The following is a 144,179-nucleotide window of genomic DNA, read 5'->3' as shown; positions in this document are numbered from 1 at the left end:
AACACACTGGCCTGTGGTTGATGGACTTATCTCTACCCTGCGTAGAATCTTGTGAAGGTCATGAGGGCCTTGGTCATCAGCTAAATAGCCGGTAAGATTCATGTGTTCCTTTTAGAAGGCTCTTTACATCTTTTGTCAGTAAAGCACTTAACAGGCCAGCGGCATGCCTTGCCCCAGAGTCAAGGACACCAGCAGCATAAGTCCTGCCTTTTGAGAGCAGCCAGCCAATCCCTTTTGTCCTTTGGTCCATAGGTGCTGTGGTCTCTAATCAGGTCAGCATTCTTCTCCTGCTCTCTTTCTCTTTATCCTCTGCTGTTGCCACCGTTGCTAATCAGTTGTGCATTCTCAATTGATTCCCCTGCTCTTCTTTGAAGTATTGCCATGGGACCTTTCACATCCACCCAAGCAGGCCAACAGAGTCTTGATTTAACATCTCAAGAGACATATGGGTGGTAATTAAAGCATCCAATGGATGGAGAAGTAGGAGAATTTCTCACCTGTTTCTTTGGGCAAGCTGAATTGGTTGAATTCCTGGCACTTTATGCTTCATAGAGTCCACTCGGGGATTCATGCCAGTAAGAGGGGGCAGGGCCTAATTCGATCCAAGAGGCTGGCACCAGCACACTGAGCAGGCCACTGCTATTGAACTGGTCTCCCGATGGCTGGCTTCCCGGTAGCTTCACTGACCCTCTTATCCTGATTGCCAGTCCCCGACCCCTCCAATGGACAGGCCCAATCAACGCCTCTGTCCATCATGACCAACTTGACCCTCCCCCCCATAGTCTTGGCCTCCCGATGGCTTCCTTGACACCCCGCCCTCAATTATTGGCCTCCTGTTGGCTTCCCAAAACCCTCACCATGACCAGCCCCGATCGCACCCCCCCTTCTCTCCCCCATGATCACTGTGGCAGAGTACACAGCAGTTCCCCCCTGCCCCCTCCCGGGGACCCCACAATGGCCTCTGCCCCACCAGTGAGACCATCACACTTGGTCGCCATTGGTGGGGGCCAGCTTTAATCCCCACTGGTGGGAGTCTCTTCCAGCAGGGTGGGAAACATTAGTGAGCTTGGCTGATACCATCCGGGGCTTACAAATGACAATCAAATGAAGATTTAAATATTGTAATTAGCATCACGCTGTTTTCTGACACAAGGCTGATTATGCCATAAAAAAGTCTGGGAAAGTTACGATTGACTGAACGGTCGGAATCCTGCTTCAGCCCCTCCACTCACATTTCCCATCCCGCTGCACTGCTCAAGTGGCGCAACGGGCTGGAAGAAGCTCTCCTATAAGATCCTGAGGGTATTTGTCAGGATATCCATTTGGCTTTGCTCCCTGAAGAGTAAGGTTCAATTTGATGCAAGTTACATGAAAAATGATGTAATTTAAAGCTAAAATCCATGAATTGACTTGTATGGGATCCATTTTCACACAGGTAAATAAAGTTAATAAGTCATTGGCTTGGATTTTGCAGTAAAAATACTAGGCTATTAGCACTCACTCTCATTGAGGAATAGATTAGATCGGAACATTTGGCATCTGCATATGCATAATTAAATGTAGAAATCAAGAAGCTGCTATTTGAGTTGTTCAGCTCTTGCAGAAACTTTGCAGTTCTGATAGCTTGCTGAGAGTCTGCATTCATATGTATGAAAAGGCATGAATTTGTGGTACTTAAGTGATGGATGCCCACTCGGCACAGCAAAAAGATTTGGGCTTGTCCAGTTCACATATAATGGAATTTTTAATGCTGTGATAACACTTAATTTCTGCCAAACAGCTTATCTGGCACTGAAAATTTACTTTCAAAAGTGTGGAGTCTATTTGCTTCAGGGTGGCATGGTGGCACAATGGTTAGCACTGCTGTTTCACAGTGCCATGGACTCAGGTTCAATTCTCGGCTTGGGTCACTGTCTGTGCAGAGTCTGCCCTTTCTCCCTGTGTTTGTGTGGATTTCCTCCGATTGCCCCAGTTTCCTCCTACAGTCTAAAAGATGTGCTGGTTAGGTGGATTGGCCATGCTAAATTTGCCGAACAGGTGCCGGAGTGTAGTGACTAGGGGGTTTTCACAGTAACATCATTGCAATGTTGATGTAAGCCTACTTATGACAATAATAAATAAATTTAAACTTTATCTAATTATTGTTAGAGATTTTAATGAACAAAAAAACTCTTTATTTCTTATTCTTTGTCTCTTTTACCTCTCTGAATCCCATTTTCTTCCCCTCTCTATTTTGCTTTCTGTACAAAAGCACTGAATTAACTATCCTGTTTACCTTTCTGTGGGGTGACTTTTAACTCCCAGAAATGGTTGGGTTGGGTTCAGTTGAAATTTTAAAACGAAAGATTTCAAGTAACCATAAGGACCATAAGACATAGGAGCAGAATTAGGCCACTCAGCCCATCGAGTCTGTTTCGCCATTCAATCATGGCTGATATTTTTCTCATCCCCATTCTCCTGCCTTTTCCCCATAACCCCTGATCCCCTTATCAATCAAGAACCTATCTATCTCTGTCTTAAAAATACTCAATGACATGGCCTCCACAGCCCTCTGCGGCAAAAGGTTCCACAGATTCATCACTCTCTGGCTGAAGAAATTCCTCCTCATCTCTGTTTTAAAGGATTGTCCCTTTAGCCTGAGGTTGTGCCCTCTCGTTCTAATTTTTCCTACTAGTGGAAACATCCTCTCCCCATCCACTCTACCCAGGCCTCGCAATATCCTGTAAGTTTCAATAAGATCCCCCCTCATCCTTCTAAATTCCAATGAGTACAGACCCAGAGTCCTCAACCTTTCCTCACATGACAAGCTCTTCATTCCAGGGATCGCTCTTGTGAACTTCCTCTGGACCCTTTCCAAAGACTAGCACATCCTTCCTTAGTTTTGGGGTCCAAAACTACTCACAATACTCCAAATGGGGTCTGTCCAGAGCCTTATACAGCCTCAGAAGTTAATTCCTGCTCTTGTATTCTAGCCCTCTCGACATGAATGCTAACATTGCATTTGCCTTCCTAACTGCCGACTGAACCTGCACATTAACCTTAAGAGAATCTTGAATAATGACTCCCAAGTCCCTTTGTGTTTCTGATTTCCTAAGCATTTTCCCATTTAGAAAATAGTCCATGCCTCCATTCCTCCATCCAACTACATAACCTCACACTTTTCCACATTGTATTCCATCTGCCACTTTTTTGCTCACTCTCCTAACCTGTCCAAGTCCTTCCGCAGCCCTCTGCTTCCTCAATACTATCTGTCCCTCTACATATTTTTATATCATCTGCAAACTTAGCAACAGTGCCTTCAGTTCCTTCCTCCAAATTGTTAATGTATATTGTGAAAAGTTGTGGTCCTAACACAGACCTCTGAGGCACACCACTAATCACCGCTGCCATCCTGAAAAAGATCCTTTTATCCGTCTCCCAGGTGACACCTTGTCAAAGGCCTTTTGGAAATCTAAATAAATCACGTCCACTGACTCTCCTTTATCTAACTTTGTTGTTACCTCCTTAAGGAACTCAAAATCACAGCACAATCCATCTACTTCCAGGTTTAACAGAGACAAGCAGCCAAACAACTACCAGGAGAAGAGTTAGCAATTCAATGAAGCTGGCAGTCAAGAATAAGCTTGAACCATTTGTGTTTCTCAGGTCTTACGAAACCAGGCAGCAGAAGGGAGGCAAGACAACTTCAGAAGCAGGTAAATGCCATTACACACTGTCAGTGGACTAGGAAGTGCTAAAATTCTATCCCTACCAGCCCTTCAGGCATACCTTTGAAACCATACAATCATAGAAAAGTTACAGCACAAAAGGAGGCCATTCAGCCTATCTTCTCCATGCCAGTCCATATCTTAGATTGGATCACTTTCCCAACAAATAACCCAACCCAGTCAAAGGTAGGGGATCAGATCTGGGGCCTGCAAACTTGGTCTAAAACCAAGCCTAACAGTCAGGCTGACATTGGGCAGGGATTTCCAGTAAATAGAGTCATGGAGGTTTACAGCATGGAAACAGGCCCTTCAGTCAACTTGACCATGCCGCCCTTGTTTTTAAACTCTTAAGCCTATCCCAATTGCCTGCATTTGGCTCACATCGCTCTATACCCATCATACCCATATAACTATCTAAATGCTTTTTAAAAGACAAAATTGTACCCGACTCCACTACTTCCTCTGGCAGCTTCCAGACACAAACCACCCTTTATGTAAAAAACTGCCCTTCTGGACACTTCTGTATCTCTTCCCTCTCACCTTAAACTTATGCCCTCTAGTTTTAGACTCCTCAACTTTTGGGAAAAGATATTGACTATCTAGCTGATCTGTGCCCTTCATTATTTTATAGAGCTCTACAAGGTCACCCTTCAGCTTTCTACGCTCCAGAGAAAAAAGTCCCTGTCTAAACAGCCTCTCCTTATAACTCAAATCATCAAGCCCCTGTAGCATCCAAGTAAATCTTTTCTGCACTCTTTCTAGTTCAATAATATCCATTCTATAATAGGGTGACCAGAACTGTATGGATTTACCAATGTCTTGTACAATGTTCTGACTGAAGAAACCAAACATACTGAATGCCTTCTTCACTACTCTGTCCACCTGTAACTCCACTCTTAAGGAGCTATGAATATGTACCCCCAGATCTCTTTGTTTTGTAACTCTCCCCAGTGCCCTACCATGAACTCAGTAAGTCCTGCCCTGGTTCAATCTACCAAAATGCATCACCTCACATTTATTTAAATGAAACTCCATCTGCCATTTGTCAGCCCACTGGCCCAATTGATCAAGATCCCGTTGCAATCTGAGATAACTTTCTTCACTATTCCAACAACCTTGGTGTCATCTACAAACTTACTAAACATGCCTCCTATATTCTCATCCAAATCATTAATACAAATGACAAATAACAGTGGACCCAGCACTGATCCCTGAGGCACACCGCTGGTCACAGGCCTCCAGTTTGAAAAACAACTCTCTACAACCAAATATTTTTAAAAAAACCCCGTGGAATCAAAACTCCAGATGAAGAGACCTCAATTTCTGGATTTCTTGAGCAAAACTCGAACTTCACCTCACCCACTCCCTGCACTCTGCCCCTGCAACAACCAGGACAGTATCTCAAAAGTAACTCATTGGTTGTAAGCACTTTGGCACACTAAATCATCATATTAAAATAAGTTCTTTCTTAGATTAAAGCTGTTCAAAAATAGTAAAATGTTTAAAATTATCAAGAACTTTTGCAAGACCTTGCTAAGCAGATGCAAAACTGTTTTGCCTACCCAGCACTTGATCATTGAAGGTTAAAGATTAGCAATGTAAAAATGATAGATAGTGAGTTTAAAGTAATTGCAGGAATGTCAAGGTTTTGATGACTTTGGAGAGAGTTTGTGCTTACTGGCTACGATACCATCTAACAATACACATGAATTCAGCATTCTCAGAAATGATGGATGTGAACTGAAGATTCGTATGGCAGGAGCACATATTTGTTTAAGCAGGAGCTTATTTTGTTTAATTTTCTGCTGAGTTTGCTCAACAATGGCACAAAGACATGTCCAAAACTGAACCAGTCTTTTCTCCTCTTCCTGTTTGACATTTCTTAGAGTAAATTATGGTGTGTTTTGATGTCAATAAGTATAAAGGTCACTTGATTCCTAAAGTTTAATTTCCTTCTCCCCTTTGGCATACATAGCATTCTCAGGGCCCAATTTTACCATTGTGTTGCACCCATTTTCGGCCACGAAAACTTGGTAAAGTCAGGCATGAGGTGAATAGCGCAATCCGCGCAGGTGTCTGAGCAGATTCCCACTTTACCAAGGCCTGAAACTGGCCACAATCGGCACCACGCCCAATCTTACCAGCATTTCCTCCTTCACCATCAGGTTCACCCATCCAGATTTGGCACAAAACAGACGTGCGCGGCAAAGATCTGATTTAGGCACTCCAGTTTCTGAAAAGTTAAGTTCAGAGCTTCTGGCAGTTCGCTGACTCAGATCAGTCATTGGAGGCAGGGGGGCGGGGGGAGGGGGATGCAAATCATTCTCTGGTTGGAAGGGAGGAAGGAGGCCAGATCGTTCTCAGGTGTGGGGGATGGGGGAGAAGGGAGGCCAGATCGTTCTCTGGTGGGTGGGGTGGGGGAGGAGGGTCGGGTGTATCTCTAGTGGGAGGGGGGAGGCCAAATCGTTCTCTGGTGGAGGGGGGGGGCGGGTAGGAGGGGAGGGGGCCAGATCGTTCTCTGGTGGTGGGGGAGCAGGAGGAGGGAGGTCAGATCATTCAGTGGTGAGGGTGGGTGGGGAGGGGAAGGATCAGAAGTATCTCTGGTGGAGAGAGAGGTGGGGGGGTTGGGGGGGGGGGCGGGGGTGCGGTGGCCAGATTGTTCTCTACTCAGTGGGGAGGGGGGTGGCCAGATCATTCTCTACTCAGTGGGGAGGGGGGGGGCCAGATCATTCTCTACTCAGTGGGGAGGGGGGTGGCCAGATCATTCTCTGGTGGAGGGAGGAGGAGGGAGGTCAGATTGTTCTCTAGTGGAAAGGGTGGCGTACGGAAAGGGGTCTAGGTTGTTCTCTGGTTGGAGAGGGAGAGAGGCCGGATCATTCTCTGGGAGGGGGGCAGGAGTGGGGTGTCCACTGCCATTCTGCGGATGATCGATGGGGGGAAAGAGGGGCAAGGGGTCACAACTAGTGTGGGTAGCAGGGGAATGGGTGGATAGGGGGGACAGTTATGTTATGGGGTTGGGGCAATATCAGCGGGGGCCATCGCTCCAAGGTTGCTTTATCTGCTTTTTGCAGCCCGGGAGCAATGTGACAGGGGAGCGTTTTTCAAATTTTTTTTACTGCACGTGCACAGTTGAAGGCTTCAATCAGAGCAGCAGCATTTTGGGTATAATAAGCCCTGCCCACAGCGTGATTCAGACTCGCAACTTTTTTTTCAGGCTCAGTGCATATGGGGCGCCTGAGAACAGGTTTACAAGTCAGATCTTAATTATGCCCAGATTCAGCCCCAATTTTAACATAAGACATGTCCCAAGATGTTTCAGAGAGGTCAGGAGACAGAAATGGATACTAGGCCAAAGAGGGAGGAACATAGGCGCAGGAGAAAGCCATTCGGCCTCTCAAACCTGTTCCACCATTCAATGTGATCACGGCTGATCATGGCCTAACACCATATATCTACCTTTGGCCCATATCCTTTAATATCTTTGCTTAATAAGAATTTATCTATTTCAAATTTAAAATTAGCAACCGAACTCGGATTAACTGCTGTTCCTGGAAGAATTCCAAACTTCTATTATCCTTTGTGTGTAGAAGTGCTTCCTAACATCTCTCCTGACTGGTCTGGCGCTAATCTTTACACTAAATACACCCTAGTTTTAGAATCTCCAACTGTGGAAATAGTTTATCTACCATATCTTTTCCTGTTAATATCCTGAAGACTTTGATTACCTCTTAATCCTCTAAATTCTAGAGAAAATAAGGAGATATTGGGGGGGGTAATCAAAAGATTTATCAGAGTGTTGTAAGACAGTTTTTAAAGGAGAAGGAAGTTTAAAGAAAGGAATTCCAGAACATGGAGCTTTTCAGAAGCTGTGCGTGATTTATTTAAGTGTCTTTAAGTTTCTTCGTGCATATCTTAAAAGAGCCAAGTTGTCCGTGGCCTGCACAAGGACTTTTAGATTGCTGTGATGTTCACAGGAAATATTGGTTGAAGGCATCATCGCTAATGTTGAAGAGGAGAGAGCTGCATAAAAAGCCAATGCCAGAGAAGCATAAGGGTTAGGGGACGGAGTTGTAAACCTGCAGGTTACTGAGGGTCAAGACTACGAAGGAGTTAAACAGGAGGACAAGAATTTTAAATTGATGATATCATAAAAGTGGGGGCTACTGTAGATCAGCAAGGATGGGTGACGTGTGAGCAAGAGATGGTGCAGGACAGGACCAGGACAGTAAAGTTTTGGATGAGATAATATTTGCAACACACAGCAATTGGTAGCATAGCCAGGAGAGCATACAGGGCAGAGGGACCTTGGGGTCCTTGTGCATGAGTCGCAAAAACCCAGCTTGCAGGTACAGCAGGTGGTCAGGAAGGCAAATGGGATGCTGGCCTTCATAGCGAGGGGGATTGAATATAAAAGTAGGGAGGTCTTGCTGCGGCTGTATAGGGCATTGGTGAGGCCGCAGCTGGAGTACTGTGTGCAGTTTTGGGCGCCGTACTTACGCAAGGATATTTTGGCCTTGGAGGGAGTGCAGAGGAGGTTTACTAGGCTGATGCCGGAGTTGAGGGGGTTGAGCTATGAGGAGAGGCTGAATAAACTAGGCTTGTACTCGTTAGAGTTTAGAAGAATGAGGGGAGATCTCATTGAGACGTATAAGATGATGAATGGGATGGATAGGGTAGAGGTGGAGAGGCTCTTCCCGCTCAGAAAGGACAGTAGGACTAGGGGGCACAGCCTCAAGATAAAGGGGGTGCAGTTTAGAACGGAGTTGAGGAGGAACTTCTTCACTCAAAGGGTGGTGAATCTCTGGAATTCTCTGCCCGTTGAGGTGGTGGAGGCTGCCTCGCTAAATATTTTTAAGACACGGGTTGATGGGTTTTTGATGAGAGGGGATTAAGGGTTATGGGGAGAGGGCGGGAATGTGGAACTGAGCCACGACAGATCAGCCATGATCTTATTGAATGGCGGGGCAGGCTCGAAGGGCCAGATGGCCTACTCCTGCTCCTATTTCTTATGTTCTTATGTTTCTTATGTTCTTAATTACATTTTAAGGTGACAGACATGATTGTGGGTATCTGCAGTAGCGGATCAAGACGGGGTTGGTCAATGTCACAGAGGTGGCAGTAGGTGAATTGAGGTAAGGATTGGCACCAATTTTTGAGTCACCATTTTCAAGGACTTTAGGGAGGTAAGGTGAATTAGAGATGAAATATGCTTGCAATATCAAAGGAGTTGAGAGTGTGGCTTTTAAGGAGGACGTATTTTAAAAGAGATAAACGGTCAGTACTTGAGAAAAAGAAACTGTTCACAATGTTACTTAGCATGATGATCACGAAAAGAAGTGGGTGGTCAGCAGAGTGGTGGCAATAGGGTTAAGGAAATATTAGGTGGGTCATATGAACAGGATAGACAAAGGATGAGGGAAAATTGATGAGAAACTAGAGATCAGGGCGAAAGGGTCAAATGGGTTTGATTACCAAGGTGGAGAAGGAAGAAGTTACAGAGTCAGATGAATGGATGGACTATTTCTTAGAGACAATTAAGTCTATAGGAGTGAAAGGATAAGGAGGCAATAGGTAATGAAGAAAATAAGCCAGGTTTTATATTGCTTTCCAAAATCATCCTGAAGGATGGGGCAGTTTTGGCTTCAAATAGCCTAAATAGATCTATGTAGAATAGGCAAGCCATTCTTCAATCCAGCCTACAATATGCACACTTTGGACTTGAGGCAAAATGTGGCTAGAAGTCATATTTGGGCAAAAACCAGAATAGGTAAGGGAAGCAGATTTATAGGAGACAAAAACATCAATGGTTTGAATGGTTGAGCCATTCTACATCTGAGTACTCCTGTAAAGGTAGCAAGGAAAGGGTGCTGTGTACTAAATTGGCTCAAGAAGTAATTGTTTTATTTAATCTATTTATAACGACGAAAAGACAGAGGGTTGCAAGAAGACCTTGTTTACTCAGTCCCAGGTGAAGTAAGTGGAAAGTTTGCAAGCTGACTCATGACTGCAAACGCTGGAATGAATTGTACAGGAGTTGGTGCCCCACCCAGCCTCAGAGTAACCAAACAGACTGCGCCCCACATCACCAAGGTGATTTTCTGTATGATCATAGGTAGTAGCCTTGTCACTTTGCTGCCGGAACTCCATTGTTGATTATTTAATTTTCCTATCATCCACAAAGAGGGAGCATTGATCTCTACCCATTTAACTAGGAGTGGCTCCATTCCCAATATGATCAATATGATAAACAATTTACAGCCCAATTGCATTTGAACTAATTACATATGTAATTATTTACCTTAGAATTCCTGCATAATTAGGAAATATTTGTTGTTAAAGTGCAGGGAGAGTTTTGATATATTAGAAATTCTCCCAATTTTAGGGAAAGAAGTCAGTCCCACCTGAAATGAAAACTGAGAGTGCCAGAAAGCGCAGCACATGTCTGATAGCATCAGTGAAAAGAGAAACATAGTTAACAGGCTAGACTTTTTTGCAGAACCAGGAAGACCTTGCAGACCTTAAAAAATGGAGGCTGGTGCCTGATTTTAGCATTCCCAGCCCATTCCATCTGCCCCCAAATTTCAACAGCACAGGATGAAGATGTGGACTGATATGGATTGCAAGCCCACAGCCTGTGCTCCTGACCTGGCTGGCTCCAGCCCTTTGCAATTTTCATGGAATTCAGTCACCTTTTCAAGGACTCATGATTCTCAATATCCCTCAAGTGTTGTGAACCATAGCCTGGATGAGAGAACCTTTTGAAAGGTTCAAAAGGTGTTATCCATACCCCCTCACCAATCTATGCTCCCCATCCAACCCCCATGACTTTTCCTACTTTCCATGCCTATCTATGGCACTTCCATGCCCATTCAGCCAGTATAGTCTACACAGAGCCATTGACCCCTATAATAATAGTAACAGAGTGTATGAAAAAGCTTCAAATACATTCATAAATTGTTTTTACTACAGCCCTATACAAGTGTCAATCCTCTGGACCCTTTAAAGTATCAATAGCAAAAACTACATGATCTTGAAACCTATGTATCTTAACTGTGCAATTTTCAGAACAGATCAGAGAGAAAGAGCTGTCAATCAAGAAATCTTTTTCTTGGGGTGCAGCTATTTTAACAAAGTAATGGATTCTGTGCTCTCAGACTGGCCTGAGAGCCCAGATACCCATTAATCTGTGAAATAACCTGCATTTATATTGTGCTTTTCACATTCTCAGTCTCAAAGAACTTAACAGCCAATTAAGTGTTTTTAAATTGAGTCACCATTGTAACATTGGTAATGTAGTTAGCTCATATAAAAATAACAGAATAATTATGCTGGTTGAGGGATAAATATTGACCAGGATCCTGGGGAGAAGTCCCCTGCTCTTCTTTAAAGCAGTATCATGGGATCTTTTGTGCCCATCTGAGAGGACAAACATTCTCAATTTAACCTCTTACCTGAAAATTAGCCCCTCCAATCTAGTATAACATTCCCTTAGTACACAAGTGTCCACCTAGGATATTGTACTTGAGTTTCTGGAGTGTAACCACATCACAAGGAGGGAAATTCTACATTTGTACCAGCTCAACAATAAAGAGAAAATGTTGGAAGTCGTACTCCCTCCCTAAGCCAAACACTTCCTGTTGATAACATCACTGGAGTAATCGAACAGGAAGGAATCCTCCTGTGTAGTGATCTGTACAGTGACAATAAACCAAATGTCTGAAAAAAAGTCAAAGAATTTTGACTTATATTCTATATTAAAATAAAAGTTTTGAACATTAAGTGCTCTTCTTTTGAGTTAAATTTTCACAACCGCAGTCAATCTCAGAATTAAACCATATTTTTCTTCACAATCCCTTCCTAACATATAGATTTGGCAAGAGATAACAGCTATAGATGAAATGGTGATAGTTTGAAGGTGCATGAGTGCGCTGAACAATGTCAGATTAAATTTAATGCAGACAAGTGTAAAATATTGCAGATTGGAAGGATTAATGGTCATCACATGTACTTCAAGAATGGGGTTGTAATAGCTGAGGCTAAAATGAATGTTATTAAAAAGCCTAAATGTTTAGCATGCCCAGCCAACACAGTGCACCAATCAACAATAGCAGTAGAAAATGATGAACCACACAGCCAAAATATGCCAAAGAAAATTGTGGTTATGCTGTACTTTGCACTGCTCAAGCCACATCTTGTGTACCATGTTCAGTTCTACTCACCAGGAAATAGGGGGGACATTCAAATGCTATAACCAATGCAGAGGAGAGACAAAATGCTGAACTCTAGGATAAATTCAAATGTGCTACATGGGTCTAAAAGTGACATTGTGGAATAGTCACTTGACATAGACACCACCTGATTTTCATCAGTGAAAATGAAATCGGATTGTTTCTGCAACAGGCAACCAGTCTGCAATGCCAGTTTTGCACCTGGACAATAAGTTAAGAAGCCATCTTTGACTGTCAATAGACAAGCTTATGAGAAAAGACTGTGGAACTTGGGCAGTTCAGCCTGGAAAGGACATGTCTGACAGATATTCTTATTGTGGATCACTACACAAGAGGATTCCTTCCTGTTCGTGTCTCCTTCCAATACCACTCCTAATTCCTATGGCTTCTTCCTGAACTCACTGTGCTCCCTGCACAGACGCTAATTTATAGACGCTAACAAACTTTATGTTGCAGTTCCCATGCATTGCACCCATGCCTCTGCACAAACCCTACCCACTTAAATATACAATACTCAGCATGCAGGTTGTTCAGCAAGTCATCATCAATCAAGGCACCACGCACATCAAGCCCTGAAGGTGGGGACAGGTAGAAGGTGCTACTGGCAGCCTTTAGTCATAACTCTGCACAAAGGAGGCCTCAGGATGGTGGTCGCTTTCCACAAATTGGATAACTGTGCAGAGCTCATATCTTCCTGAGGCAACACAGTAGACCTTTCCAAATGCTATGCTGCTCTTTTCGATCCCAGGAAGGGGTAAAAAAGAAACATAGCCTAACTTCTCCGTGCATCTGCCAGGTTACTGCTCCTGGCTGGTCATCCATTTACCATGGTCAAAATGTGAAGAACAAGCCTGCTAGTCATCAAATAAAGCACAGTTCTAGCCAACAATCTGAGATCAGAGTCCAGAATAGCTTCCATAGCCAGAATGCTGGGGAGGTACATCAACATTGCCAACCTAAGTGAAACAAGGCTTGCTGAAAAGTCTCAATTTGAGAAGATTAGTGCAGATTACACATTCTACTGGATTGGCAAGTCCAAGCATCAGCCTCAACAGTAAGTGTAGACTTTGTTATTCCATCTGAACTGGCACACAAGTTTGCTCACTTCCTGCGGGGATCAGAAATTGACTTAATTTTTCATTTCAGTTTTGCAATTAACCAACAAGTAACATTCATTAGTGCTCCACCAATGACACATAGAGATGAGTTCAAACACCACCAGGAAAATATCATTATTCTTGGTGGTGATTTCAATGCCTGATTGGGCACTAATTGTAATGCATGGACAGAAATACTAGGACATCAGGGATGGCATGGTGGCATAGTGGTTAGCACTGCTGCCTCACAGAGCCAGGGACCTGGTTTCGATTCCTGGTTGGGTGACTGCGTGGAGTTTGCATATTCTTCCCGTATCTGTGTGGGTTTCCTCTGAGTGCTGTGGTTTCCTCTCACAGACCATAAATGTGCGGGTTAAGTTGATTGGCCGTGCTAAATTGCTCCTTAGTGTGAGGGGGATGTCAGGAAGATTAATAAATACGTGGGGGTCACAGAAATAGGGCCTGGATGGGATTGTTGACGGTGCAGACCTGATGGGCTGAATGGCCTCCTTCTGCACTGTAGCGATTCTATGACACCACAGTATTGGCAGAGCAAGCTTCAATGGTCAGCTTTTTTTCTCTTAATCTGTGACAATCATTGTGGAATATCATTTCTTTCAAGTATCAATGTTTATGTATCAATATATTTTAAAACATCTAGCAATAAATTCATTTAACTCCTATTCACTTTATTCATGAACCTTCATAGCTATATAAAACATTTCCAATATGTGAATTCTTATATTTTAATGAAATGAATTTCATTTATAAATTTCTATATAATTCTCTCGATCACAATTGCTTTCATTTCTTTTGAAACAATATTCCTTTTGCCTCAACATGACAAATAAGCACACAATCCTGGAGCTTAAACTTGAAAATATTCATGCTCTCAGGATGGATTTGTTTATTTGTTTCCAGGATCTGGGTGACATTGTCAAGGCTACCAGTTATTCTCAACCCTAGTTGTACTAAAAGGTTGGTAGAGGACTTTCCCTTCAACTGCTACAGTGAATAAAGTGTAGGCTTTCAGACAAAATTATGTTAGGTTGGGAGGTCCAAGATTTTGACCCGGTTAACATGAAGGAACAATAAGTTTGTGCTTAGAGCTGAATTTTTTGCATGCTAGGTGCATGCAGTTGACGGGCCCAGAAACATACATGAAACGCATTCCCAGCTTTGGTGGCCCTGAAGCGCAATTTCACACTGGCTGGCCAACTAACAACTGAAAGGCTGAGCTCTGCTGGGGAGGGTGGGGGCTAAGAAAAGCAAAGGCGTTTCCAATGAGCTCCCTCAGGGGACAGCCACTGTGGAGCTGCCTCAGGAAGCTGTTGACCTGTGAAAAACAAACATAGGTGTTAAAACTGTGCCTGGAGAGTCCAGGCAGCACAATCGTACAGAAACTTCAGCTCCCAGGCACATTTCTTAATTTTATTTGAACCTCGAACTTCCACCCTGTCCTGGATTGAGTTTGCAGCTTAAACATAAAAGCTGCCTTGCTAATCGTCCCATCCGCCAACCATAAAGGCAGGCAGACAATGTAAAATCCCGGACAGTTGACATTTAACTAATTTAAATTGACTTCTTGATTGTTGTGACTCCTACTCGTGCGTGCGCCGCCAACCAAAATATTAGACAAGGGCCTGATGACATCGGGAGGTGTGCCCAGCATTTTCTCACATTTCTGAGTCAAGTCTGTGCCTGAACTTTATACATAAAATTCTGGCTTTAACATGGAAAGGCAATTTGCCAGTAGGATGGATTTGTTGGGTGGCCAATGGCATGAACATGTGGTTGGGATGGTTGGAAGCAGAGGTCACGTGATGAAATCTCCAGGACCACATCCAACCCAGAGGGAAACTAGAATAGAAAGTGTGTGCAAGAAACTAAAGTTTTGGTATAACCTTCAACTTTGGTTTTGATCCTGCTTAGCATTGGCTCTCAGTGGGAGCGCAAAGGTAGAAGAGCCTCACTCACATAAATCCTGAAGGTCAGTCAAGTAAGCTCCAGTCATAGTAAGGAAAAAATGTTTTGCAATTTATTGTCATTCAACAAGTATAGATTAGGGTAGTATTTTAGCAGACATCACATATAACCTCATTTGTTTTTACGCAGTGAGATTTTGCAAGATTTCTACGTTTTTTAACTTTAACATTAGATTATGTTCACTTTCGCAGGTATGGTCCCGATTTGCTTGGGTTGCGCAGCGGGTTGGGAAATATCAGCATCCGTCCGATTGCAACTCTCCCAGGCTCTTTTTTTAAGCATGATTAGCCTTATGCTGAAAGTCACCATATGGAAATTGCCATATTTATGCCATTAGCGAGCGGGAGAGGAAGGAGGATGATCAAGGCAGATCATGGGGAAGAAGGATGGAGGGTTGGGTTGTCCATGGGAGGGCGGGAGGTCAGGCTGGCCTTGTTTGGGGGGGGGGGCGAGCAGGCTGGCCATGAGGGCAGGGGATGGATTGGCCACGGGGGCAGGGCATGGGTTGGCCATGGAATGGGGGGGTGTTGGGCTGGCCATGCATTGGGGTGTCGGGGTGACAATGGTGGGGGGGAAGGTCAGGTGGTCAGGGTGGCCATGGCGTGGGGGAGGGGAGGGGTCAGGCTTTGCCCAGATGGCATGTTGGTGGGCAAGGTGGGTGATCAGTGATGGGGTGGTCGTTAAAGCCAGCAATCAGGGTTGGAGGGGGTGGTGTTGGAGAAACAATCAGGAGGCTGGCGATGGGTGGGCAGTGCACACGTGCCGATCTCCCTACTGACATTGGCGCATGTGCAGTTGCCCACTGAGCGCACTGATGCCAGCCTCTCAGGTGAGATTAGGCCCCACCCCCCCTTACCAGTGTGAATCCCTTTGCGGCATTCGAGTGCCGTTAGGGATTCACGCAGTAAGAAGACAGCAGGGCCTTTAAAACACAGAGTGCCGCAAATCCACCCCACTAAGTACACCAAAAAAAGGATGGGAAAATTTCCCATTTTCTTGCCCATTGGGCACCTAGATTTTTGGGGGGGAAATCGCTCCCATAATCTCTCTCAAAACTGTATTCCAGTATAATAATTTGTAGCAACATTTTAATTTTCCATTGGAATTGATTCCAGAAATACAGCAACAGCACTGACCCAGCATAATTATTCTAAAACATGTAGAAGTCCTGAGTGTAATCCAGTGAGGAGTGCAGTTTTGATTATTGTGGTTTTAAAATCTCAGATACTTTCGACCAGTTTGCTTACTCCAATGTTTTACCCCGGTGCCCTTATTTGCAAGATGGACAAAGGACAAACACAAGTAAAGGTAAAACAAGAGGATACCCCAGATTCAAATATACTACCTGCAAAGATGGTTTGGTTAAAACCGCAGGCTCAATTCTCTGAGTCCCTCTGGCCTGTCGTCACGAAGGTGAGTCTCGATCGCAGCTTCTTCCTTCATTCCTTCCCTCGTCAGCCTTTCGAATGATCAAGGGTCATCTCTTTCATTGAGTCTTCACTGCTGGTGTCTGAAAATGTGTTCCTTTATCTCCTGCCTGCTTGCCTTTCCAGAAACTTCTCTGGCTTCCACCCAATGAAGTCCCAGGATGGGGGTTCCAATACCCAGTGGGTTTCTTGATGTCTGCCTGACAGGGTCTGCCCCCAAGTATCCACCTCCATGCTGTTGCTTACATGTAGCCTGTTATCAGATTAAGCCAACTGCAGGAACTTGTGGTGACAGAAAGTCTGACCCGATCTGGTCTTCTAACAATAGGCTGGTGCATTTCAATGGGGTGCAATGATCTCCTGCTAAGTATCAGTAGGGTGCAACGACCTTTGATGGGAGATTGATGAATCAGGCCCAGACAGGTTTGTGTATTGTACAATTGGCCTGCCTGAGGTTTGACTGTGTTTGATTTTTAATTTGCCCAATTCTTTAATTTACAATATCCAATTTTATCAGCCTTAAAACTAGGTGCTGTTTATGTTACATGATGTTTGTTGTGGCTCTGTTCTAGCCCATTAGCAGGGTAAATACATGGAGTTACAGGGTCTGGGTGGGATTGTTGGTGCAGGCTCAAAGGGCCAAATGGCCTTCTTCTGCACTGTAGGGATTCTATATTCTATTCTGTATTAAAACCAGGCTGATTAATCAATAATGCAGCGAATTTAATGAAATTAACATGACTAAAAATCACACATTCGACATGAAGTGGAAGTATTACACCTTCCTGAAGCTGAAAAATATACTGATCTCATCAATAACAGCAGGGTCGATAACCAGAGGATACAGATTCAGAATAATTAGCAAAAGAACCAAACTTTTTTCTCACAGCAGAATTGTTATGATCTGGAATCCACCACCTAAAAAGATGGTATAAGCCAATTTAATCATAACTTTCAAGTTTATTTATTGGTGCCACAAGTAGGCTTACATTAACACTGCAATGAAGTTACTGTGAAAATCCCCTCATTGCCTCTCTCTGTCACCTCTTCGAGTACACTGAGGGAGAATTTAGCATGGCCAATGCACCTAACCAGCACATCTTTCAGACTGAGGGAAGAAATCAGAGCAGTCAGAAGAAACCTATGCAGACACGGGGAGGCTCCACACAGGCAGTGACCCAAGCCGGGAAGTGAACCTGGATTCCTGAAGCTGTGAGGCAGCAGTACTAACTACTGTGCCACTGTTTCAAAATGGATATTTACTAGAAAAGGAAAGATTTAAAGAGGGAGGTAATGGGCTAGTGGTATTATCAGAGACTCTTAATCTAGAAACTCAGCTAATGTTCTGAGGACCCAGGTTCAAATCCTGCCATGGGGAATTCAATTAAAAAATACCTAGAATTAAGAATGTACTGATGACCATGAAACAATCATTGGAAAAACCCATTTGGTTCACTAATGCCCTTTTGGGAAGGAAATCTTTACCTGGTATGGCCTACATGTAACTCCAGAGCTACAGCAATGTGGTTGGCTCTCAACTGCCCTTGAGCAACTAGGGATGGGCATTAAATGCTGCCCAGCCAGTGATGCCCATGTCCCACAAATGAATCTAAAAAAAAATTAAATGCCACAGACAAAAAGAGAGTTACAGAACCTTTTCAAAGAGCTGGCACAAACACATTGGCTCAAATGGCTTGCTTCTGTGCTGTAAGATTCAATGGTTCACAACAGATTGGGAAGTTTTGCTCATGGGCGTTTAAAAGAACAAACTGTTCAGGATGTTTTACATAACACGTGGAAGATGTTTTACAGCTTGGCAACCGATGAAAAGCTTCCTATTATTTTGGCAACATTTCATCGCAGAACCGTGACTGAACTTGATACTTTCTCTCTATTGCCAGCCGCTCAACCCCAATAGTTAATTGTAGTGGATTGAGGAGCCATCATGGCCCAGATTTTACAGACAGCTTGCTAGCTGCCCAATCTCTCCATGGTCTTACGCAAAAGAACTCGTATTTATTGAAATCCCCTCTGTAAGGGATGAGGGACCTGAGTAAACACAGCAAGCAGTCGTGATCTCTTTAACAATCAAATTAACAAATCCTTAGTGAGACACAGGGCTGACCAATTCAGCCCTTCCTGCCGGTGGTGTCTTCTGTGGGAAAATGGAGTGGGGGTACACAAAATTTCACCCACGGAGTTTATCTTTATTCTTTCACAGGATGTGGACATCGCTGACTACGCCAGCATTTATTGTCCATTGCTAATTACCCTCGAGAAGTCGGTGGTGAATCCCCTTTTCAACCACTGTAGCCCATGTGGTATAGCTACATCCACTGTGCTGTTTTGACCCAGTGACAGTGAAGGAATGACAATATAGTTCCAAGTCAAGATGGTGCATGACTTGGAGGGGAACATGCAGGCAGTGCATTCATATGCATCTGCTGCTCTCGTCCTTTTAGGTGGTCGATGTCATGGGTTTAATAGAGGTTCAATTTTCTATGATCCTTCAGGATGTGCTTCAGCTGCAAGGAAGAACCCAGGGAGGAAATGTCCAGAATAAGGGAAATCAGGGCTGCACAATGATTCCCTAGCTTGGCAATGTAAGGTGATCACTGCAGGGCATCTCATCTATTTTTCCATACAGACAAGGTAATGCAGAATGAAGGTAGCAGGCAAAGTCTAGTAGAGCTAAGGGAAAAGGCTCACCATGAGGAACATGGGCCAGAGGAACTCTGTGAAGATCCAGAAGTTGAGAAGGAGAGACCAATTCCACGGAAGCATTTGGGATACAAAAGGTGTATCCAAGACACTTCTTACAGCAAAAAGATGAGTAAAAGATAGTGCCACAAACGCCTTTGCTTGTTAAGGAATGTGATGGTTCACATCTGCCACTTTCTTTGGGAGGATCTGACACCATATGATCTGGGAGTCCATCTATTGCCAATGGCTCTAAAGGTGACTGCTGCACTCAACTTTTTTGCAAGTTGCTTGTTCCAAGTCTTCACTGTATTCCTTTATGGAAAATCATAATCCTGCAACTTTATAGGACCTTTGTCAGACCCCACTTGGAGTACTGTGTGCAGTTCTGGTCGCCTCACTATAGGAAGGATGTGGAAGCTATTGAAAGGGTGCAGAGGAGATTTACAAGGATGTTGCCTGGATTGGGAGGCATGCCTTATGAAGATAGGTTGAGGGAGCTTGGACTCTTCTCCCTGGAGAGACGAAGGTTGAGAGGCGACCTGATAGAGGTTTATAAGATGTCGAGAGGAATAGATAGGACATAAGAACATAAGAACATAAGAAATAGGAGCAGGAGTAGGCCATCTAGCCCTTCGAGCCTGCCCCGCCATTCAATAAGATCATGGCTGATCTGTTGTGGCTCAGTTCCACTTTCCCGCCCTCTCCCCATAACCCTTAATCCCCTCTCTTATCAAGAACCCATCAACCCGCTTCTTAAAAATATTTAGCGAGGCAGCCTCCACCACTTCAACAGGCAGAGAATTCCAGAGATTCACCACCCTTTGAGTGAAGAAGTTCCTCCTCAACTCCGTTCTAAACCGCCTCCCCTTTATCTTGAGGCTGTGCCCCCTAGTCCTACTGTCTTTTTTGAGCGGGAAGAGTCTCTCCACCTCTATCCTATCCATCCCATTCATCATCTTATACGTCTCAATGAGATCTCCCCTCATTCTTCTAAACTCTAACGAGTACAAGCCTAGTTTATTCAGCCTCTCCTCATAGCTCAATCCCCTCAACTCCGGTATCAGCCTAGTAAACCTCCTCTGCACTCCCTCCAGGGCCAAAATATCCTTGCGCAGGTGCGGCGCCCAAAACTGCACACAGTACTCCAGCTGCGGCCTCACCAATGCCCTATACAGCTGCAGCAAGACCTCCCTACTTTTATATTCAATCCCCCTCGCTATGAAGGCCAGCATCCCATTCGCCTTCCTGACCACCTGCTGCACCTGCAAGCTGGGTTTTTGCGACTCATGCACAAGGACCCCGAGGTCCCTCTGCACCGTCGCCTGCTGCAGTTTTTCGCCACGTAAGTAATAGTCCTTCCTACCATTCTTCCTACCAAAGTGGACCACCTCACACTTGCCAACATTAAATTCCATTTGCCATTTCCTGGCCCATTCGCCCAGCCTATCTAGATCCTTCTAGGGTGGATTCTCGGAGGCTATTTCCCAGGGCTGAAATGGTCGCTACAAGAGGACACAGATTTAAGGTGCAGGGAAGCAAGTACAGAGGAGATGTTAGGGGTAAGTTTTTCACTCAGAGGGTGGTGAGTGAATGGAATCGGCTGCCGTCGGTGGTGGTGGAGGCGAATTCGCTGGGGTCTTTTAAAAGACTTCTGGATGAGTATATGGGATCTAATGGGATTGGGGGTTATAGATAGGTCTATGGCTTAGTAGGTATACAAGTGATCGGCGCAACTAGTGGGCCGAAGGGCCTGTTTGTGCTGTAGTGTTCTATGTTCTATAAATACAAAAGGAAGATCACCAATGCCCTTTTCAATAAGGCACACAATCATGTCCCATTCTCGATAGATGGAGCCAAGCAACCAGCCAGAGCAATGGGATTTCCAGTGACCTCTGATTTCCACAAATGCAGGGTGCCATCAACTGCATATATGTGGTCTTAAGAAGCCAGTAAGATGTATCAATAGAAAAGGCTTCCACTCTTAAGGTTCAGATGGTCTGTGATCACCAAAAGCAGATAGTGTAAGTTCGTGCAAGGTACCCTGAGAGTTCTCGAATGATTTTTACATTTTACATCAAAAATAGGAGCAAGTGGAGGTCATTTGGCTCTTCGAGCCTGCTCCACCATTCACTATGATCATGGCTGATCGTCCAACTTAATAACCTTTCTCCTGTATCCTTTGATCACTTTTGCCTCAAGTGCAATATCTAACTGCTTCTTGAAAACATACATTGTTTTGGCCTCAACTACTTTCTATGGTAGTGAATTACATAGGCTTACCATCTGGGTGAAGAAATTTCTCCCTATATCTGTGCTAAAAGGTCTCCCCTGTATCCTCAGACTGTGACCCCTGGTTCTGGACACCCCCACCATTCTTGCATCTGTCCTGTCTGGTCCTGTTACAATTTTATAGGTTTCTATGAGATCCCCTCCCCTTCTTCTGGACTCCAGCTAATATATCCCCAAGCGACTCAATCCCTCCTCATGCATCAGTCCTGCCATCCCAGGAATCAGTCTGGTGAATCTTCTCTGCACTTCCTCTCGAGCATCAACATCTTTCCTCAGATAGGGAGACCAAAACTACATACAACATTCCAGCTGTGGCCTCACCAAGGCCCTGTATCATTGCAGCAATGATGTAGAGATGCCGGCATTGGACTGGGTTAGCGCAGTAAGAAGTCTCACAACAACAGCTTAAAGTCCAACAGGTTTATTTGGTAGCACAAGCCATAAGCCTTTGGAGCGCTGCCCCTTCATCAAGTGAGTGGGAGTTCTGTTCACAAACAGGGCATATAAAGACATGAACTCAATTTACAAAATCATGGTTCGAATGCGAGTCTTTAGAGGTAATCAAGTCTTAAAAGTACAGACAAACCTGGTAAGGTTAGGCAGCTTATGGAGTATGTTGCTGTTCAGTAATGATAATGATAAGAACTCCACCAGTGCTCAATCATGATGCCGTCCTTTCAAGCATCACACCAACACTTCACTGCATATAGCAGCCTTCAAGGGGCAGGAAAAGCACCTGCAGACATTAATACACTCATGGCAGTATACTTGGAGTGTTGCAAGACACCTCAAGGAGGACAATCACCAATCACGATATGAGGATTGATCTTGATCTGGACCATGGCACATCTCTAGTATGAATAATATTTTGGCTTCATTCTTATATTTAGTCCCCAGGGTGAAATTGCTCTTCAAGACACTGATCTGTCACTCTCAATCGTGGATGCGAGCCTGCAAGTCAGGTAACCTTTGTGTGGCCAGAGAGCTTCAGCAGCACTTTCGTCTGATTGTTGATAAGCACTCATGACCCAGCCTTTGTTGGGAGTTTCCAAGGCTCACATCTAGCATTGCCATGGCATCTCAGAGTGTTGTAGCGCAGTCAGTCCTGACACTGCATTTAAGGAATACTCAATAACTTTGTTTTCTCTAAAGACTACACAGATATATTGGAGCTTTGCTGTCATCCCACTACAGGCGACACGGTAGCACAGTGGTTAGCACCGCTATCTCTTGGCGCCAGCGATCCGGTTCGATTCCTGGCTTGGGTCACCGTCTGTGTGGAGTTTGCATGTTCTCCCCGTGTCTGCGTGGGAGTGCTCCAGTTTCCTCCCACATTCTGAAAGATGTGCTGTTTAGGTGCATTGACCCGAACAGGTGCTGGACTGTGGCGATGAGGGAGATTTAACAGTAACTTAATTGCAGTGTTAAGTCACAAGTCTTACTTGTGCCTAATAAATTAACTTTAACTTTATTCTAGCAGATTGAGTTATGGACGAGGATGCCTTAGGACACTGATGCACTGTGACAAACAGAGAACCATGTTGTTAGCCATAATAATTATGCCAAGCCACGCTAATCAGACCTGCATGTGCAAACTAGCATCCCCATGTGCAATAGGCCAACATCATGAGGCTAGACACAAACTATAACATTGAATAGTCATGGCTGTCTAGCAGACATTTCACTAAGTGGTAACTAAGTCCATTTCTCTGCATCACGTGATGAGTGGAACTATCGTAGAGGTGATGTTTAGCCTTAAAAACGACATGGAGTAATACTGCAGGCCAGCATTAAAGGTTAAGGTCCCTGGAACAGGCTTCAATGCAGCAACATCAGGATGATAAAAAGCATAACAAAATATATACTTATACATTATTTGATCCTCTAAGCAACTGGCTTTGCTCATGTGACTTCTGTGGACATAAAGATGTCTGACTGAGCTGAGACAGAGCAAGACACCATTGACCTGAGGGACACGATGAGGGATACTTGAAGAGGGGAAGCATCTGTTACACTTGGATGATCTCTGAGCATCTCATGGAACAGCCATTCACCAGCTAAGAATTTGCAGCAGAAAAGCAAAGTATATTTATACACGTGCAAAGTACATACAGTAAGTGAACGCCCGTGCCACTGTTGTACTTTCTGTACCTCTTGATTTTTCTAACACCTCAACATCTGCTGCAGAGGTGAAGGCAGCCTGGGCCTACTGAATTGTAGTCCAACTGTAACAGGACTAGTGTGTGTACACCATGGTAATGATTCTACTTTGCATTCTGTCATAAGCTATGTTCCTTTCCAGTCAGGCTTCCTGAGTTATTACAGTGATCATCACAGGTGTCAGCTGCTTCCTGTGCAATGTTCCATTAAGAAGGTTTTACTAGATACCCACATAAAATTATGTAAAACAAAAGCAGTTAAAACAGTTAACTAAATTTCTACATTCTTTAAGGTACAAACCATTATTGATTGTACGTAAGTACAGTTAAGCATATACAAACAGCCCAGTGATGGTTCTGATGTTTTTTCACTTGCATTTTACGTTTGGATTTAGGATTGAAATCAGAGAAGCAATCTGAACCTGATAACTGAATTGACCCCCCCACAACTGATTAGACATTTTTGCTCTTCCACCACAGAATTCAAAGTCCCACAATTCTGACACCACCATCTTAATCCACAGAAAAGTCAAGTCTTATCATGAATATATTAGCTATCTTCTCTTCAACTGCAATGGAAGTAATCCAGCCATCAGGCTGGATAAAAGTAGTCCTTAGAATAGTTAATTCCAACTAAGCTGTATCACATGAGAATGATGTAGCACTGTAACAACACAAATACGTTAAACCCAGTCATCTACTTCAACACAGGAAGGGGCTTCTATTGGGTAGAAAGCAGCTGCTTACTCCCATGCTTATTTCAATGGCCTTTAGGAACATGTTCAAATGACATGTTTACATTCTTTATTCTATCCTTGCCATATTAGCGAGTTGGTGATATTATTGTCTCTGAGTCACAATAGTGCATATTTGAGCCAGTATTATAATGACCATAGCTCCTCTAAAGGGAGGGCAGGCTGAGTATCCCAAGGCAATTTGATGTTGCGAGTTATCTGCTACTCCCCAGCAGCAGTAAGGAAATCTTCAGATCTGGTGGGATAAGTAGGAACTGAGGTAGTGGAAAGGACAGTTTCGGAAACAGTTTGCCAAAAGGCAAGTTCAGATCTAAGGCGGTGCTGAGTGAAGGGACCCAGTATTCTGCACAGTTCAATGATATGAGAATTTCAAAAGCCTTTCTAGGAGCTGCCACACTATGAGAATATGGAAGCATCTATTTTCAGTTTGTGTGACATCCTGCTGTAAGGTATCAGCATTCTGTTGTCTTAACATGCAGTGTGCTAACATCTCAATGGATCTACAATTGGGCAACTCAAGCTCGAAGCAGTGTCACGGTGGATTCAGCTTTGACAGAAACTCAAACTGGTGTCATTGCGTCTTGGATGGATCCAGGTCAGGAGAGAACCACAACAGGGGATTGTGGGGCTGGGGGTGGTGGAGAAGATGGGCGAATAGCAGCAGATTGTGGTGAATGTCGGAGAGAGAGAAGCAGGAAAACTGTAGTAGGGGGTTGTGGCAGGAATGAGCATGGGGGTGGGAATATCCATAGCACGGAATTGTGAGGGTGGAGAAGGTAGTGCCACAGCAGCAGAGTCAGGGAGAGAAATCGAGGGCCCTGTGCTGCTCTTGTTTCTGGCTCTCCATTCCTCCCCACCCCCCACTTTAGCCCTCCCCCACCATGGCTAATTCTAAGAAAATCTGTATCAAGTTCACTTCAAATAATAATGGTGAGAAAAACAGGGTATTTTTCCAAACAAAACTTTGCTTTAAGCTCAAAAATGCCCATACTTCCCCACCCTGGGGTCAGGCATTTAAAGTTTAAAATTTATTTATTAGTGTCACAAGTAGGCTTACATTAACACTACAATGAAGTTACTGTGAAAATCCCCTAATTGCCACATTCTGGCACCTGTTCAGGTACACGGAAGGAGAATTTAACATGTCCAATGCACCTAACCATTAATGTGACTGGACAAGTTTTGAAAAGCTGTGTTCCATTTTAGTTTAAAGAAGACATATAAATAAACCAAAAGTGACTTTTAAAGAGGAGAGTCACTCCCTATTTGCTCCAGATGCTTTCAACATATTAAGCACCAATGGATGGCATAGGGACAGATGCAGTCATCAGCCATCTCGGCCTCCAAGACTCGGAGATGGTAGATCAATGGCAAACTGAAAGTTTATTAGTGATGAAGGCTGGTGATGCAGTCAATGCAGGGAAGGCAGACACCCCTCACTGCCCACCCAACCCCCACTATTGCCTTCTGCCACCACCTGAATCCCTATTCCCAACTGTTGCCCACCATCATGCTCCTTGCTTTTTGTAATGATTTAACATTATTTACCATATTCTCATTCTTAACCATCTTTGCTGAAGCAAACTGATGGCAAAGGAAAGGCTGACAGAGGAGTGAGAATTCTTCCCACTGTGCTCATCACAACTACTCTAAAACTACTCTAAGAAGGCTGTGCTCACCCAACATAGCATCTCTACAGTACAGAAGGAGGCCATTCGGCCCATCAAACCTGCACCCACCCAGGCCCCATTCCCATAATCTCACATGTTTACCCTATTAATCCCGCTGACACCAGAGTCAATTTAGCATGGCCAATCAACTTAACCTGCATATTTTTGAACAGTGGGAAGAAACCAGAGCACCATTAGGAAATCCACACAGGAGAAAAAGTGCAGACTCTGCACAGACAGTGACTGAGGCTGGAATTGAACCCGGGTCCCTGGCGCTGTGAGGCAACAGTGCTAACCACTGTGCCACTGTACCACCCACAGAAGGATGAAGTCAGGCTGAATAAGTTATGAAGAAAGATTAAAGACACTGATGCTTTACAGCCTAGAAAGAAAAGATTAAAGGAAATGCATCAATGAAGTTTATAAAATAGTCACTGTTACAGATACGGTGTACTCTAGAAGAATTAGAGGACATAGAAAATAGGAATTAACTTAAAGCAAACGTAAAGAAAGCATGAGTTAAAATGACATATCTTTAAGAGTCTAGCAAACAGTCTAGCAAACAAGTTACTATATAGATTAAAAAATGTTTGGTTTTTCAAAGTACAGTTAGATGTTCTGTTGGGAGAGTTAATGTATTGGGGGAATGATAGGAAAAAATCAACCATTTTGTCTAGTTTTACTTCGGTAGTTATCCTTTCATTCAATTATAATAATAGTTTTGAATACTAGCTAATTGAAGGCCAGGTCCCCAGGTATTGTTTTGATTGCCTTCAAGGTTACAGGTTTGAGGAAAAAGTCAAGTCATAGAATCATACAGCAAAGAGGACCTTCGGCCCATTGAGTTGGCACTGACACATTAGAAACACCTGAACTTCTAACTAATCCCACCTGCCAGCATTTGGCCCTTGGTAAAAATCATTAAAATAAAACCAGAAAGCTAGCTAATTTCAGCTGTTTTCAGTTTTTTAAAGTCTATATTTCTCTATGTGGAAGTTTATAAATTAAGGAAATACTGTGAGCAGCATCTTACTGACAATCGTAATGTAACACCTGAGCCTGCCTGTGAGCAGAGTCTCTTGACTGGGGGGAACCGATGACAGGACAATTCGCAAGTCTTGTTCCACTGACAGGCACTCCCTCCTTATGCTTTTTATATAAGCCAGTGCTGAGAATGCCAACTCGCACAGGTAGGTTGTGGGGAAACTGTTATTGCATAATCTGAAATTGATGGAGCATCCTGTCGCACAAGCAACCAAAATGTGTCCAGAGGCATCACTGCAAACTTCAGTTTCAGTGTATAATCCATCCTGAGCTCTACAAATTCCTCTTGTTCTTTTAATGACAATGCCTTTGATGATTCAAAAGAAAGTGAACTAAATGGATCACATACCCAGTCAAAGGCTTTCATGCTTATGGAGGGGAAATAGCATTCAAACTTCTCTTGTAATGTTTTATGGTAAATGAGATTGAGTGTGGTTTTGCCAGGAGTTGCAGATGCCAGCTTGAATATCTTACTCAACCCAGTTGCCACTTTTCTTCTGCCAAAGGGCCAGTTTTGATTTGAATCCTTGAAGTTTATTTATGAGTCGGAATGTTGTCATCTTTGCCCTGCATTTGGCTGAATATATCTGAAACATAGGGAAGCTTAACACACCAAGGATCATCATATATCAAATATTTCTGTGGCAATTCACGAAGAGTTGAAAATGTTTTCAGTGCATTATGGAGCTCATAAACATCAGTGTCCTGAGACAGACATTGCACTTCGGTACCCCGCTCCAAGTTCTTCATACAAAATAGTGGACAAGCGCAATTTCAAAGGACGCAACTTCACATTATTTATGACATTCACTTTTAGTCTAATACTACAATTAACTCAGATACATTGTTTTGGCAACAAGTGCTCCACGGTGAAGGATACAGTGGCTGACTTGGATGTCAGAATTCTGTTCTTTCACCTGACTCGTGAATCCTTTGATTTTTCATTTCTAATTTCTTCTAAAGCACCTGTTGATTATCGACTAATATCACCAATATGCCATTTGTATTTTAAGAGGTGTTTGATAGCATTAGCTCCCAACATTACTCCCATACTTCTGCATGCCGGCAGAATTAGGGTTTCAGTAATGATTTGCATGTTTTTTGATTTTGCTATGAGCTCAGGCACCTGGGAGCTTGCTTCATGTACATTATCTACACCCCATTACATGTTGATTTTGCAATGTGTTTTATTGTTTCAGGAGACTGAAGTATTGTATATCCTTGCTGGAGAGCGGACGGTGTATTGTATTGAATGGTGTTTCAACTTACTTATTACCATTGCAGCGTCTGAGAGCTTCTCCCTGCAAATTAGGCATCCTGGACAGGGAAAGAGGCATCACCCCAGTCCACAAAAATCCAAGGGCCAAGTAACAGTTGCTGTACCGTTAGTGTACGAGCCCTGTTGGTCAGGCATGGGCCTAATGAATGTAAAGTTCCAAACCGCAGATGTGCAGCTCTTTCCTGGCCAGCACACGCATAGGAAGCCCGAGTTTTCTCGGTACTTGAAGCTGCTGACCATGAAGCTGATGATGACAATGGTTTTAGTTTATTTACACGAATTTTGAATCATCATGAATCTTATTTCATGGCGCACTTTGGGGACCTTCATGGCATGCCAATATACTGCGGCACGCTGGTTGGAAAACACTGCTGTAGAGCACAACCTCTGTTGTTTTGCACTGTTTTCATTCTCCTCTACTGGGCTTTGCACACTGGGGAACCGTGAGATAGGGGAGGTAGCAGTGCCATATCAGGGATGCTGGCAGACAGCAAGGAGCTGTGGGAGGGACTGCCACACCACTTTGACATGGTGGTGGTGAGGGGGTGAGTGGCAGGGATGGTAGAAGTACCAGAGTAGGAGACTGAGGTGGAGTGGGATAAGTACCAATGGAGTGGAATGTAGCAGAGGTATTGTGGGGAAAGGAGGGCAAAAAAATGTGGGGGACCACAGCACAGGATTGTGGCAGGGAAGAGAGAGAAGCAGTTGTGATGTGGGAGGTACTGTAGAACATAGCACCTTCTATCCTGAAGACAGTTTGCAGGTTTCAGAGGTTTGAACAACAGCAATAAATTTGGAGATCAACCTCAGAAGGCTCAATCAGAGATGAATTATAATAAATAAATTTAATCATGGTACTTACACAAGGATATTTTGGCCTTGGAGGGAGTGCAGAGGAGGTTTACTAGGCTGATACCGGAGTTGAGGGGGTTGAGCTATGAGGAGAGGCTGAATAAACTAGGCTTGTACTCGTTAGAGTTTTGAAGAATGAGGGGAGATCTCATTGAGACGTATAAGATGATGAATGGGATGGATAGGATAGAGGTGGAGAGACTCTTCCCGCTCAGAAAGGACAGTAGGACTAGGGGGCACAGCCTCAAGATAAAGGGGGGGCGGTTTAGAACGGAGTTAAGGAGGAGCTTCTTCACTCAAAGGGTGGTGAATCTCTGGAATTCTCTGCCCGTTGAAGTGGTGGAGGCTACCTCGCTAAATATTTTTAAGACGCGGGTTGATGGGTTTTTGATAAGAGAGGGGATTAAGGGTTATGGGGAGAGGGCGGGAATGTGGAACTGAGCCACGACAGATCAGCCATGATCTTATTGAATGGCGGGGCAGGCTCGAAGGGCTAGATGGCCTACTCCTGCTCCTATTTCTTATGTTCTTAAAAGTGTGGAAAATATAATGTAAAAGGCATAATGCTGCAGAAAAGTAAATGCTAATTTCCTTTTCTGCTGCATTATGCCTTTCATATCATGTTGGTTTTATCTCTCTACTGCCACAATCATGTGCTGTGGTCCGCTGCATTCTAAGTAATTTTGCAAGACTTATGAGGGCCAATTTAAATTCCACATTAACAAAAAAAAAGGTAATTTAGAGGCAGTATCCTGCCCTCCAACTTGGCATTGCATTCTCAGGCAGCTGCAATTTTAACTCTAGAGATGTGAGAGATGAGGATATGCTGTGGGTATACCTAGACCACCTGGACTGCAGTGGTTCAAGAAGGTAGCTCATCACCATCTTCTCAAGGGCAACTAAGGATGGGCAATAAATTTTGGCCTAGCCAGTGATGCCCATGTCTCGTGAATGATTTTTTGTTTTAAAAATGATGCTAGTCAAAGTGTCAGTTGAACATCAAGTAGATTTTAATTTCCCAGGCTATATGTTGGTAAGTTCATCCTATTCACTCATTAAAATTGGAACAATGTGTTATAAATAGAAAATGTACCTGATTTTTTTTCTCCATCTCCAAGGGCTTTAGACTGGAGCATAACTCCAAGTAACAACTCAAGCAAGAATGCATTAACATGTCGTGCTGAATCTCAATTCTCGCTAGTGGGTTTCAGCTGTAACTTGGATGAACTTCACTTTTAAAGTTAACCTGCATAATAACACAGCTGAGACATGAATCATCTGATCCCTCATAATTTCATTCTGTACTTTGTAAGTCTTGAGAAATTTTTCTACTTTATTAAAGAAATAAATCTGCATCTATTTGACATTCTTTGTGCTATCTCAAGTTAGTTTATTTAAATTGATGCAGGATTTCGGCACATTGAAGTCTGTGAGAAAAACAACTCTGATCCTCTGGGTGACCCGTCTGCAAGCATTATTCCATTTACTGAAACTGAATATTTGGCCTAATTAAGGACTGTGACAGATTAAAGCAAGGACCTTGTTTTTCCTGTCTTTAAGTTTTCACTCCATTTATAATCCAGAAAAGTGGATATGTAAGAAACCGAAAATTCTGAGCCTTATTTTGCTGGTATATGTTCTTAGATTTCCAAATATACTATACACCTGGATAGTAAAATATAGGTGACACCTTTAATGAATACTTTCATAGCATATTTTTGAAAACCAAATCAATTTTTTTATATTGTATAGTTTTGATAATTTTGTTTCACATGCAAGACACTTCAGAACTTGATACAGCACAGTAAGAGGCCATTTAGCCCCTTTGTGCCTGTGCCATAAATTCAAAACAAAATCTTAGTAAAGTCAAAACATGTAAGAAGGGTGTCCATATGGGCCCTCCCAAAATGTGCATTGTTCAAAGCTGCTGCAAATATAACATTTTTCAACAGTTATCAAATTTTGGTTCATAATCTGATGGGTGTAATTTGATAAGTAATAGTGAATATGTTTCTTCTCATCGCATTACTTTATAAATTAAAACTTGCTGTAAGCTTTGCCAGTTTACATTACATGGGATTTTTGTGGATAATGAAGAAAACTGGGACGCAATTTTACCCAGTTCACCACACCCGTCGATAAGCACGGCAAGCCGGGAAGACAGCGTGAGAGACCAGGCGCAAATCTGATTATCTTCCCAGCCCTGTTTTACTGGCGAGAATGCTTTGCACAATAAAGGACACGTAGCTCATTCCCACAAGATTGTCTGGATCTTTACATCATTCGGGAGTCCGGCATGGCTACTTCTCCCCTCCCAGATGCTTCCCACTGCACCAGCAAGATGTATCACCAGGAAGAATCACTATTCTGTGCAGTAATGGGGATGCGCCATGGCCATACTGGGGCGATTGGAGCCCATTGAAGGCCCTGGGTGGTTGAGGGCATGGCTGAGCAGTGCCCACTTGGCACCCCGGCAGTGCCCAGTTAGCACAGTATGTGTGCCAGGGGCAGTGCCAACAGGATGGGGCCTGAGTGGTGGTAGGACTATGACAGGGAGCTACGCATGGGAAAGTTATACACTCTGACAGGTAGGCTATGCACAATAACGGGGGCCAGGGTGGGTGCTACGCACAGAGGCGGAGGGGTTGTGCAGGAGTATCATGGTCGCAGAAGGGGTCATGACAGGGAGCCATGTCAGGGGTCTGCCAGGGGACACATTGAGAGGGTCCTGATGCCCTGGTGATGCTGACCCATGTTGGTATGAGAGGTAACAATGCTGCCAGTGGAGGTAGGGGAGGGGGTCCAATGTCTGTTGATGGGGTCAGTGGAAGGAGGTTGCCCTGTTCACCAGCAGACTGGGGTGCTCTGCAAAATGGCACCTGAGCATTCTGAACCCTGCTTCACTGGCATCTGTAGGCCCCGTCCCCCCTGTACTGGGGCAAAGCTCCCAGCTGTGAAACCAATTAACAGAGTGCCAGAAAATTGCAATGCCAAGCTCGTTGTAAATACTGGCACAAAGGACTCCATTTACGTGTCGTTATTACACTTTGAATTTTTGGGGGAAAATTCCACCTCTGATGTTTACAACCTGTATGTGAAGGGGGCTTCAAAATGAGCTGTCTGTCCATTCTGCATGCCATTCCAATGACAATGAGTAATGTAGGGCAAGTACCGGATGTAAGGTTTTGCGTTTGCTGTCATCCACATATCCTATGTTCTGACTCAGGTCAAACGCAAACACAGTGAGATACACAAATTGTGCTGGTTATACAGGTTACTAGAGTTGACATGTCTATGATTTATTCTCTGTATTACCATAGGTGCAGCTATTTTGGCTGACTCTATTGGAACCACTAATTTGGATATCCAAATAATTCAAGAAATAAATGTTTTCAGTGAATCTCCTTATAGAAATGTCTGAAAGAATGTTTCACAGTGCATAGAATGCACCTTGAACCAAATATATATATATCTACTTAATATGAAGCCCTATCAAATATTTATTTAACATCTTTCATGACTTTAGAGCATGTCCTAGGTCATTTTAGAGCCAATTAATTACTTTGAAGCTGTACGCAAAAGCTGCAGCTAATTCTCACAAAGCAAGGACATATAATCAATGATCAGATAATCTGTATAGTTTTGTTTAATGTAAGTAGGACTAGGTGTGGCCTTATTGATCTCTTGAGTCTATCTGCCATTCAATCAGGTAATGGCTGATCAGATTTTGGTGTGAACTCCATTTCATGCCTGCCCCTTGAGGGATAAGTGTTGTCTAGGACAGTAGGTTAACTACCCTGCTATTCTTTGAATAGCGTCATGGAATGTTTTACTTGAGCCAATCCTTCAGCTATACGGGGGGAATTTTCTCATCCCGCCCGTCACGGGAATTGTAGCCGAGGGTGGACCATGGAAATGTCTGTTGACTTCAGCCGGAATTTTCTAGTTTTTGGGAGGGCGCAGGCAGAAAATCCCAACCTATGTCTCATCTGAAAGTTCAAATGGATAAGCCTTTAAAGTTAAACTTTGGTGTGCTTCATTGTCACAGATCAACATTTTAAAGATTGGAAGCTAGACTATTTTGTCGTCTTGTTTTATAATAAATTAATTTCACCTACCCTCCCTTCAACAACAACCTTAGTAAAATGTCCCAACTCATAAGGAAAAATTTGGATAGATAACTAAAGAAAGTTAAAGTGGTATACCTATATAGTAACTTAAAGGAGGAAAGTTAGATAACAAGAGAGGTTTCAGGAGAGAATTCCAGAACTTACGGCTTAGACATCTGAAGGCATATTTTGTATTCCTTCATGGGATGTGGGCATTGCTAGCTGGGCCAATTTTTATTGAATTGATGGCTTGCTAGGCAATTTAAGAGTCAACTACATGCTGTGGGACTGGAGTCACATATAGGCCAGACTGGGTAAGGGTAGCAGATTTCCTTCCCTAAAGGACATTAGAGAACCAGATGGATTTTTTGTGACAATTGACAATGGTTTCATATCATCATTCCAGATTTTTATTAAATTCAAATTTTACCATCTGCCATGATAGGATTTGAACCTGGGGCCCCAGATCATTACCCTGGGTTTCTGGATGACTAGTCCAGTGATAATATCATTATGGGCAGATGGAAATTTGGAACTTACAAGAGGCCAGAATTGGATGATAGCCAGCCTAGAAAGAACTGGAACATTTGGAACTAACAAAGGGAATAATTGATGGGCTGAGGCAGGGGCATGTGGATAATATTACAGTCATAGTGATGGAGAGAATACAGTTAGGGTTACGCAAATTATAAATGCATCTAAGGTAGATGAGACAATTTCCTGTAATACAGTGCAAAACAGTTTTCCTTTGATGAATGATCAATTACAGCAACTTTTTAAAACATATTATTTCATGGGATGTGAGTATCACTGCTTAGGCCAGTTTTATTGCTCATCATATTTCCCCTGGAGAAGGAAGTGGTGAGCTGCCTTCTTGAACCCTTGGATCTCATGTAGTGACCAATAGTGCTGCTAGGAAGAATTTCTATTTTTATTGTGCCTTTAATGTAATTAAACAACCCATGGTGCTTCATAGGAGCATTATAAAACAAAATGATATTGAACACGCCAGATAATAGGTCAGATAATCAAAACCTGAGCAAAGAAACATGGTTTTAAAGAGTGTCTTAAAGGAGGAAAGCAAGATAGAAACACAGATAGGTACACGTAAATGCTAACCTATTTTTCTTGTTTCCAATCATGATGGATCTGTTGTATATTTCCAGCTTCTTTTGCCTTTACTTCAGATTTGCAGATTTTTTAACCACTGATTGGCAAATTAGTAAATATTAAAAATTATTTTACCTTAGTTTTAATGTATGTACAGTATACCTTAAATATAATTAAGAAAATCAGGACTGCTGTACTGAACTTTAAGGTTGTCTTTAATGTGTCTTAATTTTCAGACACTTAAGACTTCTTAACTCTTAAGACATGCAAAAAAAACCTCAGGGTAGAATCATTCAATCTCTCTTTTCAGCAAGTAAATCATTCTTACTCGTTTTTGTTACTTTTTATTGCAGAGGTAAGATGGGTTATCGACAGAATAATTTTTGAAGCTTTGGGAAAAGTTTGCATGCATTCCGCGTTGTCACTTCCATGACATTCTCCACTGAAAGCCCTTTAACCTGTGCAATGTACTGGCAGGAGATGGATATGTTCTTTGGTTCATTTCTCATCTGTAAAAAGGAAGAATTGTGTTCCAGGGACTTTCAGCACAATACAGTACAGTTGTAAGTTCCAGTAAAAGAAAGAGATCAATTAATCCAAACTAAATTAAAAGAACATTATGTTTGTTGTCATCTGTAATACTCTTCCAGACCCCCACAACAGACATTGGACAACACCCCCATCCCCCACCTCCATTGGTGGGGAAAAGAAGTCCACCTTTCCCTCCTGTTCTTCCAGCCTGATCTCTTTCTTATTTTAGAAATGAACAATACATACATAAACACTTAAGTAATGCAGCAATCTCTTGCTCATCACCTGGAAGGCTAATATGATGGCTGACTTAAAGGCATATTCAACTTTTATTGTTAATTTTCTGCTGCAGGTTTGAAGGATTTTTGACACATTGGGGAACTTTCTGGAACAGTGTGTCAAGACTTCATCAACATTGGGGCAGCACGGTGGCACAGAGGTTAGCACTGCTGCCTCACAGCACCACAGACTGGGTTCGACTCCTAGCCTCCAGCCACTGTCTGTGTGGAGTTTGCACATTCTCCTGGTGTCTGCATGGGTTTCCTCCAGGTGCTCCGGTTTCCTCTCACATTCCAAAGATGTGTGGATTAGGTGGATTGGCCATGCTAAATTGCCCCTTAGTGTCAGGGAGACTAGCTTAGGGGGTTATGGGGATAGGGCCTAAGTGGGATTGTGGTCGGTGCAGACTCGATGGGGCTTCCTTCTGTACTGTAGGATTCTATGATTCTGTTCTACCAGTATTCTCAAAATTCTCCAAGGGCTTCACCTAAAAAAAGTAAGCACCATGCTACTTATTCTACCTTTTCGGAGGTACCACGAGAAAGGGAATGCTTGGTCATGGTTATCTTACTGGGAGTCGCTTTGGTCTGCAAAAAGCACGGGAGAAAGAGATCAGGCCAGAAGAATAGGAGGGAAAGGTGGACTTCTTTTCCTGCAGATACAGGACATCCCTTCTCCTCTACAAACCTCCAGTTCCGCTTCAAGAACCTGCACCCTCTCCTTCAGTTCCTGAGTCATCCTGAATCCCATATTAGGCAGTGCAAGGTGTATTTCAAACTATGCCAAGAAAATTGCTTCTAACCAAGCATCTGCAGATGTCTGTTTTAGCCCCTCTAGCCAACCTCTTTAATGTTATAAACACAGAAAATTCTAGCAAGACTCAGCAGGTCAGGTAGTATCTGTGGAGAGTTAACCAGAGATGGCCTTTAACTGGGTAAAGTCAGAGATATAATAGGCTTTGAACAAGAGCTGGCTGGGACAAGATTTGTGATAGAGTGTAAACAGGAGAGACAGAAGAGTTAGACTTACTGAGCCAAAGCAAATGGTGATGGGGCAAAAAAAGAAACAAAGAAACCAAAGATGTGCCTACAGCAGATGTGTGGCTGTCTGAAAGCAAAAATAAGGGAGAAAATGAAGGATGGAACAAAAAGGAAGCAATGATAGAATTCACAATCTGAAATTGTTGAAATGTTGAATGGAACTGTTATATTGCTTACTGACACTGAATTTCATCTGCCATTATTAGATCAGTATTTCACTAATATTTCATTAATATTTCTCTGTTCTCATAAACAATTAATTATACCTCCTATTATGGTACATTGGTAAAATTTTATCAGCCATGATTTAATGGAGGAGCAGTGTAGATGAGCCAAATGACCTAATTCTGCTTATATACCTTATGGTCTAAAATAGCAAGATAATTAATGATCACCAACCAACACAGAGGAAGGAGTGGTCCCAGAGCTAATCCTGTTCCATTCTATTCTTTCTGAGAAACTGCCTTTATATCCTACATTGTGTTTGTTGCCTTCTAGCTGATTTTTAATCCAGATTTCTATCCTTTCCCATTCCATACCGATAATCTTTACTAATGTGGTACTCTGTCAAAGAATTTCCCCAAAGATCACCACATTCATTGACATTTCTCCCATTTGCCATGCCTATCACATCTATCACAATACCTGGAGTATTGTGTGCAGTTTTGGTGTCCTTATCTGAGGAAAGATGTCCGTGCTATAGAGGGAGTACAACAAAGGTTTGCTAGGCTGACTCCTAGGATGGCAGGTCTGTCATGTGAACACAGTAAAAAGTCTGACAACACCAGGTTTTAGTCCAACCGATTTATTTGATAGTAAACCTTTGATAGTAAAGATTGGACTAAAACCTGGTGTTGTCAGACTTTTTACTGTGTTTACCCCAGTCCAACACCGGCATCTCCACATCCTGTCACGTGAAGACAGACTAAATTGGTTAGGATTATATTCATTGGCGTTCAGAAGAGTGAGTGTGGATCTCATAGAAACTTATAAAATTCTAACAGGATTAGAAAGGGTGGAAAGAATGTTCCCAGTGTTGGGGGAAGTCCAGGATTACGGTCATAGTTTGAGGTTATGGGGTAATAGCAAACAATGGCAAACATTTAAGGAACGCATGGGGGAGCTGCAGCAACTGTTTACTCCTGTCTGACACAAAAGCAAAGTGGGTAAGAGGATCAATCCATGGCTTACAAAGGAAATTAGAGAGAGCATCCAATCTAAGAAGCATACAGATTGGCCAAGAAAACTAATAGGTCTGAGAATTGGGAGCAGATTAAAGTTCAGCAAAAAAGGACCAAGGGATTGATTAAGAAGGGGAAAATACAGTTCAAAAATAAGCTTCCAGGGAACGTAGAGACTGACAGTAAGTGTTTCTTTAGATACGTGAAGAGAAAGAGGTTGGTGAAGACAAATGTAGATCCTCTACAGTCAGAAATGGGGGAATGTATAATAGGGGCCAAAGAAATGGTTGAGCAACTGAATACATACTTTGGTTCTGTCTTCACAAAAGAGGACACAAATCAGATACCAGAAATGTTGGAGAATGCAAGATTTAGTGAGAGGGAAGAACTGGGGGAGATCAATATTAGTAGAAAAATGGTACTGGGAAAGTTGATGGGATTGAAGGTGAATAAATCCCCAGGGGCTGATGACTACATCCCAGAGTACTTAAGGAAGTGGCTCTAGAAATAGTGGATGCATGAATGCATTGGTGGTCATCTTCCAGGATTCTGTAGACTCTGGAACTAGTTGCTGCAGATTGGAGAGTAGCTAATGTCACTCCAATATTCAAAAAGGGAGATAGAAAACAGGGAGTTATAGAACATAGAACATAGAACACTACAACAAACTATAGACCAGCAAACTTTACATTGGTAGTGGGGAAAATTCTCAAATCCATTATCAAGGAGTTTATAGCAAAGCATTTAGAAGGCAGTGGCAGGATCAGACAGCGTGGATTTATGAAGGGGAAATCATGATTGACAAATCTGTTGGAATTCTTTGAAAATGAAACTAGTAGAGTTGACAAAGGCGAACCAGTAGATGTGATATATTTGGACTTTCAGAAAGTGTTTGACAAAGTCCCACACAAGAGATTACTGTGCAAGATTAAAGCACATGGGATTGGAAGAAGTGTATTGAGATGGATAGAAAACAGGTTGGCAGAGAGGAAACAAAGAATAGGAATTAATGGGTGCTTTTCAAATTGGCAGGCAGTAACTAGTGGGGTGCCACAGGGATCGGTGCTGGGACCCCAGATATTCACAATATATACTAATGATTTGGATGAGGGAACAAAATGCAACATCTCAAAGTTTGCAGATGATACCAAGTTGGGTGGGAGGGTGAACTGTGACAAGGATGCAGAGATCCTTCAGAATGATCTGGATATTGGGTGAGTGGGCTAATCAGTGGCAGATGCAGTACAATTTGGATAAGTGTGAGATTATTCGTTTTGGAAGCAAAAACAAGAAGGCAAATTACTACCTGAATGGCTGTGAATTGGAAAGGGGAGTGTGCAGCAGGACCTGGATGTCCTTGTGCATTCAGTCACTGAAGGTAAGCATGCAGTTGCAGCAGGCGGTAAAGAAGGCAAATAGTATGTTGACCTTCATTGTGAGTGGTTTCAAGTACAAGAGCAGGGATGTGTTGTTGCAACTATACAGGGCCTTGGTGTGGCCACACCTAGAATACTGTGTGCAGTTTTGGTCTCCTTTTCTGAGGAAGGATGCTTTTGCTCTCGAGGGAGTGCAGTGAAGGTTCACCAAGCTGATTCTGGGGATGGTGGGACTGATGTATGAGGAGAGATTGAAAAGGTTAGGATTGTTTTTGCTGAAGTTCAGACAAATGAGGGGGGATCTCATAGAGAGTTATAAAATTCTAACAGGTCTAGATAGAATAGAGACAGGGAGGATGTTCCCGATGGTGGGGAGTCCAGAACCAGGGGCCACAGTCTAAGGATTTGGGGTAGATAATTTAGGACGGAGGTGAGGAGACATTGCTTCACCTGAAGAGTGGGGAGCCTGTGGAAATCATTACCACAGGAAGTAGTTGATGCCAAAACATTGAATGCATTCAAGAGGTGGCTGGATACAGCACTTGGAGCAAATGGGATCAAAGGTTACAGGGAAAAAGCAGGATTAAGCTATTGAGTTGAATGATCAGCCATGATTCTAATGAATGGCAGAGCAGGCTCAAAGAGCCAAATGGTCTCCTCCTGCTCCTATCTTCTATGTTCCTATGTAAACCTTTTAGAACTGAGGTGAAGAGAAATTTCTTCACCCAGAGGGTGGTGAATGTGTGGAATTCACTACCACAGAATGTAGTTGAGGCCAAAACGCTGTCTGATTTCAAGAAAAAATTAGATATACCTCTTGAGGCTAAAAGGATCAAGGGAGGGGGAAACAGGATATTGAATTCGATGATCAGCCATGATCAAGACAAATGGAAGAGCAGGCTTGAAGGACTGAATGACCTACTCCTGCTTCTAGTTTCTAAGTTTCTATCCTCATTCAGATCTATAAAGCACAGTAAATGAAATCTGTGCTGAGCAATTCTAACTATATTTAAAATCTAGGTATTTCAGAACATTATGTTAATTAAAGAACTAAAATGTTCCCCACCACAAATGTTAAGCTATGTTACTATTAATTATTCTGATTAGTTCCATATTCCTTCTTAAAAATGGCTACTATATTAATCAATTTCCTGCCCTCTGGCTGACATTTGGAATTAACAGAGCCCTGAAATTTATGAAGGGAATGGAGGGGTTGTTTGAGGTTGGAAAAGCCGGAAGAACGCCTTTCCCTGAGGTCCTATCGATTGAAGAAGCAGAACCTGATTAATAGTTTTTAGCTGTGTTTCCAGGTCTTAGATTGAGAGACTGACTAGCCATGGGTTAGGTAAACATTCAGCATCAGACTGCAATCAGGGAGCACAGAGATGAGAGGATGCAATTGGAGGCTAAAGAAGGAGGTTGGAAAGATCAAGGTCAGGAAGGTTCAGAAGGGCCTACGTCAGGGAATACTGCAAGGTCAGTGGAACAGAAGGGTAGGAGTGTTGGACTTTGTAAGGGTCAGGGGTGGAGTGATTGGAAGGATAGGGGATGAAATTGGGAGGTTCACTGCTACAGAAGAGTCAGCTAGGGTGTTAGGCATTAGAAGGGTTAAGGAGGGACAAATCAGAAGGGGTGGCGTACAGGATTACAAATATTAGGGTGGGGATGGGATCAGAAGGTCAGGGACGTGATCAGAAAGTCTTGGGTTACATAACAAGGGATAGGGCCAAGATTGGAAGGGTCAGGGAGATGGGTAGGGTGGAGGTTCTGAGATCGAAAGGGTCCAGGTGAGATTAAAAGGGAAGGGCGCGAAAGTGGAGTGATTGTGGGGGTGGAATCATAAAAGCTGTGGTGCGAGGTCTCAAGGGTCGTGGGCAGGATCAGAAGGGTTGAAGATGGGAACGGAATGTCGAGGTGAGGTTGAGAAAGTGAAAGGGGCATAAGATCAGAAGAATTGGTAATTAAGTAATCAGGATGATCCCAACGCCCCCCGCTCCTGATATTACCAAGACAATTACACGTAGAATTCCAAATGTTACCTGTTTTTCTGGCGCTAATGCGGGAGAGTCTGTCTCCAAACAGATAAACTCGAGTGGTAGCTGCTTCACCAATTTCTGCTTCTTGGGAAAAACAATATGTAAATCAGTGTGTCTACAGACTATACAAATCCAAAAGTGATCCAGAAAATTCAACAAAATCTTTCAAACAATTTTTAAAACTATTCATTGTAGTGGTTTAAAGATAATCTCTCTAAGGAAAACCTTCTATGACAAACCAGGTTTGTAGCAGAAAGTTTTGATATGTGAAAGATGCCTAAGTGAATACTGAAAATTAACATTTAAGTTTTATATATGTGCAACATGACTAATTTGTTAGTTTTCTCTTTACTCTCTGCAATTTTCTGCCCTTTAGTAATAAGGGTATAATTCTCATGCAATGGTGAATTCCTATGAGGGGCAACAGACCTTCAGTATTGCAATCACATGATCACACTAAGTGGGAGCCATATAATGAATATTGGAGATTACCATCAATAAGTTGAATTCTGTCCTCATATGGTAGATGGTTTTCTCTAGTTGTCAAGGTTGCAAATAGTCTAGTTCAGCCTGATCAAAGAAGCTGAGGCAGGAGATGTGTTTAATTCAACCAAATTGGGACATCATCCAGACAAGTGGTCTGACAACATAGGAACAACAGAGGGATTGAAAGAGCTGCTGAAGAAATTGAGTAAGTGTTGTTAGCATGTTTGTGGAATCTGACCTCATGTCTAAGGATGATGTTGCCACGTTGCAGCACATCGATAAAGAAGAGGAAAAGGCTAAGGATAGAGTCTTGGTAGATTCTAAACATCACACTGCTGTGATGAGATGGAAGTCATTGCTGGAGATGCTCTGGATACAATCAGAGAGTGAAGGATAGAAGTAAGTGGTGGGCCCTTGAGCTAGACAATGGTTAAGAGGCATTGGAGGAGCATTGTGTGGTAGACCACATTAAAGGCTGCTGAATGGTGAAGGAAGATGAAACCAGATAATGCAGCACTGTCACAGAGGATTTGTCATTTATAATCTTGGTTAGGGCCATTTTGGTGTTGTAAAGGCATAGAGATGTAATTGGAGAGATTCAAACAGGAAGTTTCATGAAAAATGAACATATCATAGAAACCCTCCAGTGCAGAAAGAGGCCATTTGGCCCATCAAGTCTGCACTGACCACAATCCCACCCAGGCCCTACCCCCCCATAACCCTACATATTTACCCACTAAGCCCTCTAACCTATGCATCTCAGGACACTATGGGGCAATTTTAGCACAGCCAATCAACCTAACCACACATCTTTGGACAGTGGGAGGAAACTGGAGCACCCGGAGGAAACCCAAGCAGACACGAGGAGAATGTGCAAACTCCACACATAGGTATGGAAGACTTTGAAAAGGAAAAGGAATCTGCAGATACAGTGGTTATGTGCAAGGTCAGAGGGGTCGAGAGTGGGTGTTTTAAGGAAACAATGGTTTAAAAAGGCATTGGAGGTTGATGGAGACAGTAGACAATGTCAACTAGCCATGAGGGCCAGGAAGAAAGGTTGGGTGATCAGCAGTTAGTATAAATGGATTTTAGAAAACAGCTCAAAGGTTTCAAGAGCAAAATAAGCTCAAAGCAGGCATTAAGGAACATTGGAGAGAAATACAGAGGAACAATGATTCAGGGCTAGAGCAGTGGGGACATTTGACTTGATGGAAAAGGGAATCGTGAAGAAAAGTAGCAGGAAATCTTAGTGGAAAAGAAGTTTAAGTGCTCCTTGGATTTATTTTTGGAGATGATGGCAGACAGGACATGTATGAAAGGGTTTGAGGAGACAGTTGGCACAATAGAAAAGAAGGTAGGTTATCTTTACTCTTCAGAAGAATCTTGGATTGCAGTTTGATGAAAGAGTATGAGGTTCAACAGCAGCCCATGAAGTTTTTTTAAATTAATTCGTTGAACATGGGCATAAAGGACATTAGTGAACCAGGTGGATTTTTCCAACAACCAACAATGGTTTTCTGGTCATTAGTAGATTCTTAATTCCAGATTTTTTTAAATTGAATTCAAATTCCAACATCTGCCACAGCTGGATTAAACCTGCACCCCTAGAACATTAGCTGAGTTTCTGGATTAATAGTCTTGTTTATACCAATAGGCCATCACCTCCCCTGTGTTCAGCCAGACCTTGTGCGAGAAAAGCTAAATCAATCGTGCAGCAGATATGCTCACATTGTATCACTTTGATTTGAGGAAGTGAACAAAGGAGCCATCCTAGGAAATGACCCACACAAGAGGTAGCAAGGTTTTGTTCCTCAAGGGTGGAGGTGTGTGAGTGGTTGAGCAAACTGACAGTTGTAGAAGCATCTTGGACTTTGTTTTCCACAAATACTGTGCCTTAAGCGTAGCAATGAAGTTCTGGGACTTCAAAAGAGTCTTCATTATTTTAGTTAATATCACTGCTACATGCCTATCACATATGTTTTTTGAGAACTTATGATATTTGATCTTACCTGTTCGCTTCTTATGATAGATGGTGGAATTGAAAAAAAAAATCCAGCTTTCACCCCTTCCATAGCCACAGAGGGTTTCCCATCAAAAGCATGAAGCAGCACTTTCTTAGCTCCTAGAAAAACAAAAAGAATAATGTCTTATTGCCTAATAATTTAGATCGTATCATTATGCAATCTGTTTTCAATTCCTTTGGATACACCCTATGCATTCTACCAATATTGGAAATCTGAAATTCTCTTCAGGTCAGGTAGAAGCTGTGGTGAGAGAAACAGAAGCTTCCAATTTTTGCCTTTCTTTCATCTTCACATGATCCATCTCAAATTCTTCCCGTTCCCTTCATTGACTTCTGGGTCTTCATTTCTGGGTATGGGTTATCAAAGAATGTGCCTAGTAACTCTGACAACTACCTTTACTACACTTCTTCACACCCCACTTCCTGTATTCCATTCTCCCATTTTTCTGTCTTTGTTGCACATTCCCCTTGTCCTCACCTTTGACCTCACCAGGCTCTGTATTCAATGGATCATCCTCCGTCATTTCTGTCACCTTCAGTGTGATGCCTTCACAAAACGCATCTTCCCCTCCCTTTTTAACATTCCAAAGGATGCGTTCTATCAGCAACACCATGATCCACACCTCTTTCTCATTGCCACTTTCTAGGTCAAGAGAGGACATGCAACACCTCGTTTTTTACTTCCTCTGTCCTCACTGTTCATGGCCCCAAATCCTCTTTCTAGTTGAAGCAATGATTTACATGTACTGCCTTCAACTTAGTATATTGAATTTGTTGTTCACAATGTGCTCTGCTCCGCACTAGGGGAAAGCAGATTGAATAACTTATGGAACACAAGCATGAGTGGCCCTACGCTACCAGTCACCTGTCTTTTTAATTAATCTCTTTTCTCTCATGCTGACCTTTCGGTTCTCAGCCTCCTGCAGTGGTCCAGCAAAACTCAATATAGGCTTCACCTCAGGGTGAATTTACCTGTTCAACTCACTATGGGAATCATAGGGGTGAGGGGTGGACTATGGAACAATCCATTGACCTTGAGTAGGATTTTCTAGTTTTGGGGCAAGTGCAGCCAAAAAATCCCACCCCTCATCTTTCGATTAGTTACTTTACAGACTTTCAGCCTCAACACTGAATTCAACAATTTTAGACTACAACCTCTGTCCCCATTTTTTGTGTTTCTCTTGGCTGGTTTTGGTTTTACTCTCTTGCTTTTTATTTTGCCTTTGGATGGTAGCTAGTCATCATTCTGCCATTCCCACCTTCTCAAGACACAAGCTTTGTTCTTTAACTTGTACCATTGCTACTCCCTTTAACCTTGCATCACCAACCCTTCGATCATTTAATTTCTATTGTCTTCCACCCTAATGCAGACTTTCCCTTTTGTTCTTTTTCTCACTGCTTTTACTTGCTTAAGGTTTATTATATTTCTTATTCATTATATTATACATCAACTCTTTTCTCCCCTTACAGATGCTGCCAGACCTGCTGAGATTTTCCACTGTTTTCTCTTTTGGTTATTATATTTCTAACTTTTCCTAATTCTGATGAAAGGTCACTAACCTAATTGTTTTTCTCTCCACAGTTGCTGCCTGATCACCTGTGTATTTCCAGTAATTATTTTATGAGTGGGACAATGTTGAACTTGACAACCACTTCAGCATGATGGAATGGAGGGCAAAAGAAGTACAAAGCAGTCCATTATCCCACACATAAATTTAGCACTTGTAACTGGAAAAGCATGCCACAGAATTTACAAGAGGACTAAACAACAATGCATACCAGTTTAGGTAGAGATATGGGAATGAGCAAAAGACTGCAAGAAGTTAATTGAATAACAGTAACAATAATGTAACAATGCCATTTGCCTTAAATATTTCTGTTTAACAGTCAGACCCAAATTTTCACTTTCAAATCTCCTAACTTGGGAGAAACTGCCATGAACCATTGGTGCATTTTGGAGTCCAGCCCTGCATCCTCTTTGAAAGGTCCATCTTAGTGCTCTGGAACTTTGTCCCAGTTATAATAAAAATAGTAAGGCCCACTAAGCTTCAACCCTTACACTCCCTCAACACCTAAACACTCCCCATGCCCCATCCAAGTCAAATCATGCCCCCCATGTTAACCTATGCCCATCTACCCAATCCCCATGCCCCTTCATGCCTGCTATGACAAACTATGCCCTGCCAACCACCCCAATGACCCCTTATAGCTTCTATGCTAACCGAGGACCCTCTACCCATATGCCTCTTAGAGCCCATATGCCAATTTGGTGTCAACTCATGTCAACCATGAACCCTCACTCATCCCCATGGTCCCTTTTGGCCCCTATGTCAACTGAGAGTCAATTCATGCCAACCTATGTCTATCCACCATTTATACCCCCCAAGACAACTCACTCAACATCCATCTTGGGCAGGCCTCAGAAGACACGCTGAGGTGAAATACATTGAAATGCTGAGTTTCCATTATAGTTCTCACTATATTGGAAAAACACTTTCATTGATAAAAGCCTATTCAATAAATTTTAATCATGTTAAGTACTTAATCCCATGGAAAATCAAATATTTGTATTCATAGCCCCATATCAAAGACAACTAATCTCTTTATGATCACTTGGAGCTGTCAATCACTGTGAAGCTAATACTATAATGATGACCCTCAGATCTAGGTCAACAAACAGACATTGAGATTGTAAGCACTGATTTTTTAACTCAATTACAGCAGGCTGCTCTTTTCAAAATTGAATGAACAGGGGATTTAAATAACTTGGCAGTTACAGCACTGTATTCATCTTCTATTTATATTCACTCTTAACAGTTGTTAGTCACACACTTTAGGAAATGGACCTTGCTCCAGTAAAAATGGGGTCTCTGTTGGAACTCAGCACTGAGTTCAATTGGCACTGCTGGGTTTGGGTTCTCATGTGTGTGAATCACGTCCCACTCCACTCCATTCCACCCAGCCCCTTGCCCCAGTGAGAATAGCATCTGTTGGAAATATGGGTAGAAATTCCAGATTTATGGCTCCATCGCCACTTTGTCAAAGGCGCTTCACTCTCCATGAAAAATCAGGTCTCAATATGCATGTGACACCCTATAAAACTGAAAAATAATTTAAAATTTAGACCTTGTTCCTTCAGAAGATTAATGGTTGGACGCCCAGCAGATCGAGAATGTACATTTCTATAAGGAAGAAAATGAATAATTAGAATAACACAATGCAAGCAGTATACTGAATGAACCATTACACTAAATTTAAAATGGTAATCTCGAGTTAAAATGTTCATGTGATAGAATTGCAGTTAGCAATACCATTCACAACTCCTTAGATACAAAAGCAGTTACAGAATCACAGAATCCCTACAGTCCAGAAGGGGGCCATATGGCCCATTGAGTTTGCACCAACTCTCTGGAAGAGTATCCTACCCATACATTTATCTCGTACCCATACATCTCCCATACATTTATCATGGCTTATTCATCTACCCGACACATCTTTGGACACTAAAGGGCAATTTAGCATGGTGAATCCACCTAATCTACACATCTTTGAAGTGTGGGAGGAAACCGGAGCACCAAACAGTTCATGCCTGGATGTAGCAACATGTAAACAAAAATCAGGTTTGAGCTTATGAATGGCAAGTAACATTCACATCACACAGATGCCTGGCAACCAGAGATAGCCTAACCATCTTCCATTGACATTCTATGGCATTGTCATTGCTGAAGACCCTACCATCAACATTTGAGAGTTACTCTGCAGTGAGTAACTCACCTCCTGATTCTCCAAAGACTGTCCCCATTTATAAGGTACAAGTCAGGATTGTGATAGAATCGTCTTCACTCATCTGGATAAGTGCAGCTCTAACCATAAAGCCAACACCATCCAAGACAAAACAGCTTGCAAGGCTGGCACCCCATCCATCACCTTAAAACATCCGTTCTCTCCATCACCAACATATAGTGGCAGCAATATGTACCACTTACAAGATGTGCTGCAGCAACTCTTCTTGAATGCTTCATCTTCCAATCACTTCAAACTCTTGATCCCTGCCACTTATTTGATCAAGAGCAATTGATGCATGGGAACACCACCACCTGGAAGTCCCACTTCATGTCACGTACTATCCTGCCTTGCAAATATACTGTCATTCTTTCACTGTCACTGGGTCAAATTCCTGGAACTTCCTCCCTAACAGCACTGTAGATATAATCAAGGAGGTAAGAGCCCTTGAGAATCCAGGGCAACTTTGCAAATTAGATCCAAAAGTGGCTTAGTGGCAGGAGGTGATAGCCAAAGCTTGCTTTAGTGACAGAAATCCTGAGTCCCATGGTATCCTGCAGGAATCAGAGCTGGGTCTCCTGCTGTTTGTCATGTACATTAATCATCTAGATATGAATGTGGCAAGTATGATGATTAAGTTTGTAGATGACATGAAAATTGCTGGTGTGATAAATAACAAGGAGGAAAGCCTTAGATTGCAGGATGACGTAGACAGGCTGGTCAGATAGACAGAACGGTTGCAAATGGAATTTAACCCTTAACAGTGTGAGGTGATGTGTTTTGAGAGGACTAACAAGACTAAAATCATGAATAGGTCACTGAGACAATGGGACGGCGGCGCGGGCTCGTTGGGCCGAAGGGCCTGTTTCCCGTGCTGTGTTGTTCTTTGTACAACGGTATACGTAATGAATGATAGAATGCTAGGAAGTACAGAGGACAGAGAGGACTATGGGGTACATGTCCAAAGATCCTTGAAGGCAGCAGGATAGGTAGATAAGGTGATTAAGAAAGGACATGGGACACTTGAATTTATTAGCTGAGGCATAGAAATAAGAGCAGCAAGGTTATGACTGAGGTGTATAAAATGTTCATAATGCCACAGTTGAGAGTACTGTCTGCAGTTCACACAATAGGAAGGATGTGGTTGCATTAGAAAGGGTACAGTGGAGATTCACCAAGATGTTGCCTGGTCTGGAGACTTTCAGCTATGAAGAGAGGCTGGTTAAACTGAGGTTGTTTTCTTTAGAGCAGAGAAGGCTGAGGGGGAACATGACTGAGGTGTACAAAATTATGAGGGACATAGTTAAGGCAAAAAAGGAAGAAACTTTTCCCCTTAGTACAGGGGTCAATAACCAATGGCCCTCACATCATAAGAACAAATAATAAAAAATATATATTAAGTTATTTCAGTTTTTTAAACAATTCTTAGGTTAAAAATTGTGGCATTACTTCCTGTGCCACTGCAGCTACGTATTTTGAAAATGAAAATAGAAAACTTAAAAGATTGCCCATTTGGTAACCAGATTTTGCAATTTTCGTAGAATTACAGAATCCCTACTGTGCAGAAAGAGGCCATTTGGCCCAACAAGTCTGCAACAACTCTCTGTCAGAGCATCAGCCCTTTTCCTGTAACCCCATGTATTTACCCAGCTAATCCCTCTAACCTACACATCTTTGGACACTTTAGCATGGCCAATCCTCCTAATCTGCACGTCTTTTGGATTGTGGGAGGAAACTGGAGCAAACTGGAGCACCAGGAGAAAACCCACGCAAACACAGGGAAAACATGTAAACTCTACACAATCACTGAAGGCTGGAATTGATCCTGGGTCCCTGGCAATGTGAGGCAACAGTGCTAACTACTGCGCTAGGGACCACCATTTCACCCCTATTCAGATTGCTCCCATTTTCACATTGGAACCCTACAAATTACTAACAGTCTAAACAGCAATGCAGAATTAAAAGCATATTAATGACTTGGATGAGAATTTAGGAGGCATAGTTAGTAAATTTGGTTGCATGGTGGACACTGAAGCAGGTTATCTAGGATTGCAACAGGATCTTGATCAATTAGGCCAGTGGGTTGATGAGTGGCAGATCAAGTTTAATTTAGATAAATGCGAGGAGATGCATTTTGGTAGATTGAACCAGGACAGGACATACTCAGTTAACGGTAGGGTATTGGGGAGAGTTATAGAATAAAGAGATCTAGGGGCACAAGTTCATAGCTCCTTGAAAGTGGAGTCACAGGTGGACAGAGTGGTGAAGAAGGCATTTGGCATGCTTGATTTCATTGGTCAGAACACTGAATAAGGAGAGTTGGGACATCTTGTTGAAGTTGTACAAGACATTGGTAAGGCCACACTTGGGATACTATGTACAGTTCTGGCCATCCTATTATAGAAAGGATTTTATTGAACTAGAAAGAGTGCAGAAACTGGGACTGAATGATTTAAGTTATAAGGAGAGGCTAGATAGACTGGAACTTTTTTCCGTGGAGCGTAGGAGGCTTAGGGGTGATCTTATAGAGGTCTATAAAATACTGAAGGGCATAGATAAGGTAGATAGTCAACACCTTTTCCCAAAGGTAGGAGAGTCTAAAACTAGAAGCATAGGTTTAAGTTGAGAGGGGAGAGATACAAAAAGGTCCAGAGGGGCAATTTTTTCACACAGAGGGTGCTGAGTGTCTGGAATGAGTTGCCAGGGGTAGTAGTAGAGGCGGGTAAAATTTTGTCTTTTATAAAGCATTTAGACATTTTCATCGGTAAGATTGGTATAGGGGGGTATGTGCAAAACACAGACAATTGGAACTAACTTAGTGGTGAAAAAAGGGCAGCATAGACAAGTTGAGCTGAAGGGCCTGTTTCTATGCCATAAACCTCTATGACCTCTATGATCTCCACTAACTTCAGTGATGACATTCCTTAAATTCCTCCACAGCACCTTCAGAAATCACCTGGATGTTTCTTACAATGAGTCCATGCAGAGAAATTCCAGTATTGCACCTGTGGTTAATAGCCCATAATGTTAAAACTACTCTTCCCAACTTGAACTAATGTTAAGTACTTATGTACTTATTGACAAATGACCCTACACTGTCTGCTTTGGCACTTGAGAACAAGTGCCTATTCTAAATCAGGTGTGCTCTTATTTTTAGTTAAGTAATACATGTGATCATCATCTTGATACTTATGGCCCCTTTTCGCTCCTCTCCTCATCCAGTGTCCTGTGAATCTTTTAATACTCCTCTTCTTGATAAATATATGCACACCTTTAGGTGATAGTTTGTATTATTAGAAATAAAACATCATAATGTGAAGCGAAACAACATCTAGCTTGTTCCACGCAAACCAGAAATAGAAGTCTTGACCATGTTGTATGCCATGTCGCCATACTTTATCCCTGCAATTAGAATTGAGAGTAATGAAAAGAGAAAGGTCATGCAAATTAAACTTCTTGATTTGTTAATGTTCAATCAGGTTCACAAAAAGGGAGAATGCTGAAGATGAACAGCCGCAACAACAGTGAACAGCAAAAGAAAACCCAGAACGTATGTTTTGCACTGAACATACATCACAAAATGAAACAATACTGATCAATAACCCTTTTGTCCACTGAATGTGTTTTGGAACTTCCATCTTGATAACTGCTCAAAGATTATAAGGAAAATATGTGTTGAGTTTCCAAGCATGGATGGACTACAAGCGATAGCCAATTTAGCCTGTAGATATTGATAATTACACCAAAACAGTATGTCACTACAATGGGAAATATTTGGATTTATTGGCAATATATGACACAATGCAGGCACATATCTTTTCATTCAAAACTATAACCAAAAAAAAACACAAACAAATATCAAACTTTAAAATGACATTTTAGTGCATTGCGGTTTTTAAGTAGACTAAGTTCCTGGTCAAGCCAAACCAGTCAGCCTCTGAAACTATGAACGGTAGGATGAATCAGCACTAAACAAGAAGTTATATATGAAACACAATTAACATTGCACTAATAATAAGTGGCATTAACACAATGATCTGTGATGCTAATATAGAGAGACATGAGTACAGGAGTATGCCATTTCCGCTTTCAATTTGATGACGATTGATTTATACGTCAACTTTATTTACTCACCTTTGCTTTGCTGATAGATTTACCTAAGAAAAATCTTTAAATCTTAGTCTTGAAAGCCTTAATTCATCCAGTAGCCACAGTCTTTGTCAGGAAAGAGTTGTAGATTTTTTTGCCCCACATGTGAAGAAGGGCTTTCTGATTTCCCTTCTTAATGGCCTGGCTCTCATTTTAAGGATTCAAAAGCTCTGGATACCTCCACAAGGGAAAACAGTTTCTCTTTATCTTTCCTTTCAAATCCATTTATCATTTTAAATACTATGATTAAATTGCCACTCAATCTTCAATACTAAAGCAAATATAAACCAAGTGTATGCAAGCTCTCCTTATAATTTAATTCTTTTAATCTATTATTATTCTGTTGATTCTGTGCTTATATCGTCTCCAAGATAAATATATTCTGCTTGACATGAGCTGAACGCAGTACTACAGGTGGGATTTGCACAAAGTTCTGTATAACTTAAGCATAACTTCCATACCTTTGTATTCTAGCCCCCATTGAGATAAAAGTTAATATTCCATTAAGCTCTTTGATTCTGTCCAAAATGAGTGATATTTGAATGTGGGTACTCACATCTCTGCTCCCCCTTGCTTCTAGTTTGTCACCATTTGGAAAATATTCCTGTTTCTCATGAATCAAAGTGGATGAACTCACACTTCCCCATAATGAACTCTGTTTGCCACGGTACCGTTATCTATTTCCCTCTATAATTTCCTGCTCCGATCTATACAATTTACTTTGTCTCCCAACTGAATGTCCTCTGAAAACTTTGACGTACAAGTTTTTATTACTTCATCCAAATCATTGTACAGTGCAGATCCCTGGGGAATACCACTTGTCGTATCCTATAAATTAGAATAACCATCTCTTATTCTTACTCTCTGTCCCCTATATCCCAATTTCTAAGCTACATCACAAGGCAATGTTGCCACCAATCCAAAGTGTTTTCAGCTTTGCTAATAATCTCTTGTGTGGGACTGACTGGAAAATGCCTTGTAGAAGTTCAAATAGGTAAGATTCACACAATACTCTCTTATCCACCATTTTACTGACACCAACCATTGTGGCATGGTGTCTGATAGATGCCGGTGCTATGGCTGTCCTGGAACACAGATGTTCAGCCAGAGGGTTATCAGAACCTTGGCTTTTTTTACATCCGTTGCATTCAGCCATTTTTTGATATCATGTGGAGTGAATCAATTGGCTGAAGACTGGCATCTGTGATGTTGAGGACCTCAGGAGCAGGCCAAGGTGGATCATCCACTCGTAACATCTGGCTGAAGGTGGTCACAAAGACTTAAGCCTTGTCTTTTGCACTCATGTGCAGGGCTCTATTAAAGATGTGGATGTTCATGGAACATCCCCTTCTATTATTAGTTGTTTAATCATCCACCATTTTTACACATTCCATAGATCTTAGTCTGATAATTGTCTTCAAAAAATATAGGTAGAGGCTTTCTGAACATAATATTGATTTCATTTTTTGCAATAACTGAGGCGCCTCTCCGATGGAGCTGAAAGGTTCTACAAGCAATTTAATTGAAAACTGTTTACTTAACCAAGTATTTATGTTTTGAGAAATGGTCCTGGCGAATTGCAGTTTTTAAACAATGCAATTTAGGATGGTGACAAAATCCCATGCTTCATCAGCCTGCACTGAAGCTGAACAAAGTATTACTGTAGTGTTTCTCTTGCGGGAACGTCTGTGTAAATTGACTCTATCAGAAATTCCTGATCCTGCAAAGGTAGAAATCCTAGGGCTGAATTTAACACTCCTGGCCCAAGGGCTTGTAAGCAGCGGGCATTGGTTAAATCCAGCGGGTGACCTGCCCACAACTTGCCCACCCCTGCCCCCACCACAATTGTACCAATGGTGGGTGGCATAGACAGCCCACCAACCAGTGCAACAATTAAGGCTCTTAAGAAGGCAATTAGTGCCAATTTAAGGGCCTCTTTCTACCACACTGGGATTTAATTGGCAGCAGGAGAGGCCCATGCTAACAGGCCAGCCCGGCAAGTTTCCTTGCACAAGCTGGTGGAAGGCAGGGTGGGGCGTGGTACCACCTTAAACAGTTCTCTGGGCCCATTGGAGGTGCCCCAACACCCTACTCCCAGTTTCCCTAACCAGGTTTAACTTCCCAATGACCTATTAAACCCCAATCACCCAATCCCTTGCCCTGGCCTGCCAGCTTGGTGCCTGGCAAGACCCTTTCCTTTGCACATTCTAATCCAACACCTTCTTCTATGGAGAAAAAGATACAAAAGTCTCAGGACACATACCAACCAACTCAAAAACAGCTTCTTCCCTACTGCCATCAGACTTTTGAATGGACCTACCTCGCATTAAGTTAATCGTTCTCTACATTCTATATATGATTTTAACAATACATTCTGCATTCTCTCCTTTCCTTCCTTATGTACAGTACGCTTTGTCTGTATAGCGCGAGAAATAATACTTTTCACTGTATACTAATACATGCGACAATAATAAATCAAATAAATCTTCCCAAACCCCAAGGCCCCAGGCCCAAGGATCACTGCCAACCATCACTCTCTGAGGTCCACAAATCTATTAGATTCATTCCCAAATCTAAGCAGAGTGACGTGGAGTCATTTTTTCCACTTTTGAGAAAGTAGCAGGACAGTTGAAATGACCATCGGCGATCTGCACCTTTTCAATACAATGGCAGCTATAGAAAGAGCCCAAGAGGTCTACTCCATGCTACAACCAACTATCCAACACTACCAACCCTGACTAGGCCTGACTCTGCACCACCACCCCACTGGCCAGGCCACTTACTTGTGACTCAGCTGTACACAATGGTAGGTTCTGGGAGGAAGCTGCCCAGCCTGAGGGAGATGAGAGCAGTTGGATATCAAGATAAGTACTTTTGAGCTGAGTGGCAACATGATGCAATTGCCACCCCACCGAAAGTCACAGCCCCATGATGTATCTGCTCAAGGGAAATTGCCTTTTGATGGGGCACAAAGTAAATACTACTATTCTAACAGTGATATAAAGAAATAGGTGAGATTTGGTTTGTTTCATGATACTATTGAAGTGGATTGATGTAGTATCATATAGCTGATTTGCCTGAACTGTCGGCCTATACAAGCATTTCTTCTTGTCATAACAGGATGGCAAGTAACTTGGACTTTCCTCTCCCCTTTCCTAATTCCCATAGAAAAAAAGGTTTTAATTACAAGGGTAGGTCCAGCCGCTTTGCAATTTCAATCTGTTCAATGAAGACCTTTCTCTGTTCATTTTTCTGTGCCTCAGTGCTGGCAAATCGTGGACTGAAATCCAATCCAACCTAGAATCAAATCAGAGAACAACATAAGAGACTTTATGATTCAAAATTACATATTCAGATTTCACATATTAATCCACTATATTAATGTAAAATGATCAACAACAGTATTTTTCAGTCCATTGATAATGAAGTGGCTTCACTTTCCAGTAGTGTAAATTTGAGGTTTAGGCATCCTTTGCCCTTCCTGTGAATACGTTTTAGGGAGCCGCAGACCACCAACTTCTGACTTCTTGATTTCCAATCCCTGCCGTTCTGTTTTTCCTACATTTGTTTTATGCTCTGTGTCCACTCTATCCATTTTCTCCTTACACTGAAATAGATATCTTGCTGGATCTCAGTTATTCCTTCTGATAAGAGACAGTTAATAAATATACTTGTATGATGATCAATATGGACATAAGTATTTGAGTTATTTGTTTCTGTAGATATTTTAATCCTGCATTTTACTAAAAGGGCATCTGTCTATGTAACAATATAGTGAGCTTCCAAGTGTTAACAAAGAGTTATCTTAATGCTGCATTATTCGTTCTCTTCATGTTCTTAACTTTCAAATGTTGTATGAAAAGAGACCTTTGAAAATATTTGGGATTGCATTCTAAGTAGATTGGTCTTTTATCCACTCTGAACATCATTTTCCAATCTTCATGCTGCCAAGAAGTCTGGAAAATTGCTAACCACTGTATCATTGTTTAAAAAGGGAGAAGGGGACAGAATGAGTAATTACTGTTAGTTAGCTTAATGTTAATAGTGGGCAAATTGTTGGGAAAAGATCCTGAAAATAAATATTAATCATCATTTAAGCAGGTTTGTACAGGTTAATTAATAATGGTCAGCATGGACTTCTTAAGGAAAATGCCTGATTATCGTAACTGAAATTTTGGAGGGGGTAACAAGGAGTGTCGGTGAGAGTGGTACATTTGATTTAGTCTACATTGATTTTAACAAAGCCTCTGACGGCGTCCATGGGAGTCTGATCAGAAAAGTAAAAGCCCATTTGATCTAACAGAAAGTGGCAAGTACGATCTAAAACATTCCTCATGGCGAGAAGCAAAAGGGTAATGGTTTTGTGACTAGAAAGCTATTTCCAGTGGGATTCCGCAACTCTCAATAGCATGTCGCTGGTTTTTTTATGGCATCTATCAATGATATAAATTTAAATGATAAGGTGTGATGAAGAAGTTTGCAGATGATGTAAAGATTGGCCATGTGATTGATATGAGGGAAAAGCTGTAGATTGCAGAGAGTTTTTAATAGTCTGACCTCCTGGGTGGAAAAGTGACAAATAGAATTCGATTCAGAGAAGTGTTGAGATAATGCATTTGGTGAAGGCAAACAGCACAAGAGAATACACAATAAATGGTACGATATTGAGAAATGTAAACACTTTGGACAAATGTTCAGAAACCTCTGAAAGTAGTGGAACAGATTTATAAGGTGGTTAAGAAGGCATACTTTCATATATGAACTGAAGGAGAGAACATAGAGCAAGGGGGTTATATTAGAAATGTATAAAACACTAGCTAGGCCACAGTTAGAGCATTTTGTACAGTTCTAATCACCACATTACAGTAATGATGTGCGTGCACTCATGAGTGTACTGAGGAGATTAATAAAGATGTTGGCAGGATTAGAAAATATTAGTTAGGAAAGGTTGGATAGGCTGCAGTTGTTCTCTTTGGAATACAGAAGGCTAAAGGGAGATTTAGTTAAAAGATAAAAACAAATTTTAGGCTTAGATAGAATGGATAAGAAGAATCATTTTCTTTTAGCAGAGACGTCAATAACCAATGGGGATAATTTAAAATAATTGGCAAAAGGATAGGAGGGGAGTAGGGAAATGTTTTCATGTAGGGAGTGTTTGACTGATTGTTGATAGTAGGATTTTTATAGAACTATGACACTCCAGTTCTAGCATTTTTCAGATCTGTTGTTTTCATTGTTAGAAATGCAATGGAAAATGACATTGCTCATTCCACTGTAGTTTTGTGTTTTACTGCTGCTTCAGTTGGTAAAAGAGTTATCTTATGCACTTATTAATGAGTGAATAACTCTCAGCACCACAATTCTTCTCTGCTGGAAGACTGTATACTCAAAACCTTGTTTCTCAAAGTGATTTATTGGCATTTTTGTGGTTGCTAGCGACAACCTAGAGAGGCATTATAAACACAGAAACAAATTTTATCCACTAGATTTACTAGAAATCAGGCTCTGAAGGCTTCTTTCTTTTCTTCCACTGATGAACAATGTCAATGAAGAAGGGATGCAAGACTGAGATGCCTGAGGCAATATTAGCACAGTACCTCAAACATCACTATCATTATAGATTTTAAGCTTTTATTCCTGAATACAGGTAACTAACTATCTGGTAGTTAAAAAATAAAAATACATATGATATCAATAGATCCAGATGTTTTATTAATGTTATTGTCTTTTTGTCAACAAAGACAAAGCTGTCTGTTTCTTAATAAGTTCCATGGACCATTTCATGCTCAATACATAAATTAATTGCAAGGACAATATGTTCTTAATCATTTTTACCAGCATAAGGTAACATATTGTGTTGTTGCATAAAACAATATTTTGAGAGGAAGAAGAAAATAAATAGTACAATTCTAAAGGGTGCGTTAATACAGAGACACCTGGGCATTTCACATACATAAGAACCTGAAGTTGAAGGACAAGTTAGAAAGCAATTTAAAAAGCATTTGGAATTCTTGGTGAAGCCATAGGCCTGAATTCCTCAGGCAACTGGACTCACTGGGCCTGGAAACAGTTGGCTCTGAAATGTGATTTCATGTTGGCTAGCCAATTAATGGGCAGCTAGTGTGAAATGCACACTGGAAAAGCCTCAGCGCTGGAGGGGAGGGCAGGCAGAGGTTGAGTGCTGTGGCATGTTTCCAGTGGTGGAGGCAGCACACCAAAGGCCACTGGTGGGATCTTCAGGCCCTGCCCATGCTTACAGCTGTTTTGCGTGGCTCACTCGTCTTGCTGTCAGGGCTCCAGCTGCATGGAGGGGTGGCTTTCGGCGGGTCTGCAAGATTCTGCTGGTGGCAAGGACCAGAAAATCCCATCCATATTCTCAGACCCACTCCTCTCTCCTTCAAATTGAATGTAAAGTTCCATCATATTATGATCACTGCAACTTTGGGACTCCTTCACTATGAGATCATTAATTAATCCCATCTCACTGCACCACAGCAGGTCTAGTATAGTCTGCTCTCTGGTTGGCTCTAGAACTTACTGTTTGTAAGAAACTATCCCAAGAACATTCTATGAACCCCTCATTTAGATTACCTTTGCCCATCTGACTTTTGCAGTCCATATATAATATATATATGATTAAATTCTCCCATTATTTTTGCCCTGCCTTTCTGACAAGCTCCTATTGTTTCTTGTTCTGTGCTCCACCTTCCCATGTGGTTACTACTAGGGGACCTATACACAACTCCCACAAGTGATTTGTTGCTCTTACCATTTCTCATCTCTATCCAAACATTTTACACATCCTCTTTTCCTGAATTTAGGAAGTTATACTAAACCATTATAAAATCACTGATTATGCATCAGTTGAAGCACTGGTCAGAATTTTCCAAACCCCCGCCCCCAATTTACTCGTGGCAGGGCTGGCGAGCCACTGAAATTTCTGTTCACATTGGCAAGACTGGAAGATCCTGCCAGTGTGAAGGACTCGAAAAGCCATTGTGTCCAATTTAGTAATGATATCAAGACCTTTGAGAGCGTACTGAGGAGATTTACCTGAATCCTACCAGGGGTGAGAGATTTTATTTATGAAGAGAGACCAGGGATGCTGGGAATTTTGTTTGTTTGTTCTTTAATGGGATGTGCACATCACTGGCAATGCCAGTATTTGTTGCCCACCACTAAAAACCATTTGAAGGCTGTTGAGAATCAATCACATTGTGGTAAGTCAGGAGTCATGTGTGCCAGATCAGGTAAGAATGGTAGGTTTCCATTCCTTAAGGAATTCAATCTAGAGAAGTGTGAGGTGATGCATTTGGTAAGGGCAAACATGGCAAGGGAACAAACAAGAAGTAGATGGAATTTGAGAAGTGTAAAGTCTTTGGACTGAATTCTCGGATCTCTGAAGGTTAACAGATGGATAACGTGGTTGAGAAAGCATATTTTCCTGTATTAGCTGAGGGAGAGAACATAAGAGCAAGGAGATTATACTAGAAATGTAGTTAGGCCACAGCTAGAGTATTTTGTACAGTTCTGGTCACCACATTACAATAATGACAAGAGTGTAGTAGTGTGCAAATCCTGCAAATCCTCTTCAAGTCAAAATTTCGATTAATATATATATTAACAGTGATAAAATAACTTATCCTATTGTCAGTCCAAACAATCAAAATTGACAACAGATAAAATCAAACCTATTAATATTGGCTTTTGAAAAGTGCCATGCATAAACACTCCAGTGGTAACTGTGTAAGTTGAGCTTGCAACATTTTCCACAGTCGTGATGCTATACAAATTAACATTCTAAAGGCTAGAATTCACTATATTGAAGGGGTTTGAATGAATAAAGGGGTTATGGGAATATACAAACAGATTTGAAGAGGCTTTACGAGTATACAAAGAAAAAACGAGGAGAGTAGTTAAAGTAAATGTTGGTTCCTTCGAAGCAGAGACAGGAGAAATTATCATGAGGAAACGGCAGGAATATTGAACAAATATTTTGGATGGAATTTAAAACCCTCCCCCGAGAGTTGGAAGGTGAGGGGCATTTAAACAGGCTACAGGGTGCGGGGTTGGGACCCTGCCACCTTTCGCCTCCTGATCTGATCAATTCCTTGAGCGGCCTTTACATCCCAAGATCAATTGAGACCCTTAAGTGTACAATCAGGTTTGCTTGTGAGCTCCAAGGATGGATTGCTCAGTCTCAAGCACTCAGTGGGGATAGGGAGGGGTTCTGACAGCCACCACTCTTCCCTTTCTTCCAAGAATTATATAGTTGAATTCTGAGTGTAAGAAAGGTATTTGTGCAACATCAGATTAAAGTAACAGGCTATGAACATCTAAGCTAACCTTACAGAATTATGGAAATTTATGGCACAACAGGAGGTCATTTGGTCAGTCAAATCTGTGCCAACCCTCAAAGATATAACAGGAGATTGAGGATGATGTTGGTAGAACTGGAAAATGTTAGTTATGAGGAAAGATTGGATAGGTTGTTGTTGTTTTCTTTGGAACACAGGAGGCTGAAGGGAGATTTAGTTGAGGTGAATAAAACTATTTTGGGCCTAGATAGAGTGGATACAAAGGACCTTTTTTGTTAAGTGGAGAGATCAATAACCAGTGGGGATAATTTAAAATAATTAGAGAATAGTTGAAAAATGTTTCAACCAGAGAGCAAGGGTTGAGGATGACCGTTATGGAAATAGTCCGTATCTCGCTGTTTTAAAGGATATTAAGGGTAGAACGTCGAAAAAGTTATTGGATGTGCACATTTAAAATGATGTGACCAGCAAAGTATGATGAGGAGCAGCTAAGTGAGATTAGGCTGCATTGTTCTTTGAGGGTTGGCACAGATTTGACTGACCAAATGACCTCCTGTTGTGCCATAAATTTCCATAATTCTGTAAGGTTAGCTTAGATGTTCATAGCCTGTTACTTTAATCTGATGTTGCACAAATACCTTTCTTATACTCAGAATTCAACTATATAATTCTTGGAAGAAAGGGAAGAGTGGTGGCTGTCAGAACCCCTCCCTATCCCCACTGAGTGCTTGAGACTGAGCAATCCATCCTTGGAGCTCACAAGCAAACCTGATTGTACACTTAAGGGTCTCAATTGATCTTGGGATGTAAAGGCTGCTCAAGGAATTGATCAGATCAGGAGGCGAAAGGTGGCAGGGTCCCAACCCCGCACCCTGTAGCCTGTTTAAATGCCCCTCACCTTCCAACTCTCGGGGGAGGGTTTTAAATTCCATCCAAAATATTTGTTCAATATTCCTGCCGTTTCCTCATGATAATTTCTCCTGTCTCTGCTTCGAAGGAACCAACATTTACTTTAACTACTCTCCTCGTTTTTTCTTTGTATACTCGTAAAGCCTCTTCAAATCTGTTTGTATATTCCCATAACCCCTTTATTCATTCAAACCCCTTCAATATAGTGAATTCTAGCCTTTAGAATGTTAATTTGTATAGCATCACGACTGTGGAAAATGTTGCAAGCTCAACTTACACAGTTACCACTGGAGTGTTTATGCATGGCACTTTTCAAAAGCCAATATTAATAGGTTTGATTTTATCTGTTGTCAATTTTGATTGTTTGGACTGACAATAGGATAAGTTATTTTATCACTGTTAATATATATATTAATCGAAATTTTGACTTGAAGAGGATTTGCAGCCCAATGTTGCCGCAAATGACACAAGACTAGGAGCTACTATCTGATTGTTGATAGTAGGATTTTTATACAACTATTTAAGACATGCTCGATCTAGCATTTTTCAGCTATCTTGTTTTCATACTTAGGAATGCAATGGAAAATGACACCAGTGTTCCCAAGCAGGTCTGGGTTTTGCCACTGTTAAAAATCACTTTCAGTTGCTATGGGAGTAATCGTATGTATCCACTAACCAGTAAATAACTCTCAGCACCACCACAAGGTTTCTCACTAGATGACAGTGCACTCAAAAATCTTGTTTCTCAAAGTGATTTATTATTACATTTTTGTGGTTGCTAAGAGACAACCTGGAGTAGTATTACAATTGTGGAATTAAACTTTTTCTAACAGATTTGATAGGAGTCAGACTCCAATGATTTTTCTTCTCCTCCAATGATGAACAACATCAAATAATGCTGCAGTGCATCTTTCAGGCAGCTGAGGCTATATTAATACAGCACCTAAAATATCACTAATAATATGGATAAATTTTAAGCTTTGATCTTTAAATACTAATACAGACAACTACTTGGTATTTAAAAAAGGAAATTACAAATGACAACAGTAATAGTTCCAGATTATTTATTAATATTGTGGGTTTTTTTAAACAAAGACAAAGGCTTTTATTTCATGTTAAATTCTATGAACTATTGTCTGATGATAATGAAGTCCTAATAATCAGAAGCTTTGCTGTGGATGATTCAGTGGATAAATGTTTAGGTCGTATGCTGTTGATTATAAAAGCCAACATTGCATCAATGTAACACTAAAGGAGATAAAAGTTTAAATGTTCTTGTTCTGACTAGCCTCCAGGTAAGGTTTCCCAAATTTGTTAACCCAGACGATCTCCCTCAATTTATTATTCTTCGTCCCCTTGGATAGGCCAGATCAAATAAGGTCTGCAGTTTTCCATCCCTAAAGGAATTCAGTCCAGAGAAGCATACTTAGAGAAGTCAAACAAGGCACGGGAATACACAATAAATGGTCAGATGTTGAGAAGTGTAAATACTTGGATGTTCACAGATCTCTGAAAGTGATGGAACAACTAGATAAGGCCAAATAATGACAAAATGATCTGAAATTTACTGGTCAAAAACAAAAAGGTCTGAAATATCTTTTTGACATGGTATTATATAAACTTTATAGAGGAAAGCTGCAGTCATTGTAGAATGAAGGGCGGGAAAATTGTAGCATTTCTAGGCCACTTCATTGAGTTTGTGTCAGTACGGTAAACAAGTAGTCATCACATTCCTAAGGGACATACCTTGTCAGGAATGCAAGCTAATGGTGCATGTTTAAGTCCTAGGCCAGAGATTTTTATCTTGTATCTTGTATTTATCTACTTTCATCTTGTGTTTATTAACCTGCATGCAAATCTTCTACTCTATGAATGGTATGCTTTGTCTGTATAACATGAAAGAAATAATACTTTTCACTGTATATCAACATGTGACAATAATAAATCAAATCAAACTTAAAAAGCAAAAAAAACACAGAATCATGATTCAATGAAAATAACAAAAACGAAAAAAATCACAGCCCCCAACAAATTATTTGAGCATACACCTTGTCTGCAATGTGAGTAAAGCTATTTTTATCATCGGAAAGTATTTTCAGCTGTATATTAGCCGGTGGTTCAAGACAATTCCTAATAAAAGTGCTCAAAAATGTCTTCTCAATGTATAGTTACTCAGAAGGACAAACTATTTTCTGAAGAACTTCAGTTCAGAAGAGAAACCAGCAAAATTACGAGAAATATTTGTATCTGACAACCTTCCATGCAGGAGTAATTGGGTTTTTGTTGTTTCTCTTTCCACACCTAGTGGTGCATAAGGCAAATTTTCACCTGGTCCCATAGTGAGATTTTTTTTTAACCTGAAACAGGTCATTAGCCTGTCAGAATAACTGGGTTGCCTGCTCTAAATATCGATAGCAACTATTTAATGTCTACTCCAGCTGCTGGGGATTTAATTCATGGTTTTCTTCATCTATTAACTACTGTTAACTCGTATCTTTGAGCAAACAAACCTTTAAACACCACTGAAGATAACTGGAAAGAATTAGGACGCATCAGGAATTATAAAAGTACTATGAGATGAATGTAGTTGGGCTCATGTTCATACTCTAAATCAAACTGCCATCTGACATGACTGGGATACTGTCTTTCCAGTTATCTCATTATAAAGAAACAGAACATGAATCCTATCACTGTACATCCAAATGATGAGAACAAACTGTACCTGATCCTCCACAAGACAGCTAACAGAGCAAAAAAATGTCCATAAAGAACTATAGCAGATGAATGTTACCAGCACATGGAAATTTATATTTCCTCCAACATAATTAAGAGTCAAATGCCCAAAACATTTGAATCTCACAAAATATTCCCCTTGCAAGACTATAAAGTGTTGGGCTAATTTGGTTCTTTAAACCGGGTGGAAAGTGTTCTGTTCAGGAGTGGAACATTGTGGACACCAGAACTAGCTAGAGAGCTGATAAAAGACAGACAAGGAATATGACAGCTTTCATACATATTCGATTCTCTGCCTTCCGATTAAATATCTATAAAAACTCGAGCCCTCTCGCTTTAAGTTCTGGCTGTAAGTCAAGGACAAAGAACAAATGCAGGTTTGGATGTATGTGGGCAAGGTGTTGCTGTACGATATCACAGAGAGATAGGCCCTCAAATATGATAATCGGATACCCTGACCTGTCTCATTCAGGATTCTTGACTAATTCTGACATACAAGGTATTTTTTAAATCAAGTCAGATATTTATTAAAAAGTCAATACTTAGCAACAGTAATAGATATGCAGCAAAACTCAACTCCCAACAGTTCCTGCTTCCCTGCTCTCTGCTCCACAGTCTTCTCTTCCCTTGTGATGTTTCGTTGACCATTGTCTTCTAGGTGTGCCAATAATATCCTGTATCCCCCTTCTGTAATCCCATCAGGAGACCCTTACCATGGCATATTAGGCTATAGTATGTCCTGGACAATATGATTGTTTCAAATTCATATCAATAATATTCCACGGTCTCTCTGGGCCCGATTCTCCCATCACAACATGCTAATTTTTTGGCACGTAAGGTTAGATGTGCGTGTCAGCCATTTTGCAGGATTCACGCACGTGTTCCTGATGCATGCGCGTCTCCCACTGCCGGAGAGAGGGGCAGTCGAAACCTTGCTGCAAACCAGCGGGAAAACTAGGTAAGTGATTTTAATCTGTTTTTAATGTAGCTTTAATGTCATTATCGGGCCCAAGACTGAACTCTCCGGGCCCGATAGCATCTTCCACCTCGTCAGAAGTATTTCACTACGGTGGGGTTGAGTAGCTGCCCACATTCAGGGAACTAGCGGGAAACCCCACTGGAGTGAAAGGGGGTGCAATTGGGGCCCCCCCAGGGGTCAGGTGGTGAGGGCGCGGTGCCCCCTGGGCATGGGCACCTTGGCAGTGCCAGGCTATGCCCCTGGCATTGTGCAGGTGGCAAAATGTCCATTCCTGGGGGCACCTTGGGGCAGCCCACTAGGCATCAGGCAATGCCATGGGGCAGGGCCTGGGGCGATTGGTGGGGGATGGCCTCTCTGCCTTTGGGACTTGGTCAGGACTGGAGCAATCGGGGTGGGCTGCGGGGGGGTGTGGTTCTCCCTCCTGGCAGGGATGGGGGTGCAGTTTGCCTCCCATGGACATGGGAAATCTGCATTCCATGGAAGGGAAGGGTCTGTATCCCGTGAGAGGAGGGGGGGGTCTGCAACCTGTGGAAGGCAGTCTGCATCCCGTGGAAGGGGGAGGTGGGTCTGCCTCCTCTGAGTGGATCTGCCTCCCATGGGGGGGGAGGGGGCCTGCCTCTCGTGGAGAAGGGGGGGGCCTGCCTCTCGTGGAGAGGGGGGGGTGCCTGCCTCTCGTGGAGGGGGGGGGGGGTCTGCCTCCCGTGGAAGACGGGGGTGTCCGCCTCCCGTGGAAGACGGGGGTGTCCACCTCCCGTGGATTGGAGGGGCAGCACTGTGAGGGTCCCACCCTGGCCAGTGACCGAGCTGACCAGCAAACGGGCCACTGTGCATGCACAGAGACCTAGGACTGTCAGACTCTGGTGTGAATGCCACCCCCTCAGTTTTTAATGAGATTCACTATTGTGACCTTTGCAGAGTTGGAGATTCGAGTCTGAACTCCCATTGAAAAACAATTGTGACAACACCATTTTTCCCAACAATTCAGCACTTACAATTTTTTGGGAAAACTGTCCCCTCTCTGTTCCAATATGTTATTAAGATTGCTTCCTATTTTCCAAAGATTCAAACATCTCAACTTCTGAAAATTTGCACTTTCAATTTACATCTTCTCCTTTAATTTTTACAAGTAGTCTCCATCTTATCTTTTCCATTGTTTCTTTCACAAAAGGTTTTAACAGAGAATATTTTTATCAAATAATTTCATATTAAAGCAAGAATTAACTAAAACAGACTTTAAAATATTAATGCACATCATATATAATTAATTTGAACTTTCGTGAGCGTAAAATATGTTATAATCTGCAACCTCTGCTTGAACTGTATGGCCTGAAGTTTTAGCCTTGAGGTAGATGGTGTAAATTGGAAAAACTCCCTGCTCAGCCCACCTAGCTAGGGCAAAGGCAAGAGCCCAGACAACCACTACTTTTGTTGAAACAGAGAAAACATTCCTTGATTGACAGTTCAGGTGTTCTGATCTCTGTGATCAATTTCACAATGTTTGTTGACACAAGGTTAAGTGGTTTTGGGGCCTTTTGTTTTGATATTTTAATGGTCTTGATGATTGACACTTTTACTGTCTATTTATTGGAATAACTTTTAAAACAAGTAAGAAGTTATGAATTTTTTTTCAATGTCTTTTTTTACACATCTACTATCACTATAGGGTTCGTTGGTTCTATACAGTGTATAGTGCATCATTGGGCATGGAAGTGCCATAGCTTGGCATCTGGAGCATGAGGGGCCACAGAGGGTGGATGAAAGGGCATAGCTTGACATTGATTATGAGGAGTCATAGGAGGTTGGTGGAAGGGCATAATCTTGCCATTGGGGTCCTGAAAAGGACCTTTTAAATTCACCATTTTAAAAGTCCTCTCATGCAGATGAGGCTTCACTACTATGTGCAGCACATTCTTATCTCCATAGTGGAGATGGCCAGGTTAGGATGCAAGCTTTTAATAGGAACCAGCCCCATACCCTTTAAAGGTAATCCTGAAAATCAGATTGCCTGGGAATGTGGTCAGGACTCTTGGTATCACCATTTTTAAAGGGCTCCTGAGCCATCCTTACTTGGTGAAAATTCAAATCTATGAGTCAATATGTGATCTCTCTAGATGCACAACTTCCCTTTTATCAATGTGAGCAGTTTCACACACACATATTCCAAAAGCGACAAACTGACAATTCTCAATGAAACTAATCATCATACTTTGCAGTTCCATTTCTTAAGAAGAATGTTGCATAATGATTATTATAGCAACCATAAAAATCTACAATAACTGAAACTGAAATGCTGCACTTTAAGTGTTATGGTGCATTCTCCAGGAACACAAGAAATAGGATCAGGAGACCATATGGCCTCTTGAGCCTACTTTTGTTTCATTCATTCATGGGATGTGGGCATCACTGGCTAGGCCAGCATTTATTACCCATCCATAATTGCCCTTGAGAAGGTGGTGGTGAGCTGCCTTCTCGAACTGCTGCAGTCCATGTTGTGTACACACATCTAATGTTGTTAGTGAGGGAGAGTTCCATCCGTAATTGCCCTTGAGAAGGTGGTGGTGAGCTGCCTTCTCGAACTGCTGCAATCCATGTTGTGTACACACATCTAATGTTGTTAGTGAGGGAGAGTTCCAGGATTTTGATCCAGTAACAGTGAAGGAATAGTGATATATTTCCAAGTCAGGATGGTAAATGTCTTGGAGGGGAACTTCCAGGTGGTGGAAGCTCCCATGTGTCTAATACCCTTGTCCTTCTAGATGGTAGTAGTCATGGGTTTGGAAAGTGCTGCCCAAGGAGCTATGGTGTGTCAGCAGTGCAACTTGTAGATGGTTCACACCGCTGCCCCTGCGTGTCGGTGGTGGAATGGGTGAATGTTTGTGGATGTGATGCAAATCAAATGGGCTGCCTTGTCCTGGATGGTGTCAAGCTTCTTGACTGTTGTTGGAGCAGCACTCAACCAGAATAATGGAGAATATTCCATCACATTCCTGACTCATACCTTGTAGACAGTAGACAGGCTTTGAGGAGTCAGGAGATGAGTTACTCGCAGCAGAATTCCTAGCCTCCATGGAATCGGGTCAGTCAACCTGGGAGGAAGTGCAGAGGCAACCACAAGGGTTGCTGGGTGTGAAGGCAGGCTGTTTAAAAGGCCCACCTCATGCTGTGGGACTTTGTCCCAGTGAAAGAAGAATGCAAAGGCCCTCCACCTCTCACCTCTCACATCCCACATCCCATGCATCTTCCAAACACTCTCCAAGCTATATTCATGCCACCTCATATGCCGGTCCATCACCCCCATGTTCCCTCATGCACCCATGAACCTCTACCCACCCTTTCTTCCTCTCATGCCCCTATATCCATTCCTATGACCCCTCGCGTCCTCAATGCACTTGCATGACCACTAACCCATTGTACATTTTCTAAAACCAATGAACCCAATACTGTCTCATGGATTGTGTAAAAAATGTTAGAAAAGTAATTAATTGAGAAACTTTTCCTATTGAATAAAAATCTGCTCTACTAGCTAATAAAAGTGTCAATCAGCCAGACCCTTTGAAATGTTGAAAAACACAAATGGCAAACCCTTGAAACCACTTAACTTGTCAATGAAACAATGTTTCCTCTGAGGGGCAGGTTTCTGGTTTTCTAACAGCTATCTGGGCTCTCAGCCAACACTCATCAAGCCTCAGCGAGAGGTTAAATACATTTTATATACAGAAGAATGGGTTCATCATATATAGGTTGCGTCATGTATAGCTTGCTGCAAGGAGTGTACAGTAGTGATGCAGTGATTAATATGGGCCTTGCCATCCCCTCATTCCAAGGGATGTAACTTCACTCTGAGGCCTACTACTAGTAGCCAATGACAACTTACTATCTTTGTGTGTCTTGAAGTGTTTTCTGCCACAGCTGTATACTAGGTATGACTCCTTGAAGCTATACTTGTACTCAAAGCAGTGGATGGGCATCTAACCACCACCCCCCCTCCCCCCCCGTAGCCTGGAGAGGCTGCAGGTGCAGCCAGTAACCATTGCCAACACAGCCATCCTAGCAGTGAAAGCAGTTCAAACTATGTGGATAACAGTGAGATCTGGGCTGAGTGGTGTCATCCCTGGGCAGAGGTCAGAAAAAAATTAAATGCGGGAATTCCATGATCCAAAAGTCACAACTCAGCTAAACGGTGGAGATCTCTCACATATATAAGGTGGTTAAGAAGGCTTATTTCCTGTATTAGCTGAGAAAGAATATAAGATTAAGGAGGTTATGCTAGAACTCTATAAAATATTAGTCAGGCAGCAGCTGGAGTACCACATACAGTCGTGGTCACCACATTGCAGTAAAAATGTGGAATGCACTAGTGAGCATACAGAGGAGATTAACAAAGATGTTGACAGCACTGGAAAATGTAAGTTATGAGGAAAGATTGAAAAAACTGTAGTTGTTTTCTTTGCAATGCAGAAGGTTGAGGGAAGATTTCGTTGTGGTGTACAAAATGATTCTGAGCCCAGAGAGAGTGGATAGCAAGGATCTATTTCTATTAACAGAGATCAATAACAGTGGGCATTATTTAAAGTGATTAGCAAGAGGGTTAGAGGGGAAATTGAGAAATGTTTTCACCCAGAGTGTGATGGGGGTTTGGATCCCACTGTTTGAAATGGTGGTAGATGTCGAATCTCTCATTGCATTTGAAAAGTGCATTTGAAAAGCTGAGTAAACTAGGCTTGTACCCGTTAGAGTTTAGAAGAATGAGGGGAGATCTCATTGAGACATATAAGATGATGAATGGGATGGATAGGATAGAGGTGGAGAGACTCTTCCCGCTCAGAAAGGACAGTAGGACTAGAGGGCACAGCCTCAAGATAAAGGGGGGGGGGCGGTTTAGAACGGAGTTGAGGAGGAACTTCTTCACTCAAAGGGTGGTGAATCTCTGGAATTCTCTGCCCGTTGAAGTGGTGGAGGCTGCCTCGTTAAATATTTTTAAGACGCGGGTTGATAGGTTTTTGATAGGCAAGGGGATTAAGGGTTAGGGGGAGAGGGCGGGAATGTGGGACTGAGACACGACAGATCAGCCATGATTTTATTGAATGGTGGGGCAGGCTCGAGGGGCTAGATGGCCTACTCCTGCTCCTATTTCTTATGTTCTTATGTTCTTACTAGGATACGGACACAAAATGCTGTAACCAGCAAGGCTATGATCAAGAGTGGGAAGTTGGATTAGGCTGGATTGTTATTTTTTGGCTGGCGCAGGCACAATAGATCAAATGACCTCCTGTGCCATAAATTTTAATGATTTTACAGAGCCAACTTAGTTGTTCATATCCTGTTTCTTTTAAATGGATGGGGTACACTCCCATACATGCAGAATTAAATGGTTTAATTGTCTGACCAATGGAGAAATCATAACAATCAGAAGCTTCATTGCGAGTAATGGATGACTGAAAGGATGAAAGTGTGGGTTCATCTGCTGTTGAGTATAGAAGCCAACAGTTCACTGTTTGGTTCAGATTTATCCACAATGGAAATATTGTTCTGATCAACTGTAACTTCTTTTGTCAGTTTTAAACTTAAAAGTATTCATCATATGATGACAAAGCTAGCAATGATTGCACTAACAAGCTTGTAACAGAATTCTGACTGATAATAGTTACAGGAAATTGATTTAAACCTCCTAAAGTAAACTAAGGGGGGAAAAAAACAGCATCAAACTTCTTCTTTCAATGTTACTCCTGAAACCCATCCTCAAGGAACCATTTTCCCTGTTTGTTTTAGTCACTAAAGAGCTCTGGGTTGTTAAAGAGGTGGATTACAAAGGTAGAAAATGGTTTAACTCAATTTCAGTGCAGTTCACAACCTTATAAAGTTGTTGAAGCATGTTGAAAACGACCACCGGATGTTTAGTGGCTAATTGTCTGTTAGCACTCATTAAGAAGGCTGCATGACATTTTGGTGGAATGCACTTGACCTAGCTCACAGTGACCAACTGATTAGGAGTAAACTAGTTATTGAAGTGAATTTTGAGCACTATTTAAAGATATACCACATTTTACGTAAGAACATAAGAAATAGGAGCAGGAGTAGGCCATCTAGCCCTTCGAGCCTGCCCCGCCATTCAATAAGATCATGGCTGATCTGAAGTGGATCAGTTCCACTTTCCCACTTTCTCCCCAAAACCCTTAATTCCCCTGTCTATCAAAAGCCTATCTACCCGTGACTTAAATGTATTCAGTGCGGTAGCCTCCACCACTTCAATGGGCAGAGAATTCCAGAGATTCACCACCCTTTGAGTGAAGAAGTTCCTCCTCAACTCCGATCTAAACTGCCCCCCCTTATCTTGAGGCTGTGTCCTCTAGTCCTGCTATCCTTTCTAAGGGGGAAGAATCTCTCTACCTCTACCCTATCCATCCACTTCATTATCTTATACATCTCTATAAGATCCCCTCTCATCCTTCTAAACTCCAACGAGTACAGACCTAATCTACTTAGTCTCTCTTCATAGTCCAACCTCCTCATCTCTGGTATCAGCCTAGTGAACCTCCTCTGCACTCCCTCTAAGGCCAATATATCCCTCCGCAAGTGCGGCGACCAAAACTGCACACAATACGCCAGTTGCAGCCTCACCAGTACCCTGTATAGTTGCAGCAAGACCTCCCTACTTTTATATTCTATCCCCCTCGCTATAAAGGTCAACATTCCATTCGCCTTCTTGATTACCTGCTGCACCTGCAGACTGGGTTTTTGCGACTCGTGCACAAGGACCCCCAAGGTCCGTCTGCATTGCAGCATGCTGCAGCTTTTCGCCTTTTAAATAATAATCCCTCCTACTATTATTTCTGCCAAAGTGGATAACCTCACACTTGCTAACATTATACTCCATCTGCCAGGTCCTCGCCCACTCGCTCAGCCTATCCAGATCTCTCTGCAGACTTTCCACACCCTCCACGCAATTTGCTTTTCCATTCATCTTCGTGTCATCAGCAAATTTCATCACTCTACACTCAGCCCCCTCCTCCAGATCATCTATATAAATGGTAAATAGTTGAGGCCCCAGCACCGATCCCTGCGGCACTCCACTAGTCACCAACCGCCAACCAGAATAGCACCCATTGATACCAACTCTCTGCTTCTATTAGACAGCTAATCCTCTATTTTACTGGACATTTGTTGCTGTAGGTTCAAAGGGCATTTTTGAAATGCATCTTTCTAGGGTGTCTGAAGACGTCATAATATTCTACCAACATTTATACTGGAAATTCACTGAGGACATCACTTAAAATGGATAAATGCTGTGCTATTCCACCTTACTGGGTTCCTTAAAGGAGTCACCAGCAGAAAGGGAGTGCTTGATCATGGATATCGTGCTACTGGTTCCTCTTAGGTCCGCAGAAGAATGGCAAGGAGCCAGGCAGAGCAGCATCAGCTGCTGGAGAACAGTCATTAAGATACAGAAGGAGGCCCTCACCCATTCAGACCATGTCTGCCCTCCATAAAGCAATCCAGTCATGCCTATTGCCCTTCTCTCACCCACATTGCTCTGCAAGTTTAATTCCCTCAAATGCCTACCCAATTTTCTTTTCATTTCATTGATCATCTCTGCTACAACCACCCTTGTAGACAGTGAATTCTGTCATAAGAAAATAACAATACAATATTAGACATTGTAGTTACTTGAGCACAGTCAGCTATTCAGCATGATCATGGCTGATATGTTGCCTCAACTCCAATTTTGTGCATCCTTCCAGTCCATCTTGATTCTCTGAGAGACCAAAAATATATCCATCCCAGTCTTAAATGTATTCAAAGGCTGAACAGCCACTACCTTCTCGGGTTGAGGAGTTTGAAGATTCACAACCCACTGAGTGAAGGAATTTCTCCTCATTTAAATAATCATGTGCCGCGCGGGACCAGCCGGAGGTGAGGCCTCTGTGCAGTCTCCGTCCCTCGGGGATGAGCAGTGATTATGGCTGGAGCTGCTGTATTGGGAATGAGTTCCGCTTCTATCATTGGCTCCTTTCCAATTTTTCACAGTCCTGAGAAACCAAACCTCTGGCACTTCTCTGAGCTTAAATCTCTCAACTGGATCTAATTTAATTTCTAATTTAAACTGGCTATTCCCAAAGTTTCATTACCTGCATGTTGAAAGAGGATGGTAGAAATCTGGAGGTTTTGCTTATTTCTTGCACAGATATTGTGATTATTTGTTAGTCAAGGGAGTGAATGGTAGGACTCTAGGAAGAACAAGGGACCTGACAGAGTGTGGGGTGATGTCCCTAGATCCCTAAAGGCAACAGGACAGGTAGATGTGCAGGTTAAATAGATTGGTTATACTAAATCACTCAAGTGTCCCAAGGTTACAGAGATTAGCCATTGGATGTGGTCTTTCTGGATTTTCAGAAGGCGTTTGACAAGGTACCTCACAAGAGGTTATTGCAGAAGGTCAGGGGACATGGAGTTGGGGGTAGGGTGTTAGCGTGGATAGAGGATTGGTTGTCAAATAGGAGGCAGAGAGTGGGGGTCAATGGGTGCTATTCGGATTGGCGGATGGTGACTAGTGGGGTGCCCCAGGGGTCGGTGCTGGGGCCTCAGCTATTTACCATTTATATAGATGATCTGGAGGAGGGAACCGAGTGCAGGGTGTCGAAATTTGCTGATGACACCAAGATTGGGGGAACGGCAAATTGTGCGGAGGGTGTGGAGAGTCTGCAGAAGGATCTAGATAGGCTGGGCGAATGGGCCAGGAAATGGCAAATGGAATTTAATGTTGGCAAGTGTGAGGTGGTCCACTTTGGTAGGAAGAATGGTAGGAAGGACTATTACTTACGTGGCGAAAAACTGCAGCAGGCGACGGTGCAGAGGGACCTCGGGGTCCTTGTGCATGAATCGCAAAAACCCAGCTTGCAGGTGCAGCAGGTGGTCAGGAAGGCGAATGGGATGCTGGCCTTCATAGCGAGGGGGATTGAATATAAAAGTAGGGAGGTCTTGCTGCAGCTGTATAGGGCATTGGTGAGGCCGCAGCTGGAGTACTGTGTGCAGTTTTGGGCGCCGCACCTGCGCAAGGATATTTTGGCCCTGGAGGGAGTGCAGAGGAGGTTTACTAGGCTGATACCGGAGTTGAGGGGATTGAGCTATGAGGAGAGGCTGAATAAACTAGGCTTGTACTCGTTAGAGTTTAGAAGAATGAGGGGAGATCTCATTGAGACGTATAAGATGATGAATGGGATGGATAGGATAGAGGTGGAAAGACTCTTCCCGCTCAAAAAAGACAGTAGGACTAGGGGGCACAGCCTCAAGATAAAGGGGAGGCGGTTTAGAACGGAGTTGAGGAGGAACTTCTTCACTCAAAGGGTGGTGAATCTCTGGAATTCTCTGCCCGTTGAAGTGGTGGAGGCTGCCTCGCTAAATATTTTTAAGAAGCGGGTTGATGGGTTTTTGATAAGAGAAGGGATTAAGGGTTATGGGGAGAGGGCGGGAAAGTGGAACTGAGCCACGACAGATCAGCCATGATCTTATTGAATGGCGGGGCAGGCTCGAAGGGCTAGATGGCCTACTCCTGCTCCTATTTCTTATGTTCTTATGTTCTTATGTTCTTATGAGGCTGTTTCTTGTGTTCAAGATACCTCAGCCCAAAGGAATCTGATTAATTAAGGGAAACTATTTCCTCTGTCCAAAAGAAGGAAACAAGGATAATTTTGAGAGTTATTGAACATTTACTGAGTTGTGAACATTTGAAATGCAATGTCTAAAAAGATAGTGGAAGCAGCCTGAATAGTAGTATTCAAATGGAAAGTGGATATATACCTGTACAGGAAAAACTTTCAGTCCTATAAGGAAAGAGCAGGGAATGGGCTTAATGGATACTTCTTTCAGGCATGCAAGGCTGAATGGGGTCCTTCCATGCTATGTGATTCTATGAATTTGCAAAATACTGTATGTGCTCAAATCCAATATTAAAATATTTTGTGTCAGATGCAATTCTGTATGTGCATTATTTTTACTTTCAAAATTTAATATTATTTTCAGACAATCCTGTTATTTAGGTATTACTCTAGACTGAAATTGGGCAGTTTAAAGGCTTATATATTTTAACTAATGAAGGCAGAAAATTTATTTTTCTGATTTGTCTCAAAGCCATCAATTTTTTTAAAACAACATGATTTTGAGCCAGAAATTGCTGCAATGAGGGGCCTGGCAGAAAACAGCTTTAGTTGGACTTTTACATTCAGTACTCACATTGCACTATAATTACCATAACAACTTACACTTGTATAGCCCTTTACCCTAATAAAATATCCCATTTCGGATGAATATTATAAACAAAATTTGACACTGAATCACATTATGAGATATTAGGTCAGAGAACGGAAAGCTTAGTCAGAGGTAGGTTTTACAGAATATCTTAACGGAGAAAAACAGAGAGAGGGAGGCGAAGAGGTTTAGTGAGGGAATTCCAGAGCTTGGGCCTCAGCAACTAGAGGCAGTCGCTCACAATTAAATTTTGGGATGTTCATGAGACCAAAATTAGGGGAGTACAGATACCCTGGAGGGCTGTGGGGCTGGAGAAAATTAAACAGACATAAGCTATTGGAGGAATCTGTGTACAGGAATGAGAATGTTAAAATTGAGACATTGCTTAACCTGAAGCCAATGTAGGTCAAGGTCAGCAAGCACAGGGTGATAGGTGAATAGGATTTGGTGCAAGTTAGGACACAGGCAGAGGATGAATGACCTCAAGATTATGAAGGATAAAACATTAGAGGCTGGCCTACAGTGTGCTGGAATTGTCAAGTCAAAAAATAACAAAGGCCTGAAAGAGGGTTTCAGCAGCAGATTGACCGAGGCAAGGGTGGAATCATGCAATGTTACTCAAGTGGAAATAAGTAGATTTAGTGATGGTGAAGTTATGAGATCAGAAGCTCAATCAGGGTCATATATAACACCAAGGCTGCAAACAGTTAGTTCAGTCTCAGAAAGTTGAAAGGAGAGGGATGGGATGGTGGGTAGGGAATGGAACTTATAATCGGCACCAAAGTCAATGGTCAGAATTTTAATAAATTTTCAGTTAAAATCTTGACCAATTTTTAATGGCTTCAATCTTCCTGATATTTAATTAGAGAACATTTCTGCTCATCCAATACCCAACATGGGACCAGCCACCTAACAACTTACAGAAAGTAATGACTAATAGTGATGAGAAACAGCTGATTATTGACAGCATACATACGGAAACTGAAGCTTTTTTTAAATGATGTTGGCAAAGTGCAGCTTGTAGGTAAGGAATAGGGAGGGTAGGAAGGGAAGCTGTTGCAAATAATTGTCTGGCTACATTTAGGTAGATAAGAATGGAACAGTAAATGCACCGCCAGCTACCCTGACATTGCAGAAGGATGGTGTAAGCAACTTTGTCAAAAGCTGCAGACTGTTTGAGGAGTGAGAGTTTATTTTTGCCATAGTCACGTAGCATGTAATTTGTCACTTACGTATGGACTGTTACAGCAATGTGACAGGGTGGAAATCTTACTGTATGGTTCAAACACAGAACTGAAATTTTCCCAAAATTTGTCAATGAAAGAGGTTCAAACCGAAAACCTGCCTGTATCTCTTCAGAGATGCAGCCAAGTTTTCATTCCAGATTTTCTGGTCCTCAATGCACAGAGAATCTTGGGGAATCTGGTGAGCAGGGGCCTGAGAGATCCAGCAAGACTGACTCTGCAGAGATCAGAGGCATATAAGAACATGAGAACATAAGAAATAGGAGCAGGAGTAGGCCATCTAGCCCTTCGAGCCTGCCCCGCCATTCAATAAGATCATGGCTGATCTGTCGTGGCTCAGTTCCACATTCCCGCCCTCTCCCCATAACCCTTAATCCCCTCGCTTATCAAAAACCCATCAACCCGCGTCTTAAAAATATTTAGCGAGGCAGCCTCCACCACTTCAACGGGCAGAGAATTCCAGAGATTCACCACCCTCTGAGTGAAGAAGTTCCTCCTCAACTCCGTTCTAAACCGCCCCCCTTTTATCTTGAGGCTGTGCCCCCTAGTCCTACTGTCCTTTCTGAGCGGGAAGAGTCTCTCCACCTCTATCCTATCCATCCCATTCATCATCTTATGCGTCTCAATGAGATCTCTCCTCATTCTTCTAAACTCTAATGAGTACAAGCCTAGTTTATTCAGCCTCTCCTCATAGCTCAACCCCCTCAATTCCAGTATCAGCCTAGTAAACCTCCTCTGCACTCCCTCCAAGGCCAAAATATCCTTGCATAAGTGCGGCGACCAAAACTGCACACAGTACTCCAGCTGCGGCCTCACCAATGCCCTATACAGCTGCAGCAAGACCTCCCTACTTTTATATTCAATCCCCCTCGCTATGAAGGCCAGCATCCCATTAGCCTTCCTGACCACCTGCTGCACCTGCAGGCTGGGTTTTTGTGACTCATGCACAAGGACCCTGAGCTCCCTCTGCACCACCGCCTGCTGCAGTTTTTCGCCACGCAAGTAATAGTCCTTCCTACCATTATTCCTACCAAAGTGGACCACCTTGCACTTGCCAACATTAAATTCCATTTGCCATTTCCTGGCCCATTCGCCCAGCCTATCTAGATCCTTCTGCAGACTCTCCACACTCTCCGCGCAATTTGCCGTTCCACCAATCTTGGTGTCATCAGCAAATTTCGACACCATACACTCGGTTCCCTCCTCCAGATCATCTATATAAATGGTAAATAGCTGAGGCCCCAGCACCGACCCCTGGGGCACTCCACTAGTCACCAACCGCCAATCCGAATAGCACCCATTAACCCCCACGCTCTGCCTCCTATTTGACAACCAATCTTCTATCCACGCTAACACCCTACCCCCAACTCCATGCCCCCTTACCTTCTGCAATAACCTTTTGTGAGGTACCTTGTCAAACGCCTTCTGAAAATCAAGAAAGACCACATCCACCGGCTCTCCTCTATCCACCGCCCTAGACACATCCTCATAGAACTCCAATAAATTTGTCAGACACGACTTCCCCTTAACGAAACCGTGCTGCGTCTGCTCTATCAAGCAATTCCCCTCAAGATGCCTCGCTATTTCCTCCTTGATGACGGATTCTAACATTTTACCTACAACAGACGTTAAACTAACCGGCCTATAATTCCCTGCCTTTTGCCTGGCACCCTTCTTAAACAATGGCGTAACATTAGCCGTTTTCCAATCTTCCAGCGACATTTGGAAAATAACCACCAAGACATCGACTATCACCTCCGCCATTTCTTTCAGAACCCTCGGATGCATTCCATCCGGTCCTGGGGATTTGTCCACAATCAGTCCCTCCAGTCTGCCGAGCACCGCCTCTCTAGTAACAATAATGTCATTGAGACCCTCCAGTCCTACCACCTTTCCATCGCTAACACCCAGCAAATTATTCACGTCTTTGTCCGTGAAGACCGAAACAAAAAAGTTATTCAAGACCTCAGCCATTTCCCCATCCCCTACCACTAAGTCCCCCCTCTCATCCTCTAAGGGTCCAACGTTCACCCTAGCCAGCTTCTTCCTTTTTATATATTTATAAAAACTCTTGCTATCCTTTTTTATATTAAGCACTAGCCCAGCTTCATAGTTTCTCCTACTCTTCTTTATCAACTTCTTTGTCAATCTTTGTTGACATTTAAACCTCTCCCAATCCTCTTCTCGCCCACTACTCTTAGCTACTCTAAACGCCTCTGCTTTTAATTTAACACTTTCCTTCACCTCCTTCGTTATCCACGGCTTATTACCTCTCCTCCTACGGTCCTTTTTAACCATCGGAATAAATTTCTGCTGAGCACCAAGAAAGATCTCCTTATAGATCCTCCACTGCTCCTCAGCAGACCTACCTTCCAACGCGCTCCCCAAGTCAACATTCGCCAATTCTTCTCTCATCCTACCGTACTCCCCTCTGTTCAAACAAAGAACGCGTGTCCGGGAACCCACTTTCTCCTCCTCTATCCGCACCAGAAACTCCACCATACAATGATCACTCTCCCCAAGAGGATCCTTCACCACAAGGTCCCTAATTCTACCCGCCTCATTACATAACACCAGATCCAAGATAGCTGGCTCCCTCGTCGGCTCCAACACACACTGTTCAAGGAAACTATCCCGGCAGCATTCCAAGAACTCCTCCTCGAGCCCACCGCGTCCAACATGGGTCGACCAATCAATACGTAGATTGAAATCCCCCATAATTATCGCCGTTCCATTCCTGCACGCCACACTTATTTGCGCGTTAACAGCCTGCCCCACCTCCAGATCATTATTCGGGGGCCTATAGACGACCAGCGTCTTCCTCCCTTTGCTGTTCCTAATCTCTACCCACAACGATTCCACTTTCTGCTCTTTGGTTCCTATATCATCCCTTGCTACCACCCTGATGCTATCCTTAATTAGCAGAGCTACGCCCCCCGCTTTTTCCTCCCACCTATCCTTCCTAAACACTTGATACCCCTGGACATTCAGCTCCCAGTCCCTGTCACCTTGCAGCCACGTCTCTGTAATGGCCACCAGATCATATCCATTTGTGCTGATCTGCGCCACCAGCTCATCCACTTTATTCCGAATGCTTCGTGCATTCAGATAAAGTGCCTTCATCCCAGCCTTCACCTGGACCCTATTTGCCAGAACGCCACCAACCATACTCACGCCCCCTACTCCCTCTATTACTGGGACATCCTCGGCCTCTTCCCTTACCTGTACCCTCTCCTTAACTTTAGACCCTGTAATGTCACCTACCCTCGCACCCTCCCCCCCCCCCCAGTTAGTTTAAAGCCCTGTCTACAGTCCTATTTACACGATTTGCCAGGACTCTGGTCCCAGCACGGTTCAGACCAACCCCATCCCACCTGAACAGGTCCCACCTACCCCAATACTGATGCCAATGCCCCATAAATTCAAACCCATTCCTCCCACACCAATCCCTGAGCCACCCATTCACTTCCTTAATCTTACCAACCTTACGCCCGTCTGCACTCGGTTCAGGCAGTAGCCCAGAGATAACCACCTTGTCGGTTCTACCTTTTAATTCCATTCCCAGCTTTTCATACTACCTCCCCAGATCCTCAGTTCGCATTTTGCCTACGTCGTTGGCACCCACATGTACCACAACGACCGGATTCTCACCCTCCCACTCCAGGTTCCTCTGCAGCCCAGATGCGACATCCCGGACCCGGGCACCAGGCAGACAACACACCCTTCTGTGCACTTCTTTAAAGGGAATCCCAATCTGTGCTAAAAATAAATACCCCCCTCCCTCACCACTAGCATTGGGGACCTCCCTCACCACCCAAGCACGGGACAGCCCTCCCACCACACAAGCATTGGAGTGACTGCACCCTTGCACCCCACCCCCCGCAAAGGAATGCATCCACTCCTCACAGGCATGCGCCCTGACCCTTACAAGCATGTGCCCTGACGCTCATGGGCATGTGCCCTGTCCCTCACAAGCATGCCCCTCCGCACCCTTCCTACACCCTCACAGTTGGGGCAGTGAACCGTTAGCAGTTCTGGTCCATATCTTTACCAGCGACAAAGATAGAAAGAGGAATGATGTGCTGCAATCTGAATTTAGGGAGCTAAGTAGAGAATTATGAAGCAGGATCTCAAAATTAGTCATCTCCAGATTACTCCCATAAATCAATCCACAAAAAAAGGATAAGACGAATGGACGCGTGGCTGGGAAGATGGTGGAGGGAGGAGGGCTTTAGATCTTGGGACATGGCAGCCGGTTCTGGGGGAGATGGGACTTGTATACGCCAGACAAGTTGTATCTGAACAGAGCTGGGAAAAAGTTCCTTGTGGGTCATTTTGCTGGAGCTGTTGGGAGGTTTAAAACTATGTCAGCAGTAGAGTATGAACCAGGAAATTATATTAGGAGTACCAACAGGCACAGATTACTGGGAGAGGTAAATAGCACCAGAGTAGTGAATAATAAATTAATAGTTGGGGTCAAAATAAAGAACAAAGGAATAGAGTCTAAATCAGGATTACTATGCATGCATATGAAAGCATGGAGAATGGTAAATAAGATTGGTGAGTGACAAGTTCAGATTGCCATGTGGAAATGATGTTGTGGCTATTTCAAGATATCTGGCTCAAAGAATGGCAGGTCTCAATGTTGATTATAATCTGGATAAAATGTGTTCAGTAAAAATAGGAAAGGAGGAAAAGGGGTGATATTGATAATGGAGAGCACTGAGGTGCTGAAGAGAGAGAGGATCAAGGATAGGTTCAATTTAGCTAGAGCTCAGGAACAAAATGCTGCAATTACATTGCCTCTGTAGTCCAACGACAACCATCAAGCAGGAAGGATGTAGAGGAACAAATTTGCAGAGAAATTATGGTGAGGTGCAAAAATTAGAGTACTTATAATGGGGCACTTGCACTATCCAAATACAATCTGGGATAGCAGCAGTATAAAGGACAGAAAGGACAAGAGTTCTTAGAGTACATCAGGAAAAATTTCTTCAGCAGTATGTTTCCAGAGTGTCAAGGAAGGAGACACTTTAGACCTGGCACTTAGGAATGAGTGGGCCAAGTGGATCAAGTATCAGGAAGGAAACCATTTAGGGAACAATGATCTCTGTATCATGTTTCAGGCTGACTGCAGAAAAGGACAAAGAACAATCCAGAGTCTGAAAAATTAGCAAAAGAAAAAGACAACTTCATTGGGATAAGAATGGATCCAGGCCAAATAAATTGGAGTGCAAGCTTGGCAGGAAAAACAGTAGCTGATCAATGGGCTACCTGCAAAGAGATGGTTCAGGCACAATCAAGGTACATTTCCTTAAAAGAACAAGGTAAGGCGAACAAATCCAGAGCTCTCTGGATGACAAATTAAGACAAAGAAGAAAAAGTGTGCTTATGACTGGTGTAAGGTGGAAAATACAATTGAAAACCAAGCTGAACATAAAAGATTCAGAGGAGAGTTGAAGAAGCAAATAAAAGAAGAGACTGGCAGGTAGCATAAAAGGGAATCCAAAAGTCTCTTATAGGTATATAAAAAGTAAAATGGTGGTAAAAGAAATAGGGCCAATGAGGGACAAAAGGACAGAAGGCATAGAATTAATACTTTGCATCTGTCTTTACCGAGGAAGAAGATGCTAACCAGGCCATGATAAAAGATGAGGTAATTTAGACATTAGATGGGTTTATAATTGAAACGGTTATCTGTGCTTTAAGCTGCCAAACTGTCAGTGCCAGATGAGACGCATCTAAGGAGACTGAGGGAAGTGGGAGAGACACTGACCAAAGTTTTCCGGTCTTCCTTAGACTCAGGGATGGTCCCGGAGGACTGAAAAAATGCAAACGTTACACCCTTGTTTGAAAAAGGATGTAAAGATAAGCCCAGCAACAATAGGCCTGCCAACTTGTAGGAGGGAAACTTCTTGGAACAATAATTCTGGACAAAAATAATAGTCACATGGATAAATGCAATTCAGTTAAGGGAAGCTAGGATGGATTCCTTCAGGGAAAATTGTATTTAACTGACCTGCTGGAGTTTTTTTGAAGAGGTAATGGAAAGGGTTAAAGAGGACAATGTGATTGATGTAGTTGCACATAGGCTTCCCAAAGATGTTTGACACAGTACTGCGTAACAAACTTATGAACGAAGTTACAGCAGACAGGGAGAAACTGGTCCCACCAGTGAAAAGATCAGGAAAGAGAGGGCACAGATTTAACATAATTAATAAAATAAGCAAAAGTGATATCAGGAAAAACTTTTTTACGCATTAAGGTTTGGAATACACTGTATAAGAGTGTGGTGAAGACAGGTTCAATTAGACTGTAATCTGAAATCAAAGAGTGTACAGGGTTATGGGGAGAAGATGAAATGAAACAAGATAAGTTGCCCACTTGGAGACTTGGTGCAGACACGATGGGCCAAATGGACTCCTTCTGCATCACTACAATTCTGATGCTGTGAAATGTTCGAAAAGCTGGCAAACTGGAATAATTGTAATTCAAAGGATGGCCTATGTTTATTTAATAAGAATAGAGTTGGAAGTGGGAAAACAGTAGTAAATGGGTTTCCTTTCCTGACTTTTGTGGTGGAGATGGGGCGTGGTGGGGGAGGGGGAGGGGGAGGATGCTACATTGCCATATGGATAGATTGCCAGGAGTTTTTACTTTGGTTTTTGGTTCCATCTGTTGATTTCTCACAGAAATAGTTAAAGTGTGGATCAGCCTGGGAGCATATCTGAGACTGCAGAGAGAGAATCTTGCTTGGAGCCACAGGGCAGTAGCAGAGGGCTATCAGATACCGAGGGTGTTTTCTAATTTGGAGTCACTAAGCAAAAATGCAGTGAGACCCATACTTGAGCTGGGGAGTCTACAACTGTGAAGGGTTGAGGGAGAATTGGAGGGTCGCCTAGCCTGATGCAAGTCAAAAGACCCCAAGAAATTTCATACTTTAGACAATAGCAGGAACACCAAGGAGAATTAAAGTGAATTAACAAGTGCTGTAGATAACCTTGGTTTGGTCCCAGGATAAGTGAAGCAACCCTCAAGATCCTGTAAAGTACAGGGGAACTCTTACGTGGAAATAAAAGTAGAACAAGGACTATGTCGTTAAAACTTTTCGGTTTAAATTATGTGTTTATGAAATACAGCATTGTTCACTGTACATGCTTTAAATCTTGTACAGTATCTGTTTTTATTTAAAACCTGAAATCATTTGGTGTAATTCTGCCAGTTTATAAGAAGAAGTTATAATTTCTTCTTAAAATTTATTGGTTGCCACTGAGATCACAAGAACAATAAGAGGACCGTGAACTCAGAGGAGTTTGAAATCATTAAAAATAAAAAGCCACTCCACACAAAAGAGCAACATAGCTGTTTAGAAATTTCTTTACTGGGCTTCAAGAAGTTAGGAAGTGAGATAATGAATGGCTGGCTAACCATATGAAACGTACAGACACTATTGATCCATGAAGTATAGAACATAAGCTCATGCATCAGTAACAGCAGAATGCCATTGTACTGCTTTCACAGGAATATGTTTGTCTTCTACCATCCTGCTATTTGCATGATACAATGGTATTGGAGTTATTGACTAATATAACCATCAACTAGCCTACAAAGACCCTAGAAGTTCCAAACTCAACACCTTCTTCTCCAATAGACTGAACATATTACATGTTATGTCTCAAATTACTGCACCAATTTAGTATATACCAAAATGAAAGAAATCTCAATTTTTAAAAAACTAAGGGATGTAAGAGTTACACAATAAGATTACGTGATTAAGTTATATTTTATGTAATTTACTGATGTTATATAAATGCAAATTGTTCTCAGTAAAGGTGAACCACTAGTGAGTCTGCTCTGTGTAACTCACTCATGTATCCTCTGTATGCTTTGCTTTTTAGGAGCAGTGGTACACTGCATCATTGATGCAGCAACAATATATAATAGTCACAGCAATAAATTTCATTTTGATCAGACATCTTATTTCTAATGGCTACAATATAATCATCTGATTTTCTTATAACTAAGACTGATATTCCAAGAATAGAACATAAAATTTGAAATGCTGAATTGAAATTACCTCTCCAATTGCCAGTAAATGCTCTTTATATTTTTCTATTAGTGGAAGTGCAGTCTGCAAATCCTGGAGGAGAGAAAATGATCTTTAATAAAGAGAAAATACACAGATGAGATCAACATCAGGACATTTCCTGGGATACAGCATTTGAGCCATAAGGAGCGTCTGGATTGGCTTGGATTTTTTTTTAGAAGAGGAAACACTAAGGGGGAAATGATTGAGGTGTATACGATTAAGAGGGGTATGGACAAGGTGAGTAGGGGGCAGCTGTTCCCCTTGGTTAAAGGGTCAATCACGAGAGGGCACAATTTTTGAGTAAAGGGCAGGAGATACAGAGGGGATTTGAGAAAAAACTTTTTTCACTCAGTGTGGTGGGAATCTGGGATGCAGTGCCTGGGAAGGGAGGGGAGGCCAGAAACCTTACAACCTTTAAAAAATATTTGAAGAGCACTTGAAATATCATAACATTCAAGGATATGGGATAAGTGCAGGAGCATGCGATTAGCGTGCCTTTAGTGGTAGTTATTGTCAGTGCAGATTCAATGGGCCAAAGGGCCTTTGCCACACTGCATCATACTATGCTCATATGTTTCTGAAAGAGATGAGCAAAGATATACACAATGAACCAGATTTTGTAGACATGGAACATCTCATGGAGTGTCCCATTAGTTAGGCTTACAATTGCTCTGCTAGGCTTTAATATTTTTTGCCCTCAGTTTGAGCACAGCCTGAGCAACATGGCATTTAGAACTTTAGTAAACAAAGTTAAAGTAAAAAGTTAACATTTATTTATTAGTCATAAGTAAGCTTACATACTGCAATGAAGTTACTGTGAAATTCCCCTAGTCACAACACTCCAGCGCCTGTTCGGGTCAATGCACATCTTTCAGACTGTGGGAAGAAACCAGAGCACCCGGAGGAAGCCTACACAGACAAACTCCACACAGTCAGTGACCCAAGCCAGAAATCAAACCTGGGTCCTGGTGCTGTGAGGCAGCAGTGCTAACCAATGTGCCGCCCCGCAACAGAACAGGGTAACTCCTTAGATAATGAAGTAAAAGATTAGGAAATAAACAGAGAAAGGACTGAGGAGAGTAAATTCAAGTGGGTGAATTCAATGTCACTACAGATACAGAAAGCAATAAAGTGAGGAAATGAAAAATTGGATTGAGAGGGGGAAAAGAAACATAGGAAGAAAAATTGTTTCTAATATTTAAAAGTAGCACTTTCAACACTGTCAAAAATAATTCACAACCTAAAGCAATGCATCTCCACACTTATAGCTGTTTACTTTCTGGACAAAGGAAGTTGTTTGGCAGTCATTAATAATCCAATCCAAATTCTTAAATAACATGTTTTATATTGTGTTAACTCCTGTATGTTAACTTAATTTTTAAAAAAATATTCATATGAATTTACCAGAAATTCTTCTGATGCCAATTAGGCAAAAAACCTTGAAAAATGAATCTTGTCTTGAAATTACCTGAAGAGTGGCAGCACGCTGTTCTTGCGGTGGGTTTCCTTGTACTGGATGAACACCAAGACATGGTAGCACGAACCCAGAATATCTAAAAAATACAAGTTCAAAGTGTAAACATCAATAAGAAGGATAAGCTACACAAATAAATCAAGGAAGGTAAATGGAAGAAGTCCCTAGTGTTTTCGGTTATAAATCTTCACAATGACATAACCTGCATTTAATTCATTCACCTTTGTAGCTGTGTCTTGGTGGACATTAACTACAATGCTGGCCAACACATTGAGGACCTGTCCTTCACAGCACCCAGAAAGGACATGACCCCACACCGCCCTTTCCCCACTCAGATTGACCGAATTGCCTCAGCTTTGACCACTCTCCTGAGCAGGCATTTATCCCTCGTTTCACGCAAAACCCGTGCATGCAACCTGGTCAAGGGGCAGGCCCTGTTAAAATGCCCAGCATCTGCATCTGATGGATCAGGGTGTTCTGCTTAACCTATGTGACCTTGTTCACTGCTGAGAGGGGTGTATGTGCTCACCCACTCTGCGAATAGTGCAGGGTGACCATAGCAGTCACGGAATGATGAGATTAGTATGCCAAGGGTTATCTGTTGAGCAGCCATCAGTGCACTCACACACATCAGTGGCGAGTTAGTGAACATAACTGGCTTAGCTGTTAGACTGAAGGAAAGTGGATGAACAACCTCAGCAGCAAAAGAATATTCATTATCATGCCTCTCCATTAGAATTGACATAGTCAGTAATGAACTTGCAAGCAACCTCCCATCTGCCACATTTGAGTGGATCCCTCAACCCCTGGTTACTGGTCACCCATCCATTGCACGAGTCCAAGCTTTCCTCCCCAGTGCCAGGGCCCCCCAAGAGGGCAGAGGCCCAGGAGCTAAAGAGTAAAGCAGTAGGATCAGTTTGAATTTGGCTTTCTTCCCTATCTGCAACTGAACCTTTCCCTCTTCAGGATCCTACTCTTCTCCTATTCTGATATCCTTAAGGCCGTAATCTCTTTGCTTTGTCTCCATTGTCCCTACAGCCCCAGTGACTTCAGTCCCTGAGCACTCAGCTGTCTGACTCAGTGTTTTGGCCCCTTCTGCCACCAATCCCACTGCCAAATGCCACCTTCTGCCTGTTGCCCCCCTTCCCAAATCACACTAGGTTAAACCTTCTGTGCTGGTCACCCCGTCACCTACAACTCTCGCACAGTCACCACTTCACTAACCCCCACCCCAAACGTAAGGCACTTTTGTCGCTTTACCACCTTCCCTCCCCCATGCACACTGAGGCACTTTACCAGAATTTCCTTACCTTTACCCCTTGTTGGCGCCCTCTCTCCCTTGGGAAGCAGTGGTGACTCATGGCGAGCTTCATGCTAATTTCCAAACTTCCCTCGGTGGAGAGAAGCGAGCTCGTCAGATTCCCATTTTCAAAAAGCTGTCATAAATAGCGCCATTGTGATGTCACACAACCATGGGAGGACTTTTGAGCGTGGCAGGGGCGATTGCTCCGGGGTGGCCCAATAATGTTATGCTAATGTATTTTAATAGGGTTCTCATCATTGCACAGTGGGGGGAGGGGGACTCAGGGACAATCGTAATGGGAAATCGTGCCAACATAAAACGTGATTTGAGCCTCTCGCGATATTTTGCACTCTCTTTGCATTATACCTGATGTGAACAGGAGCGCAAGATTCCACCCACAGTGTCCTCTTAAATGTATCTATGCTTATTCCCTCAACTGCTCTATGGGATTGCAAGTGTAACCATGTGAAATGCGTAAGTGCAGGCCATATGTTTGAGGTCATCTACTTTAAATGCTTTGGGTGCCATAAAATTAAAAATCTATCAAATAACAAGTCTACAGATGGTATGCCAAACACCTGAAAAGTTAGAAAGATATATCCACATGTCCAGATCTACTTTGCTCATGGTGTCAATGATGTCCTTGAAGATGCATAAGTATTTTCTTGATTCTGGAGATTCCCTGCTTCACTTTTCTAAAATGTAATTTTAACTAATTTTATGACTATTTGTTTGCGATATTGATCTTGTCAAGTCAATACAAGTTTAAATATTTCCAGACATTATTCAATGGTTTGCAAGTACTGACAAGAATATATGGGTAGGCTTCTCTGCACTGGTGAGAAAGTAGCATCTTCACATCAGAATAGTATGGATTTACATGAAATTTTACACAATGTGCAGAAGGCAGCCAATTAACAGAGTGAAATGGGACGGAACAGGACAGGGAGAAATTGAGAACAAGCTGTCCAAAACGATAATTACTGATGTTAGCAACCAAAAAAAAATCAACCACAGGTATATGAGTGATGCAAGAAATAATTACCAGAAGTAACAAAACATACTTCCACTGCTCTATCACTCATTTTGTCAAAAGAAAATTCTATCCAGAAAAATGACAGCTGAAAATCCTTCAAATAAAGTGCAGATCTATCAGAGATTAAATGATTTTCTTGAACACAAATTCATTCAGACGATCTGAGTCTGCTTGAAGTCTTCTTTCAAAGTCAGACTGGATGCAGTTCCATGAGCACCAACAGCCCATTAAAATTATGAATGTGAAATATTAATTATTGCGTGTTAGAAGCAGGTCATCAAAACTAAGTCTGATTCTGTCTTATCCCAACATTTATGTCAGAATACTCTTCCAACAGGAATCAGACTTAGGGCAGCACGGTGACAGAGTGATTAGCACTGCTGCCTCACAATGCCAGGGACCAGGGTTCAATTCCCAGCTTCAGTTACTGTCTGTGTGGAGTCTGCATGTTCTCCCCACATCTATGAGCGTTTCCTCCGGGACTATGGTTTCCTCCCATAGTCCGAAAGGTGTGCTGGTTAGGTGCATTGGCCATGCTAAATTCTCCCTCTGCGCACCTGAACAGGCTTTAGAGTGTGGCGACTAGGGGTTTTCACAGTAACTTAATTGCAAGGTTAATGCAAACCTACTTATGATACTAATAAATAAACTAAATTTATTTCCTTTCTATCCCAGGAACACCATAGTCAGATATCATACTCCCTCTGTCATCAATGACTCATAGAATATAAACCAAATCTGAGTTTCCTTTGACATATAGCTGAATATATATCACACAGTGCTTTCACCCATTCAATTTCTGTTCAAATTAGGGTTAAGCAATTTGTGAAACAAAATCATAGCACACAGATTATATCAACCAAAATAATCTGCCAGAATACAACGAAGAATTTCTGGCAGGCTTCGGTAAATTTCCTTGTCTGAAATTAAAGGAGCAATTTTTTTTTCCCTTGGGTGGGGCTGAGTATGCACTTAGACTGTACTTGTGAACTATATAGATTAAGTGATGGGATTTGTTAACGGTGATGGTATACGTTTGGTATTTCTGAACAATCCGCATCTCATAGCATCACTCAAGTTCTGACATGACCTTAATGGGCTGTTCTCACCACACAAGTTAGAAAAGGGTGTCATCAAAACAAAGGAGCTTGAAACTATGTTTATTTCAAAGACTGAACAAGTAACAAAAAAAAGAGTAATTAAGAATGTTAATGGTATATGGGGAAACAATTAAATAGACAAGCTGCATAAAAAATGTGTGGCTGGAGACAACACCCAGTGGGAGGGGCTATGTGACTAAATAACAGTAAAAGAATTAATACAATTAAGGGCGACAATTAGATAGGCGCCTTACGTAAGAATGTGGGATTGGTGATAAAACAGGGTGGGGAGGAACAATGAGATCATATAACCATGAAAGAATATTTAAACGTATGTGATACTAGATGAAGTATATGGATATTTTGTACACAAATGTATTATGCACGATAACATAGAAAGATAGAAACAGAGTGGAGAATTACTGGGAGCAACCTATTCATCCTAATATTAAGAGACAGAAAATGATGAATATTATTAGTATTAGTAGCTGGAAAGCCACAGCACCAAATTGTAGACAAACCTACACTATATATATGTATCATTTATTTTATTAAATAAACATTTCTGTTACCGACATTCCCTCCAAACTGCATTAAGAGCACAGTGTGACCTATATGTAAATGTACCACAGTGCTTAGTGAGCTAAACAAATCACAGCAATCCCGAGTAGAATTTTATCTTTCTCCAGGTAGGGACCTGGGTAGAGAAGGCATAACTGGGCACTATGGCAGCGCTGCTATTATCACTATACCCCCACCCACCCCATTCACATGGATATTTTATGCATGGTAGAGGAAGTGTCAGGGTCCCCCTCTCTCTTGGGCCAATTGAGACTCTTTAGCGGACAATTAATGGTCACTTACATGCCTTTTCCTAGTGCCACGAAGATTTTACCTACACTAGGGGAAGCAAATGTCAAGTGCCCAGGACACCCAGGAAAACTTGTTGTTTGGCTGGGCTGGTGGAGTGCCTTCTCATGGGACATCCTATGGTCACTGGAGGCTATCTTCCCCACAACATATTTTACCCCCAGCTTTCTCATTTCAACTGCACCGTCCCCAGGTCGATTTTGCCCTCAATGCCTCCTAAGCCTTTTGCCAAAACCCACCAGCCTGACCTCGGGAAGACCCTGGGCTTACCTTTCTGGACTCCATGCTGCTCGTCTTTGGGGATTGACAGTAGTACCAAAGGCCACCACTCCCAGTGGTGCTTTTGAGACAACAGAGTTACCAGCCATTTGATTGGCTGGCAGTTTTCTCAGGTAGGACATCTTCTCCAATGGAGGAAGGAAGCCTGCCTTGAGCTGATTCAAGGCCTATCAGTCATTAAATGGCAGTGTGGTGTACCAGCTAAGAATGAGCAGGCTCACTACCAATCTTTACACTAGAGGGAGGTTACCACATCCCGCATGTAAAATTCAGCTCATGGTTTGTGTTATTAGACTATCTCAACCTGGTCAATGGTGGAAGTTGCTCTCAGGAGCCATGGTCAATGCCAGTGTTCCTCTTTCTAGGAGAAGGCCAGAAATTATGAATGCCTTGTCCTTCTGACTTTTAACCATTAACCATGTCCAAAAAGTGCAAATGGGTAGATTTTCAACTTACGGTCCATGGGTATTGTGATCAGCTGTCCATTTGGAAACTGCTCAATTTTCATCTCTACAGTGAGAGGAAGATGGAATCCTGCAATGATGTGCCAATGGTTTAAAAGTCTTTGAACAGTCAAGGCTCACCTATGAAAAATGGCCCTGGAATGAAAGGAACTACCAATTCCATTTTTGGTAGTTAACAAACATGCAAGTTCCAAAAGACATTCAGTAGTCAAAAGGGCTGGTCTCTGCTGTTTAATTTCAGTGTGGCAGTGACTAAACACATGCTTTGGCAGCTTTTTTTTGTAGTTCACTGCTGTCACAGTTAACTGTGAACATCCACCCTTTTGGTGAATCTGATTGCATGAGCTGCCAAAAACAATCAAAGAGTCATAAAGAGTAGTGTCTGTAAGTGTGAACACCTTCAAGAGGAAAAAAATCAAAAGAACATAGAAACGTTGTCAAAAGGTTATTACTTTTGAAATAACTGCCATGCGCTAATAATTTAAATAATTTTCTCATTAAATTTGATTTAAAATTTTGCTAGTTTGTTTTGAATGTCTGTCCTTGCTTCAAGTGGATTGCGCTCACCAAGATACAGCTCAAGAAGACATATTACATTTGAATCGTAAATGAAATAGTGTAACATTCCTCCTATCAAGTAGGTCATTTTGCTTTTGTGGCACTCTTGTTACTTATTATTACACCACATGTTATGGCCTTGACCTGTTTTCATCAGTCAGTTTGAAATGCAATGGAATTTGAATCATGCTGGTAGACTTGCAGTTTATTTGAATTTTTAAAATTTTTTTAATGGAAACATGTAAATTTAAATTTCCACGATTCCATTCAAATATTTCATGACTAAAAACAAAGTATTTATATCAAATCTTGACAGTAGAAAAAGTCCCAGAATTATAATTCTAAAAAAGGAATGCTAAATCATGAAAAGGATGGTTCTAAAAAGAAAGGATGATGTTGAACCAAAGAAGATAATGTAGATGGAGAGAACACTTGGTTCAAACATGGACTTCAAGATGGATTCTAAATGGGAAGAGAAAGGTGGAGAAGTTAGGGAGTGAAGTTTAGTCAATTTCAACACTGAAGGTGTAGTTTCATGTATGGTTAAGAACATAAGAACATAAGAAATAGGAGCAGGAGTAGGCCATCTGGCCCTTCGAGCCTGCCCCGCCATTCAATAAGATCATGGCTGATCTGTCGTGGCTCAGTTCCACTTTCCCGCCCTCTCCCCATAACCCTTAATCCCCTCTCTTATCAAAAACCCATCAACCCGCTTCTTAAAAATATTTAGCGAGGCAGCCTCCACCACTTCAACGGGCAGAGAATTCCAGAGATTCACCACCCTTTGAGTGAAGAAGTTCCTCCTCAACTCCGTTCTGAACCGCCCCCCCTTTATCTTGAGGCTGTGCCCCCTAGTCCTACTGTCTTTTTTGAGCGGGAAGAGTCTTTCCACCTCTATCCTATCCATCCCATTCATCATCTTATACGTCTCAATGAGATCTCCCCTCATTCTTCTAAACTCTAACGAGTACAAGCCTAGTTTATTCAGCCTCTCCTCATAGCTCAACCCCCTCAACTCCGGTATCAGCCTAGTAAACCTCCTCTGCACTCCCTCCAGGGCCAAAATATCCTTGCGCAGGTGCGGCGCCCAAAACTGCACACAGTACTCCAGCTGCGGCCTCACCAATGCCCTATACAGCTGCAGCAAGACCTCCCTACTTTTATATTCAATCCCCCTCGCTATGAAGGCCAGCATCCCATTCGCCTTCCTGACCACCTGCTGCACTTGCAGGCTGGGTTTTTGCGACTCATGCACAAGGACCCCGAGGTCCCTCTGCACCGTCGCCTGCTGCAGTTGTTCGCCACGTAAGTAATAGTCCTTCCTACCATTCTTCCTACCAAAGTGGACCACCTCACACTTGCCAACATTAAATTCCATTTGCCATTTCCTGGCCCATTCGCCCAGCCTATCTAGATCCTTCTGCAGACTCTCCACACCCTCCGCACAATTTGCCTTTCCCCCAATCTTGGTGTCATCAGCAAATTTCGACACCCTACACTCGGTTCCCTCCTCCAGATCATCTATATAAATGGTAAATAGCTGAGGCCCCAGCACCGACCCCTGGGGCACCCCACTAGTCACCAACCGCCAATCCGAATAGCACCCATTGACCCCCACTCTCTGCCTCCTATTTGACAACCAATCCTCTATCCACGCTAACACCCTACCCCCAACTCCATGTCCTCTGACCTTCTGCAGTAACCTCTTGTGAGGTACCTTATCAAACGCCTTCTGAAAATCCAGAAAGACCACATCCACCGGCTCTCCTCTATCCACCGCCCTAGACACATCCTCATAGAACTCCAGTAAATTTGTCAGACACGACTTCCCTTTAATGAAACCGTGTTGCGTCTGCCCTATCAAGCAATTCCCTTCAAGATGCCTCGCAATTTCCTCCTTAATGACGGATTCTAACATTTTACCTACCACAGACGTTAAACTAACCGGCCTGTAATTCCCCGCCTTTTGCCTGGCACCCTTCTTAAACAACGGCGTAACATTAGCCGTTTTCCAATCCTCCGGCACTTCCCCGGAATCCAGCGACGTCTGGAAAATAACCACCAAGGCATCCACTATCACCTCCGCCATTTCTTTCAGAACCCTCGGATGCATTCCATCCGGTCCTGGGGACTTGTCCACAATCAGCCCCTCCAGTCTGTCGCGCACCACCTCTCTAGTAACAGTAATGTCATTAAGACCCTCCAGTCCTACCACCTTTCCATCGCTAACACCCGGCAAATTATTCACGTCCTCCTCCGTGAAGACAGAAACAAAAAAGTTATTCAAGACCTTAGCCATATCCCCATCCCCTACCACTAGGTCCCCTTTCTCATCCGCTAAGGGACCAACGTTCACCCTAGCCAGCCTCTTCCTTTTTATATATTTATAAAAACTCTTGCTATCCTTTTTTATATTAAGCGCTAGCCCAGCTTCATAGCTTCTTCTACCCTCCTTTATCAACTTTTTTGTCAATCTTTGTTGACATTTAAACCTTTCCCAATCCTCTTCTCGCCCACTGCTCTTAGCTACTCTAAATTCCTCCGCTTTTAATTTAACACTTTCCTTCACCTCCTTCGTTATCCACGGCTTATTACCTCTCTTCCTACTGTCCTTTTTAACCATCGGAATAAATTTCTGCTGAGCACCAAGAAAGATCTCCTTAAAGATCCTCCACTGCTCCTCAGCAGACCTACCTTCCAACGCGCTCCCCCAGTCCACATTCGCCAATTCTTCTCTCATCCTACCGTACTCCCCTCTGTTCAAACAAAGGACACGTGTCCGGGAACCCACTTTCTCCTCCTCCATCTGCAACAGAAACTCCACCATACAATGATCACTCTCTCCAAGAGGATCCTTCACCTCAAGGTCCCTAATTCTACCCGCCTCATTACATAGCACCAGATCCAAGATAGCTCGCTCCCTCGTCAGACATGTTAAGACACTTTATAAGACCCTTGTCAGACCCCACTTTAAGTACTGTGCATAGTTCTGGTCGCCTCGCTACAGGAAGGATGTGGAAGCCATTGAGAGGGTGCAGAGGACATTTACAAGGATGTTGCCTGGATTGCGAGGCATGCCTTATGAAGATAGGTTGAGGGAGCTAGGTCTCTTCTCCCTGGAGAGACGAAGGTTGAGAGGCGACCTGATAGAGGTTTATAAAATGTTACAAGGTATAGATAGGGTGGATTCTTGGAGGCTATTTCCCAGGGCTGAAATGATCACTACGAGAGGACACAGGTTTAAGGTGCTGGGGAGCAGGTACAAAGGAGATGTCAGAGGTAAGTTTTTCACTCAGAGGGTGGTGAGTGAGTGGAATCGGCTGCCATCAGTGGTGGTAGAGGCGAACTTGCTGGGGTCTTTTAAAAGACTTCTGGATGAGTACATGGGATTTAATGGAATTGGGAGTTATAGATAGTTCTATGGCCTGGTAGGTATGGATATAATCGGCGCAACTTGTGGGCCGAAGGGCCTGTTTGTGCTGTAGTGTTCTATGTTCTATGTACTAACTATGAATTATTAGCCCAAGTGATTTTCTTCAAGTTTTGATTGAACACTGTCAAACTAATCTCCAAATGGTTGCATGTCATGTTATTTTGGGCCCAGGTTCTCCCTTCTGGGTTAGGTGCATAGGGATGGAAGGATTCTTAGCTCTGCAAGCCTGATCTTTCAAAATAGTGGCCCAAAACCTTTCATCCCACTACTAATTAAAAACCTATCTATCCACTTCTTAAAGAGGATTCCTTTCACACTAAAACTATCCTAGTTAATACTGGGATAGTTAAAATCCCCGACTATTAATGTTTCAGTGTCCACTGCACTCTGGGATAGAGAATTCTACAGGTTCACGGCCCTTTGAATGAAGTAATTCCTCCCTTTAAATTCCCCCCCTTAACCTAAAACTACGGCCTCTCATTCTAGAATGTCCAACAAGGGGAAACACTCTTGCAGGTAACATCAGTGCAGTTCTTAACAGTTACCTTTTTGGTCTTCTATACACCCTACTCATTCCTTAGTTCTCTTGCTCTGTATTGTTAAGACATTGAGTTCTTCTAGATTTTACTTGCCAATATTCTTTCATACGATCTCTTTGCTTTCCTAACTTCCTTTTTGATTTCACCCCTGCACTTTCTATACCCCTCTTGGTTTTCTGTAATATTGGGTTCTTGGTGTCTGAACCACTTCATTTTCCCTTTGAATGCCTCCTACTGCTTTAATACTGATTTACATTTAAGTAGCTGTTTTTAATCTCAGCTTAGTAAAATTGGCCCTACCCCAATTTAGAACTTTAACTCCTGTTCCATCTTTGTTCTCTTCTATAATTACTTTAAAACTAACTGAATTATGATCACTACCACCAAAATGCTCTCCCACTGCCACACCTTCCACCCGCCCAGCTTCATTTCCAAAACCGCACCTTCTCCTGTTAGGCCTGCTGCATTCAGGCTAAAAAATTCTCTTGAATGCACCTCCAGAATTCTGTTCTCTCCATTCCTTTCACACTAAAACTATCCTAGTTATTACTGGGGTAGTTAAAATCCCCAACTATTAATACCCTGTTGTTTTTGCCTTTCTCAGAGATTTGTCCACATATTTGTCTGCTCCTGACTCTGTTTTCAGGTGAGTGAAAGGCCTTTGAGCCTGGGCCTCAATATTGCCATCCCTCCCCCCCAGTAGCTAGCCATTCTCTTCCAGTTACACTCATGCCTCGAAGTATACCTTAACCCTCTCAAGAGAATCATATCCAAAGGGATTCCTTACATGTCCAAAGGGGTACCCTGGCTATCCAAATTAATCCACCAAGTTCAGACCAGTTCTTAGCTGGAATAATTTACACACTTTGGGCCAACATTTGCCACCCTCCAATTTTCAGGCACCTCACCTGTGGCCATGGGACACAATTGTCACTTTATATCAGCAGATTCCAACTAAAGTTGTTCTTCCCCTCTCTTTAAGAACCATTACTTCACACCCAGATCCGAATCAAGTTTACAAATACAGGTATGCAGCACACAGTGGCAATTAATACAAGTTTTAAAGAAATGAGTAGGTACGTGAAAGAAGCATAATAATTTGGACATTATCTGCTGCTGGGTTCCATAGCTGGTGAAACCCTCTGGTTTCTCAGTTAAGAGACTTCTTCTTATGAATGTTAATGGAGAATTTGGCTAAGGGGTTTCTCATAATCCAATGTCCATATACGTGCTTTCCTTTAGTGATTAAGATAGCAATTAAGATTTCCTTTAGTGATTAAGTCAGCAATTAAGTGAAGGGGTGTTTGCTGATTAATTTTCTTCGTACTCAGCTTAATAATAAGGACAAAAGTAGAACCTCTCCTAAGTCTCAGTTGAAGTCAAGTAAAGACTCAGATGAAACCTCAGACCTACCTAAGTCTATCTGACTCAGTGGCTATGTCACATGGTACCTTTACCACTGAATAACCAGGGTGCTTGAAGGCTTGGATATTTTATAAATAAGTGTGTTAAAGGTATGATATACATACTTATCTGAAAGCTCTATCAGCTTTTCAAACTCTCCCGAATGTTCTGCTACTGCCACAAGAGCTAGGAGTCCAGCCTGGAAAGAACAAAAAACTGCTGCAATGAATAATCATACTCACATCATCAACAGTTGTCTGAATGCCCATAGGATATAATCCAAAATAGACTTGTTGCTCAGCTTTAATTATAGACTGCACAATCAACAAGCATGGTAGCTAAAGTGTTAAACCCACCTTGTCACACCTTTCTCCAATCAGCTGGAGTGCAGTTGTGATAGGGTGTCTACCATTCCATTCCATGTTTACCATTTACCATTCCATGAGCTGCCTGTGCAACAGCCAGAATGCACATGGGCAGAAACATGTGGTTGCATTCTCATCACACTGTTCATGTTGAAAATATTGCTCTAGACAGGGTAAAATCCATACTTAGTAGACTATCAAATTACAAGCCTAGAACTTCCTCAGAAATATTTGAACTCTATTGTAGCAATTTCAACAGGGTGGCCATGGCATTTCCCAATAAGTTATGCCAGTGTGGCTGGAGAAGCTCTGAGGAAATTTCTGAGGAGGATTAATAATGCCACTTGAAGAATACTTGTTTTCGATGCTTATGTGCAAATGAACATATTTGTCTCTGTGTTATTTAATCCAAGAATTGATTAATGGAAATTAGTTGTACCTTTTTAGCTTGCTCTATCACTGTGTCAATATCCTAAAACAAAAATAACAAGATTAGTAATTATGTACATATCCTAAAGATAACTTTACCAAAGTTTGTTTAACAATGATAAATGTGTAAACTTAAAATACTATTGGGCATTAATTACAGCAGCGGCATGGTGTTAATATCAATAGACTACCAATCCAGAGGCCTGGGCTGATGTTCTGTGGACAGAGGATTGAAACAGTGGCTAGTGAAATTTAAATTCAGTTAATACATCTGGAAGAAAAAGCTGGTGTCAGTAACAGTAACCATGAAACCATTATTAATTATCATAAAACGCCATCTAGTTCACTAATACCCCTTAGGGGAAGAAATGTACTGTCCTTGCGTGGCCTGACCTACATGTGATGCCAGACACACAGCAATGTGGTTGACTACTCACTGCCCTCTGAAATTGCCTAGCAAGGCATTCAGCCTTCAAAGCCCATAGGAGTGACCACCTCACAGTCCTGGTAGTGACAAAGTCCAGTCTTCATATTGAGTATAACTTCCATTGTGTTCACTGTGTTAGATGGGATAAATTTCAAAAGATGGAACAACCCAAAACTGGACATCCATGAGGCACTATGGGCCATCTACGGCAACCGTCAACCACAATCTGTAACCTCATGATCCAGCATAATCCATCATTCTACTATTAGAATCAAGCTGGCAGTGGGAGAGCATTTTGGTGGTAGTGATCATATTTTCCTGGTTCAATGCAAATCAGGAGGGCATGCCAGGAGCAGCAGCAGGCATATCTAAAAACAGGTGTCAACCTGGTAAAGTTACAGGACAACTTGAATACTAACCAGTGGATGCAGCATTCAACAGATGAAGCTAAGCAATCCCATGGCCAATGGATCTAACCTCTGCAGTCCTGCCATATTCATTCATGAATGATAGCAGTGCTAACCACTGTGCCACCATGCCACCCTCTCCTTCACCCCTCAACTCCATCTTCTTCACCCACATCTTCTCCTTCCTTACCTCCCATTTTCCCTCTCTCGTCACCCATCTCCACCTCCCAAATACCCTTGCTTAGCCCTTTTCATCACCATCAGGGGTGAGGGGAGACAGAAGTAACAAAAAAGTAGGAACTCGCTCAATAAACCAAACATTTACCTTTTCACAGGTTTTTTATTTGCAGCAGCAACTGGGCCTCCAAGAGCAGCTTATTAAGCCACACCCACCATTTGCAAAAGGGGTCTCCCAGTTGTCAGCATTCAATCCCAGCTCCATTGCTGCCTCAGAGGTCACAACAGCAAAATTTCATCTTGCAGCCCAACTGGAAGTCATGATCCAGAGTTTGAGAAGCCCTGCCCTGTCCAATGCATCTACGGAATTAATAAGTCTTGCATCCTGCACGCATCCTTTCAAATTTGTCACACTTGATGGTCTGGCCACAGAGAGGCCAACTTGACACCTCTAAAGTACCATGTGTAGAAATTTAGTCTCTCTCTGGTGGGACTACAGGTCAGGTGGCTCATAAAATACCCCAGGTAATCTTCCCGCTTTCCACCTGCCCACAATTTTACAGGGGACAGGCGAGGTCAAGGACAGTCAGCTCAACCTTGCCCCAGTTGGAGCCCATAAATGGCCTTTTATTGCCTCACTTAAGGGATACACCTCCCCCAGCTGCTATTTTCCACAGTTAACATTCAACCACAAGGGCTGTATGGTGACATAGTGGTTAGCACTGCTGCGTCACAGTGCCAGGTACCTGGATTCAACTCTGGTCTTGGGTGACTGTATGGAGTTTTCACATTCTCCCAGTGTCAATATGGGTTTCCTCCCACACTCCAAAGGTGTGCAAGTTAGATGGATTGGCCATGCTAAATGCACAGGATGGGCCTGGGTGGGATGTTCTTTCAGAGGGTCAGTGCAATTCGATAGGCCGAAAGCCTTCTTCTGCACTGTAGGAATTTAATGGTTCTGTGGATCTGGAATTGTAATGGATCAGATCAGGTAAGGACAGAAGATTTTCTTTCCTAAATATGACCGAACCAGATGAGTTTTAATGACAATTTGGTGGTTTCAGTCACTATGACTGATTCTATCTTTTCATTCCAGATTTATTTAATTCACTGATTTAATTCCCCAACTGCATTGGTGGGATCTGAACTCATGTCTCCCAATCATGAGTCCATGTCTCTGGATTACTGGTGCTGTAATAAAACAACTAGGCTTCTACTGGCCAGAAAAATATCAATATCAACACCAGAGCAAAGTGCTATGAAAAATGTCTTGATACAATAAAGCTGTTAAGCCTCAAAAAGAGGCATTGCAGAAAAAAACCCTCATGGAATTAAAACAAGATCATTAATGAATAAAATCAACCACACATAATAACTTCAGATATGCTGGAGAATAGGGCAAGAGGTTTCACATTCAGAGGTGTGACTGACAAATTTTGGTCAGTATCAAAAAATAATGCAATACACAGGGGATGATCAATAGCCAGAATAGGTTCTCTGTGGAATGGTGACACCACATTCTTTTGCAAGAAGAGGAGAAGCTGTGATATTTTGAATATATCTATGACATTCTGGTAAGATGAGATCGAAAGCACTGAAAGCCTATATCCTTCCAACTTGACATGTGGCCTCCATAAGAAGGTGTGTTTATACTGCCCTCTAGTGCTCTTGTCATTCATAACTGTTAGCATGAAAAAAACTTACAAACTTAGTGCAGGGGAGGTGGGTCACTGACCAGTATTTGTGCTCCCTGAATCATTTGTTAAATCTCAGTGAGGCAGGATGATAGAGAGTGGTGTCTTCCTCTGGGTGAGGCTGAACAGGAGGAGCACTGAGGTCTCCCTATGGGTGAGGCAAGACGGGATGATTTGCCAATAAGTTGAAGATACAGATAATTCTTTAGGATTACACAGTGTATATGAGTCAAAGTCCCTTAACTCTAGCAGGAAATTATCTTACTGTTTAGACAGATCTTATACATTTGGTAGCTGGCTCTCACCCAAATATTTTAAACTTCATACACTTGTGATGTATTCTCTAGAATTTCCAAGAATGAGAAATGATCTCATTGAAACTTACAAAATTTTTTTACAGGGTGTGACAGGGTAGATATGAATAGGATGTTTCCCCTGGCTGTCAAGTCTAGAACCAGGAGACATGGTCTCAGAATAATCAGAATAAGGGGCAGACCATTTAAGTCTGAGACAAGGAGCAATTTCTTCACTTGGGGTGATGAACCTTTGGAATTCTTTACCTCAGAGGGCTATGGAAACTCAATTGAGCATGTTCAATACTGTAATTGATAGTTTTCCGAATACTAATGATATTGAGGGATAGGGATATAGAAGGAATAGTGGGGGAAAATGGCATTGAGGTGAATGATCAGCCATGATGTGTTTGAATGGGGAAAAAGACTTGAAGGACCAATGGCCTACTGCTGCTCTTATGTTCCTATATAACAAAACTGCATAAGTTTAAATGTGATCTGGTCAAAAAAAATAAAAATGCATTCAAAGAGAGGTGATAGAATTAAAAACATTAAGTTCACATCTGTTTTAATATTAATCTGCATCCCACACTAGGTGACGGTCACTCTGACATCCCTTTCCCAGTGAAAACCATTAATGAAATTTCTACTTTGTCTACTCAAAAGATCTTGCAAATGATATCTTTCCTCATTTAAATTTAGGAAGATTCAGCCCTCAAACATATGCCACAATTCTGTTAGATTATAGCTGATCTGTAGCTCCATTTGCGTTGCTTTTCCTCCATATCCTTGATAACCTTTCCAAAGAAAAACCTATTAGTCCTAGACCTGAACATTTCAGTTGATTCATCAAATGTACTGCGTTCTGCTTAGTTGCTTCTTCATAACTTTCTGAAGTTGTTTGTGAAGTTACCAATAGACTTATCTTAAGTCCTGAAGACATCAGAATAAAGCAAAGGAAAAAGTATCCATATAGAATTTAATCACAATATTATCAGAGAACATTCTCTGGTATCCCAGAAGATATGTTCTCAAACTTGCAGTGTTTTGCATCAATGTTTTAACCACTTATCAGAAGAAAGAGTGAAATTCCTTCCACCAATTTTCTTTGCAAATTGTCACCCCTGTCTTAAAAGTGCCTACTCTTTTCTGCAATTTGATTACATGGGCTCGCATCTCCCTCTGGCACCCAAATGGTCACTATTCAGAGATGATCATTGGCTGTGTCAGGAGGCAACTTAACTTCAAGGGTAAAGTACAGAGTGATCATGGAACAGAATGCTCCATAAAAAGTGATAAAGTTCGGAACTTGATACAAGTGAGAATTTGATGCAGAAAGGGAAGAGGTGCTGCTTTTTCCCTCCTCTCCTTTATCCCCAGTAGCTGGTGAGTGTTCTTCTTTTGTCTCTAAGCTAGGAGACTGTAACTTGATATTACTTTAATAAACTAATAACTAATTAAATAAATAAATAGGTACACACAACAGAGTAGCTGATAATCTATAAAGGCTACACTTGGGGGTTTGAGGAGAACATTGAAATCCCTGCAGTCTGCAGTAAGCGTCTCAGCACAAGTCACTTTGGCTCAGAGTTGTTGAACAGGAGTCCAAACTGCAGAAAATGCAGGGTATTAGGGAGGGGAAAAGTTACCTGGACACTTTGATCCAAGAAAGAATCACATCCCTGAGGGAAAGGAGGCCTTTAGAGTTGGTCAGTTGTCAGGTACACCAAGGTGTGACTGTGAATCAGGCAGATATAGGGATCCATAGTGCAATGACAGAGAAATCCCAGTACTGACCTTGAAGGACAGATACTTGCTACCTGCTTGGATGAGAACAATGACAAGAGGATGGATAGGGATGGTGGTGGTGGTGGTGGTGATGGCGGGGGGGTCCTTAGCATGAAAAGGATGAGGTAATGATGGGGACAGTACAGTCAGTGAGGATGTAATTAGTAGGGTAGATAAAGGGAAACCAATAAATGTACTATGTTGGGATTTCCAAAAGGCAAATTAAAAGTGAACACGTAAGATAAGGACTCATGGAATTGGGGGCAATATATTTGCATGGATGAAGAATTGATTAACAGATGAGAAGCAGAGAAAAATGGGCATTTTCATGTTATGATGTGGGTATGCCAGCGTCGGACTGGCGTAAACACAGTAAAAAGTCTGACAACACCAGGTTTTAGTCCAACCTATTTATTTGATAATATACTCACAAGCTTTCGGGGTTAGCCCCTTCGTCAGGTGAATGGAGAGTTCTGGCCTCAGACAGAGCATATAAAGCACAGACAGTTTAGAGATCACTGATTAGAATGCGAGTCCTTACACCTAACCTGCTGTTCAAGACCTGAAGTGGCTTGAACAGCAGGTTAGGGTCTTCAGTTATTTGTAATCTATATTAATGACTTAGACAAAGAGACTGTGGGTAATATACAAAGTTTACTGATGATAGAAACTAGATGGGAATGGAAACTCCAATAAACTGCAAAGAGATATGGGCAGATTAAATGAGTGGGCAACAAGGTAGAATATATGGAGAAATGTGGTGTTATCCACTCTGGTAGTAAGAACAGAAAATCAAAATATATTTGAAAAGGCATGAATCTTGTAATAGTTCAGGGAAACTTGGTTGTACGCATACAGGAAACACAATAAGCTACCATGCAGATACAAGAAGCAAACCTAGAGTACTGTGTCCCCCTTTGGCTTCCACATCAAAGGATATACTTGCATTGGAGCAGTACAGTGAAGGTTCGCTAGATTGGTCCCTGGGACAAGAAGATTGTACAGTCTGAGTAAATTGTTATACTCTCTGAAAAAGAATGTGAGGCAATCTCATTGAAGCATACAAGACTCTGAAGTGACTTCATAAGGTGGCTTCTGAGAGGTTGGCACTAAAGTCAGGTTGGCACTTCCAAGGGGCAGGGCATGAGGGGGCATGAGGGGTAGGAGGCCTGAAGGGGGCTACCCCATAGCAGAGCTTCACTTACCTGGTGGGAGGGGTGCCATTGGTAGTGGTGAGTGGGGGGGGGGAAACTGATGCCAACAAGTGCGGGGGGGGGTGGGTGCAGGTCTTTGCTGCTGAGTAGGAAGAACAAAAAAATCAAAATATATTTGAAAAGGCATGAATCTTATAATAATTCAGGGCAATTTAGGTGTACTCATACAGAAAACACAGTAAGTTATCACGCAGATACAACAAGCAATTAGGATGGAAATCACCATACCTAAAGTACTATATCTCTTTGCAGTCTATTGGTGTTTTCTTTAGAGTTTCTATAATCAGTAAACTTTGTATATTACTCACAGTCTCTTTGTATAGACATGGGGCATCACTAAGGTTGTCTGAAGATTTGGCCACCCTTTAAAACTGGCACACTGATCTCTGAAGATCCAGCTTTGCTGGCATCTTTAGGTCTCACACATCTCTTTCATAGCAGGAAACATCCCAAGCTCCAAAAAAAACGACTAAGTGTGGGTGGACTGTGATGCAGATCACGCCGAGCCACCTGGTAGGAATTACATCGCTTTTCCCACCAGGACAACACTTAGAAATTCTTTGGGAGAATTGTGCCTGCTGTTTCTCAGAGCAATAGCATCCAGAAAATGGGAGTACAGTCTCAAAATAGGGGGACAATTACTTAGAATTGTGATGAAGTCCTTCATGTAAAATCCTTACAAACAACAAAGGAGGGAGACTTTCATCCTATCAGTCAGGACTGTATTTAAATGGAGATTTAAAGGGGTCTCCCTAAGAAGTAATGCACAGCTGGGAGGCAAGGAAAGCTTTAGGTTTATAGGTAAGGAGGTAGAAAAGTTGGAGTTAACCCCTGTCAAGTAGGCTAACAAAAATTCAATACATAGAAACAAAAAAGATAGGAAAAACACATATAAAACTGATATGTGTTTTTTATATTTAAATATCAATGCACTGAATGTAAGAAAAAAAACTGGTAATTACTTAAAATTAAACTACACAATGTTACAGCAGTAACTGAAAAATGACTAGCTGGGTGAGAAATGACTATTAAATATTCCTGAGCATAAAACCTTCAGTAAGGATAGGGAAGGAATAAAGGAAAGAGAAGTAGCAGTTGTAGCAGTATTCATATATAAAAAAAAACACAGCAGGGCAGCATGTTTATACAGATAAATGAAACTAAAGAAAAGCTACTTGGAAAATATTACAGAGCATCAAAGCCAACTGAGGATGAGATCTGTAGAAAAATTATATGAACAATAGTTACAATGTGGTAGATATTATCCAAATATCAGTTGGAATGAGGAAAATGATTGTGGTGGTAGAGGGTATTTTTTGCAATGTACTCATGATTATTTTCTCAATCAAAATGCTTCTGCAGCTGCAGTTTTTGAACAAGGAAGAAACCACTACTTGACCTCCACTGCGTAATAGTACAGAGTACACAGTAACCCAAAAAGTAAGGGACGTTTGTGTAGAAGTGACCACAATATAAAAAGATCCAATATTAGTATAGGAAAGGAAAAATAAGTAGGGGACAAGGATATTTAACTACAAAAGATTGAAAGTGAGATAAAATGGGACCTTACCCAGATTAAATAGGAGGAATTGGCAAATAAAAATGACAGAGCAACAATAGAGAAGTTTAAATAAATATAGATTATGTTGCAATAATGAGCACAGAGGGGAGTGTATCAAAAATAATGGTGCCATGGGTGAAAAGTGGGTGAAACTAGAACAAACTTGAAACTGATAAAAATGACAGTAAGAGCTGAGACAAAAGATGAAAACAGCAAGGACAAACTGGAGAGAAAAACTACTAAAAGATTAGAAAAAAAAGAGGGATAGTCATAGAGATATGGTAAAAAAGAACTTTCTATAGGCACATCAGAAGCAAGAGGATAGCTAACAGGATTATTGTGACAGGATTATTAAGAGATTAAAGAGGCAAATTTGTAATAGAGATTCTGGAAATGATGGGGATATCAAATCAACAATTTGCTTTGGTTTTTAGGTTAGGTGGCTATTGGGATTGTAGAACCAATAGACTAATTACTGCAGGTTATTATTCAAAAATAAGTTACTGAAACGTAATGTACTCAAATTACTTTGTTTTATATCTAAGAGTCATGAAAGGAACAAGGGAAGAAAAGGCAGAGGCATTAATTGAAATTCTTTCAATGGAAAAAATGTGATTTTCCTCCTTTCTGATGAAAGACAGGTTAAGGCAAGGTTTGTTACTGACTAGTTAGTTTTATTTCAGTTATTGATAAACTATTAGGGCCTAAAATACTGAAGGAAATTCCCTAAGTGTTTTGTGAAATGTCATCTGATGAAAATTAGATTTCTGAAAGATAGGTCATATTTGACCATTATTTAGAGAAAGAAATGCAGTGGATCAAACTTAAGTGGATACATAAAGAACAGTTTGATAAGGTATCAGTATTCAATGTACACGAGTGAGCCCAATGCAGCCTTCTAAATATTTTGATCTGAGCAATGCTGCTGCTATCAGTTCTGTGTACAAAAATTTCTTCCAAAACTTTCAAATTTGGTTGGTTTAAGTTATTGGGTCTGGGGGGCTGGAAAAGTTACTCCTGCTTGGTGGATTTGACCAATGAGTAACCTTTACCAATGTTTCAAAATTAATCAAAATCTCCCATAATAGCTTTAGCAGATCGGTGAAATACCAGAGAAATTTATAGACATTATTAAGAACTGTATGAATACTGGACTGTAAATAATTCTGTCCTCTTTATGTGGATCTTGAAGCGTTAAGTGATTATGTTCATGAAAATAATGTTTAGTTTGAAAAAGTGCAGTGTTATGCATAGGGGCAGGTTGAATGATCAGCATATCTACATTCTTCAATAACTGCACTAGCTCATAATGAGCTGCAATGCCATTTACCCCCATTCCACGATCTCACCAACTTTCCTGCTCAGTGCTCTCACTTGGGGGCTAGTCTTGCCAATGTCCACCCACCCATTACTGATCCTGTGGACTCTGCCAGAAATCAGTTCTCACAACTCTTACACACATCTCCCTCCCTGATTACTTGTGAACAAGTCACTTGCCATCCATGTATTTGTTGTGGATGATTGCATCAACATCATGGCCTACATAGAAACCTGGCTGGGGGGGGTGATGACAACTTTTCCCTAAATGAAGCCTCTCTGCCTGGCGACATCTTCCACCGCTTGCCTCACTAAGACAGTCACGATGGCAGTGACTCTTATCATCAAATCCTTGTTGAGCATCCCCCATTTTAGTGCTCCAGCATTTATGACTGTGCCCTCAGCTGCATGGGCCCTAAGCTCTGAAATATTCTCCCTATACCTCTCTGTCTCTCTAGTTAGGTTTCCACCTTTAAGACATTCCTCAAAGCCTAACTCTTTGATCAAGCTTTTGGTCATTTGAGCCAATATTGCCTCATGTTGCTCGGTGTAATATTTTGTTTTTTTTAGTGTTCCTCTAAAGCACCTTGGGATGTTTTATTATGTTCAAAGCGTGATATAAATATATGTTGTTTTGTTATTGTACATACACTCTTCAGGGAGAAGCATTAAACAAATCTGGATGTTCTACTGCACAGATCTGTAAATGTTCTTCTGCAATGTCACGCAGCAATGGCTAGAGCGAATCAGGTGTTGGGATTTATGTTTTGCTGTGCACAGGATCTCTCATTACAGTACAGCTGTATGAGGGTTAATCACTGGTTTTCATATAGGTATCTAGTCAAAGTGATTGTATATCTATATAACAAGGTATTGTAGAAGAGACTTTTCTATAAATTCTGAATCTTCAATGCCGTAAAACAAATAGAGTATGGTAAGAAAGCTGAGTGCAAGCTTAGAGTTTGGTAAGTGGGGGAGTTTAGTGAAGGGAAGAAGGAGATGTGTGTGTCCCTTCACTTCTATCTTCTCACCCTTTCGGATTGATTCATACACTGCTATAGGAAAGCAGTTAGCTGTCTGTTGAGAATCTGGTAAGTGGGTAAGTTCTATTCTATCCCTGAGGTTTAAAATGGTAAACAACTTGAGATGAAGTTAATAAAATATTTAAAAAGCACCATAGGTAAGGAAATAATTCAATTAAGTAATTGTTTAAAACACATTAAAATGGTACGGCAGATGATGTTTCAAGGCTGCAGCATGTGGGAGCTCACGGATAACATTGTGATCCAGGGCAAACATGTGGAGGCTGAGTTCCGGACACTGCAACACATCAGGGAGGGTGGTTGTTACCTGGATAATTTGTACCATGAGGCAGTCAAACCTCCTAGGGTAGAGTGTTCTGATTTAGAAAGTGATCACAGACAACAGTGTGGCTGTGAGTGAGGCAGGTAAGGGGACCCAGAGCGCAGAGTGCAGGAGTGTCAGCCTCTGCAATTGCCCAACAAGCCTGAGATTCTCTCAGATTGTTTGGATGAGAAGGCAGAGTTGTAGAGTGGATGAACTGACTGACCATGGTACAGTAGAAGGGAAGGACAGAGAGTACAATTCTCAGAATAATCAGCAGGTAAAGCTAGATGCAACAAGTGGACAAAGCACATAGGAATGTAATGGTAGTAGGGACAATATAGTGAAGAGGATTGACACTGTTCTCTGTGACAAGGAGCAAGAGTCCAGATAACTGTGTTGCCTGCCTGGTGCAGGATTCGGGACATCTGCTCCAGGTGGAGGGGAAGTTGCAGAGGGAGGGAGTACATCCAATGGTCCTTATAGATTCCAATAACATAGGCAGGATGAAGAAACAGGTTCTGCACAATCATTACGAGGAGCTAAGCACCGAATTATGAAGCAGAAACTCAAAGATAATAATTTCTGGATTATTCCCCAAACAAAGTGGCATAGGACAAATAGGATTAGATAGATGAATGTATGGCTCAAAGGCGGGTATGGGAGAAGTGGGTTCCAGGTCATGAGACACTGGCACCAGTTCTGCGGAAAATAGGATCTGTACCATTGGGACAGTCTACACCTGAACCATGCTGGGGCTGACAGAATCCTTACAATGCAGAAGGAGACCATTCGGCCCATTGAGTCTGCACCGACCACAATTCCATCCAGGCCTTCTGCATTTACCCTAGCTAATCCCTCTGATACTAAGGGGCAAGCTAGCATGGCTAATCCATCTAACCCACAGATCTTTGGAAAGTGGGAGAAAACCAGAGCACATGGAGGAAACCCAGGCAGACACAGGGAGAATGTGCACACTCTACACAGTGACCCAAGCCGGGAATCGAACACATGTCCCTGGCACTGTGAGGCAGCAATGCTAACCACTGTACCACCATGCCACCTAGACAGTGTGTTCTAGTCAGCTGCAAAAACTAGGGAAGTAGAGAGAATTTTAAACTGAATAAGTGGGGGCAAGAGATCAACTTGGGGAAGATGTGATATACCAAAGAATAGAGAAAGCAAGAGAGGAGGTACTAATGTAGGAAATTATATACAGGCCATGACAGGGAGGGACAGAGAATACAAAACTAAGTGTTAATCAACAGGTAAAGCTAGATGCTACAAAAATAATAAAAGGACAAAATTAAAGATCCTGTATCTAAACACGTAGCATTTGTAACAAAACAGATTAACTGAAAGTGCAAATAGAAACTAATAAGAATGATCTGATATAAGATGATAGGCGTGACCACTGGATACCATTGGTTAGGACCTGAATGTTGGGGTATGCGATATTTAGAAAGGGCAAAAGTTAAGAAAAGGTGAAGTGTGGATCTGTTAATTAATTATGTTTTAGTATATTAGAGAGGGATGACCCAAATTCAGGAAAGCAGGATGCAAAAGCAGTTTAGGTTGAGATGAGAAATCATAAAGGCAAGGTCACTTGTGGGAGTGGTGAACAGGCCCCCTAGTTGTAACTACATAGTAGAACAGAGTATAAAAAAAGAAATAATGGGAGCTTGTCAGAAAGGTAAAAAGAAATAATGGGAGATTGTAATCTACATATAGATTGGAAAAATTCAATTGGCAAAAGTAACTTGGATGAGGAGTTCATAGTTTCATATATTTGTGTGAAGATGAGTGGCAGGTCAGAAAATTGGGCATAATACCAGAAAAATAAAAGAATGACCAAAAGATTGATATGGAGGAAAAACTAAAGTAGAACAGCAAGCTAGTTAATAATATAAAGCTGAATAACAATAGTTTCTATAGATATTTAAATAAGAAAAGAGTTAACAAAGTGAGCGTTCCTCCTATAAAAAGTGCATCTGGGGAATTGATAATGGAATACACAGCTATGGCAGATGAATTAAATAGATATTTGGCATCGGTCTTCACTATGGGGGACACAAGTAATATCTCAGAAATAGCTGCAACTCAGTAAATGGAAGTGAGGGAAGATTACAATTACCAGAGAAATGGTATTGAGCAAATTGTTAGGTCTACAGGCTGACAAATCCCCAGGTCAAGATTAACTTCATCCTAAGGTATTGATACTAAAATAGTTGATGCATTTGTTTTAATCTTCTAAGGTGCTATTAAGTTGGAAGATAGCAAATGTAACTCTTTTATTCAAAAAGAGAAATAGAAAGGAAGAAACTAGACGCCAGTTAGTCTAACATCTGTCATAGGGAAAATGTTAGAAGCAATTATTAAAGATGTTATAGCAGGGCGCTTGGAAAATTTCAAGGCAATCAGACCAAGACAACATGGCTTTGTGAAAGAGAAAGCAATTTAACCTATTTACTGGAATTCTTTGAAGGAGTCACATGTGCTGCTGATAAAGGGGAACTGATGAGTGTACTGTACTTAGATTTCCAGTAGGCAGCTGATAAGGTGCCACATCAAAGGTTATTGCATAAAGTAAGAGCTCATAGTGCAGGGGTAACATATTGGTATGGATTGAAGATTGGCTAGTTAAGAGGGAACAGAGTTGGCATAAATAGGTCCTTTTCTGGTTGATAGGATGTTACATCTGGTGCTACAGGGATCAGTGCAGAGGCCAGTTTATATAAATGACTTGGATGAAGAAACTGCAGGTATGTTTACTAAATTTGCTGAACTTAAAAAGATAGGTAGGAAAGTAAATTGTGAAGAGGGCACAAGAAGGCTATGAAGGAACATAGATAGGTTAAGTGGATGGGCAAAAAAAAATCAGGCAAATGGAGCATAATGTAAAATAGTCCATTGTGGCAAGAAGAATAAAAGAGAAGCTTATTATCTAAATGGTGAGAGATTGCAGAGTTCTGAGGTGCAGAGGGATCTGGGTGTCCTCATGTATGAATCTCAAAAATCAGTGTTATAACTCAGGTCAGAGACTCCAAAATATTTTATGAAGTCAGCCTAGACCATAAGTTTTGCACTTTGAATTTGGCGGGGGTAAACATGAGACGTTTCACTTCAGGTATGATTTAAATGACCCATTAGGGAGCTTTTATCAAACAAAGTTTATTTATGAATACAGTTAACACAGAAAAAGAAAATTAGCAACAACTTTTATCAATTACAAACAAGAAAAATATACATGATATTGTATAAACTTTTACAACTAAATGCACTGTTCCAAAACAACCAACCTCCTTATAAACGGACGACTGTCCTAGCTTTAGCACAGAAAATAAGAACGCTCACATGGCTTTGCAGCTTCATAACGTCTGCTGTGAATTAGTTATTTCAATAGAATTGAAACTGACTTCCCCACACCGTAACTTCCAGCAGACCTCGAAGTAGAGATAAAGCCATTGCTAGCCTCTGGCGTTTAACCTGCAGACCCCTTACTGCAAAGTTTTCACTCCAGGAAGGCAAGGAAAACAGCTTCTAACGTAGCAGAATTTCTAATAACAGGGAGAGAGACTCACACACTGCCTTCAGGCAGGAGTCCACACACCATCTAACTAAAACAGCAGTCAGAAACTGAAAGTAAAAGAACTCTTGTCACCTGAGCTGTCAATCATTCTTCCCTCAAACAATTCAAATTTATAAAACTCCAGGACATCGCATTAGGCTTAGATTAAAAATAAACAAAACCCCATTAAAAGGACATCTAAGCAAACAGGCAACGATGAAAATAAATAAAGCTGCTTATAAACTGCAGGGAACATGATTTTTTAAAAAACATATTTCTTAAAGCACAGTAACGTCACAACAGGTACAGCAAGGAATTAGGAAAGCTAATAGAATGTTATCATTTATTGTGAGATGAATTGATTTACAAAAATAGGGAAGTTAGGCTTCAGTTCTACAGGGCATTGGTGATACCACATCTAGAGTATTGTGTACAGCATTGGTCTCCTCATTTAAGGAAAGATGTAAATATGTTAGCACTTCAGAGAAGGTTTACTAGACTAATACAAGGAATGGGCAGGTTGTCTTATGTGGAAGGGTTGGAGAGGTTAGGTTTGGATCTGCTAGTGTTTAGAAGAGTAAGAGGTTACTTGAGCAAAACATTTAGGATCCTGAGAGACATTAACAGGGGTGATGTGAAGATTTCTTCCTCAAAATGCAATGAGAGCAGAATCCTTAAATATTTTTAAGAAGAATTAGATTGGTTCTTGATTAACAAGGGGATGAAAAGTTTTCAGGAGTTGGCAGGAATATGGGGTTGAGGTTACAATCAGATCACCCATGATCTTATTGAATGGCGGAGCAGGCTCGAGGGCAGAGTGGCTCCTGCTCCTACCTTGTATGTTTGTTACAAAGATAATGGAACATGCAACTCAGCTAAATGTGTGCATACGGATGGATAGATGGTTGAAATTAAGGGCTAGAGGTAAACAGAAAGTTTCTAGGAATAGTAATGAGGATAAGCAATAGTTCAGAGTTGTTTACGATTGGGCTTTTTTTATTTACTATATATATGCATAAAATATAAATATATAAGAAATAAGACAACTTGGGGTGGGATGCCCTGTCCTCATCCATATCCGCCTGACCGACTTAGGGTGGGATGCCCTGTCCTCATCCATATCCGCCTGACTGCCATGAGAATGGAGAATTTGCGGTCAGCCAAAACTCATTCACTGCTGTGGCACTGAAGAATCCCAGCCACAAATAAGGTTGGAGGTTTTCGGCATTGCATTTCTATAGTGCCTTACACAACACACAAGAACACAAAAAATAGTAGCATGCTATGCCAGCCTCTGTTCCTTTCCGTGTCATTTCCCCACAGTCCTCTATTGCTTGATCTATCAAATAGTTATCCATCTCCACTTTAAATACTTTTAATGACGCAGCCTCCCCTCCTTTGGGCCAGAGAATTCTAGCAATTCCCTACCATCTACGAGAAGAACTTTCTATGAATCTCAGTTTCAAATGACTGGTCTTTTATCTTGTAGCTATGTCCCCTCCTCGAGACTCTCCCACTAGTGAAAACATCTCACCATTTATCATGTCAAGCTCCCTCAGGATCTTACATGTTTGAATGAGATCAATCCCTCACTCATCTAAACTCCCAAGGAATACAGTCCCAAACAATTTAGCGTCTCTTGAGGGCAACACAGAAATTAGCCTGTTGAATCTCCCTTGGACTGCCTCCAATGTTACTATATCTTTTCTAAGGTGAGGGAGCTAAAACTGTACATTGTATTCCAACACTCTGTACAACTGCAACAAAAACTCTCTATTTTTAATCTCCAAACTCTTTGCAATAAAGACCAAAAGGCCATTTGCCTTTTTAACTATTCGTTGGGCCTGCTTGATAGCTTTTTGCGATTCATTCACTAGAACACCTAGATATCTCTGTACTTCACTCACCTCTAGTCTCTCTCCATTTAGATAATCTGCCTTTTGATTCCTCCTACTAAAGTGCATGACTCTGGTCAGGACATTATAAAGCACTTTACAGTAAATGAAGTACAGTACTTCTGAAGTATAGCACTATTGCAATGTGGAAAATGCAGCGATCTATGCACAACAAGCTTTCACAACCAGCATTGTGATAATGATCAGATAATCTATTTTTGTAATACTATTTGAGAGAAAACTATTTCTCAGGGCAGTGGGGGTAACCCTTCTTCGATGTGAAACAGTACCCTGAGATTGTTTACACCCAGCTGGGCCATTCTGGTTTAAATGACTCAATGTTATGTCAGGCTGTACACACGTCTGCAGAGCTATGACTAGTCTCACGGAAAGATGAAATTGTCATTGCCCAGTTTGTAACGAAGTGAAAACTCGTAAGGAAAGTATCAGTCTGTAAATTACTTCGAATCCATATAAAATTATACTTCGGGATTATTTAAAAATGAAATGTAATATTGCAAACGTTTGGCAAAAAAATACATTTTCGTAATGGTTTTAAATGGCACTGTGTGAATAGTGAGAATTCATTTATGTTCCGAAAGGAAGAATCACAACAGAGTCTGGCCTTGGCCCCAACATCTACTAAGTTATTCTATAGAAATTGCAGATGACCACCTGTGACGCCCATCAGCACAATGCCACAACACAAATCAGGGATAAAACCTGGGGCTCTTCGCTCTGGCGCAGATCTGAAACATTAGACTATAATCGCTTTGAGGAAAGGTTGCTTTTACTGTAAGTGAAAGGGCCCGGAGTCAGGCCTAGCTCTTACGCTGAGAAATTCGGGTGCTGCGAGATGACAGTGACAATCGATGAATCCATTCATGTTGCCCGGACCACAAAAATCGATGCACTTCCGAGCGGGTAAACATCATTTTTTAAATTGCCCCTTAGTTTCAAAAAGGCGCGGCAAACTTCCGTTTTGCCCGTGTCTTATATTCTGTAGCGCTAGTTAGATCTGTTCTGTTAACAAACCGCTGGGTTTACTTTCCATAAACTCCCCCGGAGACCGAACCTGGGCTGTATCCGTGTGATGCTAGGCCGGACGGAACTGTTGTTTCAGGCTTCGTTTCCTGGCGGACAGGGAGAAGCGGCGGGAGAGCCGGCAGCGCGGCGGTTTGAGGGTTTGAACCGAGCGGCGGGAGGATGGAGGCGCGAGAGGGGCGCGTGCGCTGTTATTCAAAGCGCACGGTGACGGCGGCGCTCGAGCGGCTAGTGGAGCCGCTGCAGAGACGGCTGGAAAAATTCCCGCAGGAGGGAGAATGGGAGGTCCGGAAGGTGAATGGGACCCGGGTGTCAGCCTGGGAAAGGGGAAAGGCGGGAGTTAGATCGGTAGGGAAGGGGACTTGGGGCGGGGGGTGGAGAGAGAGTTAGATCTGGGGGAGGGGGGGAGAGAATGATTTTGGAGGGGAAGAGGGAGATTAGGGGTTGGCGGGAGAGAGAGATTGAGAATAGTCAGGGGTTTGAGGTGGTGGTGGTGGTGGTGGGGAGAGAGGTTGGGATGAATGGGGAGAGATTGTGCTTGAATGTATGCGATCATTCTTTTTGCAGGTATTTGAAACTGCTGTTCAAGAGAATATCCTTGTCAATGGGCTCTTATGGCAAGAGGTCTCTGAGGAAGAGGAACTGAGATATGGTATGAATTTGGTCCAATTTTCTTTGCAATTTCTAAAACTAGCAGTCAAAATATTTAGTGCAAATTGAAATACTAATGCAACTGTTTTGCTTTAAAAGAAACCAAAACATTAATATGTAACCTGATCGTGAAAAAGTTTATCAGTCACAAGTAGGTTCACATTAACCACAATCAAGTTACTGTGAAAATTCCCTAGTCGCTATACTCCAGCGCCTGTTTGGGTACCCTGAGGGAGAATTTAGCATGGCCAACACATCTAACCAGTACATCTTTTGGACTGTGGGAGGAAACCGGAGCACCCAAAGGAAATCCAAGCAGATACGGGGAGAACATGCAGACTCCACACAGAAAGTTTCCCTCGATCATTCCTAAATTTCTTTTGGTAGCCACATATCAAGGTCAGAATAGCAAGGTTGAACAGAGAAATTTTTTGGAATGGTATACATACAGATTGAGGCCCAGTCTATAAATGAGCAGTAATAATTCACATCATAAGCTCAAAAGTGGGGATTTTTCCTCACATGTTCACCACCATTCACGATGACTCATATACTGGCACATTCCATGTCCAAATCCAGCAAAAGCTGGACAATATCCAGGCTTGGGCTGACAAGTGGCAAGTAACATTCGCATCACACAAAAGATTACCATCACTGAATTCCCTATTATCAACATCTTGAGGGTCGTGGCATAGTGGTTAGCACTGTGGCCTCACAATGCCAGAGACCCAGGTTTGATTCCCAGCTTGGGTCACTGTGGAGTCTGCACACTCTCCCAGTATCTGCATGAGTTTCCTCCAGGTGCTGCAGTTTCTTCCCACAGTCCGAAAGACGTGCTGATTAAGTGTATTGTTCATGCTAAATTTTTCTCCACTGTACTTGAACAGGTGCCAGAATGTGGCAACTAGGGGATTTTTGCAATAATTTAATTGCAATGTTAATGTAAGCCTACTTGTGACATTAGTAAATAAACTTTAAAAATATTATTGGCCAGAAACTGAACTGACTCCCATATAAATACTACAGCTACAAGGGCAGGTCAAAGAATCATGCAGTGTGTAACTCACTCCTGACTCTTTAAAGCCTATAAAAAATTCACTCACTTGGATGAGTGCAGTTCAACAACACTCAAGAAGCTTGCTCCCATCAAGGACAATGCTTGACTGGCACTTTATCCACCTTCACTGCCTCCACCACCAACACACAGTTGTAGCAGTGTGCACCATCTACAGGATGCACTACAGAAACTCACCAAGGCTCCTTGATAGCACCTTCCAAACCAAGACCCATTACCATCTAAAAGGACAAGGGCAACAGGTCCATGGTGACATCACCATCTATAAAGTTATCCATCCTGAGGTGGAAATATATTGCCATTTCTTCAGTCATTGGATCAAAATCCTTTGATTTATTATCGCCACATGATTTAGTTTATATTGAAAAGTGTTGTTTCTTGTGTGCTATACAGACACAGCCTACAACACATAGAGAAGGAAAGGGGAAGGTGCAGAATAGGTCATAGCTAGGGTGTACAGAAAGATCAACTTAATGCAAGGTGGGGTCTATTCAAAAGTCTGATGGCAGCAGGGAAGAAACTGTTTTTGAGTTGGTTGGTATGTGACCTCCAACTTTTGTATCTTTTTCTCAATGGAAGAAGGTGGAAGAGGGTATATCCGGGGTGCGTAGAGTTATTAATTATGCTGGCTGTTTTATTGAGGAGCTCAGTCCCTAATAGCACTGAGGATGTACCAGTGAACTGCAACAATTCAACAAGTTTGCTCACCACCATCTTCTCAAGGGCAATTAGGGATGCGCAACAAACGCTGGCCTGGAATCGTTTTTTTTTCTGGGCAAGTTCAGATTTGCTCTTTATGCTCTCAGTGCACGAAAGAAACAGCAGAAATGGTTTCCCACCTGTAGATGAAGGGGATAGGGCTTAAGTCACCCAAATTCTGGTTGAGAGCGGTGGAGGGTGCCATTGCACATGTGCAACAGAGACCTGTCACGCAGCCGCTGACAGCGTCCACGAAGCACTCTCCATCCAGGTACCATAGGGGCCCACAGCTTATTGCAACAACAAACACCCCCCCCCGCCTTGGCCAGCCCTGATTATCTCCCTTTCCCCTCACCAATCCCCAATGCAGAGTACGCAACAACCCCCGACTCCCTTGACACTACCTGATGTGTGGTGTCTAGTTGGCACTGCTCATGGGATACCTCTCGACCTCCTCAAGGGCCTCAATGGCCTCTGGTTCTACCAGCAAAGCCACCGTAACTAGTCCCTGTTGCTGGGAACCAACTATAATCCTTGCCGGTGAGAATCTCTCCCGGCGAGGCCAGAGTCCAGTGAGCCCAAATGATATGGTCTTGGACTCATTCAATCTGTGCAAAATCAGATTTGAATATATTTAAATAAATTATTCAGCTTTGTGCCGGAAATGGGCGTGAGGCTGATTATGCTGGATACCCTGGATAAGGCAAGAAATTGGGTGCAAACCTGATTACTTGTCTGTCACGTGATCTTATTGGCTTGGTTGCCCATCGTTGACAGGGCATAATGGTAAGATCATCTCCTGTAAGTCACATATTGGACTCCTAAGTTACCTGAGTAATCCTTGACTCCAAGAGACTTGCACCTCCAAATGATAGCCACAAGGTGATGTGGCACTCAAAGGTTGCTACTAATGACTCAATTGACTTAGCTGGTTGCTCACTAAAAAGCGTATACAGTGCTCATGGTGGTTTAAAATGCTCTTTGCATTCAGTAGATGGTGTAATTAGGCTCTCAAATAGACTCTGTGGCAGCTAATCTGGTTTCTTGTAGAGTGGCAATGTTGACATCTGGCTTGTGTAACTCATGATCAATTAATACATTTGGTGTGGAGTGTATATTATCAATCAAGGGCACATAGTCACCACATTTCAGCTTCGAAGCTGAAAGGTTACCTTTGTTTTCTGCATAGTCTGGGCATGGTATTTTAGGAGCTATGGACTTACCTAACAACCTCTTGACCTAGTAGGCTGGGCTCCAGAGGAAAGACGAAAGCCTGTAGGTCTGAAGCCTAGTCAACTGAAGGAGTTGCCAGAAGGTGCTTACTTGAGAGAAGCACTAATGGGACTCTTTCTAATGGGACTGTACCCCCCTTGTTGTCAGGTTCACTGCCCTGGCCATTACCTCTTGGAAATGTTTTAACAATAAGTACTGAAGAAAATGTCATGTTAGATGTTGTTAAACATGCAAAGTGAACAGGTAAATGACAAATGGCCCAGTAAATTTGAGTTGATGCAGTTTGATGGGGTAAATAAAGAGGTCACTTATTCATTGAAAAATATCTAAATTGAGGAGCAAAGGAATCTAAGGCTACATATTCACAAATAATTAAAAGCAACGCAAGTTAAAGCAAGAAAAAATTAAAACAGCATTGGAATTCATTTCTGGAGGAATATAACTGAAAATGAGAGTTTAAACTTGTACAGAACCTTGGTTAGACCATATTGGTCACTATATTACAACACGCATTCAGAGGCACTGAAATGGCTAAAAGGGTTACAAGGATATCAAAGCTGAGAGATAGGGAAAAGTGAATAGGCTAGGACTCTTCTTGAGAAAATGAAAGGCTGGGGGATGACCTTATAGAAGTCTTTAAAATTATGAAGGGGTTTGATAGTGTAGAGGCTGGAGGATATTTTGACTTCTGGGAAAGTCCAAAATCAGAAGCCATATATATTGTTGTAGTAAAAATTACCACTTCGGAGTCAGACTGGATGGACAACAATATAATTTATTTAATGAAGCTTCGTGGAGAAAAGGGACCAGCACTCCACAGTACTGGACAGCTACCTTCTCTCGATGAAACAATAGAAGCAGTCCGCCTTTATATCCTTTACACAATAGGTGGACTGGACATGATTATCACATCATTATGGTCAAATGGGTACAACATTTCTTAGCTCATTATTATAGACAGATACAGCCATGATCGTTTCAATATCACATTGTTCCACGAATGGGTACATTTCCCCTTTATCAATGACTGAATTTATTCCATTCTTGCAGTACATGGTTCCTTTGTGTTTATGCATTCCTGTTCTTAATCTCCCTATCAGACCCCATTATCCCAGGACTATTTTTATCTCTTAAGGTGCCTGGCTTCCTGAAGCGTCTGTTCCCTGTTTTAATTCAATTAACTGTCTGTCCTGTGGTTTAAATTTTAAGTGATTGTGTTTGTAAGTCAGTGCAGGTTTAATGCCTTTTAACCCCTTATGTGCCGGACAGCTATTTTTATGCCAGGTAACCATCTTTATGGCTTTTTTTCCACCTTCAATATGATGGCCACTAATAAATCCAATAAAGAATTCAGAAGGAATTTCTTTACCTAGAGAGTGGTTGGTGATTGTGGTAAAACAAAGTTTGACACCCACATGAGGTGGAAAGTAATAAGATATGCAGATTGAGTGTGAGGAGGCTCATGTGGGGCATAAACATCAGAGACCACTTGGGCCGAATGGTCAGTTTCTGTGCAGAAATCTAATGTGACTGGTCTATCTACAAATTTTACAATCACCTATGTTGTAAATATGTATTTACACATTTGGACAGTGAAGTAACTACAAGATGAATATTTATGTCTTAACAGCAGAAATTAATAATTGAGCATAATTTGAGATTTGTGGTTGCAATTAAATATATTTAGATTTTTTTTGACATTTATAAATCAAAATGTTCAGTTGAGTACCACTATAATATCCTTGATTAATTATTTTCTTTCTTCCTGACCCTTTTAACTAAACTGAATCCATTTATCACTCTTTATTCACTCATGCTTCTGGAAGATCAAGAGGCCAATACTAACCTCATTAATTTTAAAACCTCCATATGTTATCACATTATTTAAATTGTTTGCTGGGAAAAACCATATGACTTTTTTTGTATTTGTTAAAACCTAACTTCAACGAATTATGTATCAATATTTGTCAAATGAATATTATACCATTATTAAATAACCTGTATAACTACTTTATTTCCAGGTAATGACATAAAGAGTTTAGACGATGATTTGGATGAATGTATCAAAGAGACTGCCTCAAAACGTAAGCAGTTTCCAAGGAAGATTGTTGGACATCTTGTTAGAACCATGAAAGCAGAGAGAGAATCACTAGTATGTTTACATTTTTTGGGCATATTTTATTGTGTTGAAATTCATTTTTGTATTCATTTGCTAAATGTTTTGACCACTATGTTTTATATATGACAGCATTTAACTTCTGTATTTGGTAAATAAATTAAGTTGCATATTGTAGTTGAAACAAACAATGGGCAAACTACTTTAATTGTCAAAATGTAGGTATGGCTGCACCTATTAAAAAGGTGCAGTTATCCAAACTCAAGCAGTTTTGTCAAGTCAGTAACAAACTGCAGAATTTGCAGTGCCCTATCTTGGCAGTGAAAACCATTATAAATTGATTTGAGGAAAAAACAGCTAAATAGTGGATGTTTGAAGTTAAGAGAAAAAACATAGTTTAATATTGGGGGCATGGACATGACAAAACTTAGAACAGGACCTTTTTGCAAAGAGCTCTTGGTACAAGCATTTATCTCCAATTCTAAAATGTATTGGGCTCAAGTAGCTATCTTCTGAGGGGGAATCTCTTCAACCTACAACATTAATTGCTTTCTGATGTGCCACATTCCAAAAATTAAATTTAATGGGCCAGGAATTTGGTACGGCAATAATTTTCATCATGTGCGCCATGAAAATCTCTTGTGCTCTTGATTATTCCAGCGCTAACTTTTTCTGAGGTCTTGATGTAGAACCAGTAGACAAAAATACAGCAAGTTAATGCTGTTACAGTGATTTAAATGCTGTAAGATCTTCAACTGCACACCCTGTTGTGATGTAACATATCGCTGACAGCAACTTCTGAGTTTCAAAGTACTACAGGATTTGCTGTCTGATTTGCCCTGTGGTAATTGTGAATGCTGACAGCCTCACTGTTATTACAACAAAATCTGGGCCTTTGTGATTAAGCACAGTGCTCTTATGAGAGGAAAAACTGATCCTGTCTGTTTCCTGTTGTTGCATATGATATTGAAGGAAGAGTTACAAAAAATATTTCTTGTGTGGTGTGCTGTTGGTACGTGGAATGCGTTATCCAGTATGGTGAATAAAGCAGAATGTGCAATAGCTTTTAAAAGCAAATGGTTAAGTATTTGAAAAATACTTAAGTAGGTATATAGAAGAGTTACGAGAAAAAGTTGCAAGGACAACCAAGTTAACAGTTCTTTCAGTGAACTAGCTAAAGCACAATGAGACAAGCGCATCCCTTGCTGTAAAACTCTGATTCCTGTTAGCTTGTATGAATGACAGAGGGCTGCAATGTAGACCATTCAAATATTCAACCAGCAGTGTGTCAGTGGAGGGGTCATTTTGAAAATTAAAACATTGTAACTTTATATATGGTTTCATTATTAATAATACAGTACATATTTCATTGTGTGCAGAAGCTTTATCAGCCTGCAGTAACCTCCAAAATGCAACCACAGATCCAACTTGAAGATGGTAAGCATGTGAGCAATTGTATTTTTTATCAGCCACCAAATGCCTTTCTTAGTTTCTATGCTGCCCACAACTCTAACCTAATAGGTATATTTGAATATTGTTTTATTAGGGAAAATTTAAAATTGACTTTAGGTTTTTTTTGTGGATCCTCTGGTGTCATGTGTATGGTGGATTGCCAGCTTCTCAAGAGACTGCCTTTCCTCCTCTCACTTAACCAGTAAATGATAATTCCTTTTTCCTTCATTTGGGAAGGAGCAAATTGGTTGGCCTTTACTCAGGACCTCCTTGTAAGAGCTAAAATCAAAAATTTCAAAAACTTGAAATTAATGTGGTGCCTTTACCAATGTCAAACATCTACAGAAGTGTTATTGACAATTTAATAACAATTGCTTAGGGAAATAGTAGGACTGGTCAAAAAGCTTTGATGAATAGGTAGATGTTATGTTGAGCCTTACAGCAAAGGGAAGTAGAGATGAGATATTTAGGGATGAAATTGCAGAACTTCAGGTCTACAGCCGAAGGCATGGTCTGTAATGGTAGTTTGAAATAAAATCTGGAATGTGGAAAAATGATCTTTGAGGTTTCTGAGAAGAGTGGGACAAGACCATGGAGAGGGGTGGGGGGGGTGGGTGGTGCAGTGGATTTGAAAACAAAGATGATGATAAAATTCAAGGCATTGCGGGACTAGGTGTCAGTGCAGCTCAATGAGCACAGAATGCTACTCTCCAGAAAACCAGGGAATGGAAGTGAAAACTGAAACCATTCTTTACCCACTTTTATAAGCATTTATTCAGAGATGCATATTACAAACAAGCATCTCCTAACCTAAAAACCACAGTTTTAGTCATCTTATTTTATACCTCATTTTAGAAAATGAGGCCTGTTTATTGGCACACAAGTTAATTTCCAATAAATGCAAATTAATGTACAATTAACACAGGATTGATTAGTCACCAGGAGCTAAGATGAACTGGAATTCTGGCAATGGTGTTTTTAATGAGCTCAAGTTTAGAAAGGGTAGAAGATGGGAGGCTGGCCAGAATAGCATCAAAATAGTTGAGGCTATAGGTAACAAACATGAAGGAGAACTTCAGCAGTGGATGAGTTGAGGTAGAGCCACAAACAGGAAATCTTAGACGAGGAAGTAGACAATCTTGGCTACAAAGAGGACATGAGATCAAAATCTTAACTTAGTAAAATATGATGCCAATTTTCGGTTTGGGTCTCTGATGATGACCAGGGAGAAGGAATTAGACAACGTGTAAAGTGCAGTTTGTGGTAGGACTGAAGACAATGATTTGGTATTTCCATTTATTTAGCAAATCAGCACCAGTAATGAGGTACAACAAAGTGTTTTTTTAATTATTTCATGGGATGTGGGCATTGCTCGATAGGCCAGCATTTGTAGCCCATTTTTTTCAGCGGCAAGGGCCTAACTTGAGATGTACAGTTCCCTCAAATTAGTGCAAATAATTTATCACATGACATTAACACAAAAAACATTATTGATCTCTGATCACACTCGCAGATAATCAGTGGCAATTATAAAAGAAGTTGTATTGGAATCAGTGTAATCCTTTGATTTGTTCATTGCTGTCATTTTAGTAGCATTGTCAATACAACAGCCCAGGCTAGGGAGAAGGGAATAACCAGAGGGAAAAAAAGGAGCTGCTACTTGAGGATTCCAGTGAAATCATTTCAAAACTGGAAAGATGCTTTTCCTTAGTCTTCACTGCCAAATTCAGCAATAGCGTTGTGTGATTTGACCGTTCACCTGAACTTCAGTTATGATACAAGGCAAATGAAGTTTGCACACCCAGTGAAATGAGGACAGAATGAATCTGTCATCCTAATTTCTGTAACTGTATAAATTCAGATACTTGAAGAAAGAAATTCCATGTTTTAAAATGAATTTTAGAAAAGCAATTGTGTATGCAGACACACAACCATATAAAGTGAATCCAGTTTAGTAACTTGAGGGAAATGAACCTTTGTTAATAGGGTGATGTTCTGAATTCCTTTTTTAATAATTCTGTATTTTATGTGATTGAATATTTGCCTTTGAGAGTTTGTGTGCTTGGAAATTTTAAAAGAAAGTATTTATTGATGGTATAATGGGTAACAATGCTGCCTCAGAGTTCAATTCCAACCTTGGGTGACTGTGTGGAGTTTGCACGTTCTCCCTATGACTGTGTGGGTTTCCTCCAGGTGCTTCAGTTTCCTCTCATGTTCCAAGGATGTGCAAGTTAAGTTGATTGGCCATGATAAATTGCCTCTTTATGTCCCAAGATGTATAGATTAGAAAGGATAAATACATGGGCTACAGGGATGGAACCTGGATTGAATGCTTTGTTGAAGAGTCGGTACAAACTTGATGGACCAAATGGCCTCCTTCCACATTATAGGGATTCTGTGTTAACCATGAATGCTGATTGTCCTATCCAGAACATTGATGGTAGGGTATGATTCTATATGCGTATGACTTGAGTAATTTATGGGACAGCTCTGCTAATTTTGGCATGTTGACAGTGCTGGCTGCGCCTTTAGCATTTCCAAAATTGATGCCAGACGGTCCATAGTTTTATTCCTTTTTGAATTTTCTATTGTGGTTTGGTACAACTGAGTTGGCATTTAAGAGTCAACCACATTGATATGAGTCTGGAGTCAAAGTAGGCCAAACCAAGTAATGAACTATTTATTTTAAAATGCCACCAACTGCCCTGGTGAGATTTGAACCAAAACCTAGTCTGGTGCTCAGGAATACTTTTTCAGTGACATTACCACTACATCAAAGTCACCCAAATAGTGTGGCAGAGCTGGATATCATCAGCATATCTGTGGAACTTGCCATTTCTGGGTAATGTGGCCAAGGCGAAGTATATGAATGAGAAGAAGAGAGATTAGAGCAGATATTGGTGCTATATTATACTGCTCCTTTCTGAAAATAGTGATAGCACAATAATTTTTTCTTAAATGGCTACATTTAAACTAACTTTGCTCGTAGTACAAATAACACAGTATTATCTCTGATCTGTCAATTATATAGTGAGCACTTATTACAGTTGACAAAATGGGTTTGAGCACCTTAATGTATCAGTAACTAACAATTCTAGCACAAAGATGATGTGTAAACTGAAGCAATTGTTGGATAACTAAATATAAGTGAGCTAAATAGATAATTGTGGAGCTCGCTTTGATTATCTTTGGGAGTCAGGAACTACTTAGAAGATTAAATGGATCCATAAAGTACCCAAATAAGGTAGATCAAGTACTTTCTGGAAAGATTTGGGTTAGAAATGTGGTTAACTGAATAGTTTCCTTATGATCTTAGAAAATCCTGAACCACGGTGATTGCCAACATATATACTTAATGCATAAGTATTTTTAACTGATATATTTTGCAAATGCATTTTTAGTAGCATCCAGGGAGACAGAATTGATGAGAATTGCATCAAACCTTTCTCAAGAAATGAATAATGCTATGAAGGTAAGAATTCCAGAGTAATCTGTATTAATTCATCTTCTATTTATTGGAGATTTAATCAGCAGTTCAATTTAACATTTCAGGAGTTCCAAGTTTTTGAACTCTTAAGATCTTAACTGGAACCTTTGAAAGGAACCATTTACTTGCATTTTGTTTTACACAAGTTTGGACAAGTTGCTCTACCTCTGGCCTGGTGTGAGAGATCTTGAATTCCCCAAAGTGCTATTTTAATTCCTGCTCCAGTACAGTGTTCTTAGCTAATTGTAATACTGCATTATTAAAAGTGTATTAGGTTTCTAAAATTTTTCAAAATGAAATGGATAGTTGAGAATTTAAGTGGTTGCATGTATATACTGCGTCCAGTGATATAACTATGTATTTAAGCATTCTTGTAGTGGATGTAGCAAAATAAATTCCAAAATTGCATGTGTTTGTATTGGTTGCCTGAGTCCAGAATTAAGAGCCTTTATTGCAGTACATAATTCAGCCGGTAGTTAGAAGTGTTCACTTTTTAAAATTCTCACAAAATTTAACCACTGGGTAGTAATTTCAAGAAATTAAGAACTCTGACTGCCATCATGTACAGCTCCAGTGAATGAAGTTGTATTATAAAACAGTGGGGTATAACCTCGAAGCTCTAGGGCATTGCCACGGAGGGGAGTACCTAAAGGTAGACTTGGGAGCACCCCAACCCTCTGGACATTCCCAGATAAGGATTGCCTGGCTGTTGCCTGCAAAGTTCCAATTTCTGATAGGCAATTGCCCTCACTGGGAACCATCCTGAAAATGTAATTTAAATCACAAACCTTGTTGCGATTGCAATGGTTACCAAAAAAAATTAGAACTAAAATCACTTGTAGCACTAAAGCTCCTCTACCACCGCACCCCGTATGTGAAAGTAATGGGTATATGACTTACTTACCTGCGACTGAGCTGCCTTTGACTAAGCCCTGGAGGTGTGATGCAGTACACATATCTCATCTGGCCTGAGTCGGAAGTACAATAAGAAATCTCACGATATCAGGTTAAAGTCCAACAGGTTTATTTGATAGCACAAGCTTTCAGAGCACTGCCCCATCATCAGGTGAGTAGGAGTTGTGTTCACAAACAGGGCATATATAGATACAAACTTAATTTACAAAATAATGGGATGCGAGTCTTAAAGGTACAGACAGTGTGAGTGAAGAGAGGGTTAAGCACAGGTTACAGAGGTGTGTGTTGTCTCCAACCAGAACAGTTAGTGAGATTTTGCAAACTCAGGCAAGTCGTAGGGGTTACAGATAGTGTGACATGAATCCTGGTTGAGGCCATCCTCATGTGTGCAGAACTTGGCTATCAGTTTCTGCTCAGTGATTCTACATTGTCATGTGTCATGAAGGCTGTCTTGGAGAACGCTTACCCGAAGATCAGAGGCTGAATGCCTGTGACTGCTGAAGTGTTCCCCAACAGGAAGAGAACATTCCTGCCTGGTGATTGTCAAGCAGTGTTCATTCATCTGTTATCTTAGCATCTGCATGGTCTGCCCAAGGTATCATGCCTCAGGACATCCTTTCCTGCAGCATATCAGGTAGACAACATTGGCCAAGTCGCAAGAGTATGTACCGTGTGCCTGGTGGATGATGTTCTCACGTGAGATAATGGCATCCGTGTCGATGATCCGGCACATCTTGCAGAGGTTACAGTGGGCAGGGTTGTGTAGTGTCGTAGTCACTGTTTTCCTGAAAGCTGGGTAGTTTGATGCAAACAGTGATCTGTTTGAGATTGTGCAGTTGTTTGAAGACAAGAAGTGGGGGTGTGAGAATGGTCTCGTGTTTGTCTTCTGAGGAGGTCAGTGCGGGTTTTTGCTGTGGCGCGTCAGAAATGTTGGATCGATGAGTTGAGCGCCATATCCTGTTCTTATGAGAGCATCTGTAGGTGTCTGTTGCGCTCCTCGTCTGAGCAGATCCTGTGTATACAGGGGGCTTGTTCGTAGGGGATGGCTTCTTTCGTGTGTTTAGGATGGAAGCTAGAGCATCATGAGGTTATCTGTGGGTTCATGGTACAGTGAAGTACTGAGGTCACCATCCTTGATGGAGATGCATGTGTCCCAGAATGCAGCTGATTCCAGAGAGTAGTCCATGGTGAGTCTGAAGGTAGGATGGAACTTTTTGGTGCTGTCATAGCGTTGTTTCAGTGATTGTTCGTCATGAGTCCAAAGGAAGCAAATGTCATCGAAGCATCTAGTGTATAGCTTTGGTTGAAGGTCCTGTACGGTGAAGAGGTCGGTGAGTTGGAAGTTCACGTGAGATAGGATCACCTGGATTTCCAAGTAATTTCGAGCGGAATGGCAAACCAACTCAATTACCACGTAACTGAAAGTCATGCCCCTCTATGTTGCATTATTAGTCTGTTAAGGTGACAAGAATTAAGTGCTAAATTTGTACAGCTTCTTGGATGGACTCATTTCATATGGGGCTTTTTCTAAGCTGAAATGAAAAGATTGAAAAATACAAAAAGTAACGTAGATACTAATGCTAACCCTCATTTGCGCAATGAGTAATCAAGCCATTCTGACCAATAATGTGCCAGATCCAGTCCCCAATCGCTACTGAATAAGCTTCCTACTGTTGTTCTAATTCTTCTACTGAAAGTGAGCGTGTCGAAATAGAAACATGTTTAGCCACAATGTTCTGTGTGATGCAGTGGCCTAATGGTTATAATATTGGATCAGCATTAAGATTGCACAGTGCCATGTTGGAAAATTGAATCCAATAAATCTAACTATTTGAGGGCCAGCACCACAAATTAACCATGAAAACTACCTGATAGTTGAGTTTTTACAAGTTTACTTGTCTAATTTGGGGAAAGGAGCCTGTTGTCCAGATAAATTTATACTTGACTTGTCCACAGCTTGAGAACAAAGAATAGTGATTTTTTTTTTGTAAATGCTGTTGGATGCGACCAACACTTGAGCAATTGTGACGATTAAATGCCTTCAGGAAGGAAGGATGATTTGAGGTTGATTGAGAATTTCAATTTAGAAATTGGATCACAGTTAATTTTGGGAAAGTGATTTAGCCAGACGATGGAAATTATATAGCTAATAGATAATATATCAATTGTCATTAAAGCATTTTGTAGTGTACAATTTTTATGTAATTCTTTCATGTGTATATAATTGTGATGTAAAAGTTCTAATAACTATGCCATTTTGTTCCCCAAGCATTTGCCAATGTTTATGGAGAAAGCTGAAGGATTTGTGCAAACTTTAAGTCTCATTCCCATCATGAAGCAATCCCAGACAAATAAGGCAATCTTTTCACCCCACACTGAGATGTGCTTCCCAAATAGCAGTCAACAAGCTCTTCCGAATACCGATGTCACTCCCATAGAGACTAATGACAAAAAATTGCTGAAGGATTGTAACTCTCAGAAAAGAAAAGCAGCTTCTTGCATTAATCGTGCATATCCTAAACGAAGACTGCATCTCAGCCAGTAAACGTGAAAAATATCAAAAGACTGACTTGTGCATTTCTGTTCTTGCCTTGTTCAATGGAAGTTAGACAGTTAGTAAGTGGCCGGAGTATAATCAGCAGAGATATGTGACCAAAGTTGTCTTATTCATGTTAACTAGGTAAAAGTGTGCAGTTCTGGGGAGAGCTCTGTAAATGGAAAATTAGATACTTTAAGAATTGTTTAAATAAATGCAACTTAAAGCAAAATTCCACCTTATTTACATTTGCAAAAGATTGGATTAGATTTGAATTAAACATTAAAGTTTAGCTTCTTTGTATTTCAAAATCTGACTCCATTCTATTTCATATTATGGAGATCCATTTCTATTTTAAAATTCCCTGCAGACAAGATTTTTTAATATATAGAATCGCTTAGTTTTTGTTGTTACATTTTTTCTGCTTTATTAGTTTATTCACTTTTAACTGAACCTATCGATCTATTCGAGAGCAATGTATAATTGAATAATGCCAGTTACTTTATGTTTAGTAAATATCAATTCAGTTAAAATAAGGTTGTGTAAATGCCTGCAAAATCTAAGGAAGTTAAATGTGTTAATATAAATGGATAATATTAAATGTGATAGTGTTGAATGGTGACTTTCTAACACTCTTGTATAAAATAAGCTTCATGTAATAAATAATGTGGTGCAAATTTTTAAAATGTTGTAAAGGTCAATGATTGTACATATTCAGTGTTTGTCTTTTTGCATGTTTCCCTTAAATTTAAATATGCATAGAAACATACATGAAAATAGGAGTGGGCCCTTCAAGCCTATTTTCCCCCGTTCATTATGATCATGGTAGATCATCAAATTCAATACCCTGATCCTGCCTTGCATTCTCCCCAGTATCCCTTGATCCATTTAGCTCCAAGAGCTATATCTGAAATCTGTCACTGTTTTGGCATTGACTACTTTCTATGGTAGTGAATTCTAAAGGTTTTGCCACTCTGGGTGAAAAAATTTCTCCTCACCTTAGTCCTAAAAGGGTCTGGGTTTTCTGAATTTACCCTATATAACCCTGTTAAGAGTTTTGTAGGTTTCTATGGGATCCCCTCTCAATCATGTAAACTACAATGAATATAACCCTAACCTACTTTGTTTCTCATATGAGTCCTGCCATCCCAGGAATCAGCCTGGTAAACCTTCACTGCGCTCCCTCCATAGCAAGAACTTCCTCCTTCAGTTAAGGATATCAAAACTGGACAGAGTTTCAGGTGTGGCTTCATCAATACCCTATACAATAGCAGTAAAACATCTCTACTGTTCTCAAATTTTTTCTGTATTAAGCCCAACATACCATTTGCCTACTTTACTGCCTATTGTACCTGCATACATGTAGCAACTGATGCATGAAGATACCAAGGTCTCGCTGAGTATGCACTTCTCTTTGCACTGATTCAAATAATCCACATCACATTTATCTGGATTATACTATAACTGCCATGCATGTTCCTACTCACTGAGCACCTGATTCCTCCTCACAGCTCACCATCCCAACCAACTTTGTATCAATTAAAAATTTGGCAAGAATATGTTTAGTTCCCTCATCCAAATCATTAATATACAATGTGAACAACTAGGGTCCTAGCATAGATTCTTATGGTACCCCATTAGTCTCTGCCTGCGAATTGGAAAAAGATCCATTTATTCCAAATCTTTGCTCCCTGTCTGTTAACCAGCTTTCTATCCATGTCAAGAGATTACGTATAATGCCATGCACTTTAACTTTTACATCGTAATCTCTCATGCAGCCAATGTAGTATGCTTGTACCCACAATGCTATTAGGGGGGGGGTCCAGGGTTTTAGAAACTAGAAGCAGGAGTAGACCATTCGCCCCTTCAAGCCTGCTTTGTCATTCATCTTGATCATGGCTGATCACCGAATTCAATATCCTGATTTCCCCCTTCCTCTCATATTCCGTGATCCCTTTAGCCACAAGAACTATGTCTAATTTCAAGAAGAAATTGGACAATGTTTTGATCTCAACTACAGCTGGTGGTAATGAGTTCCACACATTCACCACCCTCTGGTTTTGACCCATCGGTAGTAGAGGAAAGGTGATACAATTCCAAACCAGAGAGGTGTTGGAGGGAAATTTGCAAGTGGGAGTTCTCAGGGGTGATTTTCCAATCTCGCCGTGCCTGGTGCAGATTACGTCGATCCTGGAAAGTAGCATGTGGGCCTAAAAATCAGTTTCAGCCTGGCACCAAACAGTTTGCAATTGTCCCAGTATCTTTCAAATGGCATGAACAAGACTGTGCCCAGAATGAGCTTTAGGACAATTAGCATCAGATTGACTGACTGGATTTCAGTCTCATTAGAGAGCTTGGCACGTGATCACATCTCCCCTTCCTGGAATGTTCCCACCTCCCTGGTGTTGTAAAAATCAGTCTGTTTTAACCCTTATACAGTGGACAAATGACTTTGAGTAGACGTCTTATTAGTACAAACAATATTTATTTAAACCCACACAATCAATAATCACCCACCTGACAAACAATAAGTTCACTTACAGAAAATACTACTATTCAAGTACAATATAAGACCTTGACATAACTTTGCGTGACTGACAAGTCCCCAGACAGATATTGGCCTTTATCTCTGCACTGGTCTTGTTAGCTGTCTGCGTTGTCTGGTCCTTTAGTCTGGTGTGGTGCTCTGGCTCTGATCTTTCTTTCCTTCCTTCCTTCCTTCTCAGGTGTGGTGGCTCTCCATCGCTGTAGCTTGTTCGTGGGGTCAGAGATAGAGAGAGATTCCTGGTTGTGCAGCATCCTTTATACACCGTTTGGTTTCACACCCCTTTTTTGGCCATTGCCAATCAATCGATCAGGACTTGATCACCCTGATCAATAAAAGTCCAATCAGGTGCTACCACACCGATCTCTTGGTGTGTCCCCAGCGGTCATGCCTGTAGGTGTTGTAGGCACGTAGGTCACATACCTTCCTCCTAAATAAGGATTCACAGTGCCCCTATGTCTAGCACACAACCCAGTGTGACCAGAAAGTCTCTTTCATCCTGGAGATGGCCCATATCCTGTGTATTCACTCATCAGAGTTGCAGCCTGTTTGTCTGTCTTTAAACTACAGCCTGTCAGTTTAGTTTCTTGCCCAGTTGTCCCAGAGTGCTTTACAAAACACCATTTTAGATGGCCTGTTTGGCTACATTCCCCCCTTTGATCCTGAACGCAAAACGTGATGGATCACAAACTCAGGACCAATATCTGTCAGGAATTTCCCAGTCACTCAACAGTCAAGCAAGGCCCAGGTATTGATATGTACAGTAATGATATATCCCTACAACATATTCCAGAAGTGACAGACAACAACAGTCTACAATACAAGTACAAACAACCACATATTCTAAACCCCATTATTACCATAAGCTAGTTTCCCCACAAATACAGACAATCAGATATTCCAAACACCATTACTATAATAAATTAATTGTAAACCAACATTTAAACAAACATTAGAATAAAGTATTCGCATATTCGAGACACATTTAGGTAGTAGAATTTCTAATGGCTTACTAATATAAATGGTAAAATGGCAGCCTTCCTATAAACATTGTTCTACTGAATTAGAGGAGGCCATGATTCAAGGGCGAACCCTACATTCTGCCTCCGGGTCATCCTCTTTTTCCATCGGCTGAATTGGACTGTGAGGATGATCAGATATACTAGGGTGAACAAAATTAGTACTACAGCCTGGTGTGACATTAAGTGAACAAATGGATGGATTTGGATGTTTGAGCCCCAGTTCCAAAGGTCATCCCACCAAGTGGTGACTTTGATTTCCTTAATCCTCTTTTTTACCTCTTGGGTCTGCTGTACTACTTTGGTGAAGGTTCTGTGGGCTGTAGCCAATTTTGCCCGAATCAGGTTCAATTCCTCTGGCAGGAGGTTTAACTTGGTACTCCCCTAGAGTCTGTCGGAGCTCATCAGTGGCATTCACATCTATCCTCTCCCTCTTATGAATGTCTATTAATTGAATGAGGCCCACTCTGGCTGGTATGTCTGGTTTGATGCAGAATGTAGTGTTAGTAATGTTACAATGTGTCATGCCATACTGATATTGTTTCAGGGAGGTGGTAAGACAGTATCTCCCTGCTCCTTTGTAAGCTACTCGGGTTATGTCTGTGTCCAGGTTACGAGCTTCTACTGAGCAATTTAGGCTAGTGTTTGTTCTGAAGCCACACAGTGCATGCTCATTTAAATAAACTGGGTACGGACATGCAATTATTTCATCAGTTTGCTGACATCTGTCCAGAGTAGTGCCTATGAGTCTCCCTTCTTTTTCCACTGCGTATGCTAAAGTGCCATCGTACCCTATCCAGATATCCTCATGGATAGTTCCTATATTTTCCACTTCAAAGACCCTCAGTCCAACCTGGTCGTCAGTGATTATGAGGAGCCCTAATATCATTCCTAGGGTTTTCCCTGGAGTCCCTTTGCAGTCGTCGTTGAACCAGACTTTGGTCAACTATCATATCTGGCAACCAGATAACCTGGCGTGTTTCTTACCTATAAATAGATGTTCCAGCTGTTCGTCACTAATCTAAGGTGGAACCTGTCCACTACGTACCTGCTCAAGGTTTTCCCTTAGCTGTTCTATCGTCCACTGTCCATATGCACTACATAAAGTCCGGTTCTGTTGTCAGTCGTCATCCTCTAATTTTTCCCTAATAATTTGATTGATTGTCTTGGCGTGTCCTTCTAATACAGCTACCATGTGACTGCTGGCTGCATTCCCAATCAGTTCCCCTTCAGCATCTTGCTGATTGTCCTCATTGATAGAACTTAGTGTCTGTTTAACCTGTTGGGTCAAAACCCTAAGTTTATTGTCCAGGTCAGCTGAATTAAGGGTGTTGATAGTTGCTACCCCTGCCCCGTATGCTGTGGCCATGTCATTGACTAACTCCCTCTTAGATCTTTCTTGTCTCTCATCCATTCCTACCTTCTGTCCTAACAGTCTGTGAGTTAAGTGGAGGTGTAATCTCTTAAGCTGGGGAGAGCACCATTCTGGCAGTTGGGTCCCAGCAATATCCACCACCACAGGTACTAATTCGTGGTGGATGTTGTCGTACAAGATTTTCCGTGTGTTTTAGTATCAACCCATTTTGGGGCCCTGGAGTGGTTTCGGGACAAGTGGAGGTGCGTGTGCTAACAGTTGGTCTTAACCCATTCTTAATTTCATAGCAGAAATACTCGTTCTGAATAACCTTCTTTCCTAATTCCAGCCCTTTTTCTGGACCATAGGCTAGACAGGCTAGCTCCATGCACCCATGATTAGTGTATGCCCGCCAGTCACTAGTGAGGGTCATCCTTAGGAAGCAGTAATCAGAGCTCCCATTATCTCTCCTGTACACCACTCTTTGGTTATTACATCCATAGGTGATACTCTTATTGGGGTGTACCCATAGGATGCCATCCTCACATTTGCCTGCTTCTGGTAGGGTGAACCACATATATCCAGGGTATTGAAGGCTGCTGTTCTGGTCGAGGTGGTGTCTGTGGTTCGGTCTGAGACGAGGAATCCCAGATAGCAGAGAAGTATGTCGTTCATTCTGGGGGAGATCAAGGTAGCACCTGTTAATTCTTATTAATATCTGATTCTCTTTCCAATTTCATTACAAGAATGTCGTATGACTCCCCCCCTTTTTTTCCAAAAAAAACAAAGAAATAAGTAAATGAATAATAAAGGCCCAATAGTGCCATACGAAGGGCTGGTCGGCAATCAGTGTTTAATGGGGTTGAGTGGGGTGAGGAATTTGCAGAACGTGAAAATAAAATGTCAATTGATGCGTGGAGTGGACAGATAAAGCTATTTACAATCTGGACTATGATGTCCTGATTCTTCCTCAGTGAAGTGAACTTATGTGGGCAGGCTTTGGCTACCAGGTACCACTCCTGGTAGTGAGCGCCTGGTCAAACGGTTCTGGGAGTCCCGGTACCGGGGGTGCCATAGGGGGTAAGGTTTGAGAGTTCCCCATCCTTTTCGTCGGGTGCCCGGGCCGTGGTTTTATTCCTGAAGCTCTGTAAATTGGATCAGGGACTGTGGGTGTATCTGTTGGTCCTGGGGATACTGGGCGGGGATTGTAGCTGCTTGTCGGGTCAGTCCTGCGAGGGACATGGGTTGGGGTCCATTCTCGGAACCTCTGAGATGGTTGTGTGGGGTAGTTGGGTGGTGCCCTACAGTCCCGGGCAAAATGGTTGGGTTGCCCACAGGTGTAACACTGTACTTGTGGGCGTGGGCCTCTGGGCTCAGCTCTATATCGTTCTCTGTGTCGAGGGTTGGGCCTATGTTCTGTGCGGCCTTGCGGTCCCCTGTGTCGGCGATCAGCAGGGTTGTATGGGTGTGCAGGGTTTGCTGGTCCTCTGAATTTTAGTGCCCTACAATCTCGAGCAAAGTGTCCCGACTGCCCACAATTAAAACATGTCCCTCTACTCCCCCTGGGGCTGCTGTGTAAGGTAGACATGTACCTCACTGGTATGGGTGATTCCCCTCTACCTTTGTTTCTCCATACTGGACCCTGACTAGCCCTCATCAGAAGCATTTTTGCCTCCTTTTCTGACTGTGACGTTGGGGCTCCCTGAACTTCCTGTTCCCGGATTCGAGCTAAGTGTCGGAGAACCCATGCTTCATTGTGTGTGGTTTCTGCAGGGTCAAAATTAGCACAGGCTTTCTTGTCTTCCTCTGTAGCATGCAACACTAATGTCCTAGCCCATTTGGATGAATCAGCTTCATTTAATCTAGCCCGGTCTAATTCCCCATATACTCCTGTGAAGTGGATCCACAAATGACTGGCAAAGGCAGTTGGATGTTCCCCTTTCCTCTGTCTGCATTTATTTAACCCATCTACAGGATCCCCTTTATTAAATCCTATCGCAGTCAATATCGCTTCCTTCATTTCGTTTAATGTTCCTTCCCCAACATTTTGAGGGGCTGGCAGGGTAGACCGTACAGACTTGCTTAAGCACATGACTATCAGCTTCACCTCCTCTCCCTCATCTAGCCCATGCATTATCTTTTGCTGCCTAACATCCTCAAAGAAACTGTATGGGTCAGCTGATGGCTCAAAAGTTGTGATTTTATTTGCGATCTCAGCCAATTGTGCCACCGTAAATGGAGTCGTGTATGTAACAGCTGGGTCCTGAACACCTTCTGTCCGACGTTCAGTCGTCACTGGGTACATCGGTACTGGAGGTGAATCTGGGGGTGCAGTGGGTATGACTTCCCCTGGGAAAGATGGTGGTGGACCCCAACCCTCGGTTTGCATAACATAATGCCTAGCATTCTCCTTTAACTCTCCCCAATCTGCACTCTCTATCCCCTTTTCCTCTACTGTCCCGAAGGCACACATAAATCCATTTTGAACTGATAATAGGGATTCCAGCCATGAGATTTCTTGTTGGCATTTGGAGTGGTCAGCAGTTGCCTGTCTCTGGCTTGATTTAGAGCTTTTATAGCAGCCTGCAGATCAGTGCACTTAGCTTCCAATCGTGCCACTGTCTGCTCAGCTTCATCTCTGGCCAAGACAGCACGCTGGGTGTCTTGGTGGGCTCTCATACTGGGTTTGGAAATTGCCCAGATGTAATAAATTTGCCTGGTTAGTTCGCCTTAATTCATCTATCTCTGTCCTTTTCAGCTTTTATCTGTTCTATCCTCTCCTGCTGCGGTTCCTTTAGTTTCTTAATCTCCTCCTCCTTTTCCACCTGTGCCTGTTTTGATTCCTCCAGTTCCTTACAAACTGTGTTTAACTCCTTTTCTGTACCTAGCAGCTGTCCGAAGCAGCTCACAATAGCAATCTGTTTCTCATATTTGTTTGCCCGTTTTCCCGGAACTTTCCTTAGATCATCCCAATACTTCTGCCCTAGGGATCCCGGTCCCGTCTCAGTATTAGCACAAGATTCTACCCATAGGGGCCACCCTTTCTTCTTAATATATTCCCTGATTTTTTTTCCCCATATGGGACACTTCTCTGCCTCTATACTGTTTCCAGCCATTTTATATTTAATGACAATGGGTAGGGAGGCAATAGGACTGCGAGTACGGCTTTATGCTATGTTCTGGTCCTAATCCCTCTGGGTTCTAATACAAACCTACAGAGTTTACCCTATCCTTCTTGTTAGTAACAACACATGCACAATAAACAATTTCCCGAAAGCAGTTATTTGTCCAACAAGGAATTCACACCTGTCGGCTCTGAGTTTTAAATAACCATTCAATATAAAGTCTGTGGGGTTCGATATCGGAGCAACAAAGTTACTTCTTATCAATTCCCACCCAGGGACGCCAAATGTTGTAAAAATCAGTCTGTTTTAACCCTTGTACAGTGGACAAATGACTTTGAGTAGACGTCTTATTAGTACAAACAATATTTATTTAAACCCACATAATCAATAATCACCCACCCGACAAGCAATAAGTTCACTTACAGAAAATACTACAATTCAAGTACAATATAAGACCTTGACTTAACTTTGCGTGACTGACAAGTCCCCAAACAGATATTGGCCTTTATCTCTGCACTGGTCTTGGTAGCTGTCTGCGTAGTCTGGTCCTTTAGTCTGGTGTGGTGCTCTGGCTCTGATCTTCTTTCTTTCCTTCCTTCTCTGGTGTGGTGGCTCTCCGTCATTGTAGCTTGTTCGTGGGGTCAGAGAGAGAGAGGTTCCTGGTTGTGCAGCATCCTTTATACACCGTTCGGTTTCACGCCCCTTTTTTGGCCATTGCCAATCAATCGATCAGGACTTGATCACCCTGATTGATAAGAGTCCAATCAGGTGCTACCACACCGATCTCTGGGTGTGTCCCCAGCGGCCATGCCTGTAGGTGTTGAAGGCACATAGGTCACATACCTTCCTCCTAAATAAGGATTCACGGTGCCCCTATGTCTAGCACACAACCCAGTGTGACCAGAAAGTCTCTTTCATCCTGGAGATGGCCCATATCCTGTGTATTCACTCATCAGGGTTGCAGCCTGTTTGTCTGTCTTTAAACTGCAGCCTGTCAGTTTAGTTTCTTGCCCAGTTGTCCCAGAGTGCTTTACAAAACGCCATTTTAGATGGCCTGTTTGGCTGCACTGGCAAGATGTCACACTGAAGTGAACCAGTCCCTTGAAGTGTGGTTCAGGCACAACAGTTGTGAGGGCGAGTGCGGAGGTGAGTACCACCAAGCACCAACTTCTAGGGTCAGTCGCTGCTGTGTTGTGGGGTGGGGGAGGGTGCAGGTCAGGGGTCACCAGTGGATTGGGGCTCGTTGCAAGCACTTTCGCTGCGTGCTGAAATACCTCCAAGATGTCATATGTGGTTGAATTAAAATGCTATCAATGTTGCACTAGTTACTTTACCATCTGTGGTATCAGGGGTCTGTGTCAAGGGGGTGTGGACCATCTGGAGGGAAAGCTGCATACTAGCGATTATGCAATTACACGGGGGGTGCAGAAGGCCTCATGTGAAGGGAGGGTAAAGCTGTGTGGGAGGCCATTGACCACCATGTAAGTGCATTTGGCATTGCCTGTGGCCATTGAGGTGTCAATGTAACAGTGGCACATGTCACCATGGCTGTTGGCTTGTCAGCTTCTAGCCCCATGGGGCCACTGAGTGGTGGGAGGGATAATCTTATGAACAGTCTCTTCCTCTCCTTCACTGCCACCCCAGAGCATCCATGAATGTTGGTATTGAACCAACAGAAGTGGCAGTAATCATTGATGCTGCTATGGCAAGGCCATCCAAGGCTGGCGGCCACACCAGAAAATAGGGGGCAGCTGGTCAGAGCCCAGCCACCCCGAGAGGGGAGGAGCTAGAAGATCGCAGAGAAGGAGATCTTGGTTGCACAGCACTTGTATGTCCTACGATGAATTGCCGGACACTGTGTACCACTGGAGACTGCACCTGCGCAAAGGAGACAATGCAGCGCCTGTGCTACATCCTCGTGGGCCTGATGCCTCAAGGGAGAAGAGAACACATGTTCCTGTTGAAGGTTATAGTAGCCCTGAACTTCACCACCAGATCATTCCAGGGCTTGAGTGGGGAATTATGTGGCATCCAGTCATCAATCAAAAGTGTGGATTGTGCAGTTTTAAAACTCACAGAGAAAAAAAAGGGTTTTCAAAGTCAAAAGAGGCAATCATCATGGCTGATGACTACAACTTATCCTACAAACTTCTAAACCAGGACACCTACCAACAAGGTAATAAGAAGGAGATAGAAGTAAAAGAAATAGACTACAGAAGGAGAGTAGGGAAGGCAGACAGATCAATTCCCAACTTTAAAAAAAAACCTGGAAAATAAATCATTAGGAGCACAGCATGCTTGCTTCCTTTGCAGCAAGCCTGCCTACATAAAGGAAACCATCAGTTCACCAAGAATGCAGCAGAGAATCTGCACTCAGAACTGTGTCTGTAGCCTTGAAAATATCGTGCCCAGACTCAAATGGCATAGATGAGGAACAAATACCTACCAAGGCTCCAAAAGAAAAATGTCTCATTTTGCATCACAAGCTCAAAGCAAGAAAAAAACAACCATTTTCAGAGATATAGGGTATGTTCAAACAATCACTGGAGCAAAGGTTGTTGAGTTGCCACCAGAAAGTAGGACATACAGCATGGTGTTAGCAAAATGGCTTGCTGGCACATGCTTAAAGATTCCTTGCAGTGTAAGTGGATCGCTAATAGAGTGACAAACAAGGTTGTGGAGTTGAGCTATTTTTGGGAAATGATCCATAAAAACTGAAGAGGCCAAAACCACGCTAGTAGAGAACAAAGAGTCCAAGGAAGAGTTTGTGCACTTTAAAAGGAATGAAGGATTGAACTAGAGGTGCAGATAGAAGACACCATTCAACATCTTCTGTGGTCAGTTTTGCCCCAAAGGACCTGCTGCAGATTGTTGCTCAAAGTAACAAAATGGGGAAGTCAATATCCTTTAAGGTAACCTGCACTTACAAAATCCACAAGGGAAGTACAAGTATAGCTAGCACAGAATTAACCACAAAACTAATATAGGGTCAGGTTTGAAACTTAAAACAACTTGAATCCAACAGTTCAATTATCAGGGCTACTGACAATAAATTGCAGTGGAAGAACCAAGGCACCTCACATGGGTCTAAAAACAATGCACTCCATACCACCACCATGGTAGAAAGAATCATTAATAAAACAGAACTCAAATGATCAGATTATTGTATTGTGGGAGCAGCCATGAAAGGGTTAAGAGCCCTACAGGTCATCCAACAAAATAATCAGAGTAACTTACGTATTGCAAGCTTCAAACAGCTCCCTAGGAACCAGCATGGTGTTTGAACTTCCACCAACAGCTAATTGCATTGAGAATCTCTATTAGATTTACCATTCATGAAATCTTATGCACTCGTATTAATGAACATTCACTAGATAACACATACCAGGATGTATGCTACAACTCTAGCCAGTTTTTACAGATGCGCAATAGAAAGCATCCTTTCCGGATATATCACTGCTTGGTATAGCTCCTGCTCTGACCAAGACTGCAAGGAACTACAAATGGTTGTGAACGTAGCCCAGTCCATCATGCAAATCAGCCTCTCATCCATTGACTCCATTTATACTTCCCACTGCCTTGGAAAAGCAGTCAGCATTATTAAGGACCCCACACACCCCGGGAAAAAGATACAAAAGTCTGAGATCACATGCCAACTGATTCAAGAACAGTTCCTTCTCTGCTGCTATCAGACTTTTAAATGGATTTACCATATATTAAGTTGATCTTTCTCTGCACCCTCTCCTTTTCTTCCCTCCTGTATACTCTATGAACAGTATGCATTTTTCTGACTAGCACAAGAAACAATACTTTTTACTGTATCCCAATACATGCAACAATGATAAATCAAATCAAACTACATCAACAAATGAACCATTGCATTCCAGCATGTTTTGTCTTTTTATTTCACCATGAATGAAAGAAACACCAAAATTCAATGAGTATTAGACAACTGTAAATAATTCCCATCGACCTTGCATTACAATGATGCCCCATCCAATTTAGACTGGGTGAATTTCAAGAGACCACCCCCCGGCTTTTGGAGAAGGACTTTGAAATTGTACAAGTCACATGGTGAGGAAGCTATTTTCTTGTCTGCTTTTAAAATAACAGCAAGAAACTCTTCTGCAACGTGAACTCCATCTAAAAGCCACCAACACAGCTGCAAATCATCCAAATAGTCAATGTAATAAACAATAATCCCTTGAATGTAGGAGAAGAACTTCCCCCAACATGTTACAAATTCAATTTCATCACAGAATAACCTCCTGGGGGAAATTTGATTATAAGAAGCTGCACTATTTACTGAGAACACATTGCTTCCCAAGACTTTTAATTCACCTAAAGCATCAATACATAAGAAACTATAGAGCTGCCACAGAAAAGACTGGGACAATCATAAATTGTATTTGCATTGTTTTATCTTTGTTTCTATCTAATCTTTGTGTGTGATAGTATTTGTGAGTCGAATGAGTGGAACATCACACTTTAAACATCTGGGCTAAGAGTGTGATGACAAGTAATCTTTTTATTTCCTAATTCACAGAAGATTGCTGCTGGGATTATTTAAACTGGGGCAATCACTCTGAAGGTATGAAACCACGTGCCTTTTACATACAAATATATTGATCATGAGTAGTAACGTCACAACTGTCTCCATTGTGGGTTATTTTAAGAGTTAAGAATTTAGTGTCTTGGTTTTAGTTTAAGGTGAATTGGAATTGTGTACTTTTGTACACCTAGCTGTGGGTACAAAACCATGCTCAACCCAGCTGAGAGACTTTTAGAAAAATAAATCCCAGAGCTTACTATGGAGAAAATTTCTAAGGGTAGAGTTATGTTGTAATAGCAAAACTGATGGATTTTGTTCCTTTTTACCAAGACCTGAAGGATGCAGGCCCTTAAAAGAGCCCCACCCCCATCCCTGAAGGATGCAGGCATCCAGTCTGTTGTGTTTAATCATAAAATTCAGTTCTATATGTTTAGAGAGGAAAAGAGGAGATTCTAGAGAATTGTGTGGGACCAAATAACTCTGTAAATAGAGGAGAAGTCCAGCTACCAAAAAGACACCAAGGGGGTGTGGTGAGTTGGTGTGTGTGATTGTTGGTGATGTTTATATTTGAACCAGGAGGCTGTATTGGTAGGGTGATGCCATAGGCCTAATCTGTGACCACTAGAGCCAAACCCTAAGAATAAAGTATTACCAACCGGAGTATGTTTAAAAGCCAACCAGAGTGAAAGCCAGTGTAAAAAGATGAAGTTGGGCTAAGTTTAAAATAGAAGCTCAGATTGTTTAAATCTTTTTTTTATATTTGTTCATAGGAAGTGGGCATCGCTGGCTAGGCCAGCATTTATTGCCCATCCTTCATTGCTTTTGAATGGCAGGGACATTTCGGAGGGCACTTAAGAATCAACCACCTGGAGTCACATGTAGGCCAGACCAGGTGAGGATGGCAGGTTTCCTTCCCTGATGGACATAAGAACATAAGAACATAAGAAATAGGAGCAGGAGTAGGCCATCTGGCCCTTCGAGCCTGCCCCGCCATTCAATAAGATCATGGCTGATCTGTCGTGGCTCAGTTCCACTTTCCCGCCCTCTCCCCATAACCCTTAATCCCCTCTCTTATCAAAAACCCATCAACCCGCTTCTTAAAAATATTTAGCGAGGCAGCCTCCACCACTTCAACGGGCAGAGAATTCCAGAGATTCACCACCCTTTGAGTGAAGAAGTTCCTCCTCAACTCCGTTCTGAACCGCCCCCCCTTTATCTTGAGGCTGTGCCCCCTAGTCCTACTGTCTTTTTTGAGCGGGAAGAGTCTTTCCACCTCTATCCTATCCATCCCATTCATCATCTTATACGTCTCAATGAGATCTCCCCTCATTCTTCTAAACTCTAACGAGTACAAGCCTAGTTTATTCAGCCTCTCCTCATAGCTCAACCCCCTCAACTCCGGTATCAGCCTAGTAAACCTCCTCTGCACTCCCTCCAAGGCCAAAATATCCTTGCGCAGGTGCGGCGCCCAAAACTGCACACAGTACTCCAGCTGCGGCCTCACCAATGCCCTATACAGCTGCAGCAAGACCTCCCTACTTTTATATTCAATCCCCCTCGCTATGAAGGCCAGCATCCCATTCGCCTTCCTGACCACCTGCTGCACCTGCAGGCTGGGTTTTTGCGACTCATGCACAAGGACCCCGAGGTCCCTCTGCACCGTCGCCTGCTGCAGTTTTTCGCCCCGTAAGTAATAGTCCTTCCTACCATTCTTCCTACCAAAGTGGACCACCTCACACTTGCCAACATTAATTCCATTTGCCATTTCCTGGCCCATTCGCCCAGCCTATCTAGATCCTTCTGCAGACTCTCCACACCCTCCGCACAATTTGCCTTTCCCCCAATCTTGGTGTCATCAGCAAATTTCGACACCCTACACTCGGTTCCCTCCTCCAGATCATCTATATAAATGGTAAATAGCTGAGGCCCCAGCACCGACCCCTGGGGCACCCCACTAGTCACCAACCGCCAATCCGAATAGCACCCATTGACCCCCACTCTCTGCCTCCTATTTGACAACCAATCCTCTATCCACGCTAACACCCTACCCCCAACTCCATGTCCTCTGACCTTCTGCAGTAACCTCTTGTGAGGTACCTTATCAAACGCCTTCCGAAAATCCAGAAAGACCACATCCACCGGCTCTCCTCTATCCACCGCCCTAGACACATCCTCATAGAACTCCAGTAAATTTGTCAGACACGACTTCCCTTTAATGAAACCGTGTTGCGTCTGCTCTATCAAGCAATTCCCTTCAAGATGCCTCGCAATTTCCTCCTTAATGACGGATTCTAACATTTTACCTACCACAGACGTTAAACTAACCGGCCTGTAATTCCCCGCCTTTTGCCTGGCACCCTTCTTAAACAACGGCGTAACATTAGCCGTTTTCCAATCCTCCGGCACTTCCCCGGAATCCAGCGACGTCTGGAAAATAACCACCAAGGCATCCACTATCACCTCCGCCATTTCTTTCAGAACCCTCGGATGCATTCCATCCGGTCCTGGGGACTTGTCCACAATCAGCCCCTCCAGTCTGTCGCGCACCACCTCTCTAGTAACAGTAATGTCATTAAGACCCTCCAGTCCTACCACCTTTCCATCGCTAACACCCGGCAAATTATTCACGTCCTCCTCCGTGAAGACAGAAACAAAAAAGTTATTCAAGACCTTAGCCATATCCCCATCCCCTACCACTAGGTCCCCTTTCTCATCCGCTAAGGGACCAACATTCACCCTAGCCAGCCTCTTCCTTTTTATATATTTATAAAAACTCTTGCTATCCTTTTTTATATTAAGCGCTAGCCCAGCTTCATAGCTTCTTCTACCCTCCTTTATCAACTTTTTTGTCAATCTTTGTTGACATTTAAACCTTTCCCAATCCTCTTCTCGCCCACTGCTCTTAGCTACTCTAAATTCCTCCGCTTTTAATTTAACACTTTCCTTCACCTCCTTCGTTATCCACGGCTTATTACCTCTCTTCCTACTGTCCTTTTTAACCATCGGAATAAATTTCTGCTGAGCACCAAGAAAGATCTCCTTAAAGATCCTCCACTGCTCCTCAGCAGACCTACCTTCCAACGCGCTCCCCCAGTCCACATTCGCCAATTCTTCTCTCATCCTACCATACTCCCCTCTATTCAAACAAAGGACACGTGTCCGGGAACCCACTTTCTCCTCCTCCATCTGCAACAGAAACTCCACCATACAATGATCACTCTCTCCAAGAGGATCCTTCACCTCAAGGTCCCTAATTCTACCCGCCTCATTACATAGCACCAGATCCAAGATAGCTCGCTCCCTCGTCGGCTCCAACACACACTGTTCCAGGAAACTATCCCGGCAGCATTCCAAGAACTCCTCCTCGAGCCCACCTCGTCCAACATGGGTCGACCAATCAATATGCAGATTGAAATCCCCCATAACTACTGCCGTCCCATTCCTGCACGCCGCACTTATTTGCGCGTTAACAGCCCGCCCCACCTCCAGATCATTATTCGGGGGCCTATAGACGACACCCACCAGCGTCTTCCTCCCTTTGCTGTTCCTAATCTCCACCCACAACGATTCCACTTTCTGCTCTTTGGCTCCGATATCATCCCTTGCTACCACCTTGATGCTGTC

The 144,179-nt window shown here is 42.1% G+C and overlaps 2 protein-coding genes across 5 annotated transcripts; one reads left to right on the top strand and one right to left on the bottom strand.

Annotated features, from left to right (window-relative positions):
* Positions 1–34,612: 34,612 nt before the first annotated feature.
* Positions 34,613–113,781, bottom strand: LOC145350962 (deoxyribonuclease TATDN3-like). Of its 4 annotated transcripts, none has more exons than XM_080200500.1 (10): positions 113,585–113,781; positions 97,078–97,110; positions 96,399–96,472; positions 85,282–85,366; positions 83,802–83,864; positions 54,487–54,596; positions 46,494–46,549; positions 43,354–43,466; positions 40,862–40,936; positions 34,613–34,924 (listed from the first exon to the last, which is right to left on the bottom strand). In XM_080200500.1, exons 1-10 carry the CDS (start codon positions 113,636–113,638, stop codon positions 34,781–34,783), a joined length of 807 nt encoding a protein of 268 aa, XP_080056626.1. In that variant the 5' UTR covers positions 113,639–113,781; the 3' UTR covers positions 34,613–34,780. The 4 variants fall into 4 exon arrangements, with proteins under 4 accessions (XP_080056626.1, XP_080056623.1, XP_080056624.1 ...); XM_080200497.1 differs by having other exon boundaries at positions 40,862–40,942; positions 113,585–113,778; XM_080200498.1 differs by having other exon boundaries at positions 40,862–40,939; positions 113,585–113,776.
* Positions 113,782–113,859: 78 nt separating this feature from the next.
* On the top strand, positions 113,860–128,628 carry nsl1 (NSL1 component of MIS12 kinetochore complex). The gene is made up of 6 exons (XM_080200502.1): positions 113,860–114,090; positions 114,364–114,448; positions 119,476–119,606; positions 120,950–121,007; positions 124,424–124,494; positions 127,694–128,628. The coding sequence occupies exons 1-6, from the start codon at positions 113,959–113,961 to the stop codon at positions 127,967–127,969; spliced, it is 753 nt and encodes a 250-aa protein (XP_080056628.1). The 5' UTR covers positions 113,860–113,958; the 3' UTR covers positions 127,970–128,628.
* Positions 128,629–144,179: the final 15,551 nt, after the last annotated feature.

This window comes from Carcharhinus amblyrhynchos, chromosome 12 (genome assembly GCF_965287045.1).
Source record: "Carcharhinus amblyrhynchos chromosome 12, sCarAmb.v2.hapA, whole genome shotgun sequence".
Taxonomy (NCBI): domain Eukaryota; kingdom Metazoa; phylum Chordata; class Chondrichthyes; order Carcharhiniformes; family Carcharhinidae; genus Carcharhinus; species Carcharhinus amblyrhynchos.
This window is presented reverse-complemented; position numbering and strand designations above follow the sequence as displayed.

What these genes read in the sequence shown, in the direction of transcription:
- nsl1 (XM_080200502.1), top strand. Translation starts at nt 113,959, where the DNA reads ATGGAGGCGCGAGAGGGGCGCGTGCGCTGTTATTCAAAGCGCACGGTG. An exon ending in GAGAATGGGAGGTCCGGAAG is followed by an intron (nt 114,091 to 114,363) that starts GTGAATGGGACC and finishes TTCTTTTTGCAG; the next exon opens with GTATTTGAAACTGCTGTTCA. An exon ending in AAGCAGAGAGAGAATCACTA is followed by an intron (nt 119,607 to 120,949) that starts GTATGTTTACAT and finishes CATTGTGTGCAG; the next exon opens with AAGCTTTATCAGCCTGCAGT.
- LOC145350962 (XM_080200497.1), bottom strand. Translation starts at nt 113,638, where the DNA reads ATGAATGGATTCATCGATTGTCACTGTCATCTCGCAGCACCCGAATTT. An exon ending in TGATAGAGCAAGCTAAAAAG is followed by an intron (nt 96,473 to 97,077) that starts GTACAACTAATT and finishes TGTTCTTTCCAG; the next exon opens with GCTGGACTCCTAGCTCTTGT. An exon ending in TAATCTTCTGAAGGAACAAG is followed by an intron (nt 43,467 to 46,493) that starts GTCTAAATTTTA and finishes TTGTTTTTCTAG; the next exon opens with GAGCTAAGAAAGTGCTGCTT.